The 135,647-nt window shown below is 40.0% G+C and overlaps 2 protein-coding genes and 1 long non-coding RNA gene across 7 annotated transcripts; 1 reads left to right on the top strand and 2 right to left on the bottom strand.

Moving 5' to 3' along the window:
- Positions 1 to 36,767: 36,767 nt before the first annotated feature.
- On the bottom strand, positions 36,768 to 43,465 carry LOC110366441. Its single transcript, XR_002426678.2, has 3 exons — positions 43,212 to 43,465; positions 42,937 to 43,023; positions 36,768 to 37,324 (listed from the first exon to the last, which is right to left on the bottom strand). It is a non-coding gene; the product is annotated as an uncharacterized LOC110366441 (long non-coding RNA).
- Positions 43,021 to 62,784, top strand: tcea2 (transcription elongation factor A (SII), 2). 2 transcript variants are annotated; one of them, XM_036142526.1, is made up of 11 exons: positions 43,021 to 43,201; positions 44,595 to 44,657; positions 47,904 to 48,009; positions 49,146 to 49,242; positions 50,703 to 50,848; positions 51,861 to 51,917; positions 53,947 to 54,101; positions 54,846 to 54,992; positions 55,075 to 55,146; positions 56,500 to 56,542; positions 56,627 to 56,936. In XM_036142526.1, the coding sequence occupies exons 1-10, from the start codon at positions 43,133 to 43,135 to the stop codon at positions 56,506 to 56,508; spliced, it is 921 nt and encodes a 306-aa protein (XP_035998419.1). In that variant the 5' UTR covers positions 43,021 to 43,132; the 3' UTR covers positions 56,509 to 56,542; positions 56,627 to 56,936. The 2 variants fall into 2 exon arrangements, with proteins under 2 accessions (XP_035998419.1, XP_021162977.2); XM_021307302.2 differs by lacking the exons at positions 56,500 to 56,542; positions 56,627 to 56,936 and adding an exon at positions 62,688 to 62,784.
- A 101-nt stretch (positions 62,785 to 62,885) lies between these two features.
- Positions 62,886 to 106,845, bottom strand: rgs19 (regulator of G protein signaling 19). 4 transcript variants are annotated; one of them, XM_036142557.1, is made up of 6 exons: positions 106,571 to 106,845; positions 91,841 to 91,951; positions 77,395 to 77,567; positions 72,205 to 72,285; positions 70,380 to 70,614; positions 62,886 to 66,261 (listed from the first exon to the last, which is right to left on the bottom strand). In XM_036142557.1, the coding sequence occupies exons 2-6, from the start codon at positions 91,853 to 91,855 to the stop codon at positions 66,073 to 66,075; spliced, it is 693 nt and encodes a 230-aa protein (XP_035998450.1). In that variant the 5' UTR covers positions 91,856 to 91,951; positions 106,571 to 106,845; the 3' UTR covers positions 62,886 to 66,072. The 4 variants fall into 4 exon arrangements, with proteins under 4 accessions (XP_035998450.1, XP_035998443.1, XP_012735489.2 ...); XM_036142550.1 differs by having other exon boundaries at positions 91,841 to 91,948; XM_012880035.3 differs by lacking the exon at positions 91,841 to 91,951.
- Between the last annotated feature and the right edge of the window lie 28,802 nt (positions 106,846 to 135,647).

Below are 135,647 nucleotides of genomic sequence, written 5' to 3'. Positions count from 1 at the left end.
GCGACACAAACAATGGAGAGGAACATATCGCCTGATTCAACTGTGAATAAATTTTTTTTTATACACCGGGCTCCACGAATGCCCCCTTTTTCCAATCGTTTCCGTAACTTTACGAGTGGAATGTGAGTGAGAGACAGTGCCGTAGCACCACACCTTTGCCACGGAGGAAATTTGGCTGCGGCCGCAGACTTTGTGGCGAGAAAGAAAAGAGAGAGAGAGAGAGAGGGGGGGGGGGGGGGGGGACATGGCGACGGGTGAATTTTTCTTCCATCTTCTGATAATTTGCACATGCACGCACACACACACACACACATCTCAGCATCACACAACAGCACAAACAATCACACACCCGCCTTCTGGACGACAGGCCAGGACACAATGGCATCGTAATGGGCGTGTGTGTCTGCGCGCCTGCAGTGTGTCTATGTGTGGGAGAGGTCATGTTCACACAACTTTCTATTTTTGAACACGCTGAAGGAGGGAAATGTGTGCGATGATGGATGGGAGACACACACATACACACCGTTCAGCATGGGTCAGCGGGAATCCCCCACCTTTATCTCCCGTGGACACACACACACACACACACACACACACACACACACACACACACACACACACACACACACACACACTCACACACACACACACACACAGCTGATTGTTTCACAACTGTGTCTTGGATACTGGACCCGTGTGAACAATAAATAAACAACTAAATATCTTTAAGAGAATCATGATTTTTTTTTTAAACCTAAAATGATAAAAGCAAAGACCAGAAGAAGACCAGAAGGTTTGACTTCCCAGGTAGCATAGTAGCATAGCCAGACCGCTAAATCTCCACAGAGCATCTAGTTTGAGATAAACACATTTTTGTTTCACTTTTATTGGTTAGAAAGATCCAGAGATTTTATACTTTTATAAATTGCAATTTACACAAAATTTACAATTTACTTTTATTTCATTGCATTCAGAATAAACTGCAGATATTTCACTTTTTACCCTCTATTTCAGTGTCAAAGGAAGTTGATAAGACATAAAGAATAAAAAAAAAATCAAGTTAATTCTGTCTTTAATCATCCGGTCATTGATTTATCTTATTTAGGGCCGGATTTGTCCTGCAGGATGGAAAATAATGTGTAATACATTTAGGGCAAATCTGTCAATAAGGTAAAACCAAAGATTGTTGACATGATGTGGGATTTCTAAAGTGATTAATGCTCAGTGCTTAATCTTTAAAAAAACCCATAAACAATATCTAAAGGAGTAGAACTGCTATTTTTGGAGAAATGCATAAAAAAAAATTGTAAAAACTCAGCCATAGCATAAAATTACCGTGATTCTGTTGTCTGCTTCGAGTTGTCTAAGAGACATTCTAAAATAACACAAAATACAATTAAGTTTGAACTGGAAAGAACTGGTGTCGGTCATTTTGGGTTTCTTTACAACAATCTGGGGCAACAAGCTACATAAAGTTAATTCATTCTGAAAGCGATGCTACGTTTTTGGTGTTTAAAGCTGCATCTTGCTGACACTGCATGAACAACGCTTGTTATTTTCCATTTCTGTTTCATTACATCTTTTTTTTCGACTCTCGCTGAAATAATTAGTGGACTCAAGTCAAATTTCACAGTCCTGTGAAACATTTTCAAAGGCTGTACAATCCAGAAACAAAGTGTTGCCAAACAATGAAATTAGGCTATTTTCCCCCAATCCTTTCCATAATTTTACTGAATATTCTTTTATGTGTTTTTTTGTGCGGTTTTATGGTGTAAATTGCACGGGTTTGATAGAGACAATGAAGCATTTCTTCTTTGAACCTCGGGTTCGCACAGATCTTTACATACAGGCTTAGAGGTACGTCACATAAGGAGGGGCTGTGTAAAGTATTTTTTTATATATTGAAAAACAGTTGAGAAGCATTAAAATGAAAGAAAAACACAAAATAACAGAAGGGCACACACACACAGGACCTTTGTAATCCGTCTGTTCATGTTTCTGCAGGAGTTTTTCACTGATTTGTCTCAAATTGATGGAAAACTTAAACTTTAACTCACACTGTGCACACCTGCAGGTATTTTAGAACCCTGTGGAATCACGCCCAGCCTTTATTCATGACCTTCTAAAGATCTCCAGCTCTTCTCACAGCCTCAGATCTTCCAGCAAAAGGCTGTCAGTGGTTCCACAGACGTTATAAGACAAAAGGGGATCAGTCCTTTTCAGCGGTGGCCTCAGGATTGTGGAAGGCGTTGCCTCCGTCTTTGGGTCGTCTTGGTTCTGTTGATTCTTTAAAGAGGCAGCTAAAGACTCATTAACTCAGACTGGCTTTTTACTAGTCTTATACTATATGATGTTACGTGCGTGTGCTTTTTTCTTTTTTTAGCTTTTCTGTGTCTTTATCTTCTGTTTTTATGCTTGTTTTTATTTTGACAGCAATTTTTGATTTTTGACCTGTGAAAAAGTGACCTACTATTTACTTTCTGTGAAATATAACATCAGAAAACCTTCCAATTCTCCCGTGTAAATGAGAACTCACGTCTCAATAAGACTTCCTGTAATGAAAGTTCAGCATCCACTTTGTTTATCAGTTTTTCTGCGATTTTCAGCGCATTTATCAAACTAAATGTCATGACAGATAGTAACAGATCACAGTTTCTATCAGTCGTGTTTTCCCTGCTCGGAGATCAGAGTGTGGATTTGGTTTGTTGGCGATTTAGCTGCAGCTGAGAGGCAGGAGGCCAAATGGATCGCATGGAGTCTCTCTGGGTTTCTGCTTCTAATCTGGTTAATCTCCTTGTTGTCTGCATCCTGTTAAACCCTCTTGGAGATATGCGGTACCTATAGTCACCCAAACATCGTATCACACCCTGATCTCTGCGCCTCATATTGTTTTATTTGTTAAAATGGTTATTGACACATTGACGTAATGCATGTCAGATTCTCCTCGTTAGAGCTAATTCAGAAAGAAATGGAGGCTTAGTGCGCACCATTAAGTTTACCATTATTTATCGGGTCCAGTTTACTACAATAATGCGCTTTGCTGATTTCTGTGACTCCAGCTAAACCCTTGATGCTTTCCTTTCCCCCGTAGCTTCACACGGTGCACACTAACTTAAGTTTTAACCATTCCTTGTCTTTTGACCCTTTGTTGTATGATCATAATTGGGGCTAAGACTGTTTTTTCTGAGGTAGCGGCAAAGGGTGACATTTGCTATTTTATATGACTCTTTAAATTGAGATTTTCTTTTAGAAACAAAGGCTTATGAGCTGTTGTGTCATTCGTTCACAAATGTCCACATTTCTTGTGTGTTCTATTAACTTTAAAGTACTCCGTTGTATGATGTGGGATTTCATCTGCCTCAGAAAATAAAAATAGGAGTAAGTAAAAAGCGTTCCAGTTAATACAGTCGGAGAAGTTTGTACGTGTGAGCTGTGTTCTTCCTAAATGTAGTAATTTGACATAACTTTAGGAATGCCCTATTTGTCCAGTTTGTAACGTTCATTTTACCGCCGTGTCTGTGTGAAATAAACATGTTTTATCACAGCTTGCTGCTGTTGCTGCGAGGAGCTGCCGTGTCGGATCCGACAGTCGGCCTTAACAAACTGCTCAGAGGGGAAAGTCCAACTATAGATGCTGTTACAGTTTATTTTTCCGATCAGAAGCCAGGATTTCCAAATCCCAGCTACAAACAGAACATCAGGTTTGGTAGCGTTGGCTCTTATCTGTCACTCCCATAAATCCAGATAACAATGTTTTACTCTCCCTAAAACCATCACAAACTGTCCGCTGTCAGCGCCTGTTCTTCTCAACAAGCATGTTGCTCAAATGCAAGGTGTGAATCGAGATATTCTGCTGTATTTATGTTATGGTATTTTCTTATCTTATATAAACAGGTCAAATAAATGGCATCTTATATAAATGTCTACTTCTGGCTCCATATCTGTTTATCCTGATTCTCAGGCTGACATTATCTTTAACGGTGACTTAAATCAACCAAAAGAGACTCAAGTTAGGAATTCTGCTCTTACTTATGGTCTCTAATCAGCACTTTGGTGCCAAAAGCGTGAAACAAAGACATAAAATGTCCCAGATAGACGCGTTATGGTGAAAAAACTTGGATTAGACACTTTACATCCGGTTGCTCTCACAGCTATCTGTCTGCCTGTCTCTCTGTCTGTCTATACATAGCGTCTCGGCAGAGCTTATCATTTCTCATCCTGTAATTAATGCAGCGCAGCGCCACAGAACAATATACGACCTTTCCCACCAAACACAACGCCTCTGTTCCCGGGCCGAACACTTGTTTTCGCCTCTCATCTCCTCCGTCCTGTTGTCTTCTCGTTCTCATGGCCTCTGTCATTTTCAGCCTTTCTTTAATCCGTCACTCTCACGCTATCGCTGCCTCCTCTGAAGAACTGTCGGAATCTTTCATCTTTATTTAACGGGCTGGCTTGTTCTTGAAGTAAATCGTACTCCGTTTGTTTAACTCCACCGTTTCACTATTAGACTGCTTCGTATTCAGTTCTCAGATACAGAAACTCAAAAAGAAAGCAGAAACACTGAGATTCAGGAAGGTAAAGAAAAGGTCGCACATAAAGCAGTGATGCATTGTGGGACTGCGACCTGCAGGTCATGCATTGTCACGATAATGATTACAGGAGTCCATTTTTTGATGGGAGTGGAGGGAAATGATTCATCAGAGTGGTTCTACAATCAACATTTTTAATTCTCTCTTTTGAGCTGAGCTGTAATTTTGAGAATGTTGACATTTTTTAACACACAGTGTTTAATCATGGCAGTGTGCTTGGAAATAGTGAGTAAACCTTTATTCCCATGCACACAAATGCTCTGGAAATGCAACAGATTCCAAAATAAAACATGAATCAGACTTAGAAAGAACTATCTTGCTTTCATCAGTCGACAAAATGTTGCACAATTTGCGTTTACGTCAGTCATTGTGTTCTTTGGAAAACTGCAACCTCTTCAGCGCATGTCAGCATTTTTAAACAATAGGACTTTTAATAGTTAATAGGAGTTACAGGTAACTTAAGACCTTTAGTATAGAGTCGATCTTTGCTATTTTGGTAGATTGGTAGTTGTATGCTTTTATTCTTATTTTTCTGGTCTTCTTGTCAAAGTGTTTGAGTTCATTTTAGCTGATCATCATTCTCTGCACCTCAGTACATGTTTCTGCTGTTCCAATCACCTTTTTTTCCTCAGAGTAGGTTTGGTAGGAGCCCTTTTACTCAGATTTTATTGACTATAACTAACATGTGCTGCCATCTTTCTCAAATAAAAGCCACGTGTTTGTTTGCAGACTGAAGGACCTCACTCAGTGTGTTACTCTGAACACGCTTCTTTCAATTAATAAATCGATTACAGAGAATCCGCAGCAAGGTCATCATGACTGTTTGGTTCGCTGTGATTTCATACCTGTACCACACCTATTGTACTAGTATGTTTTTTTTTAACCGAGAATGGGGACTTGCTATCTTGTTAGTGATGTTGAACCAAACACAACTTTATTTAAATTAGAACAACCCAATCCACTAATTATGAAAGTTTCATATTAATAGATAATAAAGCCCAAACTTCTTCGGGGAAACTTAAGTTAAGGTGGGTCCATCAGCGCTCTGGTTCTGAAGCAGCGTCACCCTTTTAACAGTTCCTGGTAGGAATGATAGTTCCAGTTCAAAATAATTCTGCTTCACCTCCAATATTTAGTCCCACGTTGGGTGCTTTCTCAAGAATTTGTGTGACCATTTTCCGTCATTTAATCTCAGGAAAATGCGGAGAGACAGGAAGCCCAGGCGCAGATAAGAACATAGGAGAAAAATTCCCCAGGCGGATGCAGGAAGGATAGGTGCATACCACAGAAACTGCAACGTTGACTGTTTTCATTTGGCCTGAAAGATTTTGTCATGTGCTCCTCTCTCTCTGAGATTTCCTGTTAGTGCACCCCAAGGGATATAAATATATATATGTAAAAAAAAAAAATCTTTACAAATGTCCATCTCAGGGTAGATGGGGTTCATAGCTTACTGGGCAGGACAGGAACGCCACTTACTGAGGCTCCCACAATGGACCGGTCCTGAATTAGACTCTTGGCCTGATCCACCTGCTGCACATCAGCCTCTTTTCTCTCTCTGGCCTCTTTCCTATAAAATAACAAATAAACGCTTAGTACAATATAAACAACATAAGTCCAAATTAAGAGAATGAGAGGCTCGCTCAACATTTGACATACATGTGTGTCGTGATGACGGACCGTTTAGCTAAAGGCACGAAGCGGCTGTCCATTTAAATCTCTCTTTAAAAACTTAACAGAAATACAGTGCATTACAAAACAAATACTGCTTTGAACATTTTGCCATGTTACAACCACAAACCTTTATGTTTTTGTTGCCATTTTTTGAGGTAGACCAACACAAACGAGGGAACAGTTTGGACGTGGAAGGACAATGATGCATCTTCTTCATTTTTTTTATTTTATTTTTACTAATTGTAATCTAAAAGGCAAATCGAGGTGTTGTGTGAAGGCCTCGGGGGGTTTTGTTACAGAACATCAGGGAACAAACAGCCTCATGAAGAGCAAAGGACACAGAGAAAAGGTCAGGGAGGATGTGGTGGAGAAGTCTGATGTGGATTACTTCGACCCTGCCTCTGTTCCCCAGTCAGTCTGCCTGAAGTGGATCAGTCAGTCACTGATCCAGATCATCTCTGTGGAGCCCACGGATCGACTTATTGGGACCAGCGCAACCTCTCAGCCTTTGAAAAGGTTAGTGGCTTTTATTCAGAGCTCTTTGAATCTTTAAGTGTGTCTCACAGCCACTAACCCGTCTCTCCCCTTTGCAGTGGTTCCTGTGTGCGCTCCAGTCCGTTCCCTGATCCATCTACATCAGCTTTTTAATTAAAATGTTAAAGCTACACAATTATTGGGTCTCCAGCTTCTGGGTCATTACAGACAGTCAGTCTGCATATTGTTAATGATGCTTATCTGCATCAATACAACCATGTCTTCCTCTTTTGTAAGAACACTAAATATACAGATTCACAAAAATATTTCTGACTTCCCTTTTTATATATTTTTATACATAAAATGTCTTAAGAGCAAAGTAGAACAGAAGTTAAATTCCTTGTTGGTGAGCACAAAATTGACAATTAAAGCTGATTCTGATCAAAAATTTTTGAAAATCTGGTTATTAAATCTACTCACAATTCTGCACTTTTGGAGGGGATTCATTTTTAAGAAGTCATTTTCGGGTTATTGTCCATTTTCATCTTGCCTTTTTTGTTCACAAGATCTGGCAAAACACAGCATCGTTAGAAAAAACACCCACTGATTCGGTAAAGGGAGAGCAACGCTCTCATGGCTCATTGCTGCAATGCAAATGTAACACTACTTTGGCACAGTTGTCTAGAACACTAATTAAACTAAAACTGAGACAAAATCAAGCAAGTGTGCAAAACATTTGTATGCAGAATGATTGATTTTGCATAAATAAGGGTTCTAGTTTGAGTTTTTCTACAATTCACAAAGGCATCAGATTCTCAGCAGGAAAACGAAAATATCTTGTGTGACAGCGCTCTAAAATTATGGCCGTAATTCTGGTGTTCTCGGCTCCAAATACCTACATACCATACATGCAAATTACAGACTGGGATCACGTTATGAGCATTCTTGCATTACTCATCATTAAAAGCTGGGTTATCTTTGACGTGGTGAAATATAAGATGATTTCCAGCGGCTGAAGGAGATAAAACAAACTAGACAGGTTGGAATCATGACATATCTCATTGCAGCTTCTGTCTGCATTCCTTCCGTCTGGCATGTGGCGCTGACCTGCCAGCTTTACCGCCTTTTAATTGCTCTTGGTTAAAATCCTGTTTTCTAAATTTCTATAGGAAACAGTTTCACATTCCTGATAAATGACAAAATCGTGTGGAAATAAATAAATCGCAGGATCAAAATCAAAGCAAACGCTGAAAAACTGTCATTTTACATTCAGGTTAAGATCCAGCTTTAAAGAATATGGAGAAAGCTGCAAGATCAGCACTGAGACCATGAATAATAATGTAGTTTAAGCTCAGTTTAAAAAAAAAAATCATTTGTGAACTTAAAATTACATATACAATTTTAAGTTTTGATTCAGAGGCACTGAATGATACGTTTCTATCAGCTGTGCACATCTGGAGAAGGAAATGAGATGGAAAGAATCTGAACATCAATTTTCATGACTTGCCACAGATTCTCGATCGGATTCAAATTTGTACTTTGACTAGGCCATTCTAACATATATATACACATATACGTGAATCTAAAATCTTCCATTACAGCTCCAGATGTAGGTTGACCATCTACCCATCCATCTAGGTTTTTTTGGCGCCTCTAACCGGTTTTCCTCCAGGCCTGGTTTGTATTTTGCCATCACATAAAAACCACAATAATACGGTTTTACATTAAAATAAAATAGGAAAAGGCCAAATGAGCTGCATGTATTTTTCACAATGTTTGTATTTGGCTTATTTTGAAAAATAAGACATTAAAGTCTTGCTGTCGTTTTGCCAAATGATAACCGTACATCCTCATGTGAACCTCAGTGTTTTTATTATAGTGCTCACCAGAGTTTTATGCGGACAGATATATTTCTTGTAGGTCATCGCTTTCACACGTAGCCACATAAACAGAAGCAGCAAGTTCATGCGATATTTCACGTATTCGCTCTTTGTCTCAGAAACGAAGCGGGAGCCTGTTTAGTCTGAACATTTGAACATTTCCACTTATCGCACTTTCCCACTTTTCTTCTTTTTTATTCCCCCTCACAAAAACTGTGTAAACTCCCCGCATTTCTGAACCCGCGTCTATTTCCGGCGCCGATGGAATATCGTCGGCCCGTCGTAGATGTGTTTGTGAACAAAAGAGCGTTTGGGAGCAGGACTGCAGCGTAGACGAGAAAGAAAGTACCAGGGAGAGTCGAGCTGTGGATTGTTTGGCACAGCCAGAGGAGTTGGGTGGGAGGTGACTCCTTTTTTTTTTTTTTTTCTTTGTGTGGTGTGAGTGAAATCTATTTTTTTCCTTTGTGGTTCGTGTAAAGAGTGTGTTTTTTTATTCTTTTGTGGTGAATGTGTGGGAACCGCTGAATGAGATGGAGTGATTCCTGAAGTCAATGCTATCAGCCTCCGACACACTTAAACACCGGTCAGGCTTCGGGGGAACGATAAGGACTGGGATGGGTAAGCAGCGGGGAATTTGATCTAGATACCAAAGTAAGTCAAGAAAAAGGCAACCAAATCAGGCAAATGCCCAGTTTCAGCGAGATAAGAGCATCGTCTGACCTTTCCCTAGGAGGTTAGCTCCGTCTGACTAATTTCTCAGACTTGGATTAGTTTAAGTCCAAATTTCTGGCGCGTTCAAACATGTAACAACCAGCAAATACACGTATTAAATTATCTCTGAGGTTTTGTTTCCTGTCATCACCACCAGATTAAGTTTGGGAAAGAACGGCATGATGTGATTTTGAGTTCCCAAACAGATCATCTTCAGGCTTTCCCCCCTGCCTTCAGCAGCCTGTTAGGCCTGTAAATGAATGACGGCTTAATTGTTGTTTGTGAAGTGAAAATAAAAATGTGTCTTGAGATCAGAGGATTTTAAACCTATTATGTGAAAAACAAAGTAAAACTTTCTGTGATTGTGAGAAAGCTAAAGGCTCCACCCGCAGTATGCGTCTCTATTGAAGACATCTGCATGTCTCTAAATCTTCTCTCTTTACTCTTCTCGCCTCTGTGGCTTTTCAGACTCGTAGTTTTTTACATTCTGACAGTTTGGTGGAGTTTGTGTTCTCTCCCTTTATCATTGTCCAGACCAATATCCATCAGAATAATCCCTGAGATCTGCAAAACAACTAACGTTTAACAAGCAGCATCAGAATCTGGACAAACAAAATGTTTCAGATAAGCATTAATTTTACTGAAGTCATTCTTCATCCTAACATAATGAAATCTTTTAAGTATCTGAATTCTGCGAGCATGTTTCAGGCTCATCGCTTTAAGCATTAAGACTAATTTGTTCCTGTTAACCAGGAATAAAGGTTTGAATTTTTCATATTTATTAGGAGTTTGTATATATTGAGATTTATGGAACATTATTATAATTTCTTCCATAATGGATCAAAAGAATCACTATCTGTGCTGTGTCACATTGGTTAGCTATGATCAAGAAGATATTTAATAAATTATTAAAAAAACCCAACAAAACAGAACAAATAAATTTGCTATCAGTCTATATAATCACTTTATTTTTATTTTATATTTATAATCACTTTAGGACAGTGGAAAAGAGACATGCAAATAATAAATAAAATATGATCTTTGATCGTTTGAGCCATGCAGGTCATGGAGACCGAGACCGGCTCTGCCTAAACTCACAGAAATGTGTGGAAACCTCTGGCTTTAAAGTTTAAGGAATTCACCCTCACATTGTTCCTCCTTTAGAAATTAGAAATTATTTTGGCCGTCTTGATTGACCCAATACATGAACAGTTTGCTTTAATTTTGTTTTATACAATGTGTCCAAACATCTTGTTTCAAAGATAAGCAAATAAGACAAAATGAGGAAAAAATGCTGCAAATCCGGTGCCTCTACTTTAGGAAAACATTCAACATTTCATCACAAAATTTGAAAATTTGTGTACCAAATAAAATCAAAAGTCTCAAATCAGCACAACAGGCCCTAAAGGGTGGTGTGGCTTTGAAAACAATTGAGAGATGTAATGCTTCTACGCCTCGTACTTTCTAAAGCCACAGACAAACTGTTACAAAAACCCTCCAGGAAATTGGAGAGAGATCCAGGAGTTATAATATAGAAAACTGCAAAGAAAAATCTATAAGCTGGGGTTGGAAACAGTTGGGATTCTTTGTCACTTGTCTCAAAAAAAGAAGATTAAAAACAGTGATGAGTTAAGATTTGCTGATGTTATACCATATGTTGTACAATTGCTTTTACTAAATATAAAAACTTTTTTTTAAACCTTGAACATATTACATTTTTTTTTTTATTATTTACCAAAGTGCTTGACAAACACTGAGTGACTCCTTACAGCTCCTCCCTTATGCAGGGTCACCGCACCAAGTCGGTACAACTTGCACCCAGATGAGTTTTTTTTCATTGTATGCAACTGGAATACAAACCTGCGTCCTCCCACAGTATCGAAAAAGAATATGGAAAAATTTAAATAAGTGTAATCATGAGCAAGCAGAAGACAAGTTAAGATTTTCTGAACTTGTTTTCTATGAGAGATAAAATAAGTTTGGATGGACAACAATAATTTCTGACACGAAAAGTCAAACTTTAAAAAGGAGTCGGCAATCTTAAACATTTTGGATTTGCAGAGTGAATTATTCTTTAAACAAGATCAAAGCTTGTTCTAAATTACTTGGCTTGGTTAGAAATTATTTTGCAGTAATAAAACCATAACTTCAAAATTGGCCATAATTTTCATGCAAACGTTTTGATGCTTTGAAACAAAATTAGGCTTTTAGCTGTAAATATTCGACCATTTTGGTTCTTGGTTGCATCACCTTTTAGTTTCTTGTATTAATTTGCACATTTTACCCTCAAAACAGAATAACAAAACATGTGATGATATTAATTTTTTTCAATTCATTTTTATTTATATAGCGCCAATTCACAACACGTCGTCTCAAGGCTCTTTTCCAAAGTCAGACTCCATCAGATCCTCCAGATTGGTCAGAAAGTTTCCTCTCTAAGGAAACCCAGCAGGTTGCATCAAGTCTCTCCAAGCAGCATTCACTCCTCCTGAAAGAGCGTAGAGCCACAGTGGACAGTCGTCTGCATTGTTGATGGCTTTGCAGCAATCCCTCATACTGAGCATGCATGAAGCGACAGTGGAGAGGAAAACTCCCCTTTAACAGGGAGGAGAACCTCCAGCAGAACCAGAACCAGGCTCAGTGTGAACGCTCATCTGCCTCCACCCACTGGGGCTTAGAGAAGACAGAGCAGAGACACAGAAAGCACAGAAGCTCACATTGACCCAGGAGTACTTTCTATGTTAGAGAAGACAGAGCAGAGACACAGAAAGCACAGAAGCTCACATTGACCCAGGAGTACTGTCTATGTTAGATGGTAATAGTGGATGATCTGCCTCCCCTGGTGATGTCACAGCTAACAGAACGCCAGACCAGGTGTACCTTCTATGAAGAGAAAAATTGGAGAGCAGTAGGAGAACTCAGCAGAGTGAGAGAAAAAGACCCTGATGTCCTCCAGCAGCCTAAGCCTATAGCAGCATAACTATAGAGGTAGCTCAGGGTAACATGAGCTACTCTGACTAGAAGCTTTGTCAAAAAGGAAAGTTTTAAGCCTGGTCTTAAAAGTAGACAGGGTGTCTGCCTCACGGACCAAAACTGGGAGTTGGTTCCACAGGAGAGGAGCCTGATAGCTAAAGGATCTGCCTCCCATTCTACTTTTAGAGACTCTAGGAACCACCAGCAGACCTGCAGTCTGAGAGCGAAGTGCTCTGTTAGGAACATACGGGGTAATCAGAGCTCTGATATATGATGGAGCTTGATTATTAAGGGCTTTATATGTTAGAAGGAGAATTTCTCTCCTTCTCACAGGCCAGGTGACCCTTCTTTGGGTCACCTGGCCTGTATCTAAATAAACAGGACCAGTAAATTACCAGCCTGCTAGTTAACTAGACTTGTTCAGTCACATAAATAAATGCATTTATATCCACCATCTAGCCTTTCAGACAAAATAAAGATATCAGCATTTATCTCATTATTTTAAACACATACATTGAATTTAAGAAGTTAAATCGTGTGACAATTGATAATCAGACAATTAGCATTAGCTACCACCACCAACATGCTAAACAAAAAAATAACATTATGTTCACTACTCACCAATTCCATATATAGTTCAGTGCATGAAAACTCAATGGCTCCAAGCTTACTGGGTATTCAGATCTACATGATTTTTATATTGTGAGTTTTAAAAGTGCATATTAAACAAAGAGATGAACTAATTGTTTGGAAGCACAAACCTGTAGCTCCTTTGTCTCCAGCTCTCCCCCTCACACCTGACAGGGAAAGCTGGAGCAGGCCTGAATAACCACGTCATTAGCTGCATGCACTGTGTGACTGACTGTCACTCTGACCAATGGAGCAGCAAAGGCGGGATTAAGGGCAGTTTTTACTCTGGGTTACATCAGCATTTACATGCAAACTGATCAGATTATTGATCAGCATGAACCATCCCTCTTATCCCGAATACGACTTCATTCCGAGTTTATAATCTGATTGATTTTGATTTTGTAAAGTGCCTTTAGATGGCATGTTTTATTAATTGGCGCTATATAAATAAAATCGAATTGAATTGAAAGTTTAATCTGATTCCAATATTCCGATTGGCTTCTTAACATTATGCATTTTTATTTAGATGGACTCTTTATTCTGATCACTTTTGTCCTGGTAAACATAGCTAATGAAATTGAAAAGAAATACATTTAAATGTATTTATGTACCATGTATGTAAACGTATTTTTTGATGAGATGAGGGAATGACTCTAAGCTTTCTGCTCTGACACATCTCGGGATTATTGTATCGGCTTTGTATACACTGCAAAAACTAATCTAAAATAAGTAAAATGTTCTTAAAATGTGTGTATTTGTCCTTGATGCAGGAAAATAATATTATCTGCCAATGGAATGAGTATTTTCACTCCTAAAATAAGATAAATAGACATAAATATACTTATTCCATTGGCAGATCATCTTATTTACCTGCTCAAATCTAGGACAGATACACTAATTTTAAGAAAATAATACTTATTTTTAGCTCCGTTTTTGCAGTGTGTAATTTGATCTGCTTTGAATACATTTAAATCACAGCTGCTCCATTACTTTTTCAATTTAGATCCATTTTTTAGTCCAGCCTGTATCTTCATAAACAACAGCTGAATGTGAAGCTACGGCTTTGCAAAGAGCTCAAACATGAACAGAACTCCGTCGCACCGCAAAGCCGCTAATTTAGAACTTAATTACCATCCACTCTTTCACTACCCACTTAGTAAGTTAGAGCTCTTGGCTGTTGGTGTTTTGAGTGGAGCTAGGAAAGGAGAAAATGATTTAGTAGTAAAGTGACAATTATAATGTTCATTCTAGTCATTTGTGGTTCACCAGCATCATTAATTAAAGCACAGCTGAGCATCTGAGATGATGAAAGGAATAGCAGCCTGCTCCATGGGACGCCCTTGTCTGCCAGGAAAAAAAACAACACCTCCATCGCTTGTAATTTAAACTCTAGCTGATGTTCAAGATGTTTGTCGACTATTGTTTGGTTAAACAGAGCTCATCCAGGCAGCTCTTTTAAAGAGAGACCAAGCGTCTTAAACTGGGAGTCACCCATAGTTAGTTTGATGTATTTTTGTGAAACCATCGCAAAGTGTTTTTCTCCCTTGAACGTTTTGGAATCCTTGCCCCCCATCAGGAACAGAAAAACAATGTTTGCACACTGTCACAGGCATGGAATTAATGCTAATTGTCTAAACCTAACACAGCAAAAAGAGAACTCAAGGTATGTAACATTTTCATGAAATGAGTGAATGTGTCCTTTATTTGAGCTGGTAAATAAGATGGATGTCAATGGAAAAAGATTTTTTGTACTTTAAACAGGAAAAACTCATCTTATTTCAGGTGCAGTATATGTAATTAACTTATTTTAGGTGTAAACATACTCATTCAATTGGCAGATAATCTTATTTACCTGCTCAAATCAAGGACAATTCATATTTACTTCTAGGTCTTCTTTTGCAGTGCAAGACATAACTTGAATATTTTCTTCAGAATCAATATTTTCTTATTTTCAGTTCAGTTTAGTTTATTTCAATAGCGCCAGTTCAAGACACATGATGTCTCAAGGCACCAAAGAGTCAATTCAAATAAAACAAACAGATTCCAAGTAAGTACCGTAGCTTCCCATATGGGGCTACGGTTTGGCCCAAAATTAATCATGCCTCTGGCAGAATGAGATTTTAAATGAATTTTATATATATATACAATATGATTGTTGCCGATAGGAAATCAGACAGGCATCACTCAAAAGTCTTAAAGGTGTCACTGTAGAAACCATTTTATGTAGTTGATATTAAAAAGGGGGGTTGTTTAGGCTGGCCACATTTACCTCCTCAGTAAAAGGGTTAGGTACAGTAATGATAAGTGGTTTTATCATGTAACTTCCCTCTAATTGGCTACATCCATATTTGGGAAACTGGTCAGACGTGCCACCACACCCCTTCCCCCCTCCATCCACACCTCTCTTCCAGACGCAACGCTCCATTATTATGGCTTTTGGAAGTGTTTGTGTTGCAGGATGTCGGACAGGCGAGGCCAAGCCGACCAAAGGCTTTAACCTGGCGGCGTGATTAATTGACCACACCTGGACAAACACACCTTACATTTCACAGCATTTAGAAACAAAATAAACTTACTGGTAATTAGAGCGTTGTGTTGTACGTGTTGGTGCAGAGTTTTTTTTAAAAGTTAATTTGTTTGAAAACTCCGACTTAAATTCCCTGACAGGAAACCATCGTTTGTAAAGTCCCCATAAATGAACTTCAGCCACTCTTCTGTGATTCTCTCGTCCTTTGGCAGTGAGTAGAAGGCTGTTTGCTTGATACTGTGCTCTGATTGGAGAATATGAATTAAGTAGAAGATAACCTAAATTGAGAAAGTTAAACTGTTTTCTGATCTGACCGTTTTTTAGCAAATTAACAAAGCTGACCGCCCCTGAGCAGGTTAACATTCATACAGCCTCATCAGAGCACAACAGACCATATTATACCCCCAAAACCTTCAAAAAATGTGATTTGTTCTCATGGCCCCTTTAAACAAAGTAAAAGGAGAATTAACTTTAAATAAAGTGATTTTTATTTGGGCTGTCTGTTTCACTAAATTATCGACACTCCTTGAATTTTTTCATATAATCCCATTTTACAGGCACAAACGTTTGTATATTTTATTCTGATTTTATATCATGGGCATACAGGCATGAATGTGATGTGAAAGGATATATTTTTTTCTGGTGGGTGGCACACTCTCCTGCTGCAGCTCATAAAGCTCATCAGGAAGCGGAACATAAGGAGCGCTGAAGCAGCAGGAAGATCTCGTTTGTTTCCACAGTCTCAGTGGTAATCAGGCTCACTAGCTGCTTGTTGTTTCACAGACTTCTGGTCCTTTCACCCTTTTTTCTCTGCCCCACCGATCCCTGGGTTATAATCAGCCACACTGAGGATTTCTCCCATGGATCTCTATACCCTCCTTCTTAACGGTTCCAATGCCAACACGCTTGCCTCCGCTGCGGCGCGCTCTTCCAGACGTCCTCCCTCTTTCCTGGCCATTACTCACCTGCTGAGTGGCTGCTGCCGTTCAACTCACTGCCAACCGAGGCTACAGTAGGACTCGTGGTACTCTGCCCTCACAAAGAACTGATTCATCTTCCATCATTCCTGGTCCTTCTTCGCCCAAGTTCTCAGTCAGAGACGGAGGAGATGTCCACGAATAAAAATCTTAACTTCTCCTCTGCTTCATAATTGTGTACGATGAACACAAACATCCCTTGACTCTGACACTCTTCTAAAAAAATAACCCAAATAAAGTGAAACCAGCCACTTTCAGAAGAACGGGAAGTTGTTTAGAAGTTTTAAGTCAGGGTTAGAAATCCCAAGAAATCTCAAAGATGTTCAAACAAGCACTGTTCCATCCATCCATCCATCCATCCATCCATCCATCCATCCATCCATCCATCCATCCATCCAATAACTAAGATAATGCCTGACGAGGCGTCCATTATCAGAAATCAGTGGACGATGCGGAGGCGTGAACCATCCGACGTGAAGCAGAGGATGGTTGCTTCCACTAAGTCCATTTATTTCTAATGGACACCTTGAAGGACATTATCCCACTTACACCATGGTCACTTATGAAAAAAAAAACATTAGATCAAATATTAATACTTTATTGTTTTTTTACCATTAAAAAAACGATTTTCACAAGAAGCGGCGAAGAGAACTATTTAATATCTCTCGTTGTGTCCATTGCCAAGGTAGCCAGCATCAGCTGTCCTGCCGTTACCAGCTAACGTTTGAGCCAACGCAATAATTTAGAACAATCAGGCTATTTGACCGGTCCTATAACGCTTTCTAACGAACACCCCTCAGCCTATCAGTATAAAGTATTCACCCAGACCATGGTATAATTTCTGATAATGGACACCTTGAAGGACATTATCCCATTTTTACCATGGTCACTTTTGAAATAAATAAATATCAATTATTAACACTTTAATGTTTTTAATGTACGTTAAAATCTTACATTTTTCACAAGGAGCAGCTTAGAGAACTATTTAATTTCTTTCGTTGTGACATGTTGCCAAGCTAACCACCAGGTAACGTTTGAGCCAGCGCAATAATTTAGAACAATCAGCCTATTTGACCGGTCCTATAACGCTTTTTAACGGACACCCTGCCGGTAATCAAAGCTAGTTAGAGTTCATGGGAAGATGCATAAAGCTAAAAATGGGAAAATCCTGAGAAAACCAGTTAGAAGCTGCAAAAGACATGAGACTGGGATGGAAGTTCAGCTCCCAGCTGGACGACACTAAACATGCAGCCAGAGCTACAGTAGAAAGGTTTGGATCAAAGCATCGTCCTGTGTTAGAATGGCCTAGTCAAAGTCCAGACTTTAATCCAATTGAGAATCTGTGGCGAGATTTGAACGTTAACACTCTCTGTCAAATATGTGCTACCTCATGTTGGTCCACATTAAATCCTGATAGAATACTTTAGGCTTTGCAATTTAAACATGAAAAAATAAAAAAATAAAAAGTTTTAGAGGGTTTTAAATATTGTGCAAGGCACCTTGTGGTGCTGCTTCCTACTGGGACAGAGGTTTGACTCCTAATTTGACTCCTAATGGAAATTCTGCTAATCTCTCTCGCTCTGTGTTTATATTTTCATCCTCAGAGTTGGACCTGGTTGGACCTTTGACAAATCCCACTGGACAGACATCCACCAGTACTTGTCTCGTACATTACTTTACTGTTAAGAGAACAGCTTTAAATTCTGTATAACGTCTATAAACGCAGATCTGTATGTCGTCAACCATCTGTCCCACAAAGCAGTTGGCGAGGGCATTTGTTAAAACAACACAAACTCATTCAGCCAGTAAAGCCGCTAATTTAAGACCTAAGTGCTGTTTTACCACTTTCCAGTGGCTGCAGCTGTTTTGAGTGCGGTTCGGGGGAGAGAAAGTGATTTAGAGGTGAAATGGGATAATGATGATGTTCATTCTAGTAATTTCTAAAGCGAAAAAGCATCCTAATTTAAATCAAGCCAGACAATCTGTGATTAAAGCGTGGCAGATGAGGCCAGCAGGCTTCAGGCAAATATAATTATAGGTGCTATTGCTGGCAGGATTTTGACACTGGTATCTGCTGCTCTGGAGTTGACTAAGATCTGACAGAACATTTACCCCAAGCTTCATGTCTGCAGACATTTATTTTAACTAAATTCTTTCTGCGCCCATCTTTACACCAGGGAAATACCATTAACCAGTCTGAGAGGAAGTTGTTTCAGTTTTAAAGAGTCCAATTTTGCTAAAATTGGAGCAATGTTGTGAATTGGCGCAATAAAAATAAAATTGAATGGAATTGAATATGATTAGAAATGTACTCTGTGGCCAATAATACATTTTTCTTTAATCTACAATGGCCATAATCCTCAAATTTTAGTAAATTTAGTCACTTAGAGGAAAAAAGTCCCCCACTGAGAAAATGTTCTTAATATAAAATCAGCTAAATTATTGGCACCCCTACTGTTGTTGATACAACCCTTCCATAACATTTCACAAGATTTTAGCATTCATTTCTGAAACAGATTTCCAAAACCTCCATGACGCTTTCTACTGTAACCAGGTTTCAATGGCAGAGAGTAGACCCCCCACAATCCTGGACAGTGGACATTAATCGCTTCTGTCCATACGACAGACAGAGAGACACTTGTTAAGTTGCTGCAACATTGTCTCCTACCTGGTCATGTGCATTGGCTTATTTAAACTAAATTAGTTTAACAGTGCATTCTCAACCCTTACTCGTCATATATTGACACACTCAGGTTCCCTCAGTGGCATCGGGTTCCCCCTTCTCGTCACTGTTTGCCATGCAGGGTGCTCTCATTTAATATATTATAGCAACCCAGGGGGTTCACTGCAAAAAGGGAATTAAAGTAAGTAAAATATTCTTAAAATCTGCATATTTTTCCTTTATTTGAGTGGCTAAATAAGACTATTTGCCAATGGAATGAGAATTCCCACACCTAAAATAAGATAATTAGATATCCTGCGCTTAAAATAAGATGATAGAGATGAATTCAAGAGGATTTTACCTACTTTTAGTTCCCTTTTTTCCAGTGTTGGCGGTGTGTCAACCCGGCTGGGACACAGAAAGGGGGTGCACAGCACGGTTTTGGGAACTGCTGCCTTAGAGCATCTATGATGCAGCAGTCTGTCACTGAAAGAGTGACAGACCACAGGTCCACTAAATAATATTCTAATGACATATTAAAATTATAGCCTAATGATGTAAAAAAAGTTGAGTCTTTTTCTAAATTTCCGAGTCAGAATGATCTGAATGTAGGAGTCCGAGTCCAAGTTCGAGTCATCAGTGCTCAAGTCCAAGTCAAGTGACGAGTCTCTAAATTTAGCTAATGACTCGGACTCGAGTTCGAGTCTCGGACTCGAGTACTACAACACTGGTGTAAGAGCATCAGTATCATGAGCCCAGTTGGTCTATTTTATAGAATCTAAATAAAATACATTAAAGTAATTGGTTGTATTGTGACAGAATGTATAAAGTATAAGTGCATATTAACCCTTTTGCATATCACTGTGTGTGCTGTTTTGTTTTGAACGTTTTCTTTAAAAATTACCGTTAATTGCCTCGTCTTCCAAAGCAACATGAAGGAACCTGTCTGCGCTGATCTGGCCATCGAAGAAAGAGGGATTATGGGTGTTTAGCCAACGGCGAAAAATTTCTATGGATGTCCTGAAACCAAAAAAATGCTGGAAAGATGACGCTCCAAGTTGGTCTGATGCAGTTTGGTTTAAAATTTCATGAGTTTAATGAAGGCCATTAGAAATCAAACACAAAGTTTTACTACAAGAAGAAAAAGTGTGAGAAGAAGAGGAAGAGAGGCTGGAGAAAATCTCTGGTACTTTGTGCCATTCCTTTGATCATTATTCGTTTGAGTAGAGCCGATATAACAGCACAGCTGTCTTGAATTGATGTGAATGAGAGTTTTGTGAATTGCTTTTTAGTTTCAGATTACAGTTTCAAATGTTTTTTCTTTTTCCTTTTTTTTTTTTTTTTTTTTTTACTTTCCAACAACAAAATCAGATAAATATGTGACCCAGAAGGGGTTTTCTGTTGTTTTTAAGACTCAGATAATTTAGAGTCTGCTCAGATGGGGCAAATTATTTTTCTCTTTGGACCTAGTCAGTTTGGATAACTATTTTTCTTGAAAAAATAAAAATAGCTTTTTGTATTTACTCAGGTTATCTTTGTCTGACATGGTCCTTCCTGTATGGTGCTTTGAAGTGCGGTGAAAATAAAACTTGATTGATTTTAAAATTAGTTTGATTTGAAGGATTTATATGTGAAAAACAGAACAAATCTGTCAAGGGGTGCATCATTTTTCATTGGGCTGTTTGTATTAATTATCACAGATTAAAACATGAAAACATTTACTTCTTTCAAACGTTTCAGCTCATCAAAAACCTATGAATGGTGTGGATTAATCTATTTTGGAGCGCTGAATAGGTGAGCTACAAAGCAACATAAGTTAGTTAAGTTTTGTCAGGAGAAAATGTTGTTTTTGTCACTTGGAGAAAAGCACACGTCTTCAGATTAAATCAAGAGCTGGTGCTGGGAAGCAGAGATCAATCTTGAGCAAACTGTGGAAGAATATAGCAGCACTAAAAAGGACAAGAACGGCAGCGAATGCTGAGAAACTGTTTGTCTGACCAGGTGAGAACAGAATGCTCTGCATCCCTGACATAACCTGCACACATCAACTATACTAACACTTTTTTCCTTGTCAAGCCTTTCCCTAGAATGACTCTGGACTATTTATAACTTCACTTAATGTCATAGCCTGAAATAAAAGACTGATTTGCCTTTGCCCTGATTAAAACCTGGCCGCATATCAGAGAGTCTGGATCAGTAGTCCATCTGCACAGGATAACATCTGTGCAGACAGAGGAGCAGAAGTTCAGCTGCATGAAATAAGCGGCCTGGATCTGAGGCACATCTCTGAGCTCAATGTAGAGGTGGTGTTGAAAAGGGTGAGGAAAAGTTAGAGAATCAGCTCTTTCAACCTCAACTCTCAATGTTAACATTATTGACAACCATACAGCTGAGTAAAAGTCTTAAATCATCACCTTCTTTTTAGCTTTCACCTCCCTTGAGCCATAGTTTCTTCTGATCTGAAGGGGCTTGATCCACAGTTCTGCGGGCTTCCTGAAGGTTTCTTCCTTTTCTTTTTAAACCCGATTAAAGTCCGGTACCCGGCCAGTTTCTTTGGTGCAGGCATTCAAGTCCGACCTGTTAATTATTCTTGCAAAAGGCTAAAAAATTGCAGACATTAGCACGTTTTTCAAACACCCAATCAAAAATGGGATTTCCAGGCAGAGCGTGAGCAACAACGATCCACCACAAACACACAGTTTGCTCCCATTTCTGTGACTAAATCTAAGGAAAAACCCCAAAGCAATAGTTTGGCAGTCACATAATCAGATTTTAGCTCCAATAAGGCAATTCCTCAAAGAGCTACTGGCTGAAAGCCATGCTCACAGTGGATGCGATGGATGATGCATCGCTCAGGTCTTTACTGGGTGTCTTTCTGTATCTTGAAGACATCAATTGCAGATACTGTTCACCTTCCTAGATAGTTGTTTTTTTTTTTGTCGGAAATTTGTTTTTTTCCCTACATTTGTCTGATTATCAGAGACAAGTGAGAAGAGAGAGAGTAGAGGGGCAGAGCTGTAAACTAATCAGCACTTGGCAATGAGTTGGATGCAGCGACAGAGGAGATAAATTGGTCACATCTGGCAGAAGGCCCTGTTCAGCAGATCCTCCACTCACATTTCCAGAGGAGGACACTTTTCATATCCGTCTCTGTTCTAGGGGAGATTGCTGACATGGAATCTGATGGTCCTTGGTGAGGACCTCCATTGCAACAGCAGCAGGTGACTCCTGTAATACGGGTATTTCATCAGTGCATTCCTACGCAGGCTTCCTGGGAATGTTCCTTTGGGAGGAAAAAAACAAAAACTAACTGGAGGGACTATATGTCTCTACAGGCCTAAAAGACAATGAATTGTTTAATTTTATATATAAAAAAAAATTTGACATAAACTACACAACATCGTCACGGTCGGGTGGACAGGAAACAAGTTGTTGGAAAATGTTGGAAGACCTTTAAAAGTCTGAAGAATTGCTAAAAATCTAATCTGATGGTGCTTGTGGCCAACTGTTAGATTAGTACAAACGGGAAAAGCTAAATTTCCATCAGAGCGTCCATTTTGCTTGGCTGATTCAGCCGTAACATTTTAGGTTTGCATTAATCACTGTCCCTTTATCAATTAGATTGTTAAATAAAGCAGGTATATAGTATCTTGTCATGCTTCTGATGCTCTGGTCTTATCTGCTGGATTGTATGTGTGAATGTGTCAACTGTCTTTTATGGATCAGCTTTTATCGAGCAATATCTGTTTACTTGTTTATTGTGTCCATTTTTATTGTTTGTAGTGGATTTAATTGTTGAAGCATCTTTGTTTAGCGTACAATGTCTAGATCGATCTATCTATCTATCTATCTATCTATCTATCTATCTATCTATCTATCTATCTATCTATCTATCTATCTATCTATCTATCTATCTATCTATCTATCTATCTATCTATCTATCTATCTATCTATCTATCTATCTATCTATCTATCTATCTATCTATCTATCTATCTATCTATTCTGTCCCCCACATTTTTAATCAGATATGTGATATATATGAATATATTACTATTAATATTGTTCTTGTTTATTGTTTCCTTTTAAATGTGAATATTTCCCACTGCTGACTTTAATAACAAAAAATAACCAAATTATAGCCTGAACAGAAGAAAATCTTCTGAGTAGACTTTATATCAAGACCTTGTTTTTTTTGTTTTTTATGATCAGTTTTCCATATAGATTTTGGTCAACAGTTTGGTTGCTGTTCTATGTGCTTAGTTTCCAGTTGCTTTTAAAGCTATAGTTTAGTGTTCATAAACAGCTTTTGTTATACTGAGTGAAATGGTCCTTCCATCCTGACAGTAGTCAATACATGAACTGTAAATACTTACATTTCGGGAAAAATCACTGGCTCTACCTTAATGCGTCTCTCTTCCCGTGTGCTCAGTTGTGCTTGTTTGTTTCTCTAGTATACTCTGTATTCTTCTGGCCACCCTGCTTCCCATGTCACTGACCACTTAATCTCCTTCCTCGTCAAAAGTGTAAAATAAGAATCTGCATTTCTAGAAGGCTCAAACATACTTTTGGAAAATATTGACTTTTTAGCTGGTATTGAACATACTTTACTCTAAGCCCAGATTTATTTAGTAATATTTTTATTGCTCGAATGTAATAATCTAATCTTAAATGTGTTTTTATTAGCTGTAAGTGGAAAATCCAGGAAGCTTTCTCATTTCAAACTGTCTGGAGCAATGAGGAGTTCCAAGCTTTATAGACCTGCAGGCGAGGCCTCGTCAGAGATCAGATTCACATGCAAATATGAATCCAAAACTTCCTGGATGGGAAGCGAAACAGCTTCAGATTCAGAATAGAAGGCCAGTTGTTTCATTTTTTCAACCTTTTTTGGATTTACCGCTGGATTTGTGCTGAGGTTAAATGACATACAGATGCGATCTATTTAATATTTAGGTACAGTTTGAAGGCAATTAGTTGTGCTGGATTTTATTCAGTGGCATTAAGGGAAGTTAATATTAATGCACACCAGACTCTTTCTTTACTCAAATATGTATGTGTTGACATTTTTAGAATCATGATTATACCCTGATATGTGTTAAATCCAACTAAAATACCTTGAAGTTAGTGGCAGCAAGCGGACAAAATGTAAAAGGCCCAAAGAGTGTGAACACTTTTGTAGGGCATGAATATGTGAGTGTGTCCAGTGGTGCAATGCCTGTCCTTGTGTTCTTAACCTCTGTGAAGCACTTTACGTTGCAGCAGACTGGATGAAAAGTGCTGTATAAATAAAGTTCGGTTGGGTTTCATTCTTTGCATGAGACTTAATGTGATGAGAAAGACTCCTCCTCAGCCGGACTGACTTACGCTGAATACCTGCCATATCTGTCTGGTAAGGAGCTGGTGGAGCCCGGTTTCTAAGGCGGGACAAACAGGATCTGCGTCATCAGGTTAGAACAAATTAGATAACTACGGATGTGGTGAAAAAAAAAGTATCTGTTTTTTTAATTTGTAGTCTCCAGTGAAAGATTTTTGTCGCTTTTGAGGTGAACTGACAGGCTCTAAGCAACAAAAATCTCCGTGTGTATCTTTACTTTTGTAGTTACAGAAAAGCGCTGCTGCATTGTGGGTAATTCTGACGCATCGTAAAGTCCCGCCTCCCACGCTGTGATTGGTCCGGTCTGTTTCTGACTGGGTCGGTTTGGCTGGCCAAGCTAACTCAACTCGCCTTCTGCGCACCCTGCAGAGCAACATAACATGATACTCAGAGTCAGCACTACATACTTATATGGGTGAAAGAAAAAAACAGTAAAGCATGGCAGAAGTTAGAGGTCAACAGTTATCATGGTACATGGATACGTAACGCAAATATTTAATCTAGTAAAAGTAAGAGTGCAAAAAATCTTCTCTTGTGAAAAAGAAAGGAAACCCATCTAAAGTGTGAAAGTCACTGTTGCGGATGGGTGGGGTCACTTCTTAGTGTGTTCAAAAGAAAAAAATGTAAAATGATTCTCGAGTTGTTTTAAAGTATGGTAAAAAAAAACAAAAAAAAACATTACTGATACTGAAAATAAAGATGTTCACACATTTAAAACATTTTCAGAATATAATTAGTAATTTCAGTCCTGTCCATCCTGAGGTTGTTGTTGTAGTTAATGATAAAAAAAAGAAAAGAACAAAAAAACATGGTGGAATGAAACCTGATTCAGCTGCTGTAAAGAAAAAAAAAAAAAAAACTTTTAAATTGGCTGTTCTGTCTCTTTGCAGTTTGACCACGCTTCTGTGATGTGGTTACATTTCACCAAACTCTCAGACACCCAGAACAAGACAAACAGGAAATTTAAGAGTGACTGTTAGCCGTGGTTCTAAAAAATGCTTTTAGTTTAATACAGCCCAGAAATAAAAAAATGGCCTGGTGAATTGAGCTGGACTTATTAACATTAACTCCTTTTTTTCTTCTTTTTCCCCTTAAGATGAAAATTTAGTCATTTATCTCTCATGCAGCAGGAATTTCAGCTTGCTTTTGTATCTAAATGATGAAAATGTATCCATCAAAGCAAGTAGATACTAATTGAAATGTTAAAACTTTTAATGGATTTTGATAAATCTGTTCTTATTGCACTGATTTGTATAATAAAATAAGCTCATATGAGATGCATTTAGTTTCAATAAATGTTGTAACAGACGTCCGTTTTATCAAAGGAGTGAAAAATCTGACAATAGCCAAGCAAACATCGACCTGTAAGGTTTTTCATGGCCCTCACCAGTGTGAATATTTGTTTAGTGGCGATCAGGAATGTTCTCCAAGCCAAACTCCATCTCTGCTGAACATTAAACAACGAAACAGAGGATAGGAGTAGTTCAAACAGATTCACGATTTCCTAGAAGAGACCAAAGTAATCGAGTGAGTTGAAGGGCACGAAGGAAAACAGGGAGAGATTTTAACTGAGGTCAGATGGAGAAAAAGTTTTTACATATATAGTGTTGGAGGTGACAGATGGAGGGATAGCAGAGAGGACAGGAGGAAAAAAGAAGGAGAGAGAGAGGGAGAGCATGGGGAACAAATTCAAACTCAGCGACTCGACTTGAGTCAGCCACAGAAGTTGGGAAAGTATTCTGTGGTCGCTGCAACTATTCAGAAAATGTTAGATGGAGGGAGGGGATCACCGACGGCGCTCTCAGTGTGTCTGTGTGAGAAATGGAGAGATATGCAGGAGAGAAAGAAGCATCAATCCATGGTTTTTATGCGCTGCTAATGATTTGTGAGTAACAAAATATTACATGTGTACCTGAGGCGATGACGCGGTCTCATACTAGAAGGTTTCAAGGAAAACACCTTAACGTAAAGTTTCTGAATATTGTGAAAACCAGCTTCATTTTGGGTCCTCAGCAGCAGGAGTCCAGTGTGTTTTAGCTGCATCCCTGCTCCAAAATGCTTGATTCAATTTAATGTGAAGGTTTTGCAGGAACTAGTCAGGCAAAAAAATCTGTTTGTTTTTATGCATTGAATGAACTGTAGATATTTGGTTAATATAGAATAATTAGTTGTATTAGGTTTGGATTACTACTATTTATATCAGGGTGATCATTCTATGTGTACTACTTTAATCTACATCCTCCTCCTCGTTCGTTTTAATATTTAGGTGTGGTTAATATGACATTTGTCATGAATTTTCTTTTCATACTTCTTTGTTTTCCTTTTTTTTCCAGAATAAAAATTAACATCTTGTTTGCCTTATTGGTAGTTACCCATATATGATTGATATGTTCAAATCTTGGCCTGGGCTCTTGCTGCATGGACTCTGCATGTTCTCCCTGTGCATGGGTTCTCTGCAGCTTCCCTCCACAGTCTGAAAACTTGACCGTTAAGCCGACTGAATGGACTAAATTTACCTCAGGCATGCGTGTGTGCGTCCATGATCGTCCTGATACCTGCGTGTTGCCCTGTGATGGACAGGCGACCGGTCCGATGACCGCTGGAGACGGGCACCAGCCAAACCCCAGCTCATCTCCCCATCTTATTCAAGGAGAAAACATTTTTCGACACGGTGGTCTACAACCTTAGAGGGAATTTTTAATCAATGACGTTTAGCTTATTCAGCAACGAAGAGACGTTTATGCCGCGTGGAATCACAGAACTGCAAAACACTCATTATGACTAGCATGATGGGCCTTTGTGCGATAATGCAGAAAGCAAACCAGCTGGTCTTGGTAAATATTAAAATGTGGCCGTAGCTAAACATGACTGCCTTGCTCAAAATACATTTGACCACCTTTCTCGTCATGTCACAATGAAAAAAGAGCTGATGATGCAGGGAGAGAGAAGAAAACACAGATAAATGCTAGAAAACAAACTCTGTGCAGCATGGAGGAGGCTGTGGATGTGTGAGCTCTGGGCTGTGTGTGGTCAACAACAATGCCCACACACACACACACACACACACACACACACACACACACACACACACACACACACACACACACCGAGCCATGCCACATTCACTGCATCCCACCATTGTCCTGCTGCACTTAACTGATCCACAATGTAAACACATGTTGACACACGTGTAAAACGTGCTCTGCGCACTTAAACACATCAGCTGATAGGAATCTATATAGTGTTTGTGTCTGTGCGTGTGGAATGGAGGGCAGTTTCTGGGAATTGTGCTCCTGCCACAGTGGGGAGATGCTGAGAGCAGCAGGAGGGTGGAGTGTGTGTGCTTGTGTGTGTGCTCATTGTTTTCTCTTGCTAAAGATTAGAGCGCCTTTTCAGCGCTCAGGAGCGCACACACGTACTCACACACGGCAGAGCGCGCACCCGGCCTGACCTATATCCAACTCTGTGTGCTAACGCAGTCACAGTAATGAGAGCAGGCATGCTGACAGAAGGACAAAGCTTGTCACTTTGTTAAGACTCTGACAGAAAGTGGCAGAGTCTAATTTACCTTATTAAAGCTCCTTTGACCTGCAGATTGTTGTGATGCATGATCAAATTTACTTGATAATTATTGTATGCATCTGCTTTAAAGTGAAGTTTAACCTTAAAATAAGATCTACATGTGTATTTCCACCAATATATGGCAATAAAAAGAAAGTACATATTTGCTTTGTAGTCAACGTAATGCTGGATCCAATAGCCAACCTTTTTTAAAATCCACCCACCACTAAGAGTTCCTTTTATTACATTTATTTAAGCAGTCCATATGAAACTGTGTCTAACGTTTTGCTGGAACAGGAAAAGTACAGAAAAAACACCTCTGGGAACATAGTGAAAAATAATCAGTGACAGAGCCTGCAGAGCATTAAAATGCATTTTCTTTAGAAATCACGGCATTTACAAATGTGAGTGAAAGGCCGGGCCAAAATCCGATCAAACATGAAACATGGAACCAATTATCTGATTGATTCTGAATCTACATTTTGGATGCTTTTTCTTTCCCGTTTTAAAGCCATTTACACTCAGAAAGTAGGACAACACACACAAAAAAAAATCAAGCATGTCCTGGGTGGTTACTGTATGGTCTTGGAGAGGTCTGGTGGGTTGCATCATGAACACAATGCTCTCAGCACCACACATGATGGAATGGGACCGTTCTCACCACTTTTTTAAGCATGCACAAAACTTCAGTAGTTGCAACATATCACGGTCCTATGTGCAGCGAGTACCATCAGCATAGATTGGTCGTCAGAAAACGCTGCAACTTAATTACAGCCACACTGGACAGGCAGCACCCCAAATAACACAGTCATCCTTTCGGATTATTGTACTGCTGCTGCTGCGGACATTACATCCCAACGCTGCTCCGATAGCAATAAATATGAAATCAACAATGGATCTTCATGTCAATAAACAGAGAGCCATGCTCAGACCCTTACGCATAAAGATCGGCATCCACTGTGATGCTGTTTGAATAGAGCTCCCAGCTGTAGAGAAGCACTCACGCCTCCAAATTGTGCATCGGCTGTTTGGTGGCAGGAAGTTGTGAATTAATTTTCTGAACCCTTTGTATTAAACTCTATTTTCATTTGTGTTGATTCTGATCCCTTAAGATGCCAGTATACCTGCAGGTAGATCATATTTCTGGTAATGACATTTCCTCATTGTACGCAACAAATACATTAAAGACCATTACTTGAAAACATTGGTTGTCGAAGTGAGTAAAAAATTTTTTTACACATAGCAGTTACAAAGTGGTGCATGACTGGCAAAGAGTTCTGTGGCTGAGACCTCCATGTTGTCCCCAAAAAAGTCAGACATGAAACGACCAGAACTATGAAGGCTTGATATGGAGAAGAGGACAAGAGGCCCTAAACTGCAAAGACACAAAAGTCTCATTGCAATCACACACTTAAGGGCAAAATATAGTCTCCAATTAGTCCTGCTTGCTTGGTCACGGATGGTGGAAGGAAACCAGAATTACTGAAAATAAAACACACAAGCAGGTGGAACATGTATAATTATATATTTTTATATATTCTTGATATAAATATCTTTATATGTTTGTATTTTGCAGTTTTGTGCAGCACTTTGTTTAAGCTGTGGCTGTTTTAAAGTGCTTTATAAATAAAGTTGGTTAAAAAGACCCCAAAATCCAACATTTTTCCAGGGAATGTGCAGTTTAGCTTTCAAGATTAGACAGAATGTTTTTTTTTTAAAAAAAGGTTCAGTTTTAAAAGTAAAAAGGTGGTAAATGTTAGCTAACAGCTTGACTGGCAGGTCAGTCCTCAGGCTCTTAACCAACTGAGGGTTTACCTTTGTGACTGTAACTAATGGAGCTCAAGCCTAAAAGGCTTAACATATAAATAATTGGAAAAATCAGCAAACGTTGACTTAACTTTTCATGACAAATTTTTAATCCAATCTCCCACATTGAAGAATGTCAGGGACATTGTTTTTGTAAATCTGCTTTTTGGAACATGTCTCCCAGAGCTCATTAACTCAGGTTTGTATGACGTGCTTTACGAGAACAAAACAAACAAAACGTAAAGAACTTAGATGGAGCACAGATGCTTTACAACTCTCATGAGACTTAATGAGAGGAAGCTGGGGGGGATATGAGGAGAGACGCAGGGACAGGAAGACGAAGCGTTCCCGTTTTCACAATGCCCAAAGAGTTGGTGCCATTCGCCTGTCTGTAATCCCTGAGGAGCAACGTCTCAGACACACACACACACACACACACACACACACACACACACACACACACACACACACACACACACACACATCTTTGTTTAAAACACAAACTGAAGCCTTGACTTCAATAGACTTCCATTCATTTTCAAGCACTGACCCTAACCTTTACCAGTGGTCGCGTTTCCATCATCTCTTAAAACACATTTTGAAGTATCACATTACAACAGGTGGAAATGACGAAATTAACTCACTAAATTTTGCAAAAAAAAAAAAAAAAGTTTTTACACTGGTTAGAGCTGGTTTTTGACTTTTTCTAAAAACAGTAAATTCGCTAAAGAGGAGATGGAAACACGTTTTTTGAATCAGTTCTGAATAAGCAAACGTTTACCTCACATGGTTGATCAGCTGTTTCTGTCTTCTTGGATATTCCCGTAACGCTGGAAAACAGGACTGGAAGCAACAACAGGTACGTGTGGACCGACAAAGAGACTGGAGCATTTCTTAGTCTCATCCATGGGGAAAACAATCAGAATATCCATTAAAGCCTCGCTCCATTACTGATCTGTAGTCCGTGCTAGTTAGCAACATCTACTACATGTTTATTACAGCGTGTGTTACCGACGTTATGCTGTGCGTTGCCTGGTTAATTCACTACAAACCAGTAAATGGAAACACGTCTGATGTGCATCTTCTTTTTGGTGATATTTTAACAGTTCACTCAAAATTCGCATGAGAATTGGATGGTTTGTGATAAAACCAACTCCTAGCCCAGAAAAACTGTGAGGACCTTTTTTTGGTCCTTACTTTAATAGTAGAATAAGCAAAAAATCAGCACAACACTAAAGTGAAAACTAAGACAGCAGGTCTCTCATTTTACAAAAGTGATTATATTCTAATATTGTTGCACAATCTGTGAACTTTGGTGTGATATTTTCTATTTAGTAACAGAGTTTCTTAATGTTAATATGGAAAATTAGCCCATGTGATTTGGGGTTTTCATAGACTTTGCAGGTTCGCTGCACACAAAGAAATTATATTTCTATTTCTAGACCTTATTTTATGTTCGGCATGAGGAATAATTAAATCTTTGGAAAGAAGTAGCTACAACTAAACTTATTCTGTCAGCTTTTAAACTAAAGTTATGCATCCATCCATCCATGCATCCATGCATCCATCCATCCATGCATCCATCCATTCATCCATCCATCGGTCCATCCATCCATCCATCCATCCATCTATCCATCCATCCATCCATCCATCCATCCATCCATCCATCAGAAGACTGTAGACCAGTTTTGTTGTCCCATGCAAAGTACGACAGACTGATACCTAAACACATCAATACTGGTATGGTTCATGTCTATGTGAAAATACAGCATTTTTAAAACATTTTGTTTTATTTGCACCATCTAAAAAGCTCATTATGAACAAGGCAATTTGTTAAAATATGTTGATTCATTCAAAAAAAAGAACAAAAATGTTAAATTGTAATGCACTCACTGAAATACACCTGAAAACCACAAAGGAGGCGTGGAGCACGCTGTGGTAATAGTAGACTCATTTTGTGATTGTGGATTATCTGTTATAAGGACATGTGTGGGCAACTGTGGCTTGATGGGTTGAGTAGTGGTCTGGCAATCAGAAGGTTGTGGGTTTGATTCCAGCTTCCCCTTGCCACATGTCGATGTGCCCCTGGGCAAGGCACTTAACCCCAGATTGCCTACCGAGCTGCGTCTCGGTGTATGGGGAGTGTTGGCCGAGTGGTTAGAGCAGTGTGCTTGCACTCAGAGAAGGATGCAAGTACCCGGTTGGATCCCCAGCGCCGGCACTCTGGGTCCCTGAGCAAGACCCTTAACCCCAGAATGCTTCCTGGGTGCCACACAGTGGCAGCCCACTGCTCCCTAAGGGTGATTGGTTAAAAGCAGAGAACAAAATTCATTTTAATGTATGTTTCAATGACAATAAAGATGATATTACTATGTGGAAACGATCCCTCGTATTTTATCAAGGTCATTTGTCCCAAACACGGACCAGAACCAGTAATAAATGGAAATATGATGTAAATAATGTCAGAAAACAAGCACCATTGCCATTTAATTAGATGTAAGATATGAGCATTTTTATGACTATTTATCTCCATTGACAATAAAAAATTATTGACTATAAAAGAAAATTAAACTGATGAGCAACAATATATACATATAAATGGCACTAGAAAAGTTGTGAAATATTAGGCTATCTGTATCTATCCAGCCGGAGTGCCGACTTTAATCTGATGGTTGATATGTGCAGGGAGCTAAAGATCGGGATGATGGCAAGCTGACTTCATTACTAAGGATAAATGGTGAAAATACCAGTGAAAACTAAGCAAAACGCTGCTCAGCAGTTGATTGGTGTTTTATAAAGGCCCTCTGGGCCCGGCTCTACTCACCCTGTAAGACCTCTAAAGTCTGGCCCAGCCTCCAGCAAGTGTTGTTTCTGAAATATCAGCTACTTTTCCTTGGGTTTTATAAGAATTCCAGCTTATTTGTCCAGAAAGATGAACCAAGATTACAAGATTGACAAGATTATTCAAAACAGCAATAAAAAAAATTAAATAAAAGGTAAAAAAAAAGAAAAAAGGAAAGTATTTATGAGAATATGTGTGGGGAGAGTATGAGTGCGAGGCAGGGGGTATGGAGGGGATGTGTGTGGGAGTGGAGCTGCCAGGGCCTTCCCACACACACACACACACACACACACACACACACACACACACACACACACACACACACACATCCTAAAACCCTCATAAAACACGGACCCACTCACACGGAACGGACACACACCCACTGCCCGGCAGCAGACCGGGCGGACTCGGTCCTGCTGTGACCGGGCCAACAGGAAATCTTACACACACACACACACACACACACACACACACACACACACACACACACACACAGACACACACACACACACGGTCACACGTTACTTGACAAATGAGAAAACCCGGAAGCTGAGTAAGTCACAGGAAAATAAAAGCAATGGTAGAAATATTGGCGAAAGACCTCATGAGGATCTTTTCAACAAAACCCAAGCGCCGGATGGCTTTGAGTAAACAATAATCTGAAAATCTTTCAGTTTGGGATCTTAACGTTTTAAGTAGCTCATTATTCAGAAATGTTTTCCATGTGCTCACACTGGACAAAGATATTGACTATGATTAGAAAGAAAAGGAAAAAGGGCTCTTGTGCAGGTTATTGTAGAGGTTTATCCATCGTCTGTTCCATCAGTTTTCAACTCCTACGGAGGCAAAGGAGTATGAAATTTGTTCCTGGATCTGAAATACCAAAATATAACAAAAAAAAACAACAAAAAAAAAACTACCAGCTGCCAGCACATCAAGTTTGTCCCTTTTTTTTTTTTTTGCAGTGATGTTAAATTATCAAGCAGATAATGGATAAAACAATAAAGTTGCTGCTCTGGAAGAGCTTCACTCATTAGTTTATTAAATAAAATGCAAACAGGTGTTAAATTTTCCTCATTATCAAGCAGATAAATAATAAGTCCAAAAAAAGTTAAAAATCAAAACAGCTGGACTTTTTTCCGAAGTTTGAAGACATTTTGCTTTCCATCCAGAAAGCTTTCTCAATTTAAATGTCTGGAGTAGTGAGGAGTTCCATGCTTTATATTATTGCCCTAAAAGGCCTTGTTATGGCTTAGATAACATGCAAATAGGGCAATACTATAAAGCTTAGAACTCCACATTACTCCAGACATTTAAATTGAGAAAGCTTTCTGGATGGAAAGCAAAATGTCTTCAAACTTCGGAAAAAAGCCCAGTTGTTTTGTTTTTTACTTTTTTTTGGACTGAATCTTCACCAGCAGATAATTAATAAGATACTCCGTCTACCCTGTCTTTTGGTTTTGCCTCTGCCTTACCTCCTTCCTGTACCCACAACCCTGGCTGTCTAATTTATAGCATTACTCTAAGCCTTAGTTGGGCTGTGTGAAAATCCTAAAGAGTTGCTCCCACATGCAGACAAATCTATGGTGGGTATAGCTGCTCATAACAGACACTAAAAAGGTGCCAGAAGTACCCCCCCCCCCCCCCACACTAAAACCTAAATGTGGTAATCTGTGGATCAGTCATTCCGACATGAATTGAATCAATTAAAAGAACTTCACAGAGTTCCCACAGATATGAAATGAGCCGACAGCTGGGCCTCATTTTAACAATGTGTTTTACAGAGTGCATGTAATGCTGATGCAAAGCGATGCCGGCTGCACGCTTTTCTTTCAATTCAATTCAACTCAGTATATTCATATAGCACCGATTCTCAACATGTGTCATCGAGTCACTTTCCAAAGTCAGTTCTGTAAAACCATCCAGACAGATTGGTTAAAACGTCTTCTATCCAGGGAAGCCGAGCAAATTGCATCCATTCTCTGACCGTTGCATTGAGTCATTTCCTTTGGATCTAAGCATGGCCGACACAGGCAGACAATTATTTATAAGAATTTGTGACCATTTTATTGAAATCAGCCTGATAAGTTGATATTAATTTCAGTCGGACTCTTGCTGATGAGATTTACTGCTGTTATGCTGATCTTTTTATGCAAAAATACAGACACGCTTTTAAAATAAAGTCAACTTTTTCTTCTTGGTCTTGTAAATCTCTCAGCAGTAAATTAACCTGAGCAGCCGTCCATCGTGCATACATGCTTGTCCTTGCAGGGTCCTGGATGGGGCTGGTGCCTTCCTCCAGCAGTCCACCCCGAACATGTCGCCAGGCCATCACAGGGTAATTAGAGACCGGTGAGGTCCTGTTTCTGGTTTCTAGGAGGAAGCTGCAGCACCCAGAGAGGTCACACATACATGGGGGGAACATGCAAACTCCTCACAGGAAAAGCTCAGATTCAAACCCAGAACCTTCTTCCTGAAAGGCTGTGGTGCTACTACCAATTACACCACCATGCAGGCCTATCATATTAATCTGTTTTCTTTGCAGTAATCATCACCCTAAGGCCGAGGCTGCAAATTTAGCAAAGAACACAGAATGACATCAACTTTTGGCTGTTACTGGAGTCATTTCACATCTGCTCAATGCTGGTTATTAAAACTCTGCAAAAACAATTAAATTGATTTTAAAAACCATTAATCTGTATTGACTTCACCCATTGTGGTTTGTTTTGCATTAACATTTTATGCAGGTAATTAAGGTTCTGTGCATATCCCGCTTAAACACTATAATTTTAATCTTACCATTTTTTTAATGCACATGAGGATACAGTTGCTTGCTAACTTTTGTTGTCATTGCAGAACTGACAGTTGCCCTTTGAACTGTTAAATAAGGTTAATGGCATCTCTATTTTATGCATTTTGTAATGTGAAAACTTAAATAAAAAGCCCACTTACCCAATATGTAAAATATTTAATAATGTGGCAAAATGAGTTTCTGCATTTAAATCATGTGTCTGAGGGCTTTCATCCTGCAGATTAGTGTTTCCTCTTCCTTTTTCTGCTCTTTGATGTAAAAAAATACACAGATAATAAAGCCAAACTACTATAGTACAATGATGCTATTGTCTAAAGCTGCACAAACAATTTTTGAAATATTGCTTCATTCCCGGGGGCTTGTTAACAGTTGGAAACAGGCTTTCCTACCAAAGTCAGTGATGGAACAGGTTTGCTCTAACTTTATTAGGAAGACATTTTTCTTATTAAGATGTACATTTTGTCCTTCTATTTGACAAGTATTATAAAAACAAATAAATAAAGTTGTTTTAAATACTTTAAAAACAACAGGATTAGGCATAATAATATGCATCAGTTCTGGCAACTAATTTCTCAGGGACCAAATATTATGGATAAAATGAATATGAATGCAACAGGCTAGATTTTTTTATGAATTTAAGGCAAAATGCAAAAAATAAAAAAACATGCATTTTTTTTTCCCTCCAGGGTAATTTACTTCCTTGTACCCTCAAACAGCATGAATGTCGAAGCTTTGAGCTGTTTGTCTCCGGTTGTCCTAGGATGGACTAGCTTGGTCTCAGAGGTGTACCCTATCTCTGCTCTAATACATTTTATGAAATTAACTATAGGTTTAAAGAATTAACTACTATAAATTCCATGATTTGTGTTTACTGTATCGACATACTGTATTTGTCCTGTAATTTTGATGGGGCCGGTGCCTGAGCGCCCCCTATTGACAAGCCGCCACTGTTTATAGATTTAAAATAAATATTGTAGCATTCTAAACCAATACATAAGGCCCTGCGCACACAATGACATTTTTTGGTTAAAAATGAGACGTTTGGTTCCCTTTGCATTGTTTGTGTACGCCCCAACGGCAGAACTTGAAAGCAGGTTCCAGAGTGTAACATTTTGAATACAGCCCAGTTTCTGTTGTCGTGTAGATGGGAAAATGGATTCTGCCTGTATGGCAAAGCTCTGGCACATGTAGAGTATTACTGCAATCAGTAGAGATAAACGTGCAGCAAAACGACCAGTTTAAAGACCACAGTGGTGGTTTTATGATTCTCTCACTCAAACGTTTTACCTAAAAGATTTCTAAGGTAGAGACACTTTTTTAATCGTGATTATAATATCCAGGTTAAAGAACAGATTTCTTTTTGCAGATGCAGCTCAATGACATTTATCGACCTTCATGTGTTGCTTTTGTCTCCTGGCCTTTGTCTGTGGGACCTTCCTGGTACTCCTGCCTGTGGTGATGTTTGCTCCATCCATTGTGGATAATTTCCCAGGAAGTATTTGCTCTGTGAATGAGATCAATGCAACCCCACTTTTGTTGATGTATGGACTCATTCAGGTAACCTCTGACGCCAGGAAGTCCTTCTCTCCTACAGGGCTTCATCTGAAGCAGGAAGTGCCCACTTTCCTTGATCTCCAGCTTTTCATTTTGACCTTCACACGCCACCAGGAAGTGTCCTTTCTGCCCGTACTCGGTCTATGGAGTCGCTGCAAGTAATGATGGGAGACAGGAAGAGTCCTCTCGGTTGGATGGATAGGGGCATTCTTATTTCCTCCAAACATCCAGCCAAGTATTGTGTTGAGCTGATGGTAAACGACTCCGGCAGCAGCTGTATCTGAAAAAAAAAAAAATGGTACAGAGTAAGATGTCAGATGCTGACTCACAATACCAACCAACTTGTCCTGAAGTAGGGCAGCTTTGGCTGTTGCCATTCTGTCTGTGGAGCAGTGAACGTTGCAGAGGGCCAGAGTCCTCAAAACAGCATATTTTTAGAGTAGATCTGATCCTTTTTAAATACATCGGCTGAAGATGAGTTGCCTTCTTGTTCCTCTGAACATTTCCAGGGTGTCTCTCAACATTCATGTGTGTAAGCAAATATGTCTGCTGAGAAACAGTGGAGGCTGGTAGTGAAAGGATTGAACTCACTGGGCCTTTATGATTCTTTGAGCCAACGGTGTTCAAACATTTTGCACCGCAGGCCAACGGGCAAAGATCAACAGGTTGAAATTAATCAGGGGCCACTATTAAAAAATAAAATCATCTTTATTGTAACATACATTCCAGTGAAATATATCCTCTGCATTTAACCCATCCCTTGGGGAGGGTCTTTTTGCTAACAGACCCAGAGTTGCAGTCATAGCAACCTTATATATAGTCTTGTATATAGAAATATAGTCTATATGATTAATACAAAGCTAGGTTGGCACAATATATATACCTAAACGAAAATCAGTGTCAACTCATCTTTAAAAGGAAGGTTGGAGCCAAATTCTGGCAAAAAGATAAATGAACATTTCAATAACTCACACCATCCCATCATTAATTGCAAATGTTGATTATAGCCAATTAATGCTTTAGTTGATTAAGTTGTGGCAAATGACGATCAGCTGTAAAGTGAGAGAGCCAAACCAGAAAAGGGAGAAGAGACGAGGCAGAAGATGAGAGGAGGGTCATTTTCTGTGTGTTTTTAAAGAAAACTAAAAAAAATGAGGAAACATGGAACGAAGTAGAGAAAAAAAAACTTTAGTTGGCAGGCGATTTTAGGAAAATTCATTATTATAAAAATAAAGCAGGAATGAGAGGTATGATAGAGACATGATCCAACACAATCAGAGGAAATCAGGGACAGCAGAGATAGTAAAAAGTGAATGAAAGGAAGTTCTCTGGATCAAACAAGCCGGGCTCTGCATTCAGAGACTGGCGGCCATCGCTGTCAGCAGCCGTTAATGTTGCTGCCAGCTCCTCTCTGGAGACCTTCGGCCTGAGGAGGGTTCGGCTGCAGCAAAAAAACGTTACTCTAACAATTATTCATTCCATCTTCTCAAATTAGAGGAGAGTGGCATTGAAATGTGGACGAGCACAGTCTCAGGGCATCGTTACCAGCAGACAGCTCTGTGGACGGTTTAGATTACACCGAACATGTGGAAGTATGAAAGATTTCCATAAATGTCTGCTTCTCCTGTTTTTTCTTCATTTTAAATTGGTGTCCTATTAAACAAATACATTTCAATGTATGTAAATAAATTGACTTGTATAAGAAATAGTTAAATATGACATAAAGTCAGGGCCAAACACGCCAGCTCTACTATAAAATAATCATCCTCTTACATATTCAGTTATCTTTTTATTTTTTCCTTATTTTCTTTATCGTAATGGATACGTTAGACCAAAAATTATGTTTTCCTCATCTTTATGCATTTTATATACAGGGTGTGTAAAATATATTCATAATTGTATGCTCAGAAAAATACTGACTTTGATGAAGAGGTCCCAAAAAAATATTTGTTTCAAAATGATACATTTATAAATTACAGGGTTACAGTGTAGTTTTAATTATATTCACTCTAGAAAAAAAAAAAGCGAAAATAGCAGAACTTTGTAAAAAGGCTGGTCTTTTTTTTATGCAGCACTGTATATTTGCCCAAAGTAAAAAAATATTTTCCCTTATTACCATTTATAGCTCTTTATATTTCCACCCAGCAGTTCAGCTTTTATATTTCCTCTGTAAATAGATGCATGTTGGCTGGTATGGAGCCAGCTTTGGAAGGTGAGGCTGCATTTCTGGACGTCAAACAGGAAGTTGTAGATGTTGAGGGTGCAGGCGGTGACGACCTGGATGGGCTTGTAGTTTTGCACCAGACCCTCGTGGGTAACAAACGTAAGAAATATCTGAAGACTTCCCCACGTCGACGCTGCCGGTTAGAGACAACAAACAGCAGTCGTGTCTGTGTGATCCATTCAGTACAGGAAGGTCTGGAGAAAAAAAAAGGCTGAGAACCAGGAATCAGAGCAGGAGAATCTCTTACAGTTCGCTGGAGTGAATGTCGGGAACCCAGACGTTAGCTTTGGGCAGGGAGACTTATTTTACAAATCCTCCGGGTTCCACACCAGGAATTCATCCATCCATCACTGCCTGTACCACACATGCGCTGTAAAAACTTGATTCTTCTCACACACGTTGAGGCTGGAGTTAACCAAGAGGTCTATGGCCACCATGGTGGACGTCCTCCAGTCCTTCACAGGTCTCACGCCTTTCTCAGGAACTCGGCCAGCCGCACCAGGGTGCCGTTGGCAAACCTTCCAGGGTTTCTCTTAAGTGAAAAGAAGCAAATTATTCACGTTCTGATGTACATCAGCAGAAAGGGAAAAAGAGTCTTCATGTCTTTAAGTAAATCCAATGGGCTCAAATTTAAGATGTCTGTAACAACCCAGGTAAACCTGAAGACTTGGTCCACAAATGATGTTGTGTTATAAAGTGAAATGTTACAGACATATGTGTTGAACACATGAAGGAGTATAACAGCAAGGGCATAAAAAGCCAAAAAAAAAGAAAGACAAAAAAAAGAAAGCAGCCACAATCTGCTTTTAAATGTAAAGTTAAGCCCCATTATGGCCCTAATCTGAACATGGAGACAACATAGTTTCACCATAAACCAGCCACCACCAGCGGCTTCTTACAAGAAATCTGACAAAGGAATAATCTGAATATTTACTAAAAAGGTAAATGGCTGCTGATAGAGAGCTTCGGGAGGACAAGGAGTTAGAAGGTCCAGTTTTGCCATAAAAACAGTGAGAAATGCACTCGATTGCATTCAGTTATCTTAGCTACTGGCCAGTGGCACATAAAGACCGGCCTGGATGAAAACCAAACCCCTGTGGTTTTACATCGTGGCTCTATTAGATGGTTCCACATGTGGACAGCTGCCGTATGTTAAATTGTAGCCAGGTAAAACTACATTAAGCTATATTAAACTTCCTCAGCAAACCCAAAACATAACAAGCTTATCAAAAACTTGTTTGAAGGCTGATTTATTAACAAAGAATTTAAAGAATTTTGGATATTTCTAAGGTTGGCTTTGGAGTCAATTTTTCACACTTTGGTAGTAGAACCTTTCTTTGGTGGAAGATTTTAATCAATGCCTTTAGGTGCCTTAGTTGTCCTCCTTGCCTTTTAATGTCTTTGTAGCCATCTTTTTTTGGCCCCATCTCACAGGACCAAGAATGCGTGAATCTGCCTGCTTTCATTTGAATAAACAAAGACAACAAGTATTTCTATTCCAGTGGCTGGCTGCTTGCAGTAGCAATAACTTGACAATGGCGACATCTAGTGGACGGAGTGGGAAGCATGCCAGTCCAAAAATGGGCTTTCTCGATAGAAATAGCAAGATGCTCCAGTTAAAGTAATGTTTTAGCAGAGCAGAAAACAATTGTTTAATTTTACTTTTGCTCTGGATTTCAGACAGGCATGTTCTATAAATGTTTTCAAAGCAAAACTAAAGACACTTGTTTTCCCTGTGTTATGTGTCCTGAGTTGTGTGCGTTTTAACTTTTTTTACTTTGGTCCCCCCCATCCATTTTCTTTTCTTCTTAATGTCTGTTTTACTTGCCTGTACAGCACTTTGAGGGTGTCTTATAAATAATTAACAGTAGTATTGACTTTATATCAATCTATTAATGATTCTATTGTTCTTACCCAACCTGCACAAAGGAATGAAAGCTGAAGCATATTTTATTAAAATGAATGCAGTTATATTCGTTACATGTAGTTTCTTATAAAGTAGAGTGAAAATAAATAAAAACATAAGAGTACTGAAATGTGTCAGTAGATTTAAATAAAATGCAAAGTAGAAGATCCTGGTATTTTTTCTTTTTTGGGGGAGAGGGAAATTTCCCATAATATAAAGAAATTAGCATTTACTTTTTCAGGATTTTCTTATGAAGAATCTGACCTGAAAAGTAAATTTTTCTTTTATGGCGCTCCCGCTTTCATTTATCTCATCTTTGACATAAGGGATAGAAGATGTTTGCGATGTGAAGTTCAATAATCTTTATTGTCATGTGTTACCACACATAATGTGTGCTTAAGATGCACACAGACTACACAAACATGCAGACACAACAAGACAAAGTTTCCACACTTTTTTTTTGCATGAAATCAGTTGATAGCACTGACCAACAACACTTCCTGAAAAGCGTAAAGCATGCAAACAGTCTTTAGGGACTGATAAGACTCATATCTGAGTCAAAAAAGTCAGATAGCAACAAAAAGTCACATAGCAGTTAGTTGGCTGCATCTTATCTACAAAGCTTTGTAGATAAGCTGCAGCCAACTACAAGCCCCAGAACTAAAAGCTCAGTTTAGTTACATCATGTTGTGTCCTTGCCATATATATTTTACATATTTATTTTCCTTACCATATTTTTTTATTTGTTTCATTAAACGCAGCTTAATCAGCAGCATCAGTTTAATCCATTAGTCGATCACAGCCAGAATACGGCTGTTCTGTTTGCTGCAGGCAGCAGCTGAGAAACCGATTTTGTGAAAACTGAGTCAGCTCCTTTGATTTGTAGCTGTGAGAATTGGCAAGTTTATATTCTTGCTGTGGTAAGGCTGCAGATTTTATAACGAGAGCAAAAGGAAGATATTCTGCAAGGCTGACACTTATTACAGGGAAAGGCAACAATGTTCTTAAGACTGAAGAAAGGGCATGAAAGAACCATTTTATTCACAAGCTCATCATTCTGGAAACATTTGGCAAAGTAGGGCTAAAATTTTCACTTTACTGATATGTTTGTGCAATAATTTGGCATTTAAATTGAAATCACATGGTGTTCCCACACTTTCCTTACAAGCTCTGAGATACACTTTTATGATACAATTTTAATTATTGTTCTCTCTTTTTGACATGAAAAAGACATACCATTAACCAGAACTGTTTAATATTTTTTGTTTTTGAAGGATGTTTTGTAAATGTTCAGCCGTGCAGTTTGAAACACGTGTAACTGAGAGCCTGTCCATATGAATGCATTAAATTGACTTAAGAATTTTAAAAATAAAACTGACATTTCTTGTGAATTGGTACTTGATAAACTGAATGAATTTTGTAATTATAATAATAATAATAATAATAATAATAATAATATTATTATTATTATTATTATGTAATATAACCGAATATTCTCCTGGATTCCTTAATTTTTGCAAGGGTGTCATTTTTTTTTTTTTCCATTTTACCTTTACTTTTAACATTTTGCTTACAGATAATTGTGTTGTTTTTTTTTAACTCATTTGTTTAGAGTAGACAACGGTGTTCATTGACTCATATCTATTAGTTTATTAAATGCATTTTAATAAAACAAATGCAGAGACTCCAGCTTCAGTCAGGCCAGTTTTGCTTCCATATCCGAAGAAAGGCTTTCAGCTGGAACAGCTGGGCTTTGGTCTACCTGAATAAACTCCATCTCCCATCGTCCCCCCGTGTCACGCCACAACAAACGAGAGAGGAGCAGCAGCTGGGGCACAAACCCGACGGGCTGCGTGGAAAGAAGGGCAGAAAACACAGAGTGAGAGTTTTTACCCTCCTTCTTAGATGGAGGTTGTCGCCGCAGCGGAGCAGCCGAACTGACGCGGAAGAGTCCAGAAATGGCCAAAACGCAGGAGGTGGAGCGCATCGCCAAAAAGCTGGATAAAATGGTGCACAAGAAAAACACGGTGAGCTCACAAAGCAGTTGCTGCATCCGCGGAATGAGAGCAGCCATCAGGTGATGAGTCAACCTTTAACCGGAGCGGGGGGTAAACACTGGCTGGTCCTGAGCTGGACGACATCATCTGGATATTTCTGCACAGACCATGACACGGCCTGGGTTTTCTGCTTGTTTTTAAAATGCTTTGTTACTTCTGAATCTGGGCAGCCATTGGCCAGAAAGTTGGCCTTTTGATGAACAGACGCACCTGAAATTACTTACGTCATCAGTTCGCTTGGTTTATAATTTAATTCTCTTGACACTAAATCAATGAATCCACTTTTTTGTGGTTGTTGTCGTAGCTTTGATAAAAGGATTTTACAAAAATAAACGACTGTAATAAAAAAAAACACAGCAAGCTTTACTTAGTTAAATGATGAAGTTAATGTTTTATTTTAATATGAAATAGGAAAGGACATGCTTTTTGATTTCATGTGTTGACACATTGGGGCTTGGGTGCAGATTATCTTCTTAATTTTAGTATAAACTTGTGGTGTGGCCTGACAAATTCACTAATGCGTCTGATCTGGCATCAGGTTACAGCTGCTTTCAAACCGTGTCTCCTTCATTTGGCTCAGACACAGAGAAAAATGCTGAGGGTTTTAATTTTTGACAATCTGTTAATATCAGGAGACGTTTTGTAGCGAGACAAAGTAAAAGCAGCTGTAAAAGATGAACTTTACTCTGGAGAAAAAGAAAACACCTTGATGGTCTGGCTGTTCACTCCCTGCTCCCTAGCTGACGATGGGACTGGTGACACCATAAGCTTTCTACAGTATTGTCATACGCTCACATCCACACGGTCATCCATAGAAAAATACTAATATATCATAAGGGAGACACATATAGATGATATAGATATAGATGTACCATATACTAAATGTTGCAGAAAGGCAGATGACCTGTTTTCTTCGTCCTTGTCTTTTCAAAACAGTTAAAAATAACATTGCTGAAATTCTTTATCCATTCCAAAATTATTTTATATTTAAAATTTTGTATGAATTGATTTTTTTTGTGTGTGTGTGAATTAGTCACGGTTTTTATATCTTGTATATTTATAGCTTTCGTTCCTAGTGCTGAACTTCACATGCAGAGAGAAAAATGTGATGAAATTAACTATTTCTTTGGCATTAAAAACTAAATTGAAAGCCCACCTTAAAAACTATATTGATTAAACCTGTTTTTTTCTTCCAAAAATAATCAATCTTCATTCAGCTAACTTTTTTAATTCTTGGTTGTTAAATTTGATACATAAAAAAACAACTGCATCCAGATGCATTTGGATGGAAAGCTGGTTATTAATCAGCTCGGTAAGTGATACAGAGGTTTGGATATGAAGCTAAATTCTGCTCTTTTTAAAGGACGGCGCCCTTGACTTGCTGAGGGAACTGAAGAACATGAAGATGTCTTTGGAGACACTGCAGGTCAGTTTGGCCTCCATGTTTTTCTTCGTTAGCAAAGCTTTACTAGCCTCGTGAGACCATCCTGATCTCGCGAGCTTTCAAGGTTTCACTCGCAGATCAGTCTGGCTACTCTCCGTTAAAGAAAATTTGGAGCCGTTCACCAAACGAACGTCCAATCAGCGTTGGCTTTGAGGCGGGTTGAGGTGTGACGCAACGGGAAGCGCGACAGTTCAGTCTAAACAACATGGCGGCTTCAGCCGATGAAACTAGCGTTAGCGTGGCTATCGAGCAAGTTTTATCGGAATTACAGAGTATTTCTTTGCTGAGCTAACGAGCCTTTACCTGCAGCAGCAAGAGTAGCTTGGCTTGTGGTTGTGTTTTCGTCATCGCTCGTAACAGAGCGACGACGAATCTGATTGGTTTATTTGGCCCGTCTATCACCAACATAAGCCAATCAGCTAACCAGTATTTTCGCCCCTTCCCAAAATTACTTCAACGGAAGGTTTCCAGATGGATATGCGGAGCAAATCTATCTGGCGGAGTCAGGTAAAAGCTTTACTCCTTAACGCTAAAAATGAACAAGGCACATTTTTGGCATTGATCGCCTGCTGTTGGTCGCGTGACATGTCGCCTCTCTCTCGCTGAAAAAGCACGGACGACAATGAAATTTCGCCCGGTTCACTTCACCGTGTCACCAAAACGAGCCTCTATCCACTTGCCGGCTCCTCTTGTCTGTTCATCTCACCATGGCGGACATGGACTTTACCGGGCGAGTCATGGTGCTGTGCTTAATGTGGAAAGCTGAAAAATGGTGTTGGCTCTGGTCGGCGCACCAGATCCTCCAGAGAGTCATCGCTCTATAGAAATACAGCCTAGTTATCCTATCTAAATATTAACATATAAAAACATTTTCGCTCTTAAAGAAACGGCCGAGGGGAACCCCTGACGTGACGCGAATTGACAGAAAAGTTCAGATTGTTGAACTTGAGTTAAATTTCGTTTCAGTCTCGTCACGCGTCCACCACCTAATTCCAGTTTAGCTTTGCTCTGTTTGCCCAATTCGCTTCTTTGGAAACTCATCGTTCGTGTTGCCGACCATTAATTTTGCTTCTGAACGTGTATTTACGTCGGGATAATATGGAAATCACTCGCATCATTCGCCTTGTTCGTGTTCGGTGAGAACGCACCTTTACACACCTTTACACACCTCCCATAAAAGTTAAAACGTGTCTTTTTCTCTTTTTTTTTATGTACATTCATACACTTTGATCTCAACCGTGAGAAGCGCTTGCTGTAGGTCTTGGATGATATTTTAGGGTATTTGGAGAGTAATTTTAGCATCTTCCTGTCTGCTCTGATGGTGAACTGTGCTGGTAGAGCCATACCCAGGCTTGTTAGCAGTTTTTTAGCTCCCTATCCACTTGTAGATAATTTCCTGCACAGTGGAACAATTAATATCAGATCCTCCATTGACATTCGGTTGATTAACCTGGCCGGTCAGATTGATAACGATATCAGTCTGGTTCTGCTCCCACTGAATCTGTTTGAGGAAAAGAGGGAATTTTAGCTGAACTCTCTGAGCTGATTGGGTGAAGTGACACCTGGTGCCAGCCTACCAAAGGTTGGTTTTAGCCAATCACGATGTCATATTAAAACATAAGCAGACGGCATGAAAAACCACAAGCTAAGCTAGTCAAGGCACTTCTTGTTGTTCTAAGATGAAATCAGATGTGATGGCAGCAGCTACGCATGCGTCCTCCTGCACTGCCATGTTTGTGTTGGTTCAGCTGTGAGCTCAACTGCTCTTGCTTTCGTCGCACCGGTATATCCCGCCTTAAGCCACAATACTGCAACCTGATTGGCCCAAATACAAATTTGATTCTCGTGTGTTTGTGAACGCACAAGTACCGTGAAAATTCAGGCAACTTTTTATGCCCTACTTGCATGTCATTAAATCCCTTACCAAATTCTTTAGCTGCTGCAGACTTCAGACTGCTACATCAGTCTCCTTCAACATTTAGGAGCTCTGTTTAACAATCGGTGCTCTCATCATGCAGACCTGATGCGATTCATCTATGTTAGTTTAACCGTGTTGAGTTTCAATACATGTGTGGAGTTGTCCTAATTAATCCCTCATCAGAAAATGTATATTTTTATTCTGTTTTTTTTTAGTACTGGTCTGGTTTGTTGGTGTTTCGAAGTAAAATGACTGCGCTCTACATCTAATCAGGACTGGATCCTGCAGGGTTCTGTGCAGAACTTTTATGCTGTCTAATACGACCCGTCAGAGCCTGTAGGCGGTAGGGCTGCACAATTAATCGCATTTGCAATCTAATCGCAATTTTAAAAAAACGCAATTTCCAAATCGGAGAAGTCTACAATTTTTGGCTATGTAACAATTAGTGAATCAGATGTCTTTTAGGTGTCAGTAATTATTTTTAAAGTGGGTTGCCTCCACATGGAAGACAAGACAGTTGCAGCAGTGAGATAATGTAATTTTGTTACTTGTTTTAGAGTTTATATAATCATACTGTTTTGCCAGAAACTTTCAGGAATCTCACCACAGCATTAAGTTCTGGTCAATCAGTTTAATACATAGACTGGTTTGTTTGTTGCACTTTATGTTCAACAAGAATTGATATCCAACTCAATTAAAAGCTGTTCTCTTGAATAATATTCTGATTAATAAAAACATTAAAAGTTCTTGTTTTAAATAGTCCTTGTTTGCAATCATCTTTATCTAAAGGCCATTTTTGTTTCCTGTGGTTAATGCAGAGAAAAGTCAAAATCAAATCGCAATTTTGGTTGAAATATATCGTAGTCAGAACGCAATCATTTCTGCTCCGAGTTGAGATGCAGCGGCTCTTTTAGCACCTGATCTGCACAGCGATGAAACGGATTGATTTGTTGTTTGTATATGTTTTCAAAAACATGATAATTTAACTGAAAAAAAAATTATCGCATTAAATCGCAATATTAAGATAAAAAAATCGCAATTAGATTATTTTCCAAAATCATTCAGCCCTAGTAGGCGGTGCTTTGCATACATGCTACTTAGGAATTATGATATAGCTTACAACAGACAAAATAAATGCCAACTTTCTAGACCTTTTTCAGAAGGTTGGAACCATTTGCAAGAAACCTTTTAATGTAATTTTTAAGCTAAAAAGCTTATTTTCTGATGTGTGTGTGTGTGTGTGTGTGTGTGTGTGTGTGTGTGTGTGTGTGTGTGTTTTCTCTTGGTCCTCTTGAACACGTGAATTGTAGTCAACCAGAGTTGGGATGTCAGTGAATGCAGTGAGGAAACAGAGTTCAGATGAGGAAGTTCAGACTCTGGCCAAAACTCTCATCAAGTCCTGGAAAAAACTCCTGGGTGAGTGTTTTTCTCTCAGTGAAATTGTTCGTAAATAAATACTCACCCCTAAATGGTCTTTTTGTTGTTTATAAACTGTTAACATGAACGTCTTATGGCTGCCTACATGTCCCTGTCATTTTTTTTTGACAAATTACTGCACATTTCTTGAAATCCAGCATTTAGTGTCTAAATCAATGTTTGTGGCGCCCTCCTCATCTTAACGAGTGTACTGCATTCAAATTTTTAATCAGTATTGTTATTGTTGCTAAAAAGATATTGTGACGTTACCTAGGGCTGGACAATATATTGAGATTTAAAAAGATATCGACAATTTTTTAACAGATAAGATGAGACCATATCGTTTATATCGAGATGGTCTATGTTGCCTTTTTTCAGTAGCTTTTTTTCAGCTGTTTCTTATTTCTGTACAGCTGTTTGTTAAATATGTCTGTGAGACATTTGGAAAATCGTTGATTCAGAGATGCCTTTTTATAATTTCTTTATGAAAAGAAAAACATTGAGAAGTTTCGTACATCGACATTCAGCCTTAAAATGTAGAGAAATTATTATTTGGTCCATATTGCCCAGCCCTAATGTCACACAGAAAAACTGACACTGTTTGAATATTAAAGCGGCTCCGTCTCGTACACCTCCCTAGCGAGTTGGAGTACGAATATTGAGCTTTGTGGTCTTTCCATCAATTTTTCAGCTTAGCAATTTATTGGCCTAGCATTCATTTAATTTATTTAGCATTTATTTACCTTGTTCTAGTAGCCCAGACCACTCCCAGCTCTCACTCCCTGCACCTTTCCTGGACCGCCGGGCGCCTAATTTAGGTGCATTTTGCTATTAGATGTGGGCGAAGTCAGACTCTGGTACAGTGGGTTAGTTCTTTAATAATAAATACATACTTGAATGATAATCCACTGGTTAGTTCACCCTGTCAGTTCCTGTTACATTTATCGTTTCTCAGACAAAAATAGAACACTCATGATTTTTGGGTTTTGCTCAATATACCGAATATTGAAAAATATCGGGTTTGAATCAATAACGGAAGCTAGAATTCTTTAGTTTAACTTGAAGAAAAGTGATTCTGGTCTGCATGTTAATGTGCTCTGTGTATGTGTGCATGTTTTTTTTCTCCTGTCACACAGATGGCGCAGAAGGGAAGTCTGACGAGAAGAAGAAGGAGGAAAGCTCTCCTGTAAGGCCATCTTCTACCTCCAAGGACTCTGGCGCCGCTGAGAAAAGGTCTCTGACCCCATCAGTGACTCTGCCTTTGATTATGCTCACTGTGAATGAGTTACACCCTTCTGTGGTGGTGAATTTCTTTTAATTTAGTTTTTTAAAATGTCCTGTCAGGCAGTGCAGCACTCGGAATTGCATTCTTAGTGCCAAAGTGATCCTAACAGATTTACTTTATTAAGTGGAGCATTACTGTGTTCACTATAGTGTTCCACTTGATACTCATGCAAAAAAACTTTATTGGACATTATTTTGGGCTTATTTCAAAATCAGTGAACACAGAAATGGGTAAAAGAATGGAAGGAAGAGAGAAAGGTGTGGCAAAATGTTAAAAGGGAGAGAAGATGGCAAAAGGAGAGTACAAGATAGCATCCTCGGAGTCTGCTTCTACACCTGCAGAAAGAGGTATAAAAAGATCAAAACAGACAGAAGTCTGGACTCAGAGTAGAGCCGCTGCTCCTCCACGTCGAGAGGAGCCAGTTGAGGTGGCTCGGGCATCTGGTCAGGATGCCTCCTGGACGCCTCCCTGGTGAGGTGTTCCGGGCACGTCCCACCGGGAGGAGGCCCAGAGGGAGACCCAGGACACGCTGGAGGGACTATGTCTCCCGGCTGGCCTGGGAACGCCTTGGGATTCCTCCTGAGGAGCTGGCCCAAGTGGCTGAGGAGAGGGACGTCTGGGCCTCCCTACTGAAGCTGCTGCCCCCGCGACCCGACCCCGGATAAGCGGAAGAAGACGGACGGACGGACGGACGAAACAGACAGAAGTATCAAAAATACAAACAACCCCTGTTATGAAAACTTCACTGAAAAATATGCAGCATTGTTTAATACAAGATGTAGTTAGTGGCAGCCAGACTAGATCCAGCCATGGGTCCAGAGACCCGAGGCCCAGCGGCACCAAATCCCCCAGCAGAGCCCCAACAGAGTCAGGGGACTCAGGCCCCATGAAGCAGCCACCAGAAGTGAGCCAGCACACACCCAACCACCCAGCCCCGGACACCGAGGACCACCAACGCACCAGCAGGGAGCCTGACATGGAGATGGGCTCCACAGTTAGTGGAGACTGTAGATGTCTCAGGAGAGGGGGCGGCCCAGAACCCAACCTGACCAATAAACAAGCGCGCTGTCACACTCACATGTTCCCATCCTTGTGCCCACACAGGCAAACTCTCATAACCATTCACTCAGTCTAATGATAAATCTGAATAGGCGCTGCAGACACATCCTATACTCCCAGGTACCGGTACCAGGGTGGAGGAGAGTAGACCACCCGGGCCTCAAGCCGAGACCAGGGCCGTCAGTGCCCTAACCTGGGCCATTTTATCCATCTATGGTGGTGAATTTCACCTAAAAATGAGGTTTTATAGTTGGCTTGATGGAGTCCTTCGTAATAAGAGTGGCTCTGAAAGCCGTCTCCTTTTAAATGCAACCATGTTTCTCTCTTTACCGTCTTACCTCCTTTATAGCAGTGAGAAGTCTGTGGAGATCCCAACCACTCCCACCACGCCTACCGCACCACATCGATTCACCACTTTCCCCCCCGCCCCCGTGACTACCGACAACGTGCGGACCAAGAGTCGGGAGCTGCTGGTGGCTGCTTTGCAGACTGGTGGTGAGAACGTCTGTGATGTCATTCTAAGCCGTGTTAAACCTCGACGTTAAATCATTTCTTGCTCACTTAAAACTTTGTTACATGCTAACTTGCTGTGTTATTTAGTTAATTGTTTCCTTCCTTACTCTGTTGCTTAAAGTGTAACTCACTCCAAAATCAAAAATTGTTGCAGATAAACTATATAAACTAGGCCTAACGTCGCTACTTTAATGTTACTATACAATGTTTTTTTTAATTTTTTTGTGAACTTGTTTGGTTTTGCAATATTCGTTTAAAAACCATCTCAGTGCTTCCCTCTCTAGGGTTGAACGGGCTATTGCAGTTGAATTTTCCTATTGGTTTAAATGGTACGTGCTTTCATCATCGTATCCTCGTTTTGGGTATAAAGGCATCTCAATCAGACATGCCACCATGGCGAGTCAGACTCAGGAGCTTTCTGAAACGGAAAAGATTCAAAGATTCTTTATTGTCACCGTGGTGAAATGTATTTTTGGAAAGCCAGGGTTTGCGGGAGTTTACCCCATAATTTACTCCTGAATATCCACTAACCCAGCTTTTTGAAACGGGGCCCACATGCCGCCCTTGTCCCTCCATGTTTCAACATGTCACTCTCCCTCATCCCGACCGCTGCCCCAAACCCTGCTTAACCCCAACCGCTCATCCCCACACTTAGCTGCATTTCTTGAAACCGTCCACATTGGTTAAAAAAAAGAAAAAAAGTCTCCGAGGGCTGAGTTACACTTTAATAATTTAGTTACTTACTTTCTCACTTAATTTCCCACTTACTTTTTTGCTCGCCTACTTACCAGTTGTATTATTTTACTTTTCTTACTAATTTATTCACTTAGATACTTCCTTATTTACTATCTGGCATTTTCTGCTGTTACCTTTTCAGTGGATGGAGTAACTAGACGACATGTTATTTCTTTAACAGTGTGATTTTATTTTTTTTATTTTTTTATTTTTCTTGACTTTTCCAGGAAATAAAATAAAAATATGTTGTGTGTTTCAGATGACTTTAGAGCCATTGGAGTTGACTGTGAGCACCTTGCAGCACAAATTGAGGATCATATCCTTTTTTGGAGTACATCATTGTTCAGATGAATAAAAGTTAAGTAACTTGGTGGTTATCAGTCTGTTTAGCAGGTTGATCTTAGTTTAAATATGTTGACATTAATCGGTTTATTACCTTTTAAATTTTGGACACACTGTTCGCCCTAGTGGGCGAATCCCTTGTTATAGAACAAAAAGTTTGAAGCTCTATGTTGTCTAACGGGTTATTTTCTAATTAACATTTATTTAAATTTCTCTCCTGAAAACAATTAGCCTTGTACAGTGCAGATCAAAAGTATATATATTTTTCTGACTGAGTTCAACTTTATAAATCAGACTTGAGATTTGATATAAAAGTACCACACAATTTCATCTAGTTGAATATCTGAACTTCGACTGGGCCACAGTGAGACCTTGAATCTTTATTTTTTTTGCTTTAGTTCTTAACCAAGGCTTGGGTGAAAGGTTATTAAGTAATGATTCCATCAAAACCCAGAATTTATGGTCTATTTTGGTACACATACAGAACCTTGGTGGGGGATTTAGTTTGTAGGGATGCCTAAAGCATCCACCAGGGGCATAAGTGGTGGGATAATTAGTGTAACACTTTTTAGTTGTGCTTTATGATGGTGAACATATTAACTGAGACTAAAACTGTCTCCTGTTGTCTTGCCTCACGGGGATTCTGTCTACACATGTTTAAAAGCTGCAGATGGAAACAAAAATCAAATCTTCTGCCTTTTTATAGAGGCGGTCACACTTGCTCATGGTCAGTTAATGCACGAATCATATTCACACTACCTGGCTGCGTTTTTTTTCTTTATCAGGGGAAACATAAAAGTTGGATTTACAGTTAAGTTTTATGGTTTTAATTCTTAAACTGGAGGCCACAACATTTGTGATCAGATAACTCATGCTGTTACACCAAGAGTTATGCTCTAATTAGAGAAGAGAAGCACAGTAACACACTTTTATCAATAATAATTCATTTCTGGATTCATATAACGACCAACAATTTGGTCTGCAGCGAGGCTCATCAGGGCCCACCTTCCCTCCATGCAGGACTTGTAAAGGTTTAGGGTCAGGACAGGGCAGATGACAGACCCCACACATCCTGCACCCAAGCTGTTTCTACTTCCACCTTCAGATGGCGCTACAGAGGGCTGTTTGCAATACCTAGCTACCCCAGAGAGTTCCTCCCCCCAGGCTGCCTCTCTGATGAACATTTAACAGTCAGAGGACCCATGACTATTTGCGCTAATTCAACCTCTTTGTAAAAACTGTATATTTACACAAGGCTTATATTTATTTATTTTTATTTATTTAGATTTAAAGGAGCAATAAGTGACTTTCACCACTAGGTGGGGCTTGAGCACAGTCTGTAGACCAAAACAAGATGTGCATCAAGCCACGCCTCTCTCTACCTCCACTCCAGCTGCAACCCGGCATCCATTTGCCCTCCACTGCTCACCCGTCGCCTCCTATGAGCATATTTGCAAATGATAAAAACACAACAAAACAGTCTCACCTTTCGGAGGAACATGCCTGGTGAAGAAGTAACTTATAACTTAATTATGCTGTTAGCAAGAGAACGTTTTGACCTGCTGTGCGAGCTCTCCGCCTTTTTGCTCCTACGCAACATCGCTGTGGCGATGGCGGTTTTTTTTTTTACAGGCAGGGGGGTGCTAAGCCCTCAGTGGCAGCTGTTCACGTGCACGTACGTGCACATGTGGCCGGCCCGGCTACATAAACGAGACTGGAGAAAACTGAGAGGTGGTGTGCGACCTCATTCTATGGTCCATCTAAAAAGATACATTTAGTTCTTCACAAAACTGTTTTTTTCAGTTCTTTCTGTCTGAAATACTGAAATTTCGCTTATTGCTCCTTTTTAAGATGTCTTAGTGGATTCATTGTTTCTGCGCACAAACTTGATGATTGAACCCAATTCGGATGAAACGGCTCATATTAAATTTCCTCCTGTCCTCGTTTTAAAATGAAAATGTCTGCGTAGAAATGATTTGCCCTTGACCGTTCACCGCGCTCACGGATATTTCAGGAGTTCAAGTCGACGGATATGAAGTATAAAGCGCGTCTGCGAAGCCGCATCTCCAACCTGAAGGACCAAAAGAACCCGGAGCTGAGGCGCAACGTCCTGTGTGGGAACATCTCGCCTGAACGCATTGCCTCCATGAGTGCCGAGGTCAGTCTCTTCTTCTCTGTCGTGTTTGGGTTGAGATTTGCGTTTGAGTTTGAGTTCTGGGCGTCAGCAGGGAGCGTTTTCTTTTTTTCTGCCTTTTGGCCGCTCAGAGTGAGATGGGAAGCAGTTGAACTGGATTCAGACGGCTTCAGATCTCAGGGAAAATAGAACTGTTAAAAAAGGGAATCGGATTAAAAACTTTGGTAATTTGCTCATTTTAAATACATGAAATATCACATTAACCACAGGCTTGAAAAGCGTATGGTTATGTTTGCAGATCCCTTAGGTTTTTTTTTTTTTACCTCTCACTGGTCCTTCTGCTCTGCAGTAAAACTTTTTTACTGCTACATACTTGTGCTCTTATTTCCATCTGATGAAGACTGAAGAAAAAAAGGATAAAGTGACAAGAAATGATGACTCTGCCAAAACTTTCAGACCGTATCAAAGCAAAGAGACATGAGGAATTCTCTGCTCCAAGATGGATTCGGCTCACAGCAGCAGGAGATTCACAGCTTTAAGCAGGAGGCTGATGCAAATCTGATTAAAACAGAATTTCTCATAGGAACAGTCGCTCACAACAGTGAAACAACAAGCAGATTTGAAAAAGATAAAAAGTACTCCAATAACTGGGATACAGGGTCAGGAAACCATCGGAGAGCGAGCTGCAGTTCTGATAAAGAGAAATCTTTATAAAAGACTTAGGATTGTCACATTGTCCTACAATGACCATTGTCTTGGTCATTGTAGGAGATGGCGAGTGCAGAGCTGAAGCAGATCAGAGAGGCTCTGACTAAAGAGTCCATCAGGGAACATCAGCTGTCGAAGGTCGGAGGAACTGAGACGGACATGTTCATCTGCAGCAAGTGTCACAGCAAGAACTGCACCTACACACAGGTACAGAGCCGCAGAGACCGCCCGGAGCAATCCCAGGCGTCCTCTGGCGTCTTCGCATCAGCTTTGTCTGTTTGTGTCACAGGTGCAGATCCGCAGCGCCGACGAGCCCATGACCACCTTCGTTCTGTGCAACGGCTGCGGCAACCGATGGAAGGTGAGCAAAGGCTGTCGGTGATGTAGGCGGCTGTGGGTCACGGTTAAAAACTTTAGTGTCAAAATGTTCCAGAAGCAACCTGCTTGATGTTCTGCCACAAGGTGGCAGCAGAGACTGCTTTCACATTTCCTCTGTACCCATCTTCACCTTTTTCTTCATCTTTCTCTTTATGTCCTTTTTTCCATTGCCCCTCCTTCTTCCATCTTCTTCAGTTTCAGCCCCTCATATCCTCCTCCTCCTCCTCCCTTCCTGCCTGTGTCTCAGACCTCTCCCCCCTCCCTGTTCGGTTCCTCCACCTTTCCCCTCCATATTAGTCCTTCCTTACCTCCCCGGTAGTATTTTCCAGTCCCTCATCCCTCCCTTATTTAGCTGCTGGCTCTGGGTGGAGGTGAGCTGCCTAGTTTCACCCACTGGTGCTCTACTTTGCAGCTTGTAACAATAATCAATGAGAAAGCAGATCGATTCGAATTGTGGAACAGATGTAAATGCTTAAAGCTACTTCACATGTGCATCTTTATGCCGGCTGGGTTCAGCATAATGAGCCTAAACAGAGCACTGACTTCCTTCTTAGACGGTTTATCCCAGCTTGTTCGCTGCATCTCTGAAGAAGATGAGACTGAAATTTAATGCAACGACACAATCTTCTGAACAAGGCTGAACTTTGTAGAGCTGCTCAGTCTGAGGGACAGCTTTAAATTAAAATGTTTTAATTGGTTCAGCTCATTAAATGTGGTATAAGCACATAAAAATAATGATGATGATAATTATAATGATAATAATAATAATGGTCACCCTTATCTCACAGGTCAACATTCCTGTTTTAGTTACTCATCAATGTTCTTAGACACAGAGCTTCTTCTGCATGAAAGTCAACTCTTAACATTTAAACGAAGAATGCATGAAAGGAGGAATGTAAGATTTGAATCTGTGTTGGAAAGATGGCTGCTCACTGCGGGCAAAGCTATTCAACTTTCTCACATTTTTTAAATTATCACTACCATCTGCATTTTTATCTATTGCGATCTATGATGGACCAACAGAAAGTAGCCCAGACCTGTGAAGTGTATATATGCTCTATATCATGCAGTCTTATTTGAGACTTTTTTTTTCTTGAATCTCTCCATCAAAATGATCGAAACAAGAGCCGTGAGGATTTAGATGCAGTAAAGAAGCAAAAATCAGTGAAAGAGGCTGTTAGCAGGACAAATCTGTGCTGACAGTAATGTTCCACTTTGGTTTTTATCACGCAGTGAAGAAACGTTTGCATTTAAAAGCTGAACCTGCAAACTGAGCTTTATTTACAGGCCTGATGGGCAACTTTTTAATCACTCCGTTTTCTCTCTCTTTTCACAGTTCTGCTGAAGGTGTGTGTGTGTGTGTGTGTGTGTGTGTGTGTGTGTGTGTGTGTGTGTGTGTGTGTGTGTGTGTGTGTGTGTGTGTGTGTGTGTGAGTGTGTGTGTGTGTGTGTGTGTGTTTGTGAGTGTGTGTCATGCAGTACAGAAACAGTGAGTAAATAATGGATCTTGAATTTGGAAAACCATATTTTTATTTTGTAGTTTATATAAATGAGATATATAAACAGTTGTGATGTACTTGGAGGAAAATGTAGAAAAGTTTCAGTTATTTGATTTGATTAGTTTTGTACGGAGCACTGAGATGTCGATTTAAGATGTAGCGAGCGTTAAGCTGCATTTCTATTGCATTTGGGCAAGTGATGGATGTGCCTTTGTTTGCCGCCACATATTTTTCTTCTTCCATTTATATTAAAGTTGCTCTGGATTGATATCAAATCACTGACTTATTTTCTTTATTTTCTTTATTTTTTTCTTGAAAAAGAGGTAGATAAAGTTTAATTTATACAGCAAGCCCAGACCATCACAGATCTGATGCAGGATTTGAGTTAACTGCTCAGTTTTAACAAGATGTTGAAAGCATCAAGGAAGCATTTCAGGTTAAAGGTGATAAAGTTGCACATGATAGAGACTAATTCTATTCTATTCAATAAATGCAGGTTTTTTTTTTTTTTTTGCAGTGGCATAATCAACACTAAAAATGTTTTGAAAACCCCAATATTTTATTTAAGAAAATGTATTTAATGCAGGAAAAATCCAATGTAAAATGCAGGATCATGGTACTAGTGGAACAATTGTTGGCAATCCTGCTGTAAATACTTTATACACACCAATAGGACAGCGTTAATCTTTTTTTATATATATCTATAGATATATATCATATAGGACAGCGCTTAATCTTTTTTTAAAAAAAATATATCTATTTATATAGATATATATCGTATAGGACAGCGCTTACTCTTCTTCTGTACGGCTTCACAAGCTTGGAGCAGAGAGAGAAGCCGATCCCGGGCCTTTTCTCTCTCGATCAGAAGTCACCAACCTTTCTGAGACTGAGAGCTACTTCATTGCTGTTGTGTCATACCAGTACTGATCTTTGACCTGGAAAAGTCAGAGTTCTCCTTAACATTATGTAAAATAACCAAATTGCTCATGCTTCGTAATAGATATTGTCACTTTTTTTAAATCTATAAATGCAAGTGTGATTAAACAGGAAGCGTAACTGAATGAAATAAAGTTTTGGATGCAGCTCACTGGTGGATCGTGGTTCTTTTAGAACAGGCTCTTGGGAGCCACATGTGGTCCTCAGGGCCCCATGTTGGTGACCCCTGCTCTAGATGGTCCAGAGCCCCGGGGGTTAGGTCCTTCTGGCTCGTTAACACGGTTCTGATGATCTTTTGAAGGGAAACAGAATCAGGTGTTCTCATTCCTGCTGCTAGTTGCAGTTTTTTTGTGGACAGTCTGTTTCTGTTTTTTTATGCACATCAATTAATGCACATTTTGTGCACTTTTGGGTCACCCTACTCAGTTGCACATTTCATTTAATATATAGTATCCCCTTCTTTCTGATGCACCTGAATTCCTCCATGGTGGAACAATAAAGTGTTATTCAATTCTGTTCTACTTGTTTTAAGGCACATAGACCTTTCAGACATTTAAACGTGGGGATTCTGTAGATGATAAAATGCATCATCTACAGGGACGGACCGCCTTGATGCAGCGTGTTCTCAGCGCTGTAAATCAGGGCTGCAGGGATTAAGGCGTGTGAATGTTCAGCCTAAAGCAATAAGGGAGCTGAAATCATTCAGCAGAATTCCAAAAAAAGGTAAAAAACACAACCATGACCTGGATGACTAAGAATCTTCACCAGCATTTAGCAAAACTACAATCCCTTAAAAACTTTTAGGTTCATGTATACAAACTGTAACCGCTGTGTGGATAATATAAAATAAAATTTTAATACTTTTTCTGAACAGATACTGACTAGCTCATACAGTCTTCAGAACAGAATGTTTTATGTTTGTCAATTTATATAAAGTTTAAAAATGATTTTTTTTCCCCCCTTTAAATCATATAAAGGTGTCTAAAGGGAAGTAGTATATTGTGCTGTAGTAAGCTCTCCATCTCATTTCCTACCGGATCCAAACATTTAGAACTATCAGGTCTTAGAACCTCCTCAGGATGGAGCCGGGTTCTCCAACGTGGAGAAGTTGAGCTCTGTGCGGTTCTAACATACATTATTATTATAAGCACTACAGCTACTTATGGAGCTGATGTTTGTCAACAATAAAATTACAAAAGCACCCTTTATTATTAATTGTACTCTACATTTTTAATTAAATTACATTTACTGGAACAATAAATGCATTTGTTGCATAATATAAACTAATGAAAATATGCCTTCATCCTCAAATAAGAAAAATTTTATATTTATATTAACCAGAAAAAAAAGTATCATGCGATGATTGTAAGGATCAAATTGTAAAATAAAAAGCTTGGCTACTGCTGCTGCATGCAGGTGTCAGTTTTTCACACCAACCCTGACTTGCAATAAAAATGTTTTAAAATAAAGCTAATGACAGTTTAAATAAATCCCGCTTGCGGGAGAAAGCCAAGTGACACTGTGTGTTTTTCTGAAGGATAGCAGTGGTGTTGAGCATGTTGACAGAGGCGATGAGAAGTGGTGAGAAAGCCGAGGCCAGAGAGCTGCTGCAGTGTTTGTTGTGGAAACAGCGCTGCGCTCTTCCCATACATGAGCATGGGAGACGCAGGCGGAGGCCGGCGATGAGACACTTACACGGCTCAGGGCCTGATGTACCACGCTCTGGTAGGTGTCTTCTTCCTGCAAGCATGGAAAACTGGACCCAAGGCATGCACGGCTTTGACGGAAAGAAGAGGGTCCAAAGGGCAGAAACTAATCCAGAGCAACCAAGTTAGGCGAACGCCAATGAATGTTATGCAAACAGCAACCAAAGTTTGAAAATGAAGAGTCTCACAAACTAACTTTTACATCTATGTAATGAGTCGGCTCCCAACTGAATGCTGTTAATACTTGTTTGTGGTAATAACTGCTAATATTCTCCACGTGTTACCCAGGTATGGAAAATGAAAGATAAACTGCTAATACTTTACAATAAGACGTGTATGAAGGATGGATTCATATTTAATGAAGCAAGTGAACTCAGTACCACTTTACAATAAGGCTCCCCTTATAGATGGCTTATAGATAATTTATAGATATGCTATTAATTGATCTGTTAACCTTTTATAACTCATGAAAGTGTTTATTATGCATAAATTAAGGGAGACCTAAAATGGACTAAATAGTGCTAAATCGTGAACCTAATATGTTTAACTGTATATTTCATCTAGGGTTGCTTATATTAAATATTTTTAATATTTAATATTACTAATTTACTACCTTGTAAGCACAAACCAGTCAGTTTAGTCTCTTGCTCACCCTTGATTCATGCATAATAAACACTTATGAATGAGGCGTTTACAGGTTAATATATTTTTATAAACTATTTATTAGCCATCTATAAGGGAGCCTTGTTGTAAAGTGGCACCGTAAACTGCCTTCAAAACTATCCTTATCCAATTATAAACACAGTTAATTGACACGATGGGAGGCAAATATGAACCGATTCTTGCTAAATAGTGATTCCTCGTTAAAATTGTCCTCACTAACTGCTTATTGAATGCTTAGAACGTCTCCAGAGTGGCCCGGGGGTCTGCAGCTCCAGTCTTCGGGTGACACTGTCCTGCACCTCTTGGATGCATCCCTGATCGGACGCAGCAGCACAGGAAGGCTGAATTACCTCCTTGGCGTGTCAGCAGGTCTGCAGAGGCCTGCACATTAACCGCTGGTTTGATTCAGGTGTGCTGGAGCAGAGGACAGTGGAGTTGAGTAGCTGACCGCTGATAATGAAACGGCTAAATAAAGCGGTCACCAGCATTACAAAACCACTAGAGGGCCAATGCTGCACACGAAACATCAGTTCTTCCAGCAGGCTGGAGCTCCTGTCTCATAGAGTCACATCCTCCTGCATGACATTGTGAACCTGGTCTCTGGTCATTCTCTTTCCCTCCTCGCTGGCAGCTCCATGTTCAACATGCTTTGTCCGCTCAATCCAACATCTTTGTCCAAACTACCTAAGCCCTGCTTGTCTCCTGATCAGACCTACCCTCCTGATCAGATCCTAGCTTATTCTGTCCCATCAGCATCCAATCCATCTTGTAAAGGTTCCCTCTCACTCTTTGTCACAGATCACCAGTGACTCTTTTCTTCATCCTCTCCACCCTGCCTGCACCTTCCTCTTTCCGAGCACAACAAACGTGAAGAGGCTAGGGCCATTGGCCCCCCATGATCTCAGGACCTCTACTAATGGGGTCAGGTGGTCTGTTTCTGCTGTTTGGTCTGCATGGCAGGAAAAGGGACATATAGAAAGCTTTAGATTCTGTTTAGCTAGTAGCTGCAAAGTAATTATTGAAGAAAAAAAGCTAAAGATGCTTTTTTAGTCCATTGTCCGCTGCCTAATCAGGCGGCTGTGCTGGTTCTTCATACATGCATGTTTGTGCATTTGTGTATGTGTGACACACACTTGAGTAATCCCAAACAAAAGCGGTTCAGGTTACAGGGAACTGTGGGAAAGAAAACAGGCGCACAAGCTGCCAAATGACAGTTTCACTGGTTGCGTGAAAGTATGTGCTGGTTTCCTTCATGTTAGCAGTATAAACACTAAGTGTTAACTATAACAGCTCTGCCCTGCTCAGTTCATGTTCACTTTCACTTCAAACAGGACTGTACCATCAGCTCATGAAACACAATCCATGTTTTACACCGATGAAAACCTCAGCTGGCTTAATGATTTGCTCTTACAGCCAATTTTAGGCTAAATGATTCATTTCAATTCAGCTCAGTTTATTTATACAAAGGCAATTCCCAACACGTCTTCTCAAAGCACTTTAAAAGGTCACCTAAATTGAATCAGACAAATTGGTCTAAAAGTTTCCTCTCTAAGGAAACCCAGCGGATTGCGTTGTGTCATTGGCTTGCAGCTTTCACTCCTCCTGGATGAATGTGGAGCCACAGTGGACAGTTGCTGACATTGTCTTTGCAGCAATCTCTCCTACTGAGCATGCATGTAGCGACAGTGGAGAGGAAAACTCCCCTTTAACAAGAAGTAAACCTCCAGCAGAACCAGAACCAGGCTCAGTGTGTGGCACTTCAGGTCTACTTCTGTCAGTCAGTAAGGAAGGAGCTAATTTTCTATTTTAAGGCTTAGATAGAAGCTCTTAATGATCTTGTGAATATGGGCACAGATCACAGCTGGAACCTGCTTGTATTTGTTACTTTCACAGAGTTTATTTGTTCGCTAGCAACGTGCATTGTTGCACCAAAGCACTTGTATTTCGCTCTTAAAAAAAGACGAGACATTTATGTTTTCCTTCACAAGCCTTATTTAAAAAAAATGACTTAGTAAAATGGAAAAAAAAAACACCATCACTCTTCCACTTTCAGTTTACTACTGTTCGAAAAGACCAAATTCATTCACCACACAATTCAAAAAAAATTTTCCTTTGAAAAGTTATTTAAATTGATTGTAAAACATTCAGATTTGGGCATATATATTTGTTTTTTACCTAAAAAAAAAACTACAACTTTTTTTCTATCTTCTACTTTGTTCATTAGAGGTTAGTATATTTTATGTCAGATGTTTCTGCTACATTAAATCTGGAGCGAAGAGAAAGACACTGACCACCCTTTGGATCCAACACAGAACAAATGACACCACTGCACACTGGATGTTCAAGGGTTTCTGTTTATATATGTACAATTAAAATCACAGTTTTAACAAAAATATAAAATAAATAACATTAACAATACTAAGGTAAATGCATTCTGAGTGACCAGCCTGGTAAAAGACTCAGACATCTCTCTTTTTTTAATATATATTTTAAATGGTCTGTCTTTGCCGCTACAGGCACCTACAAACATTTGTTCTCCTCACACTACATTTCCCATGAAGCACTGGGGGTATGCGTACCATCCCATAAAACAATTACCTTGAGTTCTTCTCTGTATATTTTCTATCAGCGCTTTCTATGAAGGTTTTTTTTTTCTTTTTCTTTTTTTTGCACCTGGGATTTTTCTCCCACCCCTCTTCCTGAACTGACCAACCACAGATCAGCCCTGCGGCCTCCTGCAGCCAATCAGGGGCAGGCGTCCAAGTGGGCATCAGACAGTGGCGTGGTCTAAGGTGAGAGGTCACAGAGGTCAGCAGCAGCAGTGCCCAGGTAGGCCACCCTGGTGTGAGTGTGTGTGTGGAGGTCTGTGTAAATATTTGAATTACTATACTTACTGGGACTGTTTTTTTTTAAAAAAAATACAAAACATTTGTTGTTTATTGACCAATTAAATCTCCTCTTTGATAACATCTGTAGTCCAAATAAGTTAGGACGATGGAAAGATTTTGGCACGGATGCAGAATCTTCCTTCCTTGGAAATAAATGTATAAAAACAAGGAAGTGACACTAAGCTGGAAGCAGGAACTTCCAGATGATCCCCGCTGGATTTTACCTGCTGGACATCTGCAAAGAAATAATCCCACTGCAGTGGAAAGTCAAAGCTATGAAAATGAAACTCTATGATTGAAAAGGTTTTGAATGTCTGTTTCAATTCTTTATGGTTCAAAGAATTTCAAAGGGCAATGCTGGCCAATAGAACATAACTCGCAATAAAGATATACAAGATTATGTAACTAATTATAAGTATCTTTTGATTCATTTGCCTCCAGGTTTAGATCTGATTTTTTCAGCAGTTTTTTGGCATTTTTGGCATGTAAACACAGTAGAAATGTTCACTACCAAAGGCTGCATGGTGATGGCCATTTTAATAGAAAATAAATTATCAGATGAGTGAATTTCTGCAGCTACTGTGTTTATTCCTTTTTAGACTGTTGTCGTAATTTTGCCTCAAACTACTTCCGGCCTACAGCAATATGTATCCAAGTAATAGGGTTCTTATGGAGTGCTTATTGAGCACATACTGACAATCATTTTGGAAGCACTTTACCGCCACCAGCGAGTGAGTTATGCTCAATTCTAATACATTTTTGCCAAATTACTTAATTTGCTCAATTTTATATCCAACGATCTACTAAATTTACACAAACAGTTTTTTTGTATAAATGCAGGCTTGACATTAATACCTGTGGCCACCATATTGAATACTGAAATCAGGGTTGGTGAGAAAAGGCAGACTTTCCAATTTGTTTTCTTAGGATTTATGTAAGCTGGAACTTCCAGCTTCTGACTCAAATGGGTCATGACATTAAATATTTTGTAGCAAAGATGCTTTACAAATACAAATAAATAAAGCATTGATTTAGTTTTATGCCATTAACCTACCAGGGACTGCATATCTCATCTGGTCATGTTAACATGACTGACTGAGAAAGCTCCTGTTTGTTAATGTGCAAAGTTTTCAAATATTCTGATTACCAGCTTAAATGTTTTAATATTTGATGTTTTTTTCATATAGAGTGGCCCCAGATTGTGTGATATCTAAGCGTGACGTTTTTCCCATGTGAAGGTTTTGTCACAAAGAGATGTCCTGTTGCTGTCGGCATCACTGTGTCGAGGAGAATAAGACGTGAAAAGCCAAAACTTGGCACAGTTTGGACAAGACACCTGAAGTAAAATGATATTATATAGCTTTTAAGGAATCTTCTGGTTAACATGAATTTTATTCACTTTATTTCATCTACTTTGCTTTTATCTCCCTGTGTGTTTTTGTCATGTATTGATTTTTGTTAAGCACTTTGGTCAACATTATGGTGAATGTGGGAAGGGATATACAACTAATTGGTTAATTGACTGATTGAACGTGGACTTCATTTGTGCATCTGTAGTTCAGAGTCTAGAATACTTAAAATGCTTTAATTGGACCATTCTAGGTTGCCCAGTGATACATAAACACACAATTTAGGACATGTGAAATGTTTGCTCTATTTTAGAAAGAAGTTATTTCAGTACTAATTTTGGCATTAAGACCACTGTATGGAATGAAAGATATATATTTTTTTTAAAAACAGCTTGTGTCTAGTTGATACTGGTAATGCCAGCGATCCTCCGCGTCTCGTCTGTTCCTGAAAATTGTTTAGGAAGTTGGTTTGGTCTTGTGAGAAATGAGTCAGTCATCTGGTGCCTTTCAGCTCGAAAACACTCACAGCTAAAGTAGGAAAACCTGAGTTGAGAGACTGACTGTAGCCGGAAAAGGTAAAAATGTTTCGGAGCAGACATCCCCCCCCCCTCTTCTTTAACTCTTTGGCTTTTTCATCAGGTCTTACTGATAGTTGTACACCGGCCACGCTTGTGACTGAACAATCCCTGTAAGTAGAGTGACTCAAACATGGTCAGTGTGTGCCTGCGGTTCGGACTCCAGTGCTTTATTGCGGTGATGTCCATCTGTATGTTGGGCGGAGATCAGTACAGTCACAGAGGAACTCTCCTCTGCTTGCAAAAAGTCATAATATCCACGTAAGGGACTCAGTAGGAGAAATAAAAACAGCAAAACAAAATATAATAAAACTGTTCCATATAGTTTTTTTTTTTTCTTAGAAAATAGACTCTGCGTCTTTTTGTAAATCAGTAGTTGGAAGGAACGTCGGCCTTCCTTCGTCTGTTGGTTTATGACAGGAGGGTAACAACTGATCCAGGAAACAACTAAGAGTTTCTGCTTTTTTTTTTTTTTTTAAACCGGGAGATGGAGGGAGCACCGTGGGTTTTTCCCAGCTGAACGGTGGAAAGACGGCAGAAAGAAGGGGAATGATACAGAATCCATCTTTTTCTCTGACCTTTCCATCCTTCCTCAGGAAGAGGCCACTGCTGGAGGGGAAAAGAAGGTCGCACGTCCGGGAAGTCCACCTCTGATTGGCTCTTTAAGGTGACTGGAGTGTAATGAAAAAGGCAGGGCGTCGTTTGTGAAAATCCCCTAAGAGTTCATGGCACAGATGAATGTTTCTCCTCTTGAAATGCGTCAGGCTCTCACAAAGTAGTCAAGTACATTTCACAGCTGATCATTACTCATAAATACTTAAATATCTAGGAACGCTTCCTTCTCTGGTTGCTTACTGCAGAGGCGAGAAAGGAGAGGAAACGAGACAAGCAGGAAGGAGTTTGGGGGGATGGGAGTTGACCTGTAAACACGAGTGACGATAACTTAACTGCGTTTTATAAAAATAAAATCTTGATAATTTAATCTATGGCCATAAATGTTTACTGATTCTATTTTCCTCAACTTAGATGTGCAGAACATTCAGTTTATCCTAATTATTTTGTTATTTTTAAGGTCTTTTTGTTGGAAGATTGAAGAGGGTAAAGAAAGAAAGACAACAGAACGCAAAGTGGAGGAAGTCTTCAAGCGGACGGTGGCAAACAGAAGAAAGTCTGGGCAGTAACTAGAAAACAAAATGAAAACGAAATGATCTGAGGAGAGAGAAATGAGCTGAGAGAGGAGTGTGTGCGGCAGAGGAGGTGAAACGCTTCGGCACGGCAGCGTGGAGGTGGACTAGGACTCCGAGGAGGTGCGGGACCCGCCCTGAACCAGGGCCTTGTAGATGTTGGAGGAGAGGAAGCGTGGGTAGGAGTCCCTGTGCATCAGCGTGTAGATCTGCAGCTGGGCGTCTTCAAACGTGTGCGGCGTTGGGTCCTGCATCTTCCTGTTGATCACCTCCCGAACCCGAGCGTCCAGACTGACCTGGAAGGAGACGAGTTCAGGTGAGCGCCGACAGCAGAACCAGCGATAAATCATCTCATTTCTATCGTTAAAATACCAAATAGGAGAAAAATGTGTTTCAGATCAGTTGTTTACAGGAATCAGGAAGTCAATGGAGTCATCTGTCTGCAACGGAGATATTTCTGTTTTAAATGCTTGTCAGCCAAAGACGAGCAGGAAGGTTTCCTTTTCTGATCGGCCCATAGGTGGCGCTGTTGCCTGCATACATCGTCTGGATTTCAGCCCACAGGTGGGAAATAAAGCCGCTTTGTGATGCTGGAAGCTCAGAGCGAACACTGGAGGTGCTTTGTTTGAATACGCAGCAGGATGCCTTAAGATTTAGTTTTTTTTTTTTTTTTTTAAGGAAAGGCTGCTTCGTCGCTTGCTTTCCACAAAACATCTTTTAGAAACTGTGAGGAAGATTTGTAAAAAGGAAACAATAGTCAAACCTTTTATGAAAGGTGTTAAAAGACTGAAATGCAGAAATGGATTTATGGCCATCTGTTCATCTCTTTCCTAATCTGCTCATTTGTCTATTGGAACGGGGTTCTGTGGAGTAGCTCTAAGAAGTTAGTATTCTACCCACAGCCAACAGCAATTTAATTATAGTAGAGTTTCCACCTTATAGAAAACCTCTAAACCTTCCCTGCAGTTTAAGTGCCATATTGGGCAGATTTAACACTATTTCATAACAACTGCATTAACAGTATTTCCTTAACAAAACAAGGATCATGATGCTAACTTGATATCCTATCACCAATCAGCACAATATGTCTGAACTTGATCCATTCTCCGTCCGTATAATCCGCCTCATTCAGATGTCTGAGAGTGCATCAGGTAACATCCATTAACTTCCTGTCAGCCATGTTGCTAGACATACACTGAATTTGTATAACTAGTGACTGCTAGCGTAACAATTGTTAAATAAAACTAATTATATTTCTCACAATGTCAGCTACATCTTCCTTCTTCAGCGTACTGTCTGCTTCATGACTTTTGAAGCTGTCCTTTCATTAAATAACAGCACAGACAAATATATATGATCCAAAAAGTCACTTTAAAAATGCCATTTTCTTTTTTAAATTTGCAAAAACAATCCATGAAATGTACTTAAAGAAAGAAAATTAAGTTAATCTTTTAATCATAAGTTTTTAAATCATGTTTTTGATTTTTTTTTTAGTCACTTAAATGTTTCTGGCCATCCAACAAACTTTGATATCATACAAAGACAACCTGAGGGAGAAAACTAAGTGCAGTTTTCAAATGATTCATTAGTTAAAGTAATTTAAATCAGGATTAAACCGTGTCTATCAAAGCCTTTCTTTCTTACTGGCCACACCAGCCCTGATCTGCAGACCACTTCAATCAAACCTGTCTGACAACATGAAGCAGAAGAAAACATCTGAAAAAGCATCACATCGTGCCTCAGTCTAAAGATATTTAACAGTAGGGGTGGGCCTTTATCGTACCGTTTTATCGTTATTGTGAAAAATGTCTTAACATGATAAGAATCTGGGTTTATCTTAACAATGATAAATTCAAATTAGTGACGTCAGAGAACCCCAAAAACTGTCAGTATTGTCAGGTTTGTTATTTTAGCATTTTCCCCACTGTTGGGTTCAATAACTAGCAATACATTCAAAAATATAATTAAATACATTTACTGTGTGCGGTTTGGTAATAAAAAACCACACTTATTTTGAATTTTAATGTTACTTTATTAAATATGTTGTGTTTATGGGGCTATAGCTGACATGCAGTCACACACAGTTACTTAAAAAAAACAACAGCAAGAAGCTGTAAATAGTCTGTTATCGTTTGTTTTATCGTCACATTATTATCACAATATATTGTGATAAAATATTGCCCACCTTTATTAAACAGCTGGGACTCCAGTGACCCATAGTGAGAGCCAATATGCAGAAATAAAGAAAACATGGAACAGTTCAGGACTCAACAATAACAGATTGGACAAATATTGTCTCCATAGGTGGCTTCCAAGGTAAAAACAGAGATAAAAAAAATAAGTCTCACATTGGCCAGAAATCTTGATGATCGTCAAGACTTTTGGGAAAATAATCTGTGGACTAACGGGAAAGAAGGTGAAATTTTGGGATGGAGAGTTAGACTGAAACGGCAAGACGGAAGAACATCTGACCACAGTCACACGAGCTGGTGGTCGGTCTGGTTATGCTTTTGTTGTTTCAGGACCAGGAAGCTTTGCCTTAATCAATGAAACCCACCTTTCTGCGTTCTGTGAACAAAATCTTAAAGGAGAACCCCAAATCAACATTTTTTTCCCAAATAAACTGTATAAATTGGGCCTAACGGGTGCCATCTTTATGTTGCTATGCAAATTTAGGCATTTTCCTGTAAACCTAGGGCTGGACAATACGGAAAGGAAGCATTTCGATAAAATACAAATCTTTTTGATCGATATCGATAATCGGCCACCTCAAAAGACCAATCCGTGGTGAAACCTACAGCGTTGCACTGGTTACTCCACATGTTTCAGTGTTTTAAATTAAGCTAGCTCTCTCTTTCCCTTGTCCTGACCACGGCCCTCTGCTCGTCCCCACACTTATGCTTTTACACCCTAAGCTCAACAACCCCTGGGTTACGGAGCAAGATAATGTTCCGAAGCAAGCCAAGCTCCAAATGGCTCATGAAAAACAAAAAACAAAAAAAACGACAGGGTTAAGAGTGGCCTAGTCAAAGTCTGGGCTTAGATTCCATTGAGATGCTGTGGTGTGATTTTAAAACATCTGTTCCTGCTTAGAAATCCTCCAATCAGGCCAATTCTAAGTAACTTTGCATAGAAAAAATGGCCAAAAGTGAATGAAAAGACTCATTGCCATTTATCCCAAATGGCTGAGGGCAGTTATCGAAGCCAAGGGCGGTGCAACCAACCGTTAGCTTTAGGGAGCACTTATTTTATCACATAGGGCCAGGATGATTTAGAAAGCTTTTTCCCTTTAATAAATGAAACATTTAAGTTGGGTAACACAGTAAAAACAGAGGAAATCTGGAGAAGGGAGGAAATACTTTTTTACACAGCGCTGTGTCTGATCAGCTTTTATTCAATGACAGCCGGCCGTATAGGTTTAGGCCTGACATTTTATCACTAATCAGCTCGTGTAGAGGCAGAAGTACAGGGAGAACACACACACACACACACACACACACACACACACACACACACACACACACACACAGAAGCCCTGCAGGCACCAGCAGATATTTATAGAAAGACAAGCTTTCTCTTATGCTTCCCCTCTGCTCTTATTTAGGGAAGACTCTGTGTCCCTCTCACATACACACACACACACACACACACACACACACACACACACGCACACACACACACACACACACACACTAGAAGAGAGATAGGCATCGTAGCAAGGTCAGATGTGCAGACAGACAGCCTGGCATGCCTCCTCTGTGCCAAACTGGCCTGGTTGCATGTCTCTTAATTTAGTGCGTGTTGGTATGCGTGCGTCTATAAAAGGACTTTAGTGCCAGAGGGTGATGAGCGGAGCAGTTTATAGCTTCCTGTAAACACACTGTACAAACACACGCGTTGGCATACATGTCCGAACGAACATGTCGACACCTTCTGACAGGCCAGCGATGGCACCTGACAGGAGACGCCTCCGGCTCCCGGCCGCTGCTGAGCACACACAGCCACCCTCCTCCCACTCCTCACAGGCAGGAAAGGCGCAGCGCTTCATCTAACAACCAATAATCATCGGGTCAATCAGGTCTGAGAGACCACTGAGCGTGTGCAGAACATCCGGCACTAGAAAGCGTTTAAGCGCGAAGCAGGAGAGCGTCGCAGGCAGCGCTCTCCAACTCCAAGTCCTGCAACTTTTGGCCGCGTCTCTGCTCCGACACCCCGGACTCTGATATGAGCTCATTAGCAGAGCCTGACTGCATGCCAGTGAGGTAGTTTAGCCATTTGATCAGCTGTGCAGGGCCAGAGACACGTGTAAAACTCGCAGGAATCCTCGACACTGATTGAAGACGTTCCTTTCAGAGCACTGGAGAACAAATAAGTAAAAACTAACATCCCAGGGTTTTTCAGGAGCAAAGCCTACCTCTTTTGGTGATAATATAGAAATATAGTCTTCGTAGATGGACCGAGCTTTTTCTTCTATGGCACTCTTGTTGATTTCTTGCTTGAGGTCTTCGCAGGCCAGCCAGAACAACATGTTCTCCTCGCTGTACTCGGTTCGCAGGAACTCCCGGAAAACATTGCGACCAGCGGGGTTCCTCATCAGCTTGTCGAACGACTGAGACCACATCTGGACCTCCTCCATCGAGGGTTTGGGGCTGTGGGGCGAAGAGGGGGACATTTGTGTTTGTGAGGTGACGTTTTTCTGGTACCACAGGGAGCATAATGTGGAACAGCAATGTGGCTTAAAGGAAGAAGAAACAAAAATAAGTGGTTTAGTAGAAATTAAAAACTCATCTTATCTCACAGGCAGCTGCGGCTTTAACATTTTCTACTAACATCAATAGTTCAGATTCTAATGAGCGCATTTCTGGTTAGCTGTCATTGCGTAGTTTTCTATTAGATTAATGATAACATAGATTTATGATCAATCTAGTAGAGAACCGTGTAATGTCAGCTAACCAGATTAAGGACCTCTTATTATTCATCTTTAGAGATTACTTCCTTAACCTTTAATTATTATTAGACAAAAAAAAAAACTGTAGTCAAAAATGAATACAACCTGTGTACCGTATCTTTCGAACCATAAGAGGCACTAAATATTCTTCACAAGAGCGTAATATCACCGCAATGCAGAAAAGGAACTAAAAGTAATTTCAATTTTCTTGAAATGAGTGTATTTTTCCTTTATTTGCCAACAAGATTTTTGCACTTAAAGTAAGAGCAATTCATCTCTGTCATCTTATTTCAAGTGGAGTAATTCTAATTATCTTATTTTAGGGGTATAAATACTCATTCCATTAACAAATAGTCTTATTCAGCTGCTCAAACCATTCTTTTACTTCCCTTTTTGCAGTGCGTCCCTCCACGTCCACAGCTTTCTATCTGTCTCTGTCAGGAGGACAGAGTAGCTGGACTACACTGCCCTGTTTCTGACATAAGGCCAAAATAAACTTTTATATTGAATTAACTTACTAGGTTTATTGTTGCTAGCGCGTACTCCAGGCTGCCTTACATGAATGCACTTCTAGTTTAGACATTACAGTCAGGCAGTCTGGTAGACAGCTCAGGGGTCCTATCAGGTAGTGACACAGTGTACCGTAATGCTCCTAATATCCATTGAGCGGAGCGGCTTGGTTGCTAACCAAAGTCGTATTTACACATTTTAACAGATTTTTGAGCGCATTGTACCACATAAAATCAGTCAGTAATCACAACGGTGATCAGATATAAGGCACACCGTCAACTTTTGAGAAGAATTAAAGATTTTAAGTGTGCCTTAAAATCCAAAAATATGGTAATAGTCGTTTTTTGGTTGTTTTTTTAAAAGTTTGCAGGGTTTATATGCTTTCCCTTGCATTAACTCAGGTCCAAACTGATCTCTTTGTTTAGGCGTCAGAAGCTAAACGATTGGGGAACCACTGATTTACAGTTTATTTGCAGGCGCTCCAGCTCAGTGTAAGGCATCGCTGACATTTACTGTTATATTAGTCAGCATCAACTTTTAAAATGCTCATTGAAAGCAGTAAAAAAAGGAAGTAATGAGTCGGCAACAGCTGCGAGGCTGCAGAAACCCAGGGATTTTATTTTTAATTTTTACTTCTTCTAAAATTTAAAACTTCTGGGTTTTCCTTTTTACTTCAATCCTCGCCGAAACCTTTCCCCTGTGTCATACAAACAGAAAGAAATGTAATAAAAAAAGAATCTATGAACTGAACCCAATCAGTATTTATACTGTAATCTCTCACCAAGTTTCAAGTTTGGCTTCCATCTTGGTCTCCTGGGATATCCTCTTTCTCCTTCTCCTCTTCCGTCTTTCCTCTTCATTCCTGATGGTGAGACTGACATGATGAAACGGCTTTTATCAAACACACACACACACACACACACACACACACACACACACACACCTGCAGGCTTACACAACACTCACCACAGCTTACCACCAAGTAATTGCTTTTAGAACTACAAACACATGCACGGTCACATCCAACGAGGTTATTATCCCACTTAATGACAGCGCCAGCCCCAGTTATGTTAACAGCAGCGGAAAGCGGTAGTTACAAGTGTCTCTACTTTCACCGGGTGTAATTGACAGTGAGTATACCTTTGGGAACTACTGAGACATAATGACCTCATGGCTACTGTGGACCTGATTTTTCTTCCTTTATGTTTAAATAGGCGGGGTTTCAAAATGCACCGTAACTCTACAGCAGAGGATCATGTGAGAGAGCTTAGGCAGAGAAGGAACCTCCTGGAATGAACTTAAAAGCTCCTTGTTCCCATCTTTGGGCCGACGCTGGTCTGCGACGATCCCGTTGGGGAGATTTGCCTTATGGGCTGGAGTCCCAGGCTCTTTTTGCTTCGCTATTATGAGCTAACTCCCATCAGCATTTCTGTAATAGGGAAACCAGGAACCAAAACGATCAAACTTAAGCCTCTTTCACAAAAACTTTTCTGCCGTATGTTTTCAAAGACCGGCCGCGGGGCGACAGGAGGGATCGGGCAGCGTTGGAGGAAGCACTTTGCGTAAAATCTGCCACAGATGTCTCATTATAGGTTCTTTACCAAACAGTAATGGTGGACAAATTCAGTGTAACGACCTTATTATTGGTGAAATTCCTGAAAGTTTAACGAAATATCTCCCTTTCTAACTCCTCCTGTCAGAGCTGAAATCTGAGTCTTATGCACTCTTCCATAAACCGTGTGCCACCACTGCAGCAGTCCCTGCAGCCACGAAGTGTAACCAAGGTGGGCCGACCTCCAACCCCCTCACTGCATCTGCGATTTCACCAAACTTGGCAAAAAGGGCACCTTAATCCCACCTTGACGCGTTTTGTTAACGGGGCTTTAGAAACATCTGATGAAGTAAAGAAAAGACGACGGAGTAGAGCAGAAGGCAAGCCCACACTGCAAAAAGGGAACTAAAAGTAAGTAAACTTTTCTTGAAAACAGTGTATTTTTCCTTGATTTGATTAACTAAATGAGACTATTTGCCAATGGAATAATATTTTTGCACTTAAAATAGGAACAATTCTTTCTTGGAAACATTTCCAGCTCTCTAATAGTTCAGACATGCTCAACTGCACTGATTCTACCTAGGCGGGTCCTGAGTGTTGTGGAGTGATGATATAGTTTTGGCAGTGACAAGTGGGGTGATGGGGAAGGGGTTATTTTGTTTTATTGTATTATATCTTTGTGCTTCACTACCTGACTTGTTTTACTGTAGTTGTCATACCACTTTTTTTTTATTTGTGAAGTCTATATCTCTCTTGTATGGCACAACAAACTTTTGTATGAACAACTTGTCTTATTGGCTTTTACAAGCCCACCTTGTAACATCTTATAACTGTGCTCTGTTTTTTGTTTTTGTAAAATTCAATAAAAAATATCTTGAGTAAAAAAAATAAAATAGGAACAATTCATCTCTATCACCTTATTTCCAGACGAAGGATATATAATTATCTTAGTTTAGGGGTAAAAATACTAATTTCTTTGGCAAATAGTCTTATTTAGCTCCTCAAATTAGGAAAAAATACACTAATTTCAAGAATTTTTTACTTACTTTAGTTCCCTTTTTGCAGTGCATCATTGAGCTGACGTGTGACGGAGGAGCTAAAACAACCTTCGCTATCCAATCAGGATGGGACATTTCAACCTGCGCTGGTTTTATTCAACCTTTTATTTAACCAGACGAAAGAGCCTTTAAGATGTTTCACAACGGTGACCCGGCCAAGAAAGGCAGCAGCACACGTCACAGGAGACGTCTGTTAGCCCCGCCCCCAGCTGTTTTCGTCCAATGAGAAACCCTCCTCTACCTCCTGGTCTCCTTCCAGTCAAAACACGCGCTTCAAGCTCGTGCACAATCCTCCGGAGGAAACCAGGCTTCATGCCAGGACCTTTCTTCGTTTTTTTCTTTGACATGAATGACTATGTCTCATTCTCAGGTAAATTATATTTTCCTATGTGAACAAGAGGAGGAGCTGTTCTGCGCTTTGTTGTGAAATCGGCAGAGAAAAGTCGTCCCGCGTTGTCTCGAGGTCGCTGATAATTCCTACTAAAAAAAAAAGCTTGGACTGGCTCAATCGTGCAATCAATTAGTCATCTGTTATTATCAAACTATGTCTTTTAACTCACAATATATTTTTCTAAACCAGACTCTAAGATATTAAACGCTGGCACTGTTCGAGGGATTTCCAAACTATTGCTTGAGAGTCGATGGGTGGGAATTTATCATTAAACTAAAAGTTTAAAATTTATTCATGTTTGCATGGTGGATCACAGCCATGATTAAATAAGTAGAATTATTTAAAGATTAGAGATTAGATTTCAATTAAAGAGAAGAGAGAGGGCTGCCGCTGACCATATCACACGTATCACGTGCCTCACAAATAAATACGCCAATAGGGCAAGAAACCACAACAATCCCCCTTCATCATATAGTAATTAACAGGTTTTTGTTCTGAGGTCAGTTAGGGAAGTTTAATCAGGAATCAGGACTCAGACATACTTTAATAATCTCAGGGATTATTAAAAACCAAAAAACCACAACATCCAAAAAAAGGGATTGTTAATGATTGCTGCAGCTAAGTTTCCTTTATCTACACTGCAAAAAGGAAACTAAAGGTAAGCAAAATATTCTTGAAATTTGTGTATTTCTCCTTGATTTTAGAAGGTAAATAAAACTTGGAATTCCAATGGAATAAGATTTTTACACTAAACATATGAACAATTAATCTTATTTTAATTGCAGGATTTCTAATGATCTTATTTTATGGGTAAATATACTAATTTCATTGGCAAATTTTCTTAATTACCTGCTCAAATAAAGGGAAAAATACACAAATTTCAAGAAATTTTTACTTACTTTTCATTACCTTTTTGTAGTGTAGTGCAGGGGTGTACACATTTTTTGGTACATTGGCCAAAATTGAAAGTCAAAGACACTCGAGGCCCAGAAAATTAACACATTTTATTTTTAAACCGAAAGAATTATGTAATTTTTTTTACCTGCTCTACAAAATATGATAATTTTAAATAAATTAGTCAATTTTTTTGTAGGAAATTAATGTGTAAATCATTGTAGATCCAAATCCAAATCCAAAATAATTTAATTAGACTCGTTAACAATAATATATTGCTAGACTTTTTGGTCTAGCAATATAAGAACAGTATTTGGGTCGGTTGTTCTTTGGAAACACTTGCTGTATTTAGCTAATAACGGAATTCAAAGCAGATTTATTGCACCAAAGTCTACAGTTGAGTAATTTAATGTCATTGGATAGATGTTACTGTGAAATTTAAAAAGTGTGTTTATTAAAAGATGAATACTTTTTGTTGTACGTAACATTAATAGTAGGATTTGAACTTTTCTGTAATAATTTTGCCCTAATTAAAAACTAAAACCTTCCATCTGCATTCGCCACCTGTGCTGGTGGACCAAATCTTTCTTCAGATGCAGTTGGGGGGCCACCCAGAATCAGTGCAGGGGCCACAGATGGCCCCCGGGCCGTACCTTGGCCATGCCTACTCTAATGTGATTACATAGAAATGTATCAGACAAGCAGGAAGTCAGTAAGCTTCAAAATAGACCAGAAACAACAATAAGTAACTACTGTAAAACATAAATAAAACAAATTTATAAAACATTTAAAACTACATGCAATACCAAAAAAAAAGAATATACATATTTAGATTATTGCAATAGTTTATGTTTTAAAAGTACTTTATTAAGGCAGCGTTTAAGAGGAAAGGACCGCATCCATCCTGGGTCCAAGTGACCGAATGGAGCTTTGGACTCAGTCGCCTCCCTTTGGATGTTTTCTGGTCGTGATCCCATCAAAGACCCAGAACTGGAGGAACTCTGTGGGAACGTCTAGGAATCCCCCTGAAAACGCAGGAGTGTGTCGCTGGGCAGAGGGACGTCTGGGCTTTCCGCCTGAACCCTAAACCCCACCCTTGATGCTGGCCAGGAGTGCTACCATCTGCACCACCAGAAATGATCCCTGAACTCAAAGCAGACCAGGTCACTCACAGCTTTAGGACCAATATATACATTCTGTTGAAGACAACGAAGAAGGCTTGCTGGTGACAAACTGATTAAATGTAGCTACTAGTCTAATCAGCACTCTGAATACAACTAGGGTTGCACCAATAGCTCGTCTAATTAGACATAAAAATGCCTCTGCGCTCTAATGAAAGCTGTTTCTGATACCCTAACACACCCCAGCTAAGAGGCTAATTTTAGCTACATGTGGCACAGCTTTGGTGGAGGGTTTGTTACTCAGTGAGGAGGGCCCAGAGCTGGCTATTTATAAGACCTGTAAGACGTTTAAAGGAAAGCAAATCTCGTTTGAAGGTATGTCTGCTTCTCACTTTGCTGCTTTGTAACATAAAAAGTCAGGTTTTTCTTCAAAGAACCAGCCTCGTTTCAGTTGATCTCTCCTTCCTCAGTGTTTTATGACACAAGTGCATGTTGGTTTAAATCAAGGGACAATTGCTGATACAGATTTTTATCTTTATATTGCTTCGACTCTCATGCTGCTATAAATCTGCATGCTAGTAACTCTTGTTCTTAGAAAATCCAAAATGGGAACTGGACTAGAAAACTGCAGCCAGAGCCCCTCTGAAAATAGACTTCAGTTCATGAAGTTCTTGTTTTTACCCGTGCAGCATTTTAATAATCTAATCAAGTGGGAATAAAACTCTGAATCAGGTTTTTTTTTCCAAATCTGACAGCTAGGTTTGCAATAAAAACTTATTATCGCCTCCAAGTGCAGATTGTTGATCGACGCAGTGCTGATGAGCATATTTCACCAGCGACTGAGCAGTTTCTATTCAGCACTTGTGGAGCCGTGGCTGCATCTGTCTCCTACCTCTGGGTTTTACGACACAAGCACACGTTGGTTTGTTTGCGGCGGTGTGTGCTGGTTTCTTACCATGAGCAGCTGCAGCAGCAGCACCAGCAAAAGCAGCAGGCGTTGGGCCGCTGGGAATTCTGGGTAGTGGTCAAGCCCCGGGCCTCTCCTGCCCCGCTCAGGGCCGAGGTCTCGCTGCGACCTCCCCCCATGGCCAGCTCGACCCCCCGCTCGGCTGGAATCGGACCTGTGTACTGCACAGAGACGGAGAGCCACTGTGATTTTCACTTTTAATAATTTTAATACATTTACAGTATGAACAGAATGTAGCATTCAGCCGACTAAAATTATAACATTAGTCGCCCCCCACCCCCACCCCAAACACATTGTCACAGCAGAAAATCTTGTAAACTGGAAACCAATGAATGACACAAAAATCTAATCAGACCAGGGAAGGAAAAAAACAAAAATTCACATTTTGTGCTGAAGCAGTGACAGATGAATCTAACAGAGTAGGAAAATTATTTAAAAAATGTATTTAAGCTCAAACTGGACTCAAGACTGTGTCCTGGAGTCAAACTATAGAGATGATTCTCTCCCCTCTTTTCTTTGCCTCTTTCATGTCTGCTAGACTGCAAATAAAGGCGACTAGAATCATAAAACCTTTAAAAAAAGATTTAAAGGAGCAAAGTGTAAGTTCCAGGATTTTTGCAGACATCGCCCCCTCTGGTGACAAAGTGAAACGACACCAGTGTTCAGACCTGCGTGGGAGAAGAGGAACAGCATCCGCTGCTGCGACTGCGCAGATCTTTTGCTCAGAGGCGTAACGTCTGCTGAGCTAAGAAAGCTAGAAATATTCACTCGTGTTCTGTTGCTAACGTATCGACTGCGGCGGAGACTCAACAAAGTAGCCTGGTGAGCGAGAACGTGCATCGCGTCACAGCCACGCATACGCCCAGAGGATTCGGCCCGAATCATTCTCTCATGAACTTAATATGCGGCGTAAACAGGCAGCTGCGGTAAACAGAAGATAGCTAATTAGAAATAACATTCATAACTTCAAAACGTGCACTATGCACTTTTACGTAAATGTTAGTTCCTTTTTTATGACCAGAAATGCATTTGTGCATTTCACAAAGGAAAAGAGGAGCTGTTGGTCTCCAACAGTTTTTAGTTAAAGGAGCACCTTTAATAAACCTCAGCGCTACTAACGTCCAATGATGAGCCTCCATGTTGGCAGATGATAACTCTGTCCTCACTGCTGTTGCTTCCGGTGTTTGTGTTTCTTTCTTTTCTTTGTTTTCACTCAATAACTGGTTTGACTTCAAATGTAACTGCGTAAAATACTTCAATCATACCAACGGTTCAGCTTTTGTTAAGTACTCCCAAATTGTAGTTTATTACAGTAATGCGAGTAAATGAAACGGGTAATTTTCCACCATTTAGCTCCTTTACTGCATCAAACCACCTTGTTGGTCTGCACACAAACACTTCTTACTGGCATGGCATAAGTATTACGCTGCTACGGCTCCTTCGGCTTCATGCGGTTTCATGTTTGTGCTCAAACTGCTCTGTGCGGACACAGTATTCGGCTCGGTGGATGTCCTTGGAGTCAGCAGAAGTAGTTGTGGCATGTGATAAGACCGCCCCCAATGGAAGCCTCCCTGGGGAGTCTGTCCAGAAATATCCCGCAGGGAGAAGGCCCTGGGACAGACCAGCAAGTAGCTGGGCGGTATATATTTCTTCTCTGACCTGGGAGAACCTCGGGAACCCCCATGACAACCTGCTGAATGTTGGAGAGAAGCATGTCCTGGTTTTCTCCCTGGACAAGCCACTCTGCTTGGAAAAAAGTGTTTGCTCCTTTACAAAGTTCTTCTGTTTTTGCTTTTTTTTTTCACGTAATGTGTTTCAGATCGTTTATAAGCATAAGTACATTTGGAATCATGCAAAATAAACACAAAATTGTGTCTTTTCCCAACTAAGCTGGTCCTGTGTGATAAAGAAACTCCTCCTAAACCAAAGACAACATCCCTGCCTTAGACTCTGGCTTCCTACAATCTTTGGAGACGAACAAAATAGCTTGGTTGACATTTAAAAAAAAAAGTACAAGGCCATGCTCGATGTAACAATTAAAATGTGAACTGAGCAAAATGAATTATCCAAAGTACACCTGAGTGACCCGAGGGCATTTTTTTTTTTTTTTTTTTTTTTTTTTGCCTTTTAACCTGATTTAAAAGGTTGAAAGAACAAAGTTTCAGTTTAGTTTGTCTATTTTTACACTCAAACACTAGTGATTGGGAGAGAAGAGATACTGTCATTGAAAGTAAGATAAAACGAAGGGGCAGTGGATAAAGAGTGAAGGTAACACTCTGGCAGATAAAAGAGAAGATAAGATGTTGGCAAAGGAGACTGGAGTCTAAAAGAGGGACAGGGAAACAGGAGATTTTACAAACTGAGAGCTGGAGACACAAAGCAGAGAAATAGAGACGTGATGTAACACAGAGGAAGTGAAAGAGAGTGGGTATGGAAACAGAGCAGCCAATGTGATGCATCATGTGATTGAGCTGTGATCACACATACAAACACACACAGAACCCAATGCATGCAGATGGATTTTATAAATACGGACTCAGTTAGTTTTCCTAACTATGATTTGAAATATTTGTTTAAAACTGCATCCTTTGGGAAATGCATAGACAGAAAGCCCACTGAAGGACAAAATAAATGTCTCCGTAGTCCACAACGTGCCACTGTTCTACTTCTTCTGGTTTCTATCAGCCAGCACTGATTTATCTGATAAAACTAAAACCAATCATTGCTGCAGTTGATTGGTGTCATTGTGCAGAAATGCGGAGGACTTGCAAAAAAAAAAAAGCTTCAAATCTGAGAAAATTATCAGTGGGGTGGGGGAATGGGTTGGTAAATATATCAACCGGAGTTTCCTCTTTAAAAGGACACGAGCAGAAACGTCACAGATGAAAAAAAAAAAAAAAAACATAAACCGTCGGTTTGGTTGGAACGTTGTTACTTTTTCAGGTTATCAACCCACTGGCACAAGGAAACTAAACTCCTTAAAGGAGCAATAAGCTAAATGTCAGCGCTTGGAGGGCTGTTGAGCACTGTCAAAACAAGATGTGTAACAAGACAAACCTCTCTTTACCTTGAAATTAGTTTGTTTGTCCTTGATTTGAGCCGGTAAATAAGATTATCTGTCAGTGGAATGAGTATTTTTACCCCTAAAATAAGATAATTAGATACACTGCACTTGAAATAAGGTGATGGAGATAAGTTATTCCTATTTTAAGTCATTATTCCATTGACAGATCATTTAAATTGCCTTTTTAAATCAAGCAGAAAACTTTATTTCAAGAAAACTTTAGTTACTATTAGTGATCTTTTGCAGTGCATTGATGTATAAAAAGGTTATTAGGAAAACTCATAAATGTGAGCTTTTATTGATGATACGCTAAAGGTGCAGCTCTGCAGCAAATTCTGTGACGTAATTGTTTGAAAAACCAAATGGAGAATACAGAGAGCTGTACAGCTTGAACAATATTACCAAAAAAGAATACAGATATTTACACAGCATAACCTGGATATTTACCTGGACAGATTTTCTGCGTTCCCAGAGACACCAAGTACACAACTAAATATATTTAAGGACTACCGCATTTTTCAGACTACAAGAGGCACTTAAAATCCTTAAATCTTTTAAAAATTGATGCTGCGCCTTATAATCTGGTGTGCTTTATAATGTGGTGTGCCTTATATATGATCACCGTTGTGCTTACTGGCTGATTTTATGTGGTATAATGCGCTCAAAAATCTGTTAAAATGTAGAAGTATGACTTTGGTGAGCAACAAAGCCGCTCCACTCACTGGATATTAGGAGCATTACGGTACACTGTGTCACTGCCAGATAGGACCCCTGAGCTGTCTACAAGACTGCCTGACTGTAATGTCTAAACTAGAAGAGCATTCATGTAAGGCAGCCTGGAGTACGCGCTAGCAACAATAAACCTAGTAAGTTAATTCAATATAGAAGTTACGTTTATTTTGGCCTTATTTTAGAAACAGGGCAGTTTAGTCCAGCTACTCTGTCCTCCTGAAGGGCCGCACTGCAAAATGGGAAGTAAAAGTAAGTAAAATTTTCTTGAAATTAGTATATTTTTGCTTGATTTGAGCAGCTAAATAAGACTATTTGCTATTGGAATGAATATTTCTACCCCTGAAATAAGATGATGGGGATGAATTGTTCTTAATTTAAGTGTAACAATCTTATTCCACTGGCAAATAGTCTTATTTATCAGCTCAAATCAAGGAAAATTACACTCATTCCAAGAAAATTTTACGTACTTTTAGTTCCCTTTTTGCAGATGCGGAGTGATATGACACACTTGTGAAGAATATTTTATGCGCCTTATAATCCGGTGCGAAAAATATGGTAAAAAGGTTGATTTTGCATGATATGTCCTCTTTAAAGAAAGACCACCAATGGTAGAGCTGCTGACAGATGTAGAGTCTGTGTGAGTTTACTCACTGCAGAAACACACACAGACAAGTTAAACATAATCAGTCATGTTTAAGCACACACACACACACACACACACACACTTACACAAAAGCAGCAATACGATATCTCTGTGTTATATAAGATGGGGCGAGTGATAACTGAAGGTAAGGGAGTGTCTCCTATCTTTTCTCTGCCATATCAGGTAAACTGTGTGTGTGTGTGTGTGTGTGAAGCAGAATGAGGGCAGGAAACATTGATTACAAGGTTTCAAACGACAGAGAGCGGACGATCTAAAAAAAAAAAAAAACACACAACAGTGTGAAAACACGGTATGATGAAAACAATAAAGAGAAACAAAAACTAGACCCATGACCAGACAAAAGGAACATGCAAATAATGTAAGCAGATGTACCATTTCCTCTTTTATCCCATGTGACTTTTCAGTGTGAGCGTATTTAATGGGATCTGGGTTTTTGTGTTAATCTGATTAAACTGGATGACATTTAAATGACTTAGCGACAATCCTCACGTGAGCACCAAAAGGTAACTAAAAGGACAGATAATAACCTCATTCAAAGCGTAGAACACCTGTAAGTAAAGAGAAAAACCGGCTGCATCTTCTGAACAGAAACCCCAGCTGATATTCCAATAGTTGCATTTAGACTTTTCTGTCCCCTCAAATCTCTCAAGGATGCACATAAACACACACGCACAGGTCAGCTGATATTGAGGGTGCAACGGTGAGGCGGTCTACAGGAAGGGACAAAGCAGACTGTACTGTACAGGGTGTGTAAGAAGATGCTGCAGACCGTCTATAAGCCTGTGGCGGAGAGCCTGACCTCATCATGTTGGGGTAGCAGCACCAGAGACAGTGACTTAAACAAGCTAAAACACAGGACTAGATAACCTGGCCAGGCAGACTGACATTGTGCAGCACTGTAGTTCTGCACATTGTCAATGTGGGACTGCTCCCATCATATCCGTTTGGGCAAAGGAAGGACATTCAGAAATCTCTGAGCTGATTGCACTGCAAAAAGGGAACTAAAAGTAAGATTAATTTTCTTAAAATTAGTGTATTTGACCTTCATTTGAGCAGATAAATAAGATTATCTGCCAATGAAATGAGTATTTTTGGCCCCTAAAATAGGATAATTAGATATAATGCACTTGAAATAAGATGATGGAGATGAACTGTTTCTATGTTAAGTGCAAAAATCTTCTTCCATTGGCAGTTCATTTAAACTTGCATGCTCAAATTATGGGCAAATACACGCGTTTTAAGAAAAATTTATTTTTGGGAGGATGGAGCCCGTCAGCCCTATCCTGGCTTCCCTCCACTGGCTCCCTGTGCATTTTAGAGTTGATTTTTATCTGTTTTTAAGAGTTGACATGGTCTGGCCCCGTCTTACCTCTCTGAACTGCTTCACCCACACCCTCCTGCTCTTTGCCTCAGGTCAGCAGACCAGCTGCTCCTGGAGGTACAGAGATCTAAACTCAAGCTCAGAGGAGACAGAGCTTTTAGTGTTGCCGCTCCTGATTTATGTAACAATCTGCCGCTCCATATTAGAAGTATCCCTTTATTGTCCACATTTAAAACTCGCCTTAAGACACATTTTTATTCCCTGGCTTTTAACTCATGTTGAGACTTTTGCTCGTTCCTTTTCTATATTTCTAATGTAATCTTTGGTGTTTTGTTTTTCCATTTTAAATGTTAATTGGTTATTGTCTGTACAGCACTTTGTCCCAGCTGCTGTTGTTTTAAAGTGCTTTATAAATAAAGTAGTAGTAATTGGTGTTTTTAGCCAATCATGGCATCAGATTGAAATGTAAGCAGTAAGCTGGTCTACAAAATTGTAGATTCTGACAAAACAGAAGTGATGGCATGTTAGTGTTGGTTCAGCTGTGGGTTCAACCGCTCTTGCTTTTGTCACACCGGCATGTCCCGCCTTGAACCTCAACCCTGCAACGTGATTGGCCCAAACCATTCTTGGCTGAAGCTGGAGCCGGAAAAAGATGGACTCTTGTGTGTTTGTGAACGCACAAATACCGCAAGGATTCATCTTGCAGGCAAGGTTTCCCTCTAGAGCTTCTGGAGAGGATTGTATAAAAAAAGATTCCTCATAAAATGAAGAACATTATGGATAACCCTGAGCATCCTCTTCATCAGACTGTATTAGAAAAGCGTCTCCAGTCAGAAGCTTCTCCAGAGCCGCTGTAATGCAGACCTCTACCGTAGATCCTTTGTCCCTACAGCCATCTGCATCTACAATACACCAACCCCTCAGAAAAACTTGCATTGTATATATATTTGCTTTAATCTTGTAATTTATCCCGATTGATGAAGGTTCCCATCTGTTTTAGACCCTTAGTCTACTTAATGCGGTCTTGTTTTGTAACGTGAAGATGGCAGAAGGCGGTGAGAAGCGGCGAAACGTCCTCCCACAGGCGTGAATTTAACGTGTGGTTGGTATGAAACGTCTTGTGGTAGACGGCACCATTTTATTTCTGGAAATGAAACCAACAAAACCGTTTTGGTGTGTAATGGGACAGAGGAGAAAATACCAGCAGAGGAATCATTTAGCAAAGAAAAATCCTTCCAAGTCCATTTGTGTTGACCATTTTCAATTTAAAAATAAATGCAGATTAAAGAAACATACACTGTGCAGGATTTGGTACACGATGGCGTTTATATAATCTGTGACACGGTAAATCTGAGAAAGCCCCTCTGTGAATTTACTGATGTAATTAATTAGTCTCATAATTTAATGAAATCAATTAATATCTCTCTGTAGCTATTCTAAAAGAACCTGTTCTTATTTTTGACCATTTTCCATTTCTCCTTCATTTAGAATTTGTTTATATTTTCATATTTTAATGTTTTAAAAAAATATATATATATCTAAAAGGATTGTTAGAGTTTTAAATTGCTTCGTTTATGTGTGTTTAATCTTTATTGAAGCACAATTTACGGTTGTGCAACGTGCATAAAGTGTTCGGGCAGCATCGGATCAAACCAAATTCATCTGCACCGTTAGCGACGCATGAATACGTGTCATGTAAGGAAGGGATCCAACCAGCGTTTACAGTCTACAAATAGACCTGATGGGAATCTCAGGGCACCCTCATTTTGTCTGTCACTTTCTTTTTTCTGTTTATGTTCCACATTTGTTTGCAAATGACACACAGACGAATCCTAATGGGAACTATTTTGACTCCAAGGTAAACAGTAAGCCTATAATAGAAAAAAAACCTTTGTCCTAGAACATGAACTAAGAGAGTTGCTCCATATTTTTGTAATTTGGTCCAAATGTATCCATCTTTTCACAAACTCAAGGTTCAAGCGTCTTTTTTTTCTTTAGCCAACTGCAAAACTGGATTCATGGCACATATAATTTCCACAGTCTGCAGACCTTAAACGTGAAACATGCATACACGACAGAGATTATGGATGGACGGATCTGATGGAATGAGCCGACTCAGCATTCATGTACTGTGCTACATACGCAGAATAACAATCCAGTAAAGATTTCCAAAAATATAAGTGTTAGTTTAGAAGAAAAAAAAAAAGAAAAGCTATGAGTAAATACACAATGACAACTAAACAGTAATCACCTTAGTGTTGGAGAACTGGTAAACTCCCTGTCCCTCCGAGCTTTGGCAGCACAGATGGGCTCACATGCCATGCCAATAAAGCAATATGAAATTCAAATGAAGAGAGAGACCGACAGCCGGGGCCTTTTTTTTTTTTTTTTGTACAGCATGTCCATCCTTCCATCTACCAGCTCACACACGTTCCAACCACAGCTGCAGCTAACAGCAGGCTTTAAGTAATGAAGCGCTCATTTTCGGTATTAATCTGAGACATTACAGCTCTATAATCTCTCCACCTGATCACCACCTGTCCACAGAGCGGCTCTGTGGGCCAGATCAAAAGACAACTGTGGGACGTAAAAGAGACAAATCTCGATCTTCTACGCAGACGTTGGCTAAAAGAAAGAGCGCGAAGAAAGAAACAGAGGAAGAGAAAAACAAGATGGAGGTTTTCTGAATTTATTATTCACGATAGCTGTGTTGACATGCACAAAATTTCACGATCGGATTAAAACGTATTCGGATTAAATAATCGGGTCGTACCGTTTATACGGGCACAGAATCAATTAATCTGATCATAATGTGGCTGTATATGCACCTGGCTTTATTCAGAATAGAATAATCCGATCTTAATCCGATCATCACATTACAATTGACTTGTTTACATGCACGCTTTTTTATTCCGAGCGGACCTTTATTCCGATTACTTTGGTCCATGTAAACGTAGCTAGTGTTAACCTTAAGAATACAATCAAAAAGCTCAAAAAGGACGATGGTTACTCAACCCCAACAAACACTCAAAAAAAAAGAAGTGGCTAATAGCGCGTAAACTTCTACTAATGTCCTATAAAAAATGAAAGAAGATAAATTTCAGCTGACCCTGAAACTAAAAGCAATTTGCAGTTAAACATATTTTAAAATGCTAATTCATCAAAATCCCTTCATCTATCCTTAGAAATGACTGCTGTCACAGCTACACAAATGCACCACACCAAGGGGTAAATAGACCAGAGTTCTTCCTAAATGGACCAAAAACCTCAGGTTTGACAACATCCCGTGAAAAATATTCAATTCAATTCAATACATTTTATTTAAATAGATAAAACAATTGTTTTTTGCTGGTCCACATGCCGAGCTCTACTATGATCGATAAATCTTAAAGATTATCGAAACGTAAAATTTTCAAAGAATTGAGTTTCTTTATTACAAGATACCAAAGAGATATTTCAGTTCATTGTGTCTTCATGTAAACTTAATGAATTATAAAATAGCGATGCACAAATTAATCACCAAGTGACTCAAATCAGTGAATTTTTTTTCTTCTGCCTAAAAATTGCATATTGCCTTTAGTAAAGTTTAGTTTATTTTCATAATAAATATGAATTATAAAATTTCTAGTTTTGTAATGGACACATTTTTAACTGCACTCATTATGGACAGGTCAACAGTTTGTCTTCAGATACACACGTTTTCTTATTTCTGATAAGCAGTGAGACTGGTTGGAGTCGTTTAAAGTAGCCAATAGCTGCTGGACAGGATCCTTTTATTCTGCTTCAGTCTGAGGCCCAGTCCACACGTAGCCGCACATCTGGATAAAAGGATAAGTTTTTATGCAGTTAGGCCTCTCATCCACACGTAAACTGCATTTTACATCCCTGAAAAGAAATGGTTCTCAAAACTCCGGCCAAAGTGGAGATTTTTAGAAACCTCTTCGTTTGTGTGTACGTGACAAGACGGGGTTTTAGGGTCCGGCGCTGATGCCACATGTTCGGCCCTCGTTATAGACTTGGCCGTACAGTGGAGTAAAAAATAAATGCTGTCAAAAAGATGCTGATTTCTACGTTGTTCCTGTGATTGATTGTCAGCAATATGAGTCTAATCAAGGTAAAACTGGACATTTTCACTGACCTACAGCATCTCCAGTTGTTTATTTCCAACTGACATTACCTCAGCCCTACAGCATTTCCTGTTTTAACCTCGGTATCGAGACTTCAAAGTAAAAGCGTACATGGAACATTATAAACATTACAGCTGGTTCAGAGCATTTTTTGTTTTTGTTTTACAAGCCCAGCTGCTCTAATAAGATGAGATGCAGAGGAGAAAAAGCGCTTGAAGGTCAGCGGTTTTTACCCAGGCACAATGATGTTCAACATCGCTTTTATTCTGAAGGACTCTGACATGGCATGTTTAAAATAACGGTCAATGGTGAATTTACACGGGTTTGTGTGGATGAAAACTTTTCTGAAAACAATCCTGTGAGTTAGGTATTAAATACCCGGCTGCGTGTGTACAAGGCCTGAATGTTACTTTTCTGGTCTAGTTTTTTTTTTTTTTGCACACAGCACATGTTTGTTTCAGCGACTCAGAGCCAAATGTGGTGCAATAGAGATGAATAAATGGTTGAATAAGGAACGGATCTTCTCCAACCTCCTGCCCTGACTTGTTAGGTTCTGATAGAGCTCTGCTAATGTCCCGTTAAAGAGCACACACACACACACACACACACACACACACACACACACACACACACACACACACACACACACACACACTCTGCATTACTAGTTTGTTCGATCTGTCCTCTTCACTTTTTCTCTGAAAGTGTCCTGCAGACCCCTCGCTCAGTCACACATTAAAGCAGCATGGCTCTATAAATGCATCTTAGCGGTGCACCGAGGTGACGGACAATTCAGCAAAGGGCTGCACCGACAAACCATATCCCACTCCAAATCAATCACCAGTTCTTACAGGGAGATGTCCATTTTAAACACATGCTCACACTGACTAAATGCACACAATTAAGCTACATTTTCTCACACATGCATTCAAATTTATCTGACGTTTACTCGGGGCAACAGGCACACAGTTCCCCCTAGACAACAGGCCACAGAGTTAGGGTGCTCAGACCCACATAAGCTCCTTTTTTCCGGTCAAACAAGAAGGATGGTGTAAAAAAATTAAAAAGAAATACTGTTTAAATAAGAAAGAAGCCTATTAAACAAATGTTCTCTGCTGTCAGAGCTAAAAGATGCAATTTGGTGATAGGAAGTTGAGGTTACACAATCTGGTGGTCATTTCCTGCATGGAACGATCAGCTTTAACATTAAGAACACAGAGAGTAAACACAATGTTTTGTTTTCATGGACAAGCCGTCACATTTTTGGATTATTTTGTTTGTTTGTAGAAATCAACAATGCAACTGTGGAAAGTTTTAAAAGCTGTGACGCAAGCTGGCAAATGAAAATCAAGCGGCCAGAATCAGATAGCAGCTCATCGAACATGTCTAATATGTTACATGTGTTGTGTTCTTCTGATCGTATCAGCGAGAGGACACGACGTTGCACAACCCGCAAAAACCAATTTCGCATAAACTAAGAGTGTCCAAATCTTGATGACGTTGCAATTTCAAATTCCACCACATGGAGTTAAAGACTTTGGTTAAAAGAAGAAAAAAAAAAGCCAAACGAGAATTTACATTTTTAACTACAGATGGGTTCTTAGCTAAAGTTAACTAACGATGCTACTAAATAACAGCACGATATTCGACTCCGTCAGCGTACCGACTATAACCTGTTGAGCTATTAGGTCAAAAACTGGTCTAGTTGGGACAGAAGCCGTAGAGCATGGCGACTATTCAGAGGCAAAGCTCACCAGAGACGAGACGATTCAAGCCTGGACCAACGAGGGTTTACTGAACGACAGAACAAACAGGTCTCTCTGCTGCTGCCTGCTCGTTCACCAGCGCTGGTTCTGTCAGGCGACATGCCGCCCCTCCAGCTGAGAAGGAAGAGACGAGAGGCGGCCCAAAGCAACAGGAAAAGATGGATGGAGACACCGAGGCAGGAAACAGTCAGAGGTATTGTGACACACGGGGCTTCTTCTCTCTTTCTTTATGAAACTTGATGAATCAGACTGGGTGTCCAGAGAAACACACACGCACACCCACACACGCCCATCCCCTTCAGCCAGCATGATATGGGCTGATTTAAGCTTTGTTTGCATCAATGAAAGCAAAAAAAATAAAAGTAAATCAGCATTCCAGCTTATTGTGAGCCTGGAAATCAGTGGAGTTGAGTCCAGTCTAGGCTTGTTAATGATGGTTTCTTACACACCCACAAAAAAATTAATAGTCTCCTTTATCTTCATGCTACACAAAACATCTGGAATCCATGCAACGTGCGGGAACGTTTTTTCCATAAATATGACCAAGTGTTAGATTTCATGTGAATAACTAACCACCTCTAAAACCGACTAAAAATGATAGAAAGTGTAAATAGATACCATTTAGGCCTCCTTTTCATTACTGGAATCCTTAAGTTGCTGGCAGCGGACGAATATTCAAAACTGATAAATGAACTTACTGTGTAAGATTTAATAGCTCTGTAAACCACCCACTGATACTTTTCTGAGAAAAAAAAAACATTTAAAGAAAAGGAACATCCTCTGAGCTGAATAAGCTGAAAAAGATCCAAAAAGACAAAACTACAACTTACTCAGGTTTTGCGAGTATTTTTAAAAATATGCTGAAAATGTAGGATCACAAGCTGATATTAAAGCACAAACTGTGGAACCCGCAGCTTCACTTCCTACTAAATGAACAAAGCATTTAACTGCCACTGCAAAGCTCTGCACAACAAAGAGCTGTTTATTCGTAAATATACTTTAAAGCCTAACTCATTCCCAAACTTGTTTTTACACATAAACTGGTAATACGGTTGTCTTATAGAGCTGTCTACACACCCTGGTCATTATTTTGACAAATTATTTGTTGAATTACGGGACAGTGCTGTGAACGTATCATTCGCAGCCCAGAAGGGCTTTTTTATAAGTTTTTTGCGTGAGGAATGCCATGTGTGGCGTGTGGCGTGTGCAGTCAGGGAAATGCTCATGTCTCATGGTCATAGCATGACAGTTGAGAGCCCTGATTTAAAACAACTAAACGTCCCCGATCACAGTTAGCGCTGTGGTGAAAAAACAAATTACTATCATCGTTACAATAGGAAAATTGCAACTACTTGCAATGGAGCTCTACACTCAGGTATAATCAGACGTTACAAAGCGTGTAAGTCAGTGGTAGACTCCGGACCTCGAGGGCCGGTGTCCTGCAACTTTTAGGCTATGTTCACACTGCAGGGTTTGATGCTCAATTCCTATTTTTTGCTGAAATTGCATTTTTCTGAGGTGGTTGTTCATACTACTATTAAATGTGACCGCTATCCTACTTATACTTCTGTCTGAACGGTTAAAGACCACAAAGCAACCTGCATGCGAAGATAACAGGAGGTGTCACACAGCAGCGCACTGATTACGGACGTAATGGTGAATGTAATGGTTTCTTGATCATCAAAAGTTTTGTTAAAAAGCTGTTGAACAATGGGAAACGACAATATTAAGATCACATCCTAAGAATAAATACGGTAAGAAAAAACCAGCAAAGCTTTTAACAGTCTTTTAAGAGGCGCTAGCTGCTACTGCTGTGTGTGAATGACGTATGAAATACGGCATGACTGTTCAGACAGCGGATGCTTTAAAAGATATCCGATGAGCATCCGAAGTATTAGATACGGAAGTGGCACAAATGGGATGTTTTGGTAGGTGATAGGATCGGAATTGGGCCGTTCACACTGCCATGAAGAAGACGGCTATGGATCGCATATGGGCAAAAAGATCGGATTTGGGTCGCATTTCCCTGCAGTGTGAACGTAACCTTAGATGCATCTCTGCTTCAACACATCTGATTCCAACATGAGCTCATTAGCAGAGCTTAACTGCATGCTGGTGAGGAAGTTTAGTCATTCCATTCAGGTGTGCAGGGCAAGAGTCATCTAAAATCTGCAGGACACAGGCCCTCAAGGACTTGCATTTGAGACCACTGGTTTAAGGAACAGGTAGGCAGAAAATATACCCGAAAGTAAGGATACAGAACAAAAACTCACACAGTGGCACTATTATATGCACTCATAGCTTGCCATACACACCAACCCCATTGAGCCCAGATCTAAGCCCAAGGCTTGTTAAAAACAAGCAGCTGTATTTGCAACTTATGGTTGCTTTTTTACCAACAATTACTGCAACAGCCCTGGTTTCATGAACAAGTCCGATCCATGGAGGAACCGTGTTGCAGCTCCAAGTACTTAAAGAACCTGTAACTGATGGTTTTGTAATCCATGGAGTATCTATCACAGCGGGAGTTGATGCTTCGTGCAGTTAGAGCTGCTTCAGCAGCAAAAAGGAAACCAAGCTAATATTAGGTGTGATGGGCTCATACAGTTATGGCTTTTTGTCCTTTGAAGTGCAACAACAACAAAAAAAAAGAGAGAGAAAAGCAGTAACAGTACATATGGAAACTTTGTTTTCATGGGTGTTAAATCAACTGGAAAGAGAAAACGGGTGAGGAAGGACAAAGAGGAGCAGAAGATTTACCAGTACATCCGCCATGCCGTGAGGGTGGGCAGTCTGTTAGCGTGCGAGTCGTCAGGGATGTTAGCAGGCTGGACACATGCATGTCATCCCCCCTTCTTCCTCGGACCTCTGCTTTACAAACACACGCACACACGCGCACACACACGCACAAGCGTGAGCACACACGCAGGAGAACGCACAGATGTGTCCGCAGACATGCATTTGCACAAAATCAAACGAAAGCGCACACAATGCAAATTTACCGTATAAGTAATTAAAAAGAAAAATGACAAAAAAAAAAAATTCCACATATGGAGTAGAGCACACACACAGCGGCAGATAGAGCAGCCACAAAGTTCACCGACATCCCAATGGAGACAGAAACAACATCAGCGCAGACACACACACACACACACACACACACAGAAACAGAAGAAGAGAAGTAAAAGGCCACAGTGAATGCGTGTCCCAACTCAGACCATGAACTCTTCAAAAATGGCAAAAATAATGCCAATAAGAGTTAATTTAAGTTATATAAAAGTTTAGATTCATAAGACAGTAAAAAATAAAATAAAAACATGACTCACTGTGTGTTTCTACAGGACCAAAAAGTATTTTTAACGTTGTTTAATAAGCCTTGGCTCATCCTTGTTTCACTATTGTTTATTACATTAAAAGATGATCAGTTACCTTAATACAAGAGATGAAAATATGAACAAACCTTGAACAAAATAGAAATGGGTCAGCCCTTTGCCAATTCATATTAAACACACACTCCTCAACAATGACGTACTTTCAGTATTAGTCAGCTAAAACCCTGAACTTCAGAGGTTACATTAAAATAAGGAGAAAAAACGCAATGCATTAGACTAAATCGACAAAGTTTAATTATAAATTAATCAACAGCTATATTCCAGACATTTTTTAGTTTGTCTTCAAAACTTTACTCCTCCCCAGATCCCAATCAGAGCATCCATCAGACTCAAGCTTTAAGAGATGCTCTGGAAGCAGGACACGTTTCTAAACACAAGACTGCATTTTCTAGGAGAAAGATGTTGTACGTGGATTCCACTCACAGTGCCTCGCAAAAGTATTTAGACCTTTTAAACTTTTTCCATGCATCTTCACATATTTAACTGGGATTCCATGTGATAGACCAACACAAATTGACACATAATCACGAAGTGGAAGGAAAACAACAACATTTCTACTAACAACAATCATATATCATATAAGAAGGAGCGTACACTCAGACAGATACATAGGTGAATTTTTAGTTCCTACAAAAATGTCCCGTATGACTTCAGATCAGGACTTTGACTGGGCCATTCATTGTAACTCTGGCTGTAAATCTGAGCTCCCTATCCTGCTAAAGCTGAAGCTCCAGTATTCTGGAGCCTCTGGTAGGTTTTCTTCCAGGACTGTCCCGTGTTTGGCTCCATCCATCTTCCCATCAACTCTGCCTTGCTTCCCTGTCCCTGCTGGAAGAAAGAATCCCCACAGCATGATGCTGCCACCACCTTGTGTTACTGTTGGAACGGTGTATTTGGGGTGTGGTAGAGTTCTTGTTTTAGCCATACATAGCACTCATGTGTCCAGAACACCTTCTTCCACGTTTGTGTGGTTCTCAGGTTTTTAGATGGATTTTTTTTCAAAGCTTGGGGAATTGTTTTATAACGTAGCTCTGACTTATGATGCTGTTTTTTCACTAATGCTCTCTAACAAACATCTAGAGCCTTCACAAAACAGCTGTATTTATGCTAAAGATACATTTAAAATACACATGGCTGGACTATGTTAAATAATCAGGTGATTTCTGCAGGAATTTGGTTGTTTTAGATGTAATACGGCTGAATGCAAATGCATGCCAAGATTTTAGTATATTGTTCTTTATTATAAAAAATGTTAAAAACCATCTTCATAATTTTCCTGCCACTTAAAAGTTATGCAACATTTTGTGTCGGTCAATCACGTAAAATACATTTATATTATTGCTTATAATGAAGCAAAATGAGAAAAGTAAAAAAAAATGCATTTTTCTGTCTTTAAAACATTTAAAGAACAAAACTTAACAAGGCGGTATGATACAATCTTTCAACTAATTTAATGAAATGTGAACAATAAAAAAAGCTTTATTATTGCAAAGTGGGCGGCCATACTGGATTTTGTGTTTGGGGTTGGTGGAGAACCTTCAACTTTTCGAGTCAGAATTTAAACCTCAAGGGTTGTTCCAGTTTGAAGTAATTAACCCTATAACTCCAAATGTATTATTTTTTATACAAATATTTCTGAGCCCTCTACCTCTGAAACAAAGTCAGTATTTTTCTGAACATACAATTTATAACATATAAATGAATATGTTTTACACACCCGATATAAAAATGCAGAAACATGAGGAAAATGTATTTTTTGGTATAGCGTATCAATTAGGAAACAGAAAATTTGAAAGCCTGACGTTTCATTTTTTTAAACCAACTAAAAAATATTTTCATCTTTTAAAATGTGAAGTTTTCTCACAATTACCATATTTTTTGGACTATAAAGCACACTTAAAATCCTTAAAGGTTCTCAAAAACTGACGGTGTGCCTTATATCTGATCACCGTTGTACTTACTGACTGATTTTATGTGGTACGATGCGCTCAAAAATCTGTTAAAATGTGTAAGTATGACTTTGGTTAGCAACGAAGCCGCTCCACTCACTGGATATTAGGAACATTACGGTACACTGTGTCACTACCTGATAGGACCCCTGAGCGGTCTACAACACTGCCTGACTGTAATGTCTAAACTAGAAGTGCATTCATGTAAGGCACACATTCTAGTAAGTTAATTCAAAGTAAAAGTTACGTTTATTTTGGCCTTATGTTAGAAACAGGGCAGTGTAGTCCAGCTACTCTGTCCTCCTGACAGAGACGGATAGAGAGCTGTGGACGTGAAGGAGTGATGTTACACACTTGGGAAGGATATTTAGTGCACCTTATAATCTGGTGCGTCTTATATGTGGACAAAGACACACACAGACATGTTAATTCACTGTGGGCCTTATAACCCGATACTCCTTATGGTCCAAAAAATACTGTACCTGTATCAGGCTTTATAGGTTTAATGACTTCAAAAGAAATGCATCAACAGCCCAATGGAAATATCCGGAACGTGCCCAAGAGCAAATACCATCAAAGTCTAGAAAATTAAAAACAATTCCCTACTGTACCTCCCATTAATTAAAACCTATGGCGATCAAATACAATGTGTGACAATTTGTTTTCCAAATAAAGCATCTGATTTAAAAACAGTATATTGGTGGACATTCAAGTACTGCATTAATAGAAATGATTGCATCATCATGATCTGGAAGATTTTCCAAAGAGCTTTTTGTTTTTCCTTTTTCTGGAAAACTGCATAAAAAGCTGGACCAAAGTTTTTAAAACAGCTGCCGGCCACTTAGAAATCTCCTTGTAGAGACAGTTTGCATTTGGAATCCCCATCAAGTGAGGAACTTGAATTTCCACATTGAAACCATGAGACAGAGATTAGTAGCAAGGCTGTTGCTCATCAAGCCAATTAGCCTGAATAAGGAAAACTGATGATGCTAAGAAGTTACTCTGAACTGCCTGCTGGAGGAGTTTGCTTTCATGTTTTTCTATTTAACCGCTGTTTAGGCAGCACATTACCTGGCAGGAAAATAATACACAACTAAAAGAGATGTGCCATCTAAAAATCAAACCCTATACAGAAAGAGAGAGAGAGAGAACAAAAATCCTACTTTAAGATTCCAGATACTACCGCCGTCATCTTGATCTTTCTTCTCTGTCCTTTTCAGGCTCCCTGAAACCGACGTTTCTCTGACAGATGTGTGAATTGTGAATCACAGACTTTTATAGAAATAAGCTTAGCTTTCCTTGAAACTTTGTCCATGAGCAGAGCGAGTTGCATGAGCTGCGACACCCAAACACCATCACTACAATCTGGACAAGGAATGAACGCTGAAGAAAACTCTTAGTTGTAAAAAATAAACCTGATAAATGCATTTTAAAGTGTCAAACCTGACACTTCCACAGTTTATCAAGTAATTTACTACATTTTAAAAACCAACATCCCGATGTACAGACATAAAATAATGAATCAGATCTATTACTAGCATCTGAACAGACTACTCAGTAAAATTTAATAAAGTATACAGGACTTTATATTGGAAAAAGGAGAAAAATCTACACTCACATAATACATAAATGACTTTATTAACGGTTCTGATGGTATCATGAAGAACAATCCACATGTTTTCTTACTAATTGTTACCTAACAGAAAGTTTTTTGATCAGGAAGGAGTGCCTTTTTAACTTAATTCAGTTTCAAAGATTAATTAATAAAACTCTAATGCTGGAAAATCAAACATTCTTATAAAAATTAAAGAAGGATTTATGCTTAAGCTCTGAAAGGGGTCACTGAATACACCTCCATGTATGTGGTTGTATTTGGGGATTGAAAACAAAACCTAAATGTGGCACCCTGGCTGCCACCTATGCTGCAGTACAATCATAAGACTGTAATTTAGTAAGAAAGGAACAATGTCCTCTGTAGCACCATACCTACGTAATAATAAAGGACTCTTACTGATTTATGCAACCCGTTTTAGCCTTTTTAGTCTGCTCCAACTGATTTTCCTATTCAAGCAGTGCAGTATTATATATAGTAAGACCAGCTGCAGGATGATGTACTAACTGGAGCTTTCCCCATGACTCCTATTTATTTACATCATATACATTCTCTGAGGGAGAAAAATATCCATTATCCAATCAGTATTTGGACTTCTTCAGTAAATTGTTCAAAGGACTGGAATAGATTTGGGAGTAACAAGTTTTGACTTATGTTTTAAATGGTTTATGTTTCAGGCAATGTATATATACTACGTCTACCGACACGACATAAACGTTACTCTGCCTTTCCAATCAGCCTGCTGTGTTCCATTAGACGTTAGAACGTCAATCTGAGAATAATGCCGCGCTCAAAGAACCAGTGTTCCAGTAACTGGTAAGAAAGCAGGCAAGATTTACAAATTGTGCCCAATGCCCAAGCAATTTACAATTAACACCACAAGCAGATAACAAAGCAACTTTTTATGCATCTAAGCACTGTTGCAACATGCTATCAGAAGTCGGTTTGATTTGTGTCTGATTTAGAAACAGAAACGTAAGTAAACAGTTTTATAGCAGCAATCGCTAGGCTTTATATGTGTGGCGGCCATGTTGGATTCTGAGGAGAGCCTTCGACTTTTCAGGATGGAAAACAGACACCATTGGGTGTTTCTGTGGTTTTGGACTATTAAATGACATCAGAGGAAAAATTAAACTAACAACATACATCCAAGTGTTTTTATATCAAAAGGATATCAGGCGTTCTCATTTACAAGGTTGATAGACTGATACATTTTAATGTTTCCTAATCTACCTTTTCAAAAAGACTTGAAAGTCCTGTTTGTTCCATATGACACCTTACTACATATAAATACCGCATATACTATTTATAACAAAAAGATGTTTATTAATGAACAACAACAACGAAGATCAGTGGTAAAAAATTTTGTTACTTTCTATCACTTAAATTTTCTCTGTAGTTTCTCCATTACTATCCACTTGTTCAGTTTAGTCTTTTCAACATTCTTAATCTGAACCTAGTTACAGAAGGTCAGGCGTGGCTGTTTCCAGGTTATAAAATAATAGTAATAGTAATAGTAATTTGCCTATTACTCCATCCAGGACCCGTACAGGTCCTAGGTAGACTAGGACCAGGAAAAGACCCGCAAACATCTCTGTCCACTCAAACTGTCAGCTCCTAAATGGCTTTTCAGGTTTTAAAAGACATAACTTGAAAAGAAATCAATAATGTAAAGACATCCCTGTTAGAAACTGCTCTCTACCACTGTAGCATTTACAAGCCCAGCACTTCCTTTTCCCGGCCATTGATGCACATCAAGGACTTTGTTATATGATGACACGGTTTGGTACTGGACCTAAAAATAGGCGGAACAATTAATGAATAAAAAATGGCTTAAAGACTAACTCCGACAGACTTTAAAGAAGTCTGTGCCCGTATTCACAAAGATTCTCAGTCCTCTCAGAGAGCTCCTATCTGGGCCTATTCCTGCCTAGGATGCTGAGCTTAAGAGTGAATCAGAAAGTTGCTCAAAGTGACTGAGTGAGGAGATGACAGAATAAATGATCAGTGAGGAGGTGTGGTTGACCCCGTTATTAGGTGTGAAGCTGTTTTTTAAGAGCTGTGATTGGTTGACAGTCAGTACAAGAAAAAAAAAACACAAATGGGTTCCTTTTAAAGGAGAGAAATTAACCGATTTGACTGGACTAGGAGGAAATTTTGCTAAATTTATTGATTGTCACACAACATCAAAATGTTTGACCACACCTTATTTACATCCGCATCATCATTTTGATTTGCTTATTGTTATCTTCACTCGCCAGTCATTTTACGACTTTATCTATTTGGTATTAATCCACACTCACCTGTCAGCATTTTACTGACATCGCCTGATTGCATAAAGCGGTTGTTTTTGGCAAAATGACCAACATGAAATGGAAAAAAAAGATGTAAAAAGCCGATCAGCAGCGCCTCTGTCCGGTCAGCCCTGGGAGGAGAATAGACGAGCACAGAGCGAGTACACTAGTCTTTGGATCGAGGCGCAAATACACAAACGTTGAAGCGTATTGCTGCAGATCAATGCGCCTTTTACTCTGCACGTCTTTTACGGACCAGCCTGGAACGTGAGAAGCGCTGCTTCGTTATCATGCAATACAGAAAATACTTTATCACCTCTTTTATTCTTTGTAAAGTTCTCCATTTTTTGTTTATGATTATCCAACAGTTTATCTATTATTTATTTATCCTCAATAAAAGAACGTTAGGTAGAGTCGCTTTTAACTCGTCGGGGCGCTGAAACTAATTAGTTTCCCTCTATGGGGATGATAAAGTTTATCTTATCTATATAATAATAATTGTATGATTGTTAAAAAAGTTTATGTGCTCATTTCCTCCACTGTTCAGGTGGTGGATGAGCCAATCAGCTCTCTCTGGTTCTGCCTCAGAGACTCTTAGGCTCGCTAAAAGTCCTCCTTTTTTCACTTTAGAAGCTCTCTTAAGGCCTAAGATGCTTTGTGAATAACTTTTATCTTACTGAGGTAAAATTCTAACAAAAGTCTTAGAATTTGGGAAATTCTAAGATTTTTCCTAAAATTACATCAATGGCTATGTTTACATGCACAAAATTTCACGACTGGATTGAAACGTATTCGGCTTAACAGACAAAAAAAAGTAATCAGATTGTACCATTTATATGTGCAATCAATCAATTAATCTGATCATAATGTGCGTGTATATGCACCTGGCTTTATTCAGAATAGAACCACTCTGACATGCGCAGTTATCAAATTTCCCAATGAAACAAAAACACAAGAGAAGAAGTTCTGTCAAAAATTAGTAAACAAAGCAGTGATGTACGAGTTTGTTTGTCAGAGCGACCAGGCAGGTTCTAATTACAGTTAAATCATTAATGATTAAACAAGTTAGAGCTTCTTTAATATTTCCAACAGAAAGGTTGTATCGGGAGCGCTGACAGTTTTGCTTCCCAACGTATTTCCACCACTCAACAACGGCAAAATACATCATGTTTACATCGGCCGCACATGCGCACTCTCGTCAGTTCGGCACTTTTGGAATAATTTGAGCCTGACAAGCGTTTATATGCAGGTTGATCAATTATGGATCGACATAAACCGCCCTTCTCATTCGGATCACAATTTCGTTCCAATTGAGCTCCGATCACAATATTCCGATTGGCTGCTTTTAGTCTTAGGATTCTTTGTGAATATGGACACTGGAGATCTACTGATCAAGATCACTTTCAACGCTCAGAATAAAAAACTATGAAGAGGTCAGAGCTGGTTTGATCGGTTTTGAGCATTTCTACAGACAGGCAGAAAGAAAATATTAGGAACAATAAGAACTGTGAATCAGAAAACAATGCAAAGCAGAGATGAAGAGGGAAGGAGATGATCAGCTTGAGAAAGAGGAAGTAGGCAACAGACAAATGAAGAAAGAGCCAGGAAGAGGAAGTGTGAACCAACTGGCAGCAAGAAGAAAAAAAACCCTGTAGAGTCTTCCTGAAGTCGCTGGAGATACGTAACACCAAATTACAAAGAGGTATATTTAAAAAACAAATACAACAAACAGTTATATTATCTGAAATTCAATGGCGACGACATAGAATTTCTACAGTCCTTTGGGTGAATAAACTTGTTTTGCCCTGAAAAAAGTCTAAGCGACAAACAACCCAAACTTTGACAACTAATTTTTATTTATATTTACATTATTCTCCTTAACTTTTCATGGACCGCATATCTAATCTGAAGCAGCCACAGGAAGGACCCAGGGGGACGGGGATTTGTGAGGTGAAGGGACATGGCTGCTGGCGTTTGTCAACCAGGAGTTCCTCCTGCTCTCACACAACAACCTGAAGGAGCTTCATTTCCTGCTAACTCTGTCAGGTCTTCCACTTTTCCACCCCATTCTCTACGGTGGGAGAAATCATGTCGTTTGGAAACACCTTCCCCTAAGCGGGGATAGCTTTAGTTTTTTATCGGACTTTACAGAGCTAAACTGAAAAGTCTGATTTATTTGGTCAGATTAGACATGTTTTAACACAACAGCACATTCGTTTCTGCTTTCAGCGGCTCTTCCTGTTAAAAGAGAGCCACCAAAGGCCAAACCTTATATGGTGGTGAACAGGCTTAATACAAGAATCCCACAAATTCCTGGAGATGAGGTATTACATGCAAGTCTTGTGTCTGGCGGGACATAAACACGTTTTAAAGGATATGGAAGTCACCGTAATTAGTCACAAACATAATAAAATAATACACTGTGTGACTCAATCTGTTAGTTTGGTTTAGAACATGCACTCCACCTATTAAGAGTTTGGGGTTCGGATCCCATGTTGGTCCACCTTTGGTCCATCGGGTTACTTCTAAAAACTTCTAACCCATGTGTATATTCATTAGATGGTTAAGCAAGAAGCTCATTAAAAATGTGGAATATCCGTGTATAAATATTGTAAATTAATTAATCTGTTTGGAATCTCCGCATTAGATCATGTTGCATCAGTAAAGTTCAACTTTTATCAAACCTTTTAAAAATGTAAACAGAAACCTCGTTCAGGCCGTTATGGAGGCTCTCAACCAACCCTGACCTAAAAAAAAAACACAATATGGCCTCCGCAGGCAGCATGGTGGCAGCTGCAGTAAAAACTAGATGTATGCACTTAAATTTATCACACACACGGTGCTGCAACATTTATCAGTGAACCTGTTGCTACGTTCTTTAAAGGGGCACCGAAACTAGCAAATCCCACTGATTTCCTAACTTGGGACTGCAACACATTTAAGGTAAGGGTGACATCATTCCCAGATCTGGGTTACAACTCCACAGGCAAAGAGAACCCATCATAATGATTGGTGGGACTCCTGAAGCCTTTACATAGAAACTGTTCTTTTTAACGTCTCCTCAGCCAGAACTACAGCCTATGTAGTAGTTAACATCGCAAATCGCCAGCAGTGCTGCTGATGACACTTGACTTCCACTGGATAAATCTGCATTTCAGCGGTTTATTCTGCTAACATGTTCTCTTAAAACACAATTTTTAGCCTTATTTGGTTTAAGGACCTGCTGCTAAAGATTGAATGCGATTTGTAGCTTCTTACTCTGTGTTGGGACCTACATTAAAGTTTCTGTTTCTGGTGGTGCTGCAGAAGCAGTAACCCTACCCCGACTTAGAGCACACCACCATCTACAAAAGGAGGTTTATCAATGCAAACAGCATGCACAAATGCCAAAGATTGCTTGTAGCAACGTGTAACATTACAACATCGCTACGAAATTGGTAAGATGGTGAACATTTTTGACGAATACTCTGATCTTGGTAGGTACGTTGTCTCTGTATGCCATGGTTCTCCTAAAAACATGGAACACATCAGAGGGAAAGCTGGAACATGGATCTGGAGTGGGTGCTGGTTATATCGTCTGTTTGCCATTTCCTACCTCAGTAGTTGTTTCATACCTAACCTTTTTAGGTACAAATTGTATCAGCTGCCAGATATTTTTTTAATACCAACCATGCATCAATTTAGGGGGATATTTCATACCCTTCTTTACAGCTATTTATTAAAAGTAAATTTCCTTTATGCTCCTCATTAGCTGAGTTTACATGGACAAAATTAATCAGAATAAAGGGCTGATAGGAATGAAAATGTGTCATCTACACAAGCCGATCGGAATATTGTGATCGGATTAAGCTCAATCGGAATTAAGTTGTATTTCGAATGAGAGGGGTGGTTTATGCCGATTGACAATCCGATCAGCGTCCATATAAACGCTGGTCAGGATCTATGTGGCAAACTGACCCGAGTGTGCATGTGCGCCTGACGTAAACGTGACGTATGTCCACGTTGGTGAGAGCCAGAAATACGTCGGGAGGAGAAGCTGTCACGGCTCCCGATACGACCTTTCTGTTCAAAAACATTGTTCAAAATTCTTCTTACTCAGTAACGTTTCAAACGTAATTAGAACCTGATGCAAGTCCATCCTGGGCGTTTGGAAGACAAACAAACTGGTATAAAACTGCTTTGTTTACAGTTTTTGTTGTTTAGCAAAGACGGAAGTTCTTCTTCTGTGGTTTTTTAGGGGAATTTGATAACTGCGCATGTCAGAGTGGTTCTATTATGAATAAAGCCAGGTGCAGATACACACACATTATGATCGGATTAATTGATTGTGTGCCCATATAAACGGTACGATTCAATTATTTCATCTGGATACATTTTAATACAATTGTGAAATTTTGTGCATGTAAACATAGCTAGTGTGTAGAAGGAAATATGGAAGCACATCCCTACCTAATATCTACCAGCAGGAGGTTGCCTAGAGTTATTTTAATTTTATCGGGACTCCTAATTCTTCCCAAGAGTCATCTGGCTCAAATGGAGATCAGAACAAAATGAATGAAGACTGGGGGCAAATTATACCAAATAACAGATGAACTGAAATAAATGTGAGATTTCAAATCCTTCATTCATATTTATCATCATAATTACTGCCAGACAAACAAATTGATGCACAATAGTTTAGCTGTAAGTGTCCATTAAAACTCCTTCTAGATTAATGGTGGCCAATCCCAGCCCTCAAGAGTCCAGCATGTTTTAGGCGTTACCCTGGCTCAGCAAACCTGAACCAAATGACAGGTCCATTACCAGGCATCAGCAGAACTTGATGACATGCTGAGGAGCTCATTTAGCCGTTAATGCAACTATAACTCAGACAGACGCACAGATGCCAACACTCTAGATGGTCGGTCCAAATCCAGCAGTCAACAGGTTTAATGTCTTAAAGGTACATAGCCATGTTATATGATTATAAAAAAAAAAAAAAAGTTTGATTGTGATAACATAGGGTTACATAGACTGAGTGTCCATCCTGGTAGGGTTTTGATGCCTAAATATAGCTAATTTAACGGGCGCGATGAGCAGATATGAACAGACGAGGCTCCATGTACAGGTAGTGCCACAGAACTATCAGAAATCGATCCATTTATAATGTTTGTGCCTAAGACTGTGGAGGGTAAGACGAGCATTGCTATCACTGTTATCACAGTATTAAATAAGGACGTTTGCTCACGTCAGTCAACTCTGCATCACACCTGAGCCTCTGCAGCTTTAGCTTCACTGAACACCAACGTTCAGACTGTACTCCCAGCAACATTCCATTCTTTTCCCTCTTGGTGTCTTTTTTTGTGTTTTTTTAACTGGATCTTGGAACTTTCTTCATCGTTTCCACACGCCGCTCGGAGATGCTAATAGCTGTTAGCGGCTTCTCTGTTTATCACCTGCTGCGCATGCGGAGTGTAGTACTTCCGTTGTTATTATAAATATACACCAAGGACTTTATTTACAAAGAAACTGAGCAACAACAAAGCGCAAAACGGCAAAATAACAACTAACACGCCAGTAGGACGTGATAATCTTTCATAAAAACTTTGTATGCAACCAGAATGAGCTACTGAAGTCTAAATTTTAAAAAACATTTTCAAATAACGTGGCTATGCACCTTTAAATCTTTATTCCCAGGCCCACCGGGTGAACTGTAACTCTGTGCCATGAGAGGCACCACAGTGTTTTAAACCAAAACTGCAGAAAGTGAGACTTTCTCATGGCATGTGCATGTCTAAAAAAACAAAAATGTTTTCTTGTGAAGAGTTAATGCGTGCTCTTAATGGGATTTAATGTGTGCAAGTTTACATATCAGCATAGCAGCATATTGACTCAGTGACTGATTTAAAACATGTCATGGCTGCTTTTAAAGCCAAACCAGACACAGATTTGTTATATTTTTTGCCATTTTGTCACACTTACATTCACTTAGAATCAGAACAGAGGAAGATAACCTAAGTACCTGAATTCAAGCTGCAGTATCCAGATGATGATTAACTAAATAAAGACAAAAAAAGCTCTCCACACCAACCTGGGCTGACTGTCTCCAAACCTAATAACTGGCTCAGCCACGATCCGTGGCGATGAAGGCCCCGAGCAGCAGCAGTAGCTGGTAATAAGTCTGTGACACTGCCGTGGAGCCATTTTCAATCAGTAGTTTAAGAACATAGCCCTTTACAGTTAAAAACAACCAAAGCATACACTCTTCTTTAGGGAATTTTTATCACTCAGCATCAATGGAAGCTCTTTTAGCATCAAGTGTGGCAATTGGATTTAAGTCTGTGCTTTGACTAGGCCACTATAAAACATTCTGCTTTGTTTATTGAGGAGGTCACATACTGACGTCCTCCGGGACTTTCTGGTAGAGAGGAGAATTCATGGTTCTATTGGTCAGCTGTTCAGGTCTTGAAAAAGCAAACCTGCTCCAGACGATCTCACTACCACCACGTTTTTAGGTACGATCTCTTCAGCTATGCTATACTAGTTTTACGACAGATGTTATGGGACGCATATCTTCCAACTATTATTATTATGTTATTATAATAATATTTCCCCAAAGGTCTCGAAGATGATCCAGATGTTGGTTTGGTAAATATACCAGGAGCATTTGTGTTCTTTTCCCATCAGCACTTCTTCGCCTTGCCGCTCTCTCGTGGATACCGTTTTTCTTACTTTTGAATCATGATCGCTGACCTAAAGAGGTGAGGTCTGCAGTGCTTTAGATGTTGTTCTGAGTTCTTTTGCAACCTCCAGAATGAGTTGTCGATGCAATCTTAAAGTAATCCTGGTAGGCCAGCCAGCCACTACTGGGCAGGTTCACCACTGTTCCATGTTTTCTCCACCTCTGGATAATTGCTCTCACTGCGGTTCCCTGGAGCCCCGGACCTCTAATAATGGCTGAGTAATACTTTCCGGGCCAGTGACTAGGAAACTTTATTTCTCATCTTGACTTTCTTTAGATCAGGGCATTATTTGTTGCTTTATAAGACCGTTAATGTCTACTTCGTGTTGTCAGACCGGTACTAATTTAGTGATTTCATGATTGTAAGGGTCTGGCAGTAATAATCTGGGTGCGGCCGTCGAAACAGAACTCAGCTTGGTATAAAACTGGGTAAATTCAAAGGGGGACATGTTTTTCACACAGGTCTGATGAACTTTTTTTTTTTTTTTTTAAATAAACGTCACCATCATTGGAAAACTGCATTGTCTATTCCCTCAGGTTACATCCGCTAACACAGTGTGTTTGCAGAGTGAGTAGAAAAATCTACAGAAGATATCTGTAAGGGGGGGGGGGGGGGATACTTTGACACAGCACTACAAATACCAACAAAACGTGATCGAAAGGGGAGATGCCACTGGGTCGAAAAGCAGCAAATGCTCCCAGGCTGCAGCCACACGTGTACACACTGTCCTTTTTATGAGCCGGTCACCTGCCATACATACTAATGTCTCCTGTGGACAGCAAGAAGCTCACTTTGTGGTGCAACAACTAACGACCAGTCATCTGGATTCACACCTTTCAAACACTTAGTGGTAACAGCTTCCATCTCTTCTAACACAGTTAGCTGCTGTTCCAGGGTAAGGTTGAGGTAAAAGCGCTAATGCAGCCTTTAAAAGTTGATCAAAGAGAAATAACGCCGGCGTGCCGTAGGCGGTGAGCGGCAGTTTTAAAGGCCAGGTGGATGTGGAGCGCAGAGAAGTTGGCACAAAGTAACCGACAAGACGTGAAAGGTGACAGGATGCCACCAAGATGATATCCTACTGCGCTCTCATGTTACAGCCATACAGAAATAAAAGGCGTTAAAGACGAGGCGCTGGACCGGACCGCCCCCCGCCGGAGTCAAGAGTCACCGGTGGGGGAAAAGAGCGCTTAAAGGAGGCGGAAAAGGCCGAAAAAGCGAGAGTTCACTTCAGCTTTACCCCGCGAACACTTCACCGCTGCCGGCCGGCTGCAGAGCCCGAGGAGGTGCGGGAGAGGAAAGGACGGGGCGGGTAGGAGAGGTGAGGGAGGGGAGAGGAGAGGAGAGGAGAGGAGAGGGAAGGAAGGGAGCAAGGAGACCGACCTTTCCGTTTGCACCGCGCAGCGCCGAGCGAGGAGAAGCCCCGCCGGCCGCGGAGGTTAAGCTGAAACCAGCGCCCCCCCTTCCCTCCTCCAGCCCGCTCCCCGCGTCCCAGCGCGCTCCACCAGCCGAGCGCATACTCACAATCTTGGCATTAATCAGGTCCGGAGGGCGGTATCCGCTGCGCTTTCGGAGACACATCCGTGCGAGGTTTCTCTTTTTTTTTTCTTTCTCCCTCAGCCGCCCCGCACCGCCGGGTCTGGTGCGGTTATTTAATTACTTAATTAACTGTATTATTATTATTGTTATTATTATTTTAAATAGCCTGCCTCAGTCGCTGAATCGGAAGAAGAAGGAGACCTCCTCCTCCTCCTCCTCCCCCTTCTGCTGCTCTCCTCCTGCTCGGGTTTTTCCCAGAGAGAGAGCGCGATAGAGAGACCCCGGCGGAGAGCGAGATAGAGAGAGAGAGAGAAAGAGAGAGAGAGAGCAAGAGAGAGAGAGAGAGAGAGGGGAGGGGAGCGAGATCACCGCCCTGGTGGACACGGGCGGCAGAGCGCATGCGCGGACCCACGCGTCCTTCCAAGCAGGGGACCCGAGGATTTCTTTAGTAAAGCTTGTTTAATCGCTTTCCATTTATTTGGATCAAACTTTCTCTTGCACACAAAGTAAACGGCGATGATTTCTATTTAAACAAAACCTATTTAAAATAAGTTTTTAAGAACCAAACCCCAAGACGATCTGCTCCTTGTTACGCTTGCAAAACAAAATAAATGTGCAGCAGTTTTTTTTTTTTTTGCTTTTGTCTTTACTGCTCATGTAAAGACAAAGAGTATAAGATTGCAACAGAATTTAGCTCTCCACTCACATGTCTGTTTGCTTTCAGTGCACTTGCCCTGTAATTTCCAAACAGTCGGCCTCAGCACTACCTATATGAGTAACATTTATTTATAGATTTGTCTGTCCAAACCCCAGTCTTCCTCACAATGCCCTGAATTCTGATAACATTCCCCAAACCAGTGGCTGAAATGCAACCCCACAGCATGACAGGCCCCCCTCCATGTTTTACAGTCAGCTATTTACCCATCAGGGTCTGAATCAGCTCTATGGGGTCTTCAGACTGTCTTAAGACAACAAATCAGTTCTGAAAATGAATGCTATTAGCACGGCATGCAATCAGCAGATAGAAATATTATGAGGCTGTTGTGTTATTATGCCTCGGTCTATTTACAATGATGGGAAACCAGCAGTTTTTGGGGTCAGATGCCTCTGAACAAGATCCGTTTGTTGGTAGGAAGCCGGAAAGATTGGGGAGGCCGTGATTGTACATAATGACAGCAGTTGGATTACAATTCAGTTTAATAATCATTTCACCATAAGTGCTGTTGTGACTGATTTCCTGTTCAGTTCTCAAGTAATTTGAAAACACACATTGCCCTCCTTTTTTCTAAAGAATGGCTTCTCACTAATAAACAGCATAAAGACTAGTGAAGCTACTCTCAGGTCTTTTGTCAGTTTTTGCCTGATTTCTTTAGCCACTTTCATCATGGAACAACGTTTGGATAAAGTTTGTTACATTTTAAGTGCGACACTTCTTATTTTGCTCGCCATACTGATTTGAGTAGCAAATTAGTGTAGAAAACAATGCAATATAATACCGTTTATTAAACTTTCACCTCCCTTGTTTTCTGATGTAAGAAATGGGAATTTTACAAGAGGCTGCACAAAAAGTGTCTAACGTATAATGTAAGACTTTTGCTTTTGCAAATTGAGTAAAACAGCTTTGATTTTAAGAAACAGGGATAAGCAAGTTAATAAAGTCATTAATTTGGAAAAATATCAAGAGGAAACACTGAAAATGTGTGAGAAACCAGCAATACTTTAAAATAGTCATTATACAGTGCAGTATAAATCATTTTCACAACATTAACACCAAAATGCAACTGTGCATTTTGTCTATTAGTAAATTTTTCCAAAATGCATTCTCTTCACATTTCCTCTTAAGGCATAGCAAGACAGTCCTGAGTTATCAGCTGGAAAAGTAAAGCAGGAACAGATATATTTAGATTAAAGTCTGTGCCTCACATTCTTTCATTTGTGTCTAATTGTCCCAGAACTTCATCACATTGTTTCCCTTTATCTCCTGTCTGCTGTTCTCTCAGTGAGGTTATTTAAAGACTTCATTAGAGGCCGGTCTGATCCTCGCAATAACCTCTGGATTTGCAACATGACAACGATCTTTACAGCCACACCGAGTACGGCAGCTATTATATCCTGAAAGAGCGTTGGCCATAAGAAGATTAAGTGACACAACACTATAAAATGCGATGATACTAATAGAGAAATGCAAGCATGAAATGTTGCCCCTATGCCACTCTCTGAATTTGAGGAGAAAATGTGAAACGTAACGCTGGAAGTGTTTAAGGTTGTCTTTTGGTGATGCCACAGTTGGATCTCTTGAAGCTGTTTATTCCTTACAAAACATTGTCTGGTTTTAGGACTACATTTTAAATCAAATTACATTGCAAAATGTTTCCAATCATTACAGATAAAAATTGCTTGTCTCAATTCTTCTGTTAGATTTAGAGAAAGGAGGCCAAGAGAAACGTAAAAACAGTAGGGGGCACCACATACCATGGAGAGAAATAAAGACAAAGACAGCAAATGTAGTCAAACACATGGCAGATTTAAAAAAAAGGGCACATTTTATCATATATCCTGAAGATTTTAGATGTTTTTAGTCGTCTTAGCTGACATCACATGCCATTCTAACATAATTACCACATAAAGACACGTTTTCATGTCGGCCAGGGTTCAAATTCAAGTCGGCGTCTTCACATGCAAAAGTGTCATAATTGCTGATAACTTTGTTTACTAAAGCTTTGCACATGCATCCATTTTTTGCAGAATCACATTTCTGAGCAACCATTCGTCCTCCACCTGCCTGCAGAGGTTTAGAACAATAAGAACCAGAAACTACGTCGCAGAACTTGGTCATAATAACCTGCAACGTTTTTTTCTTTTTTCTAACCCAGCCTCTCTTGGACCGATTGGACCGTTATCAGAGGTTGACCTTTGATCTGTGATACAAGCCTGAGTCACATCTAGCAGCACAAATGTCCTCAAACACAGGCCTGCTGTCAGCGATCAGGGGTATTCTTGTTCCTAAAAATCACCATGAATGTGAAAAATATAGAAACATTAAACACCATCTGGATTGGTGTAAAAATCTCCATGAGGGCAACAACATAAAGATGTGGGATTCTAATAAACAGAAAATAATAATCTGTAATGATTATTATTACAGTGATAACTGTGCAACTATGCAAAAAGAAATCAAAGTAGCAACACTTTATAAGCAATAACCTATTATTTCCCCGGTAATAATGCCTTGCTAAAAGGACCCTGCCACTAAAGTGCCCACTGTGATCATTTCAGACGCCACTGGAGGGCACTGAAGCTGCATGTTAACACCAAGCAGGAAGGGTGTGCAAATTGTCCTCTTTTTGCAGCAAATATTGACCAACAGATGCAATCAGGATTCATTTGCATCCTCTGACCCCAAGTTGTGATTTACTGTCAAAAGACAACACATCTAAGTGCAGTTTGTTTTGTTTTTCTAATTCGCTCCCTCTGTTGCATAAAAAAGGAGTCTCAGCAGACCTGTGCTGGTTTGTCTCAAGATGATTGTGCAAGATTCAGTTTCTCTCTGTTGGAATTGCCTCCTGACTTCTGCCTGGACAGGGAGATTAGATCCGGTGGGGAATTAGGACTTAAAATTGGATGCGACTGCTCGATCTTCACGGCTATGCTTAATTGCTCTCTTACGCACGAATGAACTGATTTGTCGACACCAGAAAGAAACCTGTTTTTGCAAAAGCATTTGCAGATTTATGCAAAATTTGAAAAAAAAAAGTATTAAGAGGAGAGGAAAAAGGAGCTTTGATCAAAAGAAATGAAAGAGTCTCTCTGTGTCATCAGATCTTTGAGCAGATTTGCTAAAAAGCATTGTCCTGTCATGTGACTGCTGGTTTGCAACTTTCACACTGACTCATGTCGTCAAGGTCATTCTGACTTGTTAATGAGTGCACGTGTATGAAAATAACCGAATAAACCAGGCATTCAGTTCAAGAAGCTAAAACTGACATTTGGTTAAGGAGTCTCCTCTCTTCTCTCATCTTTCACCCACAGGCGTGAGGATGTTGTCAGGTCGAGGAGGAAGTGAAACCTCCGCCCATATTTGCAAAAGAGGAAGCACAAACACTCACCCACGCATGACTAAGAGTTATACCACCACACGCATTGATTGCAATCAACACCGAAAAGAACAATCTTGCATAGTAGCGATTGTGTGTCTCTGCCGTTATTTGAAGTGCATTTGTTTTCAGGGCGTGACCTCATATAACATTTGACTTTTAAGCAAATATAAACTTTTCAGATTTGTATTCCGAAAAAAAAAAATCCGAAAACCATGCTTTCATTTTCCAATTATGAGCTGCATGGTTGTAATGTGACAAAATCTAAAAGTACTTATTCAAATATTAAGTATATAATATTCAGACTATAAGTCACACTTTTTTTTCATAGTTTGGCCAATGCTGCAACATTTAGTCAGATGCTTGTATATCTTTTTTAAATGGTAAATCATAATGATCAACATGAATCAAGGACATTAGTGTCTATAGCCGCAAGAGGGCGATCTAGGCTAGTGAAAACTATATGCTACTCTTGCTTAAAGATTAATTGAAGCATTAACTTATAGACAACAAAGACAGAACACATGTTTGTGTGTTGTTTCACTCTTTTAGTCTGCATTCACGCTGCAGAGTGTTGCATGGTGCAGCTTGAAGGAGGAGCGCCAACCGCAACAGAACCCTGTTCGTCCATGACGCTAATAACAGCTAGCTCTAGCTTGCAGGTTTTTTTGTCTGGGCGTTTTACAACTTCGCTGATGCTGCATGTGAGCTTTATGTTGCTCTCAAACATCCGTGTCGTACTGTTAGCTTAGCACGCAGCATCGTCACGGTCTAATTTAAGCGTAATTCTGACAACTTTTAGCAGAGCCGCTGCCAAGGACTTTCCAGGTTGGAGTTGCTGACTTGTTATGGTTATTAGCCCCATTCAACCTCCCAGGTGTTCCACATTATTCAGCCAGTTGTGGATGCAGCTGTGTAATTGAATACCATATTTGTTGGACTTTAAGACAACATTTCTCAAAAGCTGATGGTGTGCCTTATATATGATTACCTTTGTGATTACTGACTAATTTTATGTGGTACAATGCGTTCAGAAATCTGTTAAAATGTGTAAGTATGACTTAGCAACGAAGCCATTCTGCTCACTGGATATTCGGAGCATTACGGTACACTGTGTCACTACCTGACTGGACCCCTGAGCTGTCTACAAGACTGCCTGACTGTAATGTCGAAACTAGAAGTGCATTTGTGTAAAGGCCCCCACATACTCGCTCTAGGTGCTCAGCTAGCTAATTAAACATTTTAACATTCGTTCCACCGCTTCGTTCCACTGGCAGAAAGTCTGGGAATTGTAGGAATTTGCCACTAGAAATGTAGGCAACAGTACGCTGAACTATGAAGGGTAAAACGTCCTTGGAGAGTCCACCAAGCTCACAGTATGCGTACAGTACGCCAACTATGTGGGGGCCTTTAGGCAGCCTGGAGTACGCGCTAGCAACAATAAACCTAGTAAGTTAATTCAATATAAAAGTTACGTTCATTTTGGCCTTATTTTAGAAACAGGGCAGTGTAGTCCAGCTACTCTGTCCTCCTGACAGAGACGGATAGAGTGCTGTGGACGTGGAGGAGTGATATTACATACTTGGGAAGAATATTTAGTACGCCTTATAATCCGGTGCACCTTATGGTCCCAAAAATACGGTAAATTGCTTTACCAGATTAGTCTTGGATTGTGTGAAATAAATTTCTAAATGAATGCAAGTTATATATGTTTTTTATCCTCTTTATGACACATTTTTTGACAGATGCAACTTACATTTCGGATGACTTATAGTCCAAGAAATACAGTAATCATCTTTACTGTCATTGCAACATACATTCCAATGAAATTTGTTCTCTGCATTTAACCCATCCCCTTAGGGAGCAGAAGGCTGCCACTGTGTGGCACAGTCTGGGGTTTAGGGTCTTGCTCAGGAAGCCAGAGCGGCAGTCTGTGGGAGTTGAGCCCAAACCCCCCGGGATACAAGCACAATACTCTAACCACTAGGCCAGTGGTTAGAGCATTGCTATTGGAAGGTAAGGCAGTCTGGAACCCACCGGTGCTGCAGATGAACTGGCCTTTAAATATCTCTATTTCAATGCAGACTGCACTCTCAAACGTGTTTCCTGCTGAAATCTTGTGCATCCCATTGGGATCAGGTGAATCCGTCTCTGAAACAATAAAGACACAAAATACTAATGAAATATACAACATTTTGTTGCAGAAATGTGGCAAATGTGAAAAGGTTTAATGGAATACATATTCCCGTATTGCACTGTAGCTGTTGGTTTGGGGTTCGGGTCGGCATGGTCCAAACATCAATGGCTACAGCTCCCTCGGCGTTGTAATGAGACTGTTAAATTGAAACTAATGCAAATAACGGTTGAAAAGTGTTTTTGAATGAATCTTACACCTACACAATTAGCTTTATCAATTTAATCATCAGCTCTTTCAAAATTCAGTCATATAATCAAAGCACAAAATAAATTCTCCATTTAAAAAATATAGATTTTTTTTCCTGTTTTCTGAAGCAAAGAACTGCTTCAAAGGTATCCATCTGCAGAATCCTTTCAATTTGACTTCTTGTCTTATCAACACCCCCCCCCCCCCCCCCTTTTTGATGGAGGACTGCATCGAAGAAATGATTAGATACGGTTTGCTGGTTTCTTTAGATAGACATGTTTAACAAATTGGCCTGAATTGGATGGTTTGAAGCTGTACTTTAATTGCATCAAAGTGGATCCAATCTGTTATTGGATTCATTCTAATTATGACGGCTGTGACTGGAATGAAATCATTTTTGGCCCTTTTTGTTTTTATGTTAATTGCCTTTTGGCGTCATTTTGTTTCAATGCAATGCTTCATAATTCAATTTGATTTGGAAGAAATAGAGAACAGTTCCGTATGTGGCAGAATGGTTCATTTCCTTTAGTGTGTTTGTAAGAAGCAGCTATGTGAGTTTTGAAATATAAGCATATTAACTGGCATTTAGAGCTGGGTTTACCACAACTTTTACTGAGAAAAATAGATCAAACTCCAAACAATTCATTAAATCTGGAATGGATGCTCTGTTGCCGATTTTTTTTACATTTGTCTCTTCCACTTTGACGAGGCGGCCTCTCGATCTACCTGTCTCATTCACTAAGGCCTGCCTCACCCAGTTCGTAGATTTGGCAGCAAAGGAAGAAAACAATTATCAGAGACAAAACACTTGGAAAATACATATATTTAATTATAATTGAAATTCCAAAGGGAGACACACACTTACAACTCTATCCTGAAGCCCTCATGTAGTAAAACAGAGTCTGATTTCCTGCATGCGTGTGTCTGAGGAGCAGCCCTGGGGCGCATCTACTAATAACCAGGCCGCTCACTGACTAAGTGACTGAATGATGTCGGGGGGGGGGGGGTGCATACACACTCACTCTATCTGTGTTTGTCTCCCCACAAACAAAACAGATCCACATTCCAGTGACAAACAAGGAGTTGCCTTCTTGATACGTTTGTCAGATGTTTCTAGGAGTTTACCAAGATAAACATCCCAAAACAATGTAAAGCTTTTAGACCATAAACCTTTGTGAAGTTAACCAACCATAAAACATCATGTGACTCTTACTTGCGCTGGTATCTCACAAGAAGGTTGGGTGAATTGATAGCCTGCCCTGATCCTGCACATTCCACAAAGTTTAATAGTAGTTACAACTTAGGTAACTCTTACTGCTTAATAAAAATACATGATTAATACAAAACAAATATATATATATATATATATATATATATATATATATATATATATATATATATATATATATATATATATATATATATATATTTCCATAACAACTTCAAGCAGTATTTTACTGAAGAACAAAAACAAGTCACAGTGTGGTCTGCTCTCCATGTTCATATGCAACACTGCCTTTAAATTCAAACAGTGAAACAGAAGCTGTTTGCATAACTGATGGATTATTTTTCTTTGTGAGTTATTGTTTCTCTTCTGATGTGCAGTTTAACCATGAAATTGTGTCTTCTGTCTGGTTGTTTGTGCCACTATCACACCCTGATTTCTCCACTGTGGGACAATACATTTGTCTTCTGTAATGTTTAACTCTCTAAGCCATGCTAATGAACCCATACCACAATATATCAATAAGTTGTGCATTGCTACATTTAAAGAGTAAAAAGTAAAAATACAAAGTTGCAAAATATAACAAAATATTATCTTTCAACCTCACAAGCCTAGTTTTGAAGATAATTAAGAGAAATTAACCATAGCTGCTCCAAAAGAAAAGGTTTTGCTATGCTAACTTTTAATTTATGCTGCCACACTTTTACTGCACATGACAATGCAGAGTGCTGTGTTAAATACTCTGTACACTGTCAGCCACTTCAGTTGTGGGCCTTGCAGAAAGGAGACAGTATGAATTCCATCACGCTTACGTCTTATCTTGCAGAATCTTCACACAGAAGCGGATAAGCTTGCACACACTGTGCATGCAAAAGGTGCAAAGTTGCACGAGGCATATTTGGTTCAAACAGATGAAAACACAATTAACTCTCAAATGTTTTTCTTTCATATTTAAGTTTTGTTTTGTTTCTTGGTTTAAATTTAATGCACAGTGAAACATTGTTTTTAATTTAAAACAATAACTAATGCAACATATTTTATATTTTGCTGAGAATATGGTATCAGAATCTCTCTACATCCTATACTTAGGCCCGGTTTACACAGCAGGAACCACTGAAAACATGATTGCTATTCTGTTTTAGTAAACACATCTACATGACAGCATTTTAATTACGATCTCTGTACACACAACACTCATAGAAGTGTTGTGTGTAAAAAAAAAACTATTTAGAAGTGCGGGTGGTTTTCCAAGTGGTTCACAGACACTAGGTAGTCTGGAGATCCATCCATCCGTCCTTTTTCTCCCTGCAGTGTCACAGTGGTGCTGGTGCTGATCCCCAGCAGTCATTGGCCAATAGGGGCTGGTCTACGACAGAGCAGCACAGAGACACTCAGGAGAAACAACGGGGCCCACACCAACACACAAACCTAAGGGAAATGGAAGAAAAACATTTGCCTGACATTAAGATTTTTGGATGGCGCATATATGGGTACTTGGAGAGAAACCCCAGCACTACTAACTGCATCACTGCGCAGTCTGATAATCTGGACAGGAGAAATACATAGAGATGAGCTTATTAATGCAGGACACTTTTATCTTTCTTTTTGAGGTTTTTACAGCACTAGTGGCTTGTTTTTTGTACAGAGACATGTGGCAAAGGACCACAGGTTGGATTTGAACCCAGGTCAGCCACATTGAGGTCTAATGCATCCATACATGGGTCGTGTTAACTAACACTGTGCCACCAGAGCACATCCACTATCGCCTTTTTTTAATCAATGTTTGTTACATACAATTGTGTTAGAAATGAGTAAATGTGTTATATTATTAAAAAAACATACCTCTGAGAAAGCAGTGGTTACTGCCAGTAAAAACCTGATAGATGCCAAAAAAAAAAGTCTAAATGAAAGATGGTCTTCACATCACATTAGCCAACTTTGATAAAAGCAGGGAGAACATTGTGGAGTACAGGAAGAGAAAAATTACTTTTCCAGGAAATCGCCCTTAAAAGGTCATGAAGGATTTTAGCTTTTACTGAGCCGCTTTTGGTGTTCATCCCAGCCCCTCCCTCTGTCACACCAAATCAAACCACGCTCCCACTTCAGAGAGAGCGGACATCCACAACGTTTTAGCGCCACGCATGTCAGAGGGGAGAAATAATGTGACACTTGGGCCGGCGCGTTTAGCGCATATTATTCTTCATAAAAGGCCAAATATGTGACACTGGGAGCACAGCTGCAGCCACTCACGGCTCCATCCAGTGGAGCTGTGGCTGGAAAGGTTCTCTTCAGCTGCTGCTGGGTTCCATCTCTTAATTATTGTTTTCAGATACATCCAGCTGCTTAAGATAATGAGAGATGACGAATGAAGGAACTTCGGTGCGAGCAAAGAGAGCTCAGTCAAAAGGTGCATGTAGTCTATGTACATAACAGCCGTTTAGAGCTCAGCGTGTTCATGTTTTTATGAGCACACAAAGAAAAAAACGCATTGTTCCTCAAAAGCCTACATCACTGACTCATCTGTGCCAGACCTTCTATCGTCAGCTAACCAGTCAAGCAAGTACAGTCAGAGTTTGTTTTTTTTCACACTTTCAGTTTGCTTTCACGCAGCGTGTGTTTGAGGCTGAAATATCCTGTTGGTTGTTGGTGGAAAACACAGACTGAGCCAATCCCGGCAGGATCAACAACCCGACCCGCAGAAATGAAATGATCCAGCCTCCCCTACGGAGGCTAATCCAGTCTGAAAGGAGCCTGTAATTTGTCACAGAATGACAGAGCAGATATCTGACGTGGAAGCGGCCTCTGCAGAAGGATCCATGGAGAGCTTATTGGTTCAGAGATCACCATCTGTGTCCCGCAGCTCCGTCCACCGTTCCCAGTGAAAAGCAACATCCAGCTGGGAGCAAAAATCCAATGATTACTTTTTTTTATTTCAAAATAACGAGAAAACATAAAGCGAAGGTTGATATAGGTGGTATCAGCAAACAAAAAGAGCTCAGAGGCCAGTTTAAAGCACAGAAGCCACTTATATATCAGATGCAGAAACTTCAGTGTTTTAAACAGATCAAATGCTCAGTAAATCTTTTACAATTATTGGTGACATGTAAAAAGCTGCCCCAAATAAAACCTAATTCATTTAATGGACCCCAGCACCAGAGAATTATGATAAAAGCAATTGTCAGCGTTGCACAAATGGGAAGAAATAACACATTTAATTCAGTTCGTTTTATCTGCAAAGCACCACTCATTTCCAAGGAAATTGAAAGTGCTTCATGCTAAATTAATTAAAATATGTTAAACGTAAGAAATACATTAAAAAAGAAAGACACATTATAAGGTGTTTTCCCCGTTGTCCTGACACACTGTGAAAACAGAATGGTGGATGTGGTCGCCGTGTAGTACAAGGGGCAGATTTGCACAACAAAAGGAGGAAAACAAGACATTCCCACTGTTGTACACTTCCTTTATTAAATAATTAACATCACAACCAGGTCCACAGAGCGGACTGTAATGGCATCAGCAGGGGAAAATACTAATAAACAAAAATGAAAAGATAGAGGGGACGCAACCCTGAAGAGGCACATATCCTTAAGGGTTAAAAGTATGAGTAAAAATACCTTAAAATCAATCCTAATTTACCCGCAGCCAATGCAGAGACTTAAAAATGTATATGATGTGAATTTCCTTTCTGGTCCTCACCAGCATTTTTAAATGTATTTTATTTTCAGCTGGATTTTAAAATTAAAGCTAGTTGAAAGTTATTTTAAGACCAAGGCCCACAGCATTGCCACATTTTGTAAGTTCTGAAAGTGTGAACTGAAGTCTCTGTGATGGACTGAGCCAGAAACACGCGGCCTCTGGCAATGTTCCCACCAAATTTGAAAGTGTGCAGCTGCTATGGGATGTCTGTTTTGACAGACATCCCATAGTAGTCACCATGCTTTTAGGCTGATTTACAGACACTCCAGTTGAGTGTTGGTTTTAAACCTTTGTCACATTTCAGGCCAAAACACAGTCAACTTTTATCTTATCTGCATTAGGCTTAAGAGGAAAGTCCACTCACTGATGTTATATCCAAACTCAGTGACTGTAGGGGTGATGTGGGGTAACAAAAATATAAAGCAGTGTGTTATCACTATGGCTAAAGGAAGAGATGCTGTAATATTCTACAATCTGAGCTTAGGGGAGCATGTGCAGTGGCTTGCAGGTGTATTCACTCCCCTTGGCTTGTTTCCTATTATGTCACACTTTGTAATTTGAGTGTTTTTAATTTTATTTTATGTGCTGGATCTGACCAAAATAGTCTTAGATAGTGATGTGAATTGAGAAACGTAACTAAGAAATGGCACATACATATGAATCCAGCCTCTAAAAAGTTCTGGTGCGACCCATTACGTTCAAAAGTCACACAGGAAGTGAAATGAAGTCCACCTTTAAGCAATCTAAGTGTCTGTCAGTATAAACACGCATTTTCTGAAAGACCCCAGAAGCTGCAGCGTCAATAAGCAGGAAGCCTCACACCAGGAAGACCAATGAGATCCAGACAAGTCAGGAACCAGACAGGCTGGAGCTCAGGGACAGACCTGAATCAGATTGAGAGAATTTGTGGCTAGACTTGAAGATCACTGTTTACAAGTAAAAAACATCCAACATGGTTGGAGCTGAAGAGGTGTAGCTTTGAGGAATAGGCAAAAATCCAAGAGGCCAGATGTGGTGAGTTCATAGAGATGGATCCAAGGACAATTGCTCCAGGAGTGGCTGATATATTTGTTTATACAAAGTACTGACTTAAGGAGGGTGAGCAGTGATGCACACCAAAGTCCTATTTGTAGTTTACTTTGCAAATAATAATAATAATAATAATAATAATAATAATAATAATAATAATAATATCTGATCTTGAAATGAAATAGTGCAAACTCTCAAATAATCCATTTTAAGTCCAGGATGTGAGGCAACTAAACTTAAAAAATGCCGGGAGCTTGGGTGGGGTGGTCACTGTAGGTGGGAATACAAGTGATCTGAGAATGGAGCCTTGAGAATCACATGTCATGCTCTTGGCACTAGTGCTGGTCTGATTCTCCCCTGACACGCATGTGCAGCTCCGCCCCGTTCCCATCAACTCTCATCAGATCCACCTGCATTTCTTACTATATAACCAGCCCTCAGACCAGTCACTAGTGCCAGATCATTACGAGCCACTGGTGACTTTAGTCGAGCATCCTGAATCCCGCCTGCCTGCCAGCCTGTTTCCTGACCTGTATCTGAGCCTCTGAGCCTGCCTAGCCCGTCAGACCTGATTGCTGTGCTGTCTGGATTGCTGACCTGTATCTGTGCCCTGACTCTGCCCTCGGATTCTGATTTGGACTGTTCCTGGATTTCTGATCACCTGGTTCTGACTCTGGACCGGCTCATGGATTTCGGACTCTGTTAATCCCCTCTGATCCTCCTGCCCGATTCTGCCATCACGGTTCTGACACTGTGCCTGTTTCCCACCAAACACCTACACGGTCCATGATTAAGATCCTTCCAGCTGTCCTGATTGGACTCTGTTTCAGTTTCAACCTCCAGCAGTTCTCATTTCAATAAACTGTTTTCTTTACTATCTCTGCTTTTGTCTGGCTGAATTCTGGGTCCTCGGTTTCAGTGCATTACATCCGACATACTAGAACAAAATCAACAAATTCAAACTGTTGGATTCAAAATAAAATTACAGGATGTATTTTTATATTTTGCAATAAGGATAAAACTCTGTCTAAAACAGCCCCAGGATGAGTGTCTTTTTGCTTTAAATGGACATGTGCTGAAAAGAAGCTAAAAAGGGAAATTCAAACACAGCACTGCTCTCAGAATAGGAAGTGAAAAATCAGCTGAACAGGCTGTGCTGATTTTCTCTAAACCTGGAATACAGCACAACCTAATTACAACTGAAATCTATATTTACTGCAGAAACTAACACACATTTAATGGATTAGAATTTCTGACAGCATTCAGTGTTCAAATGCTATGACATAAACCTGTTTCTCAGGGTTCCCTCTCTCCTCCATGTCCTGCCGGTCACACCTGAGCGTGTTCGTCAGAGCAGCCTGAGCGTGGAGGGTCGCAGTAAACTAAGCGCTATCAGTGTGACTCAGAACAAATCAATGAGTATGTGTGCCGGTTTGTGTGCATCGAGTTTCAGCTTTAATTTGTGATCCTCCAGCCTCCATTATCTTCTCCGGTCTCCGTCTCAGGAGAAGAAGGGCTGTGTGTGTGTGTGAGAGAGAGGGTGTGTGCTACAGAGGCCGAAGGAAAGTTAATTACAAAGATAGGCCAAACCTAGATTGACAGAGCAGTCTGCTTTACAAAGTGGAAGCACTTACAGCGGGTCTAGACAGAGTCTTTGTACAACATGTGTTAATGCTGAGGTCACATCAGCGCCCTCGCATCCAGCTTATCACGATAAAACAGCTGCTTTATACCGTGTTGTTGAAATAATCCTACAGTCAGTGCACTTTTGAGGACATGCATTGAGCAAATACAAAACTGCACTAAAAATAAGTGCTGACTGATTGAAAGATGCCACCTCTGTAGTTCACCTGCCACCTGGGGCTACATTCAGGTGATATGATACCTCCCGGTTCCCTCAACCTCCAGCTTAACATGAAGGACCAATAAGCTTTATTCTCATCTGGTGTGTGAGACATTGACCATAATTACACATAACACGCAGACACAACAAGACAATCTCTAATATTTCCCATTTATTTATTTATTTTTTTAACAAACAGTTTATTACACCGCCCAACAACAGCACCCCCTGAGGGGCTGAAGTGAACATGTAGTCCTTAGCAGCTAATGGACTCATCTCCAAGTCAATAAGATAGCAGTCTACAACACTTTGCAACAATTTAGTTGCAGAATTGTGGAATTTGCATGGATATCTAACCAGACTGTCCATGAGAGATTCAGATCTTTAAGTCATCAGGTGGAGACGGCGACTCCAGGTTAAAACTCTCTCGAGTCGCACTGAGATGGCAGCTTCGACCTCAAATTGGGCCCTAAAGACTTGAAGCGTGACTCAGACCTGGAAAAATTGACCTGTGAGCATCTCTGTTATCAGTCTCCTCTCCTTTGGAGTCAGATCTCATCCCCTGTCAGAGACTATAGGAATAAAACATTATATTTTACTTTTTTTACCGAGAGCCTTTAGTTTTCCTGAACCATCTTGAAAGTAATGAGCCGGGGTGGCCAAGCATCATTCCTCACTTTCCCATGCATGTGTTTCCAATTGTTCAATTGTTCGTAAAAAGGCTAAAATAAAACACAACTAATTGCAGCAGCTACTTAATTTGTGTTCTTTCTTTTAATTTGGTCTTCTACATTAGAAGTAGGCCTGGCTCTGTGTCTCCTTTCTTATCTCTGACCAGGGAAGGCCAACGACCTTCGCCCTGTGCTTGTTTGGGTGAGACAGCGCACTGGAGCAGAGATTGCTTCATCTGAGTATATTATAACTGGACGGAAATTAACTGGATGTAACTGAAGCCGAATTTGCGTGTAATTAATTAAACAGAGATAGATTAAATTGGATTTGGGATAAAATCACTCTGGATTAAATCTGAACTGGATCAGTTTCTCTCTGCGTTGTGCCTTGAGATAACTATTGCTTCAAATCGCCCCATACAACTCAGCTGAATGAATATTGACATACACAGACAGGGGACAATTATCTAATATTTGGTGCATTTTTTATGATGGGTTTGCAGGTCACACGGCAGATTTTCTTCTGAGGAATGATTTTGGCTCTAGAGGGAGCAGTGGAGGGTCACGGCTTTTGGAGGTCCGTCTTGTGACTCAGTGGAGGTGAGATGAGTTGGTTTGCAGGAAAGGCTTGAGCTGAATTTCACTGAGTAAAGACAGAAAGGTGAACCAGAGGGGATTAGCTGCCAGTGAGTGGCCATCGAAACAAGATGAGCATGTTGCATCAGGACCTCGTTTTGGTCAGCAAAGGTTTTTTTTTTTTTATCAGAGAAGATTGTGTGAGGAATCCGATAGACTGACCTTCAGAAGAACACAGAAAATAAAGTAACACAGCAATCCTCAGCGCCATGACAGGTTTAAGATCATTAGTCAGACCTCAAACAGAGTTCTTTTGTTTAGTTGGCACATTCTTCATGTGAAAGTGTGGGTTTTGTCCAGTTACTCTTTCTTCATTTCCCAAAAATGTTTCTTAGATTGACAGAAAACTTTAAATCTTTCTAATGCACTGCAAAAAGGGAACTAAAAGTAAGTAACATTTTCTTGAAATGTGTGTGTATTTTTTTCCTTGACTTGAGCAAGTTACTAACACTATCTGCCAATGAAATAAGAGTTTTGCACATAAAATGAGAACAACTCATCTCCATCATCTTATTTCAAGTCCAGGATATCTAATTATCTTATTTTAGGGGTAAAAATACTCATTCTATTGGTAAATAGTCTTATTTAGCTGCTAAAATCAAGAAAAAACAAACTAATTTCAAGAAAAGATTACTTACTTTTAGTTCCCTTTTTTGCAGTGTGTGCTGGATGGCTGTCCAGGTTTTGTTCCTCCAAGGCTAAGTCCTCATCTTTGATACGGGGGACCAGGATTCAAATTGCAGTTTCATCAGAAGAGCATCTGTGGTAAAAAAACACTGCATAGTCCTGTCAGGTCTGCAGACTCTGGACCTGTGACTGCTGAGACAGTCTGCAGACTTCTGAACCCTGAACTTCAAAGCACTCCTCCATTACCAAAATGTTCCTGCAGTCGTGTAACAGAACAACTGCAGGAACATTTGGTGGCTGTTGGTGGCAAAATCTTTTGTCTAGTTTTGCCATCATTCTGACCCTGATTCAACCATCTAATCTCAGCCTCCAGTTGTGCATTATGTGCTCCCATGTATTTCTAACCAATTTTGACAAATATTGGATGAAACTGTGGGGAAAATATCAGTGCTGACTTGAAGTAACAGAGCATGACAGAACATTTGCTGCTCCTAAGTTATGGGATAACTTGCCACTGAGAATCAGACAGGCCTCCTCTTTCCCTGCTTCTAAATCTCTTTTAAAAACGGACTTTTATTTCCTGGCTTTTAGTAACACACTGTGATCTTGTCGTGTATGGCATTTTAAAACACTGCTGTGAACCTGATTTTTAGCTTTTGATGTTGTGTGTGTATGTTTTTAACTTGTTTTTTTAACCTTTTCTTGTTTTAATGTACAGCACTTTGGTCACTCATGTGGTTTTTAAAATATGCTTTAGAAACATAGCTGATTGGTTGGTTGGTTGGTTGATTGGTTGGTTGGTTGGTTGGTTGATTGAGTAACAGTGTTGGCAACAGGTTCGACCACCGTATGCCTACTTTCATGTCAAATCTTTTTGTGGTGAAACAGAAATAAAAGAGAGAAGGAATACACAATCTGTTTTAATGGGAGCCTGGTTTTTCCATCCCATTGAGCTAATTTACATTTGGAATATCTTGCAGAAGGCTCAGCTGGAGAACACGCTACGTTGGTCATGCACGGAATATGCTGAGAGAGTTAGAAGAGTTATTCGAAAGAGGAAATCAACACCTGACTCCCTGGTTGGTGGCAAGACAAGTCTGGGTAAAATATTCTGTCAGAACATGTTCATCACACCGTCTGTAATCCTGTCAGTCTGTCTCCATCTCGCACCCAGCAGGAGCCTCGGTCGTATTCACACCCTGTTGTGTGACAGGATAATGATACGCCGTGACAGATTCTGTGTGTTTAGGAGCCGGCGTTTCTGAAAGAGAGAGGAAAAATTGTCAAAACACGTTGTAGTTTACCCTGAGCAGTTTGGAGAGCCTTTGCTTAAACTAGTCGTGTTTATTGATCCGTGTGAGACAAAGGAAACAGCAAAAGGGCAGAACCATGAATCTGAAGTGGACAGATACAATCAGCGAAGTTAAAACAGCACATTCCTTCCTTTGCTGCTTTTTTATCACACTTAAATTAGTTAATTGTCAAACAAATGGTAAAATCAGTAAAAGATAACCTGAGTAAAGGCAAAATGCTGTTTTCATCTATTAAAGTTAAAAGCCTTTCAAACTAATTATTCATGTAAATCTAATTACGGCTGTCATCAAGGGTTTCCATCATCAGAGGGTTTGATCGGTCTTCACATCACTGTGGAGGAATGTTGGTCTGTTCTCTTTTGCCCAGTTATATCACAGGTTAGTTGGACAGATTGATCCCTTAATAAATAAACTCATCGCTTGAAAATAGGTTTCAGTACCTACTCAGGTTATCTTAATTTGAAAATAGCATTTTTTATTTGTTTTTTGTTGCTCTAATGGCCTTTATTTGACTGTTTCCGGACAGGAAATAGGTAAAGAGAGAAGGGGAATGATATGTGGCAAAGGTCTCTGAGTCGGGACTTGAAGCAGAGGCAACTGGGTCGAGGTCTCTGGCTTCCATACGTGGGTTCGCACTTGTGTTGCCCCTGCACCACCCATTAATACTTGTTTGATGGTCTGAAAGCGTTGTAGTGGGGAAAAAAGCCCAGACAGTAGAAATCTGGGGGTAAATGCTTTTTAATGGATGCCATTTAACCCTCTCTCCCATTCTTTCAGATTTTTCTCAGTTGGGCTTCACTATTAGGTCCACTGCATCTTGTTTTCTCACCTCCTCATAGCTGTTTCTCACTTTCATCTGCTGCTTTTATCCCCTCACACCTTACACTCTTTTGTCTCTGACCCTCTTGACTTGTTAGTTATTCCTAATCTATGTTTTCTCTCTTTTCCTTGTGCTGCTTTATCCCTTGCTGCATGATAAAAGTGGGAAATATCTACACAACCAGTCTGCTTTTGCTGGCAAAACGTTAGCTGTGTTTGCAGAACCTGTCTATTCACCAGAGATTCAAACTTATGATGGTAGTGACACATCTTAAGGTTAAACTAGAGCTGGGCGATAAAAAGAAATATATACCACAAACAAATGGGAAAAGGTCAATATAGATTCTTAATACAGATAAGATGAAGAGCCAGTTATGATAAGAGTTGCGCTGGAGCAGAGCCTCATTACGTGTTGGAGTGCATCCTGCGCCGCTGACATCTTGGATGGGTCTCTCCTACTCAAGGCTGGCATAGCAGGCATAAGGTGTAAATGCAGAGGGACCAACTTTATTGTCTGCAGCTTATGGTTACAATAACCAGGGATAACTGCTGAAAGTAGATTACGTGGTGCAGATCACCATTTTGGACGGAGATTGATTCTGAAGCTGAGTTTTTACTTCTGAGAACAATGCAGAAACCCAACAGATGGTTGGGTTAATTTTATGCTTTTTAATCTGTTATCACTGTATTTCACAAATTAAGGCTGAATCACGTTGTTAAATTAGGTACCCTGGAGTTACACTGTACCATCACATGCGAGAAGCTGTGAAAAACAGTGTCACTGATGTACGACATCGCAAGTGTTGTGAAGAATCTTGCCCAAGAGATGGTCAGAGCGGGGGATCAAACCAGCAACCCGTCAGTCCCAAGACAAACACCCTAACCTGTGCTATTTATGTTGGCCGTATATATATATATATATATATATATATATATATATATATATATATATATATATATATATATATATATATGCACACACACACCTCTATAGGTGGCAAAAATCCAGCTCTGTATGGATGTATCATCGGAAAGTAACTTTGGTATCCTCCATGTGTTGTGAGGCGCATGGAAGCCTGAAGGCTGTAAAACTTTATCAACATAATGGTAAAGCATTATGTTGATAAAAGCAACATTTGCTCTCTGCTGAAGCTGATTTTTTGTCTCCCATGGAGCCTGAGTGAGGCTGTCAAAAGACAATCTTAATTAAGCAAACAGGACTTCCAACCAAAAATCAAATATCATTATGTGTGGTGGAATATTTTATTTTATTTGTAGGGGCAAAGAAGGCAGACAAGGTCAGGGAAAATGCCTATCAACCCTTCTTTTTCCGATCAGAGGTCGCCACAGCGAGCCAGCCGTCTCATCTAACTCTGTCTTTTTAGTTGCCTTCTCTGACTCCTACTACCTTCACTTCATTCACATATATAACGTCTGACTTTTTTCCAATCTGTGTGACGAACCGGAACCGTAGCATGATGAAAGGCTGCTGTTCCCAAACATAACTCTGCCGTTTTTACCTAGTGGCTGTGCTCTGCCTTCTGTGTGGAACCAAGAGCTTTTATATTCTAGAACGCATGAGCCCCAGTGGCCACCTCACCCACCCTGACTGGGGAACACAGCTCGCATATTTGTCTTGGATATTTGAAAGACAGAATGGGCTTCAGCTGTCGCGTCAGACGAAAACAAATTGTTAAACGATGGAATCCACGCATTTAGGGCAAAGCTGGAGCAGCGGATTGAGTTGAGACGGGCAGGTCAGATATGTTTTCAGAGGAAAATGAAATCAGCCTTAAAACAATGTGGACTTCCATCACTTTAAAGCCCTTCTGGCACATTTCAATAAGTCTTTGTCAGAGGAAACAGCTTCAGAGGGACATCCACTACGAACAGGGTAGATAACCTGACGGACAGCCTGGAAAAAAAACAAGCTGAACTGCCAAATGTCAGAATCCTAAATACAGCATTTGATTTCCTAATGTCCCCTAACGTCTGGAAGGGTTCTCAGTTGAGGATGAATACCCACAAAGGCTCCTATGGATATACTGTTGCAGTTTGTCTCCACGTACATTTGCAAAAATCCTTTTTTTTTTTTACACTGGCTCAAATTAAGAATTGGTGCAGCTAAGGCAAGCGGAGTTTATTTGTAAAGCACATTTCAGTAAAAGACAGTTCAGAATGCTGTAGAGGAACAGAGGAAAGCACACTTCAGTGGAATAGTGGCAGCAGGTCTTGATAAGATGGACTACAAACTTAATCTAAATATGTTTTAGCTAACATTAAAAAGCAGTTCTAAACAGGTGGGCTGTCGGTGTTGATTTAAAGGAACTCTGTGTTTTGGCTGGTTTACAGTTTTCTGGAAGTTCCAGATCAGTGGAGCTTAGGAAGTAAATGCTGTTTCTTCATGTCTGGTTCTGGTTCTGATTCTGGTTCTGCAGAGCAGGCTGGAGCCAGAAGACCTGAGTGGTCTGGAGGGTTGATGCCCTGATAACAAGTCTGTGATGTATTTAGGAGCTAATTCAGGGATTTATAGACTAACAGAAGGATTTTAAGGTCTATTCTCTGAGATACACTAAACATGGAGGTTAAACTCAGAGAGGAAGTCTTGAAAATTAGGCCCAGAAAAGACTTCATATGTTGACAAAACCCGTAAATCTATCACTAATACATACGGTGTACTTTTCTCTGCATTTCACACAATGTACTTGACTTTTAATGCTAATCATTATCTGCCAACAGTAGAATTTCAAAGCCATTCTAGTTTGCTTTTTCAAATATTGTAGGTTTAATGGTAGGATTGCATGCAGAAGCAACATCATATATGCTTTAGACAAGCCTGGGTGAAGCTTGCTTTGCTCAAGAGCACAGAGGAGATTCCAGGTGAATAGGAGAGCTGGACAGGACCATCAGAGGTTCCTGTTTTTACAGTTTTTATTAAAGTGGTTACTGCTTTTAATGAGAGCAGTTTTAGTGCTGTGGTGGGGATGGAAACCAGGCTGGAATTCTTCATAGAGGTAATTATGAAGTTAATGGGAGTGAAGTTGAGAGGTGACTGTTTCTTTTTCTAGTATTTTGGAGATAAAAGGTAAATTAGAAATGGGACAGAGGTTACCCAGGTTTCATTAACAAATGAGCAACAAGAGCGGTTTTAAAGAGAGCAGGAACAACTCCAGTGGTAATGAGAAAATGACGGCAGCTATGAAGAGGAAAAGAGGCTGAAGGCGAGACTTGACCAGGGTTGTTGGGACTGCAACAGCAGGATTTAGATTTACAGATGATTTCAGAGAGTTTGGAGATGCTTGGAAGTAGAAAAGTGAAAAATGGCTGACAGAGAGGCAGACACTCCAAAACCTCCTCATGTCATCACATCATCCCCGTCTTACAGCAGCTCCACTGGCTCCTGGTTAGATTCACAATCTAATTCAAAATCCTTTTGAACACATTCAAGGCCATTCCCAACCTCGCCCCCGCCCCGCCCCACCCCACCTACCCCATCTTCTTCCATACCCTTACATCCTCCTCATCCGTTCACTTCTCTGATCCTCCTTCCCACCTCCACACCAGGTCCCGTTCAGACAGCCGCAGCAACGACAGTCTTTACCAGTTCAAGTGATCTTCATTCTTACTTTTATTGTTTGTTTTTTTATCTTTATTGTTCTGCTTTTTCTGCACAGCGTCCGCGAGTGTTCTGACAGGTGATTTTAAATAAAATGTATTACTATTATCCATCCATTTTCCAACACGTTTATCCCTGTTGGTGTCATGAAGGGTGCTGGTGCCTGTCTCCAGCTGTCAATGGGCGAGAGGCAGGGTACACCCTGGACAGGTCGCCAGTCTGTCACAGGGCAACACAGAGACAAACAACCATTCACGCACACACTCACAAGGAGAATTTAGAGAGGCCAATTAACCTAACAGTCATGTTTTTGGACTGTGGGGGGAAGCTGGAGTACCCAGAGAGAACCCACGCATGCACAGGAAGAACATGCAGACTCCATGCAGAAAGACCCAGGGCAAAGGTAGGACTCAAGCCCAGGACCTTCTTGCTGCAAGGCAACAGCGCAACCCACTGCACCACTGTGCAGCCTGATTATTATTATTATTATTATTATTATCATTATTATTATTTAGAAGATTGCCTCTCTGAGTTTAACCTCCATGTTTTGTAATACAAACCCAGGCATTTTATTGAGTCGATCAGGTGAACTACATTTGGCTTTCACTTTAGGAGTAAACTATGTGACAATGTGAGTGGAGGTCAGGGACCAACTTTTCACTACAGCAAGATAATTCATATTATTATTTAAACAGTAATTATATTTAGACATGAGCTCATCAGGGGTTTGAGTTGCCGTAATGACATTTCAGTAAATTGGACCAGCCTGCTGCTTCAGTTTCTCAGTTTCACATTCTCAGTGCCTTCATATTAAGCCCTCTGTGGGTTGATCATTTTCTGTCGCATCAAATGATGTGGCACCTTCTGGTTCACACGCCTTACTCCTCTCCTATTGATATGGACGTCCAGCATGTTTTTTTTTTTTTGTATTGAGATCACATCTTTTTAAAAATGTTCCTTTAACTTTTTTGAGCAGTGTACATTAAACAAATCAGATGCTGATCTTACAAAGTCATAAACTCCTAAACATTAACTCACAGACAGCCAGTAATGTTTCTCTGTGTTTTCTGGCTTCGGACCGCACAGCTTATGGATGCTTTCATTCCCCTCTGGTCTATGAAGTAGATCGAAACATGTTTTTGTTTTCAAATCATATTCAATCATTGTTAATCGGCAATTCAACCCAAACATGTTTGCTGCGGTCCGGACCTCGAGGTTGATTTAATATTCAACAGAGCATTAATGTGTGGATTTGACGGTAACATTTAGAATACTGCTAATGAGCTGCATTCCTCTTTAGAGCGCTCCATAATGTTCAGAATATATAGTCTGAAAGCTGGACTTGCTTTTGTGGTGTAACAGAAAAGAACAGATCCATTTTCCAAAATGTGACCGTGACATCGGCCCGGCGTGACCAGAGCACGTGTCCTTCACTGCGTTCCCGCCGGGCCCCCAAGGACACGCAGCCATCAGCTGCGTCTGTTTGAAGGGGCGAGCTTGTGACTGCGGGCCTCCGTTTATTTGCTCATCTAATTTGCAGTCTGTGTGAGATCGGCCGCGTCATTAGCACAAGCTAGAGCGGCTTGTGTGTCTGCGTTCAAACGTGTGATGGAGTGCGAGCCGACAGTCGTGACTGAGGGGAATACCAAGCAGGGCTCACGGAGACCGCCGTGACTGACAAGAGACGATAAGGGCGAGGGGACACAGCGTAAGCAGCGAGGTGGAGAGACAAACAGGACAAACAGGAGCATGATAGGAGAGCTAATGAGATGGACGAGAAAATGCAGGGACGGCTGACTTATGAGAGCCACGGCTCTGGATCAACAATGTGCTTCTAAACATAAAGCAGGATCTTACTGAAGCTTCAATTTAGTGAGTAAGTGTAGGTCTTTTGCTTGCTTTTGCTTTAATAAATGTCCATTTAAACAAATATAGCCACATTTCACCTTACTCACAAATCCTGATTGACCATTTAAAGCTGAAATTCTAACACAGGAGCATTGAAAAATGTTGGCGCCCCGTGTAAACATGAGCTAAAAGCCTTCACATGGATTCAGCTTTCACTGCAGTAGCATAATTTGATAAAAAACAATTTGAGAAATCCAGACTTTAGTCGAGTTATTCAGTGATGAATACACTCCATTTATTACTGCTGGCAACAGTAACAATTAATATACATAAAAAAGATCCCCATTATTAATCTTCATTTTTCACTTTTATGTTTAATCTTTGTATTGATTAGAGTTTCTAGGAATTCCTAATTAGTAACTCATGATGTTCTGTTTGCATTGGCACAGAACACAAAGGACCATCTATTTTAGCTGCTGTCTACTCCTTTAGAGCAATGGGTGACACAAAGTCTCTGTGAAAACCATTAGATGCAGTCTACATGTTAACTGTTTGTTTAGGAGTGATGTCAGGAAAAAATAAAAACAACTTTTTTGGCCCCTCCATGCATGTGCTAACTGTAGCATTATTACTTTATAATACTAGATATTTTACCCCGCGACCCCATGAGGGATAAAGCGGATCAGAAAATGGATGGATGGATAGATGTATATATTTTAAATAGAAATATATACATATTTTAAATAAAAAAATGTTTAGATATCAACCAAAACTTTACTTTGGGTATCACAGCAGACCCAATGCGTTATTTTTGACCAGGACGTGTCATTTAAATCCCATATTAAACAGGTTTCCAGAGTTTCCTTTTTTCACCTCAGGAATATTGCCAAAATTAGAAACATTCTGTCCAGGAGTGATGCTGAAAAACTAGTCCATGCATTTGTTACTTCAAGGCTGGACTATTGTAATTCTTTACTATCAGGAAGTCCACAAAATGCAGTTCAAAGTCTTCAGCTGATCCAAAATGCTGCAGCAAGAGTTCTGATGAAAATCAACAAGAGGGATCATATTTCTCCAATTTTAGCTTCCCTTCATTGGCTTCCTGTTAAATCAAGAATATAATTTAAAATTCTCCTTCTAACGTATAAAGCCCTTAATAATCAAGCTCCATCATATATCAGAGCTCTGATTACCCCGTATGTTCCTAACAGAGCACTTCGCTCTCAGACTGCAGGTCTGCTGGTGGTTCCTAGAGTCTCTAAAAGTAGAATGGGAGGCAGATCCTTTAGTTATCAGGCTCCTCTCCTGTGGAACCAACTCCCAATTTTGGTCCGTGAGGCAGACACCCCGTCTACTTTTAAGACTAGGCTTAAAACTTTCCTTTTTGACAAAGGTTCTAGTCAGAGTGGCTCATGTTACCCTGAGCTACCTCTATAGTTATGCTGCTTTAGGCTTAGGCTGCTGGAGGACATCAGGGTCTATTTCTCTCACTCTGCTGAGTTCTACTGTTCTCCAATTTGCATTATTTGTTATTATTTCATCTTTTAACTTTTTGTTCTCTGTCATTTTTCTCTTCATAGAAGGTACACCTGATCTGGCGTTCTGTTAGCTGTGACATCATCAGGGGAGGCAGATCATCCTCTATTACCATCTACCATAGAAAGTACTCCTGGGTCAATGTGAGCTTCTGAGCTTTCTGTGTCTCTGCTCTGTCTTCTCTAAGCCCCAGTGGGTGGAGGCAGATGAGCGTTCACACTGAGCCTGGTTCTGGTTCTGATGGAGGTTCTCCTCCCTGTTAAAGGGGAGAATAAAAATATTTAGCTGGCAACCGGAACTTTACTCTGCGTTGGTTCTCACAGCAGACCAAATGAGCATTTTACTTCGATGGTTTCGTCCAGTGTACCCCTGCCCTGCTTGTTTTACGCATCTCCTTGCTGCTACACACCTGACTTTAATGAATGGATGATAAAGAGGCTTCTGCAGGACTTGATGGCATGCAGAGGAGGTCATGCGATCATCCAGTCATTTGGAAGGTGGAACAGAATCTCATCTCAAACATACCGGACTGTCCTTGTTGAGGACCAGGGTTGGGAACCACTGTGTCTCACACTGTGCTTCGTTGTCCTGGGGGCTACTACCACTCCTGTACCTCACTGCTACCTACCTCTGTGCAGGCTGTGTTGGGTGATGTTTTACTTTTTGAGCCTGACAAGAACTTTGCATCAACAGTGACCAGCAGACATAAAAACTGTTGCGCTGGCAGTACTGAGGAATAATCAAAAGCAAGATGGAGAGAATTAGCACAATTACTCTGAGCTCCCGTCCTACAATCAACTAACCCAATCTACAGGGTTAGAGTTAATTTAACTCTTTCTTTTCGCTCCTCTGTTCCATGTTGCCGACTTGCTCAGCTCCAGCGCTTCTCATCGTTCACTCGTTGCTTTGCATGCACAATATCGTCCTCCTGCTCAAGTGGTCTTGTTATAGTAAATATACACAAAGTGCTTCATCTACTAACAAACAGAGTAAGAGTGTTAAACACAAAAATAAAATCCATCAGGGTGCAATAATTAAATCGGAGAACCTTTGCATGCAGCCAGAGTGAGCTACTGGCATAGAAATTCATAAAGTCACAGTACATGACTAGAATTACTATTTTAAATCACTGATGCGTCTGTTATCCTAATGAATGTCATCGTCCTCGCTCTCTTTCTCACTGCCTTCCTGTATTTCACAAACAGCAGAGCATGTGGATGAACAAGACCTGCTCCTTTCTGCCTGGCTCAGCCTGAGATCAGCCGTCTGCGTCCACAGCTCAACGCCTGGATTTGGGGCAAAGGTGGTGAACTCTGGTGGAGATGAGAGGCGTGAGTCAGATAAGCAGGACCTGTGCTTGTTTTTTATATGGAAATCCTTTTTCTACAAAGAGCATTGCTCAAGGGCAGTTTAAGGAACAAGTTAAGGACCTTCTGAGTGTCGGTGTAGCTGTTAAGATTGCTTGTCTTCGCTACATTCAGCGGGTCAAGAGGCCAAGCTGTGGGATCAACAATGCAAAACTGATTTACATGATTTACGGGATTTCTATCTGCATTCAAACTCATGAATTAGAGCCCTCAACATATCCGGTTTGTCTTTGTCAGCATCAGAGGTCTCTTTTACGCACTTGCCCTCACTCTCAATGAGTTGTCCAAGAGCAACCACTATGTCATCTTTGCCAACACTAATAGTGAGGTTCTCTCGCTGAAAGCTGAGAGAGGTGAGCTGTGAAATGTTTCCAACATCAAGAATATTGGCTGGGAAACAACAAGAAACCCTCAGGGAAAACGAGTTTCAGGCTCAGGTCACCATTTGTTGCCACTTTCACAGCAGATTCCTCGCTCCGTGCAGACCAATCTGATGTTGTGAAACCTTCCCAGTGTGACAAAGGTTTTTACTTTCTCTTCACAAATCATCTTTAGTTTTGCACAACCTTTCCATAAGTAAAGTGGTAGCAAGATGACAGTGGATTGATTAAATCACTCATTATGGGACGGTGTGATCAGTTGACTTGATCAGCTAACACACCCTGGTTCTTAATCTTGCTTTCCCAAAGTTCCTTTACCGGTTTCCTTATATCTAACCATTTTACACTAAAGTTATTCCCTCTGGAAAAGATAACGTGGATTGTTAGAAAGAGAGAGAAACCGAACCCCGTAGATTAGTTGTGAATAGCTAAAAATATGTATGCTTTGTGTTTGCAAGACGATCATAGATTAATCAAAAATAAACACCACTTTCCGGTACAGAGAACCACTTTATGAAAGTCCAAGACCACATTTTAAAAACGGCAACACTGGAAGCTAAAACGATGAGAGGTTGCACAGGATTTAGTGCTGCACATCAAAGAGGAGAAAATCAATTTGTTTCTCTTCTGTAGCGCAGATGGGTTTAATTCCTGAAATGTTTTCAAAACCACGCCGTCTCAATGGCTCAAAGGCACAAGTCCAAAAACAAAATACATAAACAGAAATGCTCTGAGGTCAAATAGCAATGCTGGTCATCCAGAAAATAAAAAAAAAGCTTAAAACTGAATATTTTATCTATGTTATCTGTCCTGCACTGGAAACCAGAAAGAAGATCAGACAGAAAAGTTCCCTGTCCTGCTGTCAGTCCACAGAATATTTTAACAAAAGTCTTGGGGATCACTGAGAGGTCATTTTGACAGATGATATTTACAGGCCTATGTGTTGTTTTTGTTCAGCCGTGTTTTTGTCTCAATGCTGCAGTTTTTGCTAAGTCTCTTTTTGTTCTGACTGAATCGTGAACGCTGTCCTCATCTGAAGAAAGTCAGATCATCGTGCTTCAGAGTTTGCTCGGGGTTCTTTTAAGACCTCCTGGGTCAGTCGTGGATGATCTGTTGTAGTAATTCTGATAAGTCGTCCATTCCTGGGAAGGTTCACCACAGTTTCATGGTTTCTCCATTGGTAGATAATAGTGCACCGTGTTTTCCATCCTGGAAAGATTTAGCTGTTCTTCACTAATGCAAAGTGACGTCTCACCATTGACAAATCAGTCAATGCTTTTTAATGCAGGTCCAGTCTATGCATAATAAAAGAATGTGTGTATTACAGCGCCAAGGCTAATTTCTAATATCACTGCTCACCTGATTTATATTATCCCCACCCACAGACACTTTCCTGTAGTTTACCAATGATGTTGCTGCTCTAATTGATGGCAAGAGGCTGACATGATGACGATCCTTGGTATGAACCCAATGAAATCCCTCAGCACACTTTGAAAAATGCTCCATGTCAAGGGCTTTGTAAAGTTACGCTTGACATTTCAACATTGGTGAAATCTGATTAGATAAAAAATTAGATTACTGAGATATTTTCTTCTGTAATTGCTGACAACATCTTCTCATGATCAGCTTTTCTTTTTCTTGTCTCCACTCTGATGTCGAACTCGGCTCCCCTGAGACATCTGGACCACAAGTTTCCAACTCCAACAGTAGCAACAGGCTAGACATTAAAGCCTATGTTGCATATGTGTGTTCTGCTGCTCATCTATGGTCCGTTTGGGAGACCCGGCTGTCACTTCTCTTTACAACACGCTTCAGCTCAGCCTGAGACATCCAACGATGCTCCTGGCTCAGCGGGGATATATAGTTACCGCAGTGAGATGTGGTCCTCCTGCTGGTGGGACTTGGCTAGATAAATGTGTTGGCTGCTAAGATAAACACAGCATCACCAAGTCTGAAAACCTAAAAATTCAGGTCAA

The sequence above is a fragment of the Fundulus heteroclitus genome, chromosome 1 (assembly GCF_011125445.2).
Source record: "Fundulus heteroclitus isolate FHET01 chromosome 1, MU-UCD_Fhet_4.1, whole genome shotgun sequence".
In the NCBI taxonomy this organism is placed as follows: Eukaryota; Metazoa; Chordata; class Actinopteri; order Cyprinodontiformes; family Fundulidae; genus Fundulus; species Fundulus heteroclitus.
The sequence above is the reverse complement of the archived record's forward strand: the minus strand, read 5'-3'. Positions and strand labels throughout refer to the sequence as shown.

Excerpts from the sequence above, each read along its gene's own strand:
- tcea2 (XM_021307302.2), top strand. The coding sequence starts at position 43,133 with ATGGCCAAAACGCAGGAGGTGGAGCGCATCGCCAAAAAGCTGGATAAA. Across the intron at positions 44,658-47,903 it reads TGTCTTTGGAGACACTGCAG|TCAACCAGAGTTGGGATGTC; the intron begins GTCAGTTTGGCC and ends CGTGAATTGTAG. Across the intron at positions 54,993-55,074 it reads AGAACTGCACCTACACACAG|GTGCAGATCCGCAGCGCCGA; the intron begins GTACAGAGCCGC and ends TTTGTGTCACAG.
- rgs19 (XM_012880035.3), bottom strand. The coding sequence starts at position 106,627 with ATGTGTCTCCGAAAGCGCAGCGGATACCGCCCTCCGGACCTGATTAAT. Across the intron at positions 77,568-106,570 it reads ACCTGATTAATGCCAAGATT|TACACAGGTCCGATTCCAGC; the intron begins GTGAGTATGCGC and ends GTCTCTGTGCAG. Across the intron at positions 70,615-72,204 it reads GAAGCCAAACTTGAAACTTG|CCCCAAACCCTCGATGGAGG; the intron begins GTGAGAGATTAC and ends TTCGCCCCACAG.